General features: G+C 43.3%; 7 protein-coding genes and 1 long non-coding RNA gene across 15 annotated transcripts; 2 read left to right on the top strand and 6 right to left on the bottom strand.

Annotated features, from left to right (window-relative positions):
* Window positions 1–12,370: 12,370 nt before the first annotated feature.
* si:ch211-195b15.8 (tyrosine-protein phosphatase vhp-1) lies at window positions 12,371–16,195 on the bottom strand. The gene is made up of 5 exons (XM_070546982.1): window positions 16,014–16,195; window positions 15,818–15,904; window positions 15,413–15,572; window positions 13,796–13,919; window positions 12,371–13,463 (listed from the first exon to the last, which is right to left on the bottom strand). The coding sequence occupies exons 2-5, from the start codon at window positions 15,902–15,904 to the stop codon at window positions 12,821–12,823; spliced, it is 1,014 nt and encodes a 337-aa protein (XP_070403083.1). The 5' UTR covers window positions 16,014–16,195; the 3' UTR covers window positions 12,371–12,820.
* Window positions 16,196–22,756: 6,561 nt separating this feature from the next.
* Window positions 22,757–30,418, top strand: LOC129160053 (zinc finger MYM-type protein 1-like). 4 transcript variants are annotated; one of them, XM_070546981.1, is made up of 6 exons: window positions 22,757–25,562; window positions 25,661–25,784; window positions 25,861–26,000; window positions 26,336–26,413; window positions 27,469–29,005; window positions 30,137–30,418. In XM_070546981.1, exon 1 carries the CDS (start codon window positions 23,068–23,070, stop codon window positions 25,084–25,086), a length of 2,019 nt encoding a protein of 672 aa, XP_070403082.1. In that variant the 5' UTR covers window positions 22,757–23,067; the 3' UTR covers window positions 25,087–25,562; window positions 25,661–25,784; window positions 25,861–26,000; window positions 26,336–26,413; window positions 27,469–29,005; window positions 30,137–30,418. The 4 variants fall into 4 exon arrangements, with proteins under 4 accessions (XP_070403082.1, XP_070403081.1, XP_070403080.1 ...); XM_070546980.1 differs by having other exon boundaries at window positions 26,336–26,604; XM_070546979.1 differs by having other exon boundaries at window positions 26,336–27,379.
* On the bottom strand, window positions 29,549–78,444 carry ap2a1 (adaptor related protein complex 2 subunit alpha 1). Of its 3 annotated transcripts, XM_070546975.1 has the most exons (22): window positions 77,657–78,444; window positions 66,510–66,721; window positions 58,279–58,472; window positions 55,050–55,179; window positions 54,868–54,969; window positions 49,490–49,749; window positions 48,587–48,755; window positions 48,364–48,501; window positions 46,670–46,852; window positions 45,560–45,657; window positions 45,251–45,482; window positions 44,980–45,168; window positions 44,740–44,894; window positions 43,389–43,451; window positions 41,243–41,305; window positions 38,035–38,117; window positions 35,921–36,007; window positions 35,693–35,819; window positions 32,140–32,256; window positions 31,808–31,877; window positions 31,579–31,713; window positions 29,549–31,204 (listed from the first exon to the last, which is right to left on the bottom strand). In XM_070546975.1, the coding sequence occupies exons 1-22, from the start codon at window positions 77,721–77,723 to the stop codon at window positions 31,127–31,129; spliced, it is 2,952 nt and encodes a 983-aa protein (XP_070403076.1). In that variant the 5' UTR covers window positions 77,724–78,444; the 3' UTR covers window positions 29,549–31,126. The 3 variants fall into 3 exon arrangements, with proteins under 3 accessions (XP_070403076.1, XP_070403077.1, XP_070403078.1); XM_070546976.1 differs by lacking the exon at window positions 43,389–43,451 and having other exon boundaries at window positions 77,657–78,443; XM_070546977.1 differs by lacking the exons at window positions 41,243–41,305; window positions 43,389–43,451 and having other exon boundaries at window positions 77,657–78,443.
* Window positions 78,445–80,811: 2,367 nt separating this feature from the next.
* prmt1 (protein arginine methyltransferase 1) lies at window positions 80,812–90,503 on the top strand. 2 transcript variants are annotated; one of them, XM_015969249.3, is made up of 10 exons: window positions 80,812–80,953; window positions 84,929–85,015; window positions 85,152–85,307; window positions 85,380–85,443; window positions 85,527–85,669; window positions 86,271–86,358; window positions 88,095–88,210; window positions 88,294–88,444; window positions 89,586–89,707; window positions 89,783–90,503. In XM_015969249.3, exons 1-10 carry the CDS (start codon window positions 80,921–80,923, stop codon window positions 89,864–89,866), a joined length of 1,044 nt encoding a protein of 347 aa, XP_015824735.1. In that variant the 5' UTR covers window positions 80,812–80,920; the 3' UTR covers window positions 89,867–90,503. The 2 variants fall into 2 exon arrangements, with proteins under 2 accessions (XP_015824735.1, XP_015824734.1); XM_015969248.3 differs by having other exon boundaries at window positions 84,920–85,015.
* Window positions 90,504–90,655: 152 nt separating this feature from the next.
* Window positions 90,656–102,468, bottom strand: ppp1r35 (protein phosphatase 1, regulatory subunit 35). Its single transcript, XM_015969250.3, has 6 exons — window positions 102,330–102,468; window positions 99,619–99,860; window positions 99,458–99,533; window positions 98,593–98,711; window positions 91,262–91,352; window positions 90,656–91,011 (listed from the first exon to the last, which is right to left on the bottom strand). Exons 2-6 carry the CDS (start codon window positions 99,853–99,855, stop codon window positions 90,713–90,715), a joined length of 822 nt encoding a protein of 273 aa, XP_015824736.1. The 5' UTR covers window positions 99,856–99,860; window positions 102,330–102,468; the 3' UTR covers window positions 90,656–90,712.
* On the bottom strand, window positions 94,198–94,813 carry LOC129163698 (uncharacterized). Its single transcript, XR_008563499.2, has 4 exons — window positions 94,660–94,813; window positions 94,528–94,585; window positions 94,385–94,455; window positions 94,198–94,321 (listed from the first exon to the last, which is right to left on the bottom strand). It is a non-coding gene; the product is annotated as an uncharacterized lncRNA (long non-coding RNA).
* A 1,934-nt stretch (window positions 102,469–104,402) lies between the features above and the next one.
* On the bottom strand, window positions 104,403–110,379 carry lin7b (lin-7 homolog B (C. elegans)). 2 transcript variants are annotated; one of them, XM_015969246.3, is made up of 6 exons: window positions 110,166–110,379; window positions 109,030–109,148; window positions 108,290–108,361; window positions 107,819–108,028; window positions 107,488–107,651; window positions 104,403–104,571 (listed from the first exon to the last, which is right to left on the bottom strand). In XM_015969246.3, exons 1-6 carry the CDS (start codon window positions 110,233–110,235, stop codon window positions 104,550–104,552), a joined length of 657 nt encoding a protein of 218 aa, XP_015824732.1. In that variant the 5' UTR covers window positions 110,236–110,379; the 3' UTR covers window positions 104,403–104,549. The 2 variants fall into 2 exon arrangements, with proteins under 2 accessions (XP_015824732.1, XP_015824733.1); XM_015969247.3 differs by having other exon boundaries at window positions 104,432–104,571; window positions 107,476–107,651.
* A 625-nt stretch (window positions 110,380–111,004) lies between these two features.
* snrnp70 (small nuclear ribonucleoprotein 70 (U1)) lies at window positions 111,005–127,842 on the bottom strand. The gene is made up of 10 exons (XM_015969245.3): window positions 127,660–127,842; window positions 127,231–127,383; window positions 127,088–127,150; window positions 124,656–124,710; window positions 124,519–124,583; window positions 124,369–124,431; window positions 123,214–123,295; window positions 116,285–116,386; window positions 112,100–112,199; window positions 111,005–112,025 (listed from the first exon to the last, which is right to left on the bottom strand). Exons 2-10 carry the CDS (start codon window positions 127,375–127,377, stop codon window positions 111,305–111,307), a joined length of 1,398 nt encoding a protein of 465 aa, XP_015824731.3. The 5' UTR covers window positions 127,378–127,383; window positions 127,660–127,842; the 3' UTR covers window positions 111,005–111,304.
* Between the last annotated feature and the right edge of the window lie 8,854 nt (window positions 127,843–136,696).

Here is a 136,696-nt window from a genome sequence, read left to right as displayed (position 1 = left end):
TTAAATATGTATAATAGGTATGTGTGTTGAAATTAGTTTTTACAGTTATTGCACATTAAACAATGTACATGTTATTAAACAAATGTCCCGGTTTGTGTGACAACCAAGGATTTCTGATTCTGATTGTCTTGTTTACAGAAATGTAATGTACAGCTTACCTCTGCACCCAGCTACTGTTCTCCCTGTCCAAACGTCCTCCGTTTCTTTGTTGGCTGCTGCACTGATGCATTGCATTCCTCAGTCAGAGAATGAATGGAGTCCCCAATGAGACACAAGTTCCACATCCACCTTCTGTGGATCCCAGCCGTTTTGAATAACAAACACAGAAAGCAAAATAACGCATTAGCGTCAGTGGCGGCTGGCCAGTAGAGGGCGATAGGGCGCCGCCCTCCCAGTTTTTCCATGTTTTTAATTTTTATTAAAAAAAATAAATAATAAAATTAACAATAATCACATATTCTAAGTTAATTGTGTGTTTTGTAACAAAAATAAATCATATATATATATATATATATATATATATATATATATATATATATATATATATATATATATATATATATATATATATATATTGGTCTCTGCCGGTCTCTGCCGAGCGGTGGAGGCTGTGTGTGCTGTTTTTGAATCGCCCAAACAGGACGAGACCAGCTGTCCAATTGCTGACAAGAATATCAAAGGGTAGGAATGGGAATGTATCCAATCAGCGTCGACGTTGTTTCAGAACGTTTCAGTAGCATGATGGGCGATAGAGCTACCGCCAAAGGATTTGTTGGTGTTCGGTAGAACTCGGCAGAGTCGTTTTTGGTCGTGACGCAGATGTAACATGGACGCCGCCGGTGACTACAACCAGCATGGATACCGGATCTCAGCAGCCACTGAATTCAGTTCGGTCTCTTCTCCACTATCCGTTCGAGAGGAGAACTATGGTGGAAAAACTTAATGTCAAAGAGCTTGGACCAGATCAGCCCGACGTATAAGCCAGCAGGAGAAGGAGAGAGGTAAACTGTACACACTAGGCTTCTCCCGAAATTGGTACACCAGGAAGGCTTGGCTAGCTGGATGCAATCACGCTAATGCGTTATTTTGCTTTCCGTGTTTGTTATTCAAAACGGCTGGGACAGATAAGGCATGGATGAGTCAGGAGTTACAGACATGAAACATTTTTCTGAGAAGGGGAAGAAACACGAGTCATCCCGGGCACACATGGACAACAACACGGTGAAGCTAGCCATGCTAGGCAGCAGAGCTAACGTTGCCATGCAGGGAACAACAGCAGCTGGGTGCAGAGGTAAGCTGTGCATTACATTTCTGTGAACAAGACAATCAGAATCAGAAATCCTTGGTTGTCCCACAAACCGGGACATTTGTTTAATAACATGTTTAATGTGCAATAACTGTAAAAACTAATTTCAACACACATACTTATTATACATATTTAATCACGTAAATATGTATTTCATGTAAATTTGTACATACATCAATCTGATTCCATTTTACTTGTTACACTTCTGCTGCAGCAAACTAATTTCCCAGCTTTTGGGACAATTAAACATTTCTGATTCTCAATTAGATATTTTTACCTCTAATGTAAAAACATCTGATTGAGAATCAGAAATGTTTTATTGTCCCAAAAACTGGGAAATATGACATTTGTAAGAGGATACTGATGACATTATTTCCTATAAAAGTGTTTCCTTTGTACTTATCTGTTGTTTTTTATTTATCATATGACAGGTTTTTCACACCATCCTGAGCCATACAAAAGAAGATTCTTGTCACCACACCCATGACCACAGCCGAATCAGAAAGGTGCTTTTCTACTTTAAAGAGGATTAAGACTTTCCTTGAGGAACACCATGACACAGGATGGGCTGAATGCTCTTGCCATGCTCTCCATGGAAAAAAAAGCTTGTCACAAACATTCCTGACTTCAATAAAAAGCTAATCGAGAGCTTTGCCAGTCAGAAGGACAGAAGGGCAAAATTTCTGTACAAATGAGGTATCACACACACACACACACACACACACACACACACACACACACATGCATCCACTTGATCTTTGTATAAAGTTGACCTTGGCACAACACTCCAGAAATATTTAACAGTGTAAATTTCTGGCATTTTGTCTAAGTGGTGTTTACTACCATTACTGTAACAGTGACCTGCTCATAATTTTTGGTGTTCACTCAAATGTTGAAATTAAACAAAATGTTTTTGTTACTTGCCTCTTGCATTGCCTATTTACCATTTATGGTCGTGTTATTTTATGTGCAATTTAATGCAGTTTTTTTCAACCTTGGTCCGCAAGGCAGCGTGCCAATAGTCAGACACACCTGGATTAATCAGTTTGTCCAATGATGTAAGACAGGAAATAAAAGAGCTGTGCTTAATTCAGGAAATAGTGAAGTTGTGCACAAAACTCAGAAAGCACAAGTTTGTTTAAAAAAAATAGCACAGCCCCACCAAAAATATTTTTCACCAGCCGCCACTGATTAGCGTGATTGCATCCAGTTAGCCGCTGCTTCCTGGTGTACCAATTTTGGGAGAAGCGTCGTGTGTACAGTTTACCTTTCTCCTAGTCCTGCTGGCTTATCTTTACGTCGGGCTGATCTGGTCCAAGCTCTTTGACATTAAGTTTTTCCACCATAGTTCTCCTCTCGAACGGATACTGGAGAAGAGACCGAACTAAATTCAGTGGCTGCTGAGATCCGGTATCCATGTTGTAGGCGCACTGGCGTCCATGTCTACGTCTGCGTCATGACCGTCACGAGTCACGACCAAAAACGTGCTGGAGTCGAGACTCTCCGAGTTCTACCGAACACCAACGAAAGCCTTGGCGGTAGCTCTATCGCCCATCATGCTTCTGAAACGTTCTGAAACAACGTCGACGCTGATTGGATACATTCCCATTCCTACCCTTTGATTTTCTTGTCAGCAATTGGACAGCTGGTCCCATCTTGTTTGGGCGATTGAAAAACAGCACACAGCCTCCACCGCTCGGCAGAGACCGGCAGAGACCAATATATATATATATATATGATTTATTTTTGTTACAAAACACACAATTAACTTTGAATATGTGATTATTGTTAATTTTATTTATTTATTTTTTAAAATAAAAATTAAAAACACAGGGGAAACTGGGAGGGCGGCGCCCTATCGCCCTCTACTGGCCAGCCGCCACTGCGTATATCGATGATGTCACGATTACGCAAATGTCAGAACAAAACAGGTGTCATGGAAAAATTTATGTTTATTAATTCTTGATCGTGGACTCAACCAACTGGATGTAATATGTACTGCTCTATGCCTCTCTGCATCCTCACACACACACACACACACACACACACACACATACACACACTGACTCTCCCTCTCTCTCACAATGACCTCACTCCTCCTTTCTTATCTTCCTCACTATAAATAAAGTCTGTGAACAGATGTTCGGGGCTTTTGCTTCGGCATCTTGCCACAGTTATAACTGTTTGACATGTCTGCTCATTGTCTCCTTTTCTCTTCACTATAGGTGATGGGTTATTGATAAACATATTGATAAAATCCATGACATTATTTGGTCCTTCGAGCCGGGGTCCCATCACCTCGCGGAGCCAAGTGCCGACGCCAGAGGACTGTCGAAAACCTAATCTCCTCCAGCGCTGAGTTTGCTGGGGGGTCGGAGAGGTCTTGACGTCATTAGGAGGAATGCAGATCCATGAACTACTCAAGCCCTGAGTGGAGAGAGATTCAGTGAGACAAGTTTGTTGTTTTTTTTTTTGTCACTTTGTCTTGTGGTACTGAGAGAAAATCCTAGGTGTCCAGAGAATAAAGTGGTGTCGTCTGCCGTGAATAGGATGGTTTTGACAGGTTCCTCGAATGCTGTGTTAACAGATTATTTGAATGCTGTCTGTATTGGCTTGGTTTTCTGCATTTTAGCTGAAATTAGAAATGCAACTCTGGTGTAAAAAATAGATGGTGTCGTCCGCTGTGAATAGGATGGTTTTGTAAACCGCTGTGATAACTATTGAGTTTGACTGTTGAGTAGGTCCATGTCATGGTCTGCGTCTGCCCCTTCCTTCATGTGTCTCCTGATGTTTCTCCATCCTCTCTAGATTCCCGTCTGTGTCTCATAGCGCCCTCATGTGTCCTTTGTCTGCGTCTCTATTATGTGTCTTCTGTTTGTAGGCCTTCTTATCATTCCCTCAGGACCGGTGTTCATTTATTTATCCTCTGCCCCACCAGTTGTAGCTCCAGCCTCTTGTTCCCCAGCTTAGTGTATGTGTGTGTTAGTGTGTGTGAGTTTATGTGTGTCAGTATGTGTATGTGTTTGTGAGAGTCCTTCCCTCAGTCTTGGGTTTAGTTTTATATTTAGGTTTATCTGCCCTCCATTGGTTCTGTTTCCCCATTTAGATCATTTGTGTCACCTGCCTTCCCTCCAGCCCTCACTCCACACACCTGTTTCCTGTTTCCTTAATTGTTCTCCCTGTGTATTTAAGCCCTGTCTTGTCTATGTTTGGTGTTGGTCCATTGTGGTAATTCTGTCAGTCTTCTCGTGGTGTCTCTAGTGTTCTCATGGCTTCCAGTGTCTCTTTTGAGCAGATTAGCTCCCACTTTCTTATCGCCTCCTGAATTCAACAAGGACAGAGCTGCAGCTCATTAGACAGCTCTCACCCTTGACTCATCATTGTTTTGTTATTGCTAGACAAGCTTTATAAGGTGACACTTGCTCTAAATGACCCTTCGATTTGCTCAGTAGTATGAAGACCTGACAACTGCTATGTGATGGTCACATTAATATGAAAACGACCTGATTACATATGAATCTAGCAGTTTTTACGTTTGTCAGTCTTTTATTTTTGATTATTTTTTTGTTGTTTTCTGAGTATAAATCCTTTACTTGTTCATTATCACATTTAGTTAGACTCCTCTGCTTGACCCTTTAGCTACTTAGGGTTCTTCCCCTAGCACTTTCTAGTTTCCTAAAGTATGATCATTTTATATGGAGTACACTTTTTTTTAAATAATTATTTCTTTATTTGTTCTTTTCTTTTGTTTAGAACATCTTTTCCCTTCCTGAAACAGTTACCATCTTTGCAAACACCTTTGGGATTGTGTGTATCTAAAAACACCATCAGTTATTTTATTTTTGATCATTCGTTGAATCTATGTGACAACTGACTTTTATTTTTCTTAAAAGATTCTGTTGTTTAATTTAATGTACTGAGTTTTATTTTGTTTGGATAATCCTGCTGTCCAAATTCTCTTGTGCAGCTCTAATTTAAACAATGAACAATATGGGTTTAGAACTAAACATTCCACAGCAATGGCAATAATGGAATTAACGGATAAAATATCAACAGCAATTGACAATAAAAATGACTTTGTTAGTGTTTTCATTGATTTGAAAAAAGCATTTGACATCATTGATCACTCAAGGTAACTTCGAAAATTAAGTCAGTATGGAATAAGAGGTGTGGCTCATCAATGGGTTAAAACTTATTTATTTTACAGAAAAGAGCTCTGAGAATCATCAGTTATATAGTGGCTGTAGAGATCCATCGAACCCGTTGTTTATTAAATATAAATTACTGAAATTTCATGATTTAAAAGACTGGAAAATCTTACAAACCATGTATAAAGCCAATTTAGGTACTCTGCCAACAAACATTCAGGGGATATTTGAAAAGAAAAGAGAACTAGTAATTACACGCTGAAAGAAACTGATGTGTTTACAAAACCCAGATTTAGAACTAAAATTAAGGAGTGGAATATATCTGTAAATGGTGTTAAATTATGGAATAACCTTAAAAGGGAAATAAAAAAAACTCTTTCATTTAATATATTTAAAAAATGTACTAAATTGAGTGTACTAAATAATTATGAAAATGTAATCAATGATCATGATCGCACCGGAATTTAGAACAGGAAAAAGTGTGTGTGTGTGTCTGATAAATGGTAATTGTATATAAACTGATTATTTCTTTTGGAAAAGGGGGCAGAAATTATAAGATGTTTTTCTTCATTCTGCTCCTTTTCGTTCACATTTGATTTTTTGTTATGTATTTCTTATTGTTTATATGTTTTATTTGTTTTTACTTTTGAATGAAATATAAAAGAGGGAAAAATAAATTTAGCAGTATTTATCTCCTGTTGACAAATTTTACACATTATATGAGTAGCATTATTGAGTGACATTGCACGTTGTTGTTGTGCTCTGAAGTTATCTTACTTTACTGAATCTATGTGGATTTAAAATATTTTTATAATTAGGACTGGTATCGTTGTTAGTTGATTCCAGTGTTGGCAGCAAAGAGATTAAACTATGAAGTCACTAGAGGTAAAAGTTTCTGGCATAATGAAAATGAACACGTAGACTCTATGATATTTCTGTGTTGTTATTAGTTGGGGAAGCTGACAAACTCTCCCAGATGGGTTGATTCTTTTGATTTCACTGGGTTTCAATTTTTGCTACAGCTCTTTTACTACTGTTTCTCCTGTTACTCCTAGGTGATGTAAATCACTTTTGTGTTTATTTTCAATTTTCTTTACATGGATTATGGCTTTTAGTCAGTTGTTTAGTTGTTTTGGGCTTGTTTTGTTTTTTTATACACACAGTGTTGCACGACTCTGCCCTCTGCTGACGTGAACTCGTAATTGCAAGTTCCTTGGGAATGGGTGTTTCTGTTTTTTTTTTTTCACATGTATGTGAGGTCCACTTTTGACATCGGGTAAGCGCAAAGCTTGCCGGTATCGGACCCTTTTGTTTATGTTTTGTTTCTGGTGAGCCCCGAGTTGCTTCATGCCTCAACAAGAGGGGAGGCTGATAACAATTTCCTCACATTACTACACTACCTGGATGAAATTACCTTAAATATTAGATGATTGTTGCTGAAAACAATTCAAAATCAACAGTGATCTCCCAGAATTGTCTTGCGCTTTTTCGCCACAGGTCGTGAAACCAAGAAATTGGGTTCTGATGAAGGTGCTGAAGCGAAACAGATGGGGCAGCCAGAGGTCCATTTGAAGTACTCCTCATTACTCCCACTGCTGTGAACATTGCTGAGAGGCCATCTTGGATTCATCAATCCCACTGCAAGCTTATCAACCAACTGCCACTAGGGCAGCAACGAAGTCCGGGCTACAAAGGGGTGGACCACCACTAGGGTGCCGTCTCTCAAACCCGGTGAAGATAAGATCAAGATAAGATAAGTTAAAGATCTGCTTCGAGCTTGCTGGGTTCACCACTTTGTTGATGTTTGTGGTAGCACTCATGGCCCTGCACTTGGGCCGCCTCTCAGCACCTGATGGAACAACTGACACAGCAGTATTTGAGGAGGTACTAGAACTGGAACTGAAACGACGGATTGGGGCTTCCCCCTGAGCCCACCTACAGGACAACGTAACCTGCATTCACCTCGGCTGAAGACCCCCTGGACACATCTACAACAGGACACAGCGAAGAAGAGACGCTGGGAAAGGATCAGCTACCTCAAGCACCTGCACCCAAATGTCCAGACTGGTTTCACGGTCAAGGACCTGTAGGACCTTTCGGGGACAAGATCAGCTCCCTAACAATTGGACAACCGCCTCGACACACCATGGAAGGACCCTGGTATCTTCCTATTGAGAAGTTTGCGCTTCACGTTCCGAACTACGTTATTACGCTCCGGACCTGGACTTCAAGGTACTCATCAACATAAGACTGAAACCATCCTGACCAACGGAAGAGGACTCTGACTTCCAAACCTATTCTCCAACCGGGACTTTCAGCCCACGGACAAGCCCTTTGATGAAGAACGCCTGGTCTGCCTCTGTCACGGCGTGTGGGCGAGGTGAGCGGAGGTGAGGCGAGGATCCAAACTCAGGGAGGAAAACAGGCAGACAGGTAGGACGTTTACCATAACTTAAATAAGAAGCACGCAAGACACTGAAACAATGAACCGACACAAGACACAGAACAGAAGGGGCTTAAATACAAGAGGGCCGGGAGCTAGAGTGATTGGGAAAACGAGAGGCAGGCGGGAGCAGTTAATGAGACACAAGGCTGAACCAAACGGGGAGACAGGACAGGGTGTGACAGCCTCAGCTCTGCCATAGTTAGAGCTGCGTAAATTCATATTACACCTTCATTTTTCCTCCTTCACTGAAAGATTTGTCTGCAACTTGGAGCTTTAAAACTAAATTCACCTGATTATTTCAATACACTACTGATGTTTTCTGTGTATTATATGGTTTTGCTAACCCTTCCCAATCTCCTTACAGGAACTGCCATAAGTCGTAGAATTGTGCATCACAATAAATTCGTTTCAATTTGTATGGAATAGTTTGTTCTTAAGGTTATAATTGTGTTGATTTAGCTGATTCCATTTTCTATCTCTGTAAACTGCTGTAAGATTATTGCCAGTTGTGTTTGCCTTATTGTGTTTATTAATTTATTTGAACTCATTATTTTTCATTGGAATCATCATTATTATTATATTTGTTCTTTTTTGTATTGAGCTTGTGTTGAATTATTCTATGGACAAGTTAACAGGATTGAGATTACAACCAGCAATAGACAAATGATTGCAGCACCTTATGCTTTGTTGCCGTTTCGTGTTGATTCTGAACCTTTTATATCTGATCTGTTTGTTACTTTACTTATTATGTTTCCTGTTTTGATGCTTATCATTTTTGTCTTGAGTTAATTGATTTGTAACCTGTTGGCCCTTATGACTACTGAGATGATCACCTTTCCTGGTTTACCCCTCTTCTATTATTTGATTTTTGTGATTGATGTAGCTTTCATAGTTAGTGGTGACAAGTTATGGAAGTGGATGAAATTCCATATTATTTTACTTCTTTTTATTTTTCCTTATTTGGTTTTGTTTTGTTTTGTTGCTTCCTTTTGTATGGTTATCCTATTCGGATAAACAGGAGGGAATGTTATGGAAAAAATTATGTTTATTAATTCTTGATTATGGACTCAACCAACTGGATGTAATATGTACTGCTCTATGTCTCTCTGCATGCTCACACACACACACACACACACACACACACACACACACACACACACACACACACACACACACACACACACACACACACACACACACACATTCTTGTCATACACACACTGCCTCTACCTCTCTCACACAATGACCTCACTCCTCCTTTCTTATCTTCCTCACTATAAATAAAGTCTGTGAACACTAAATGTTCGGGGCATTTGCTTCGGCATCTTGCCACAGTTATAACTGTTTGACTTGTCTGCTCACTGTCTCCTCTCTCTCCACTATAGGTGATGGGTTACTGATAAACATATTGACAAAATCCATGACAAGAGGGAAAATCAACGGTGCAGCGAGAAGGCGTCCGGTGGGAGAGCGGTTTGAGACACAGAATGTTGGTTACGTATTGTAACCCCAGATTCTGAGTCCAGAATAGCCTTTTAAGCTACGCCTATTGGGTATGTGATCATGAAGCCCAGCCTATCGAGGAGTACCCCCTTAGTCAATCACGTTGATTCCCCAAAGGTAGAATGTACAACTGATTATTAGATGAAAAATGATTTCCTTAAACATCCTTAACACTGAACCACATCTAACTTCTCAGGTGAATTCTTGAACAATCCTCATTCACGGTCCAGACTCCAACCGCACCACAGCTGGTGTAAATGCTCTTGCTGGACTACAGGTTTTAGGTGTTTCTCTGCTGCCACACACCTGATCTGAATGAATGACTGGTACATAGGTTTCCGCAGCACTTCATGTCATCCTGAGAAGGCCATGCAGATATGTAAGTCAGGTGGGCTGAAGCAGAGACGTGGGAAACGTGCAGGACGGGGGGGCTGGATCAAAGCTGGTTTATTTTTCATTTGGGTAAGAATGAACCATTTTATGTCAAAATTACAGGTTTTACATTCTCTCATACCAGATGGACTTCAGCAGAACATGTAATGTTCAAAACCTATTTAAAAATAAACCTTTCAAGTAGTTTTATGTTGTGATTCGTTCTTCAAACAAAGCAACACAAAAATCCTCATGAAATAAAATTCAAGCTAAATGTGACGAAAACACTAAATTATAGTTTGAAATAAAGTGAAAAATGTAAAAACAGAAATAACTTGTTTCTTTTCTGATTCCTATTCATGTTTTTATTTTCTCATCGAAGTTAAGTGTTGCTTGCTACGTTTTTGGAGGCATTAATAAATAAGTTGGAGGTTTGTTCTCTCTCTGCCTCCGGCTGAGCGCCGCTCTGATCAGCGGGTCTGGGGTTATTAGAGGTCAGACAGGTAAGTGACAGGGAGAGAGGAGCTGCACAATGTAGGGGGTAAGTATTGTTGCTTTTAAGCTTAATATGTTACCTTTACTTATGACCAATCAGAGTGATACTCTATATAAATATAAAATATCAACCTGATTGGTCTTTGGATGTTTAACCAGAAGATTCTAGGATTCTTTGCTTCTTCAGGGATCAAACCCACTTCGTCTCAATTCAGACAGTCAGGTTTATAAAAGGTAAGAAATTTATTTTCTAAACAAATAAAACCATGTCAGATTAACCAAGGCTACTGTGATGAATGAATATTAGTGGATGGGATGTGATGTATGGTAAATGAATTGGTGTGTTCATCAGAACCTTGCATCTAGAAGAACTGAGTTCTGGGTGTGAAAAAAAATTTGGTTTGCATTAAACTATGAAGTTGGTTCTTATCAAAACGGCATCAGACGCAACCTGTGTGTCTACCTCACCCTTTCTTTCGCGGATCCGGAGGTCAGGGAGGTCGGATGGCCTCTGGGCACCGAGGTTCAGTAGATTAACCGCAGCACCGATGCTCCAGTCCAGAGATGTCGCCGGGCACAACAGGTTGGAACTAGTTTGCGTCTAGAGCAGCTGTTTCTGAATAGCTGAAGGAACCGTTTTGCTGTGTCAGCTGTAGGCAGCTTTTAGCTTGTCGAAAGCTTGTCAAGAGAGGCAGTGGCTAGAGAGTTTTCCTCCGGTGGCCAGTCAGAGTTAGCTCAACTTACAGGATGCTGAATCTCACAGAATGCTTGAATGATGAACCACTCCCCAGTGAATCCGTTTTAATATTCTCATATCATGATTCACTTGGCCAATCGGGACGTGCCATGTTAAGGGGTGTTAACAAACCCTCAGAACATCACTCCTTTCAGATACAGGATGCTCTGATTTGTGGCTAAGAAAATATCTATGTGCGGTGATGTTACTTTAACTCATATCTTGTGAACATTGTGTATGAGTGCATGGGCTGCATGGTGACGCAGTGGTTAGCACTGTTGCCTCGCAGCACGAAGGTCGCAGGTTCGAAACTCGGCTGCGGCCTTTCTGCGTGGAGTTGCGTTTTCTCCCCGTGCATGCGTGGGTTTCCTCCGGGTACTCCGGTTTCCCCCACAGATCACAACATGCCCTATAGGTTATATACTGTAAGTTGCTTTGGATAAAAGCATCTGCCAAATAAATAAACATAAACATGAGTGGTTAATGATTCACTTGTTAAACCAAACATTACTGATCATACCATAATAATATTCATTTCAACCACAGTAACTCAAACAGATTAATCAGCCTTATTAGTTCAAGCACAGATTAATCAACCTTATTAGTTCAAGCACAGATTAATCAACCTTATTAGTTCAAGCACAGATTAATCAACCTTATTAATTCAAGCACAGATTAATCAACCTTATTAATTCAAGCACAGATTAATCAAAACAGTTCTTTTAACCATATTGTTTAATTCGTTTCATGATTAATTAACTCATGAGCTGAAAACGCTCACCTTATTCAGAGGCATGAGGAATCCTGTAGAAGCGATAAGGAAAGCTTAAGCCTTGAAACAGGAACAGTTTGTTGACAACATGTTATCCCGTGTTCAGAGCTGCAGAACCTTCTGGGCTTGTTGGAAGGTAGAATGTAAAATCCACCTTAGAGAATGGAAGTCATGTCTGTAGATAACCGGTGGCATGCAGGTCGATCTGTAGGTGAAAACTGACCATTCCTGGACGTTACAACAACCTCGAGCGTTATTAATGGGAGAAACAGCTGCAGATGGAAATTTGTTCTAATTACTGGAGGAGTTTGGAAGTCTGTGTGTTTATCGTGTAGTAAAAAGAGCGGTATTAAAGAGAATTAATTTTAACGCAGACACGATTTTACTGAATTTACAATTATTTACTGAAGATGTTTTTCTGTTCATCAGCTCCTGAAACCCAAATTAGGTTCTGTAACCAATGTTACTGGATTAAGTGCATCTGAATCCACGCGCTGCAGCGGCAGCCTCTAGTCCAGAGCTGACGCAGTTTGAAAATCCTTTATGCACAGTGGCGCTTGTCCTAAATAGACAATATGATATCAACCATATATTACTGTGCATTACTTTATTGGCATTATAATCAAGCATAACACATTCCAGACCAATGTTCATTTTTCACCAGGGCACAGCGAATGCTGTCATCGTCTAGGTAGTGAAATATTATTTTCCTGCATACCCCCTGTAATGTTCTCACGGACCACTAGGGGAACGCGGCCCCCTGGTTGGGAACCACTGCTTTTGACACCCCGGGCTGCCAATATTCAACAGTAAGGTAGACGTGGGCTGAAAGTCCACTGCCCCTTGAAGACTTTGCTGAATTCCAGCAGCTACTTCTCAGAGGGAACACAAGCCCACCAGGCTGTGGAGGAGAAACATCTACCTGGAGCTCTCGCTGTCACATTAGTAAATAAATAAATAAATAAATAAGGAGAGTTTCTTCAGCCACATACAGGGTTTGGTGTGACAAGCATGTAGGGAAACGACTCAGCCCCCCTCCCCCTCAGCACCTGTATGACAGCGCAGGCTGTCCCATCCTCACAGAGGGGACAACCATCCCTCCCAACACCAGCCTCTCCCCCCAGTCCAACAGTTTGTTCAGGGTGATGCTGAGGGGGGACAGCAGGCCCTGCTTCGTTTGGGAGTCCTCTGCTGGCCTGCAGGAGGTGTTGCTGCTCTGGGCCTTTGCCTTGGGCTTTCCTCTTGCCTCCCAGCTGTGGAGACAGGCAGCTTCTGGAGCCAAGGGGGCAGCCAAAGAGGGGGCAGGAACTCCCAGGGGAGTGAGAGAGAGAGTGAGGCTTTTCCTTTTCTCTAACAGAGAAGCAGGGCCTGATGGGAGTTGTAGTTGTACGGGTTTAATGATCTCACAGGGGTTCCGAGTCCACGGGTTCTGCAGCCCGGCACCGCTCTTGTCTGAAAGTCTCTGGTGGGTTGGGTCAGTCTGCTGCGATGAGGCACCAATGACCTCGTGAAGGGTGGAGGAGTTGGAGTTGGACCTGGGACCGAGGGACAGCTGGTTGTCCTCCCATTGGGAGAAGAAGTCCCCACTATGAGCAGACCTCTGGTTCAGTGTCTTCTGGAAGTGCTGCAGCTGGCCGAGGAAGTTGAAGTTTGGAGAAATTGAAGGACGACGTTCTTTCACAAACCTAATGAAGGGACAGACAGGAAGTAGACGAGTTTGAGTTAACCACAGAGTGACTCAGATCTGAACCTAAAACAGGACAAACAACAACAGACCAGGAACTGGAACAGAGACTGAGATCGGGTCCAGGGACAAAGAGCAGGTACTGGGACCAAGAAAAGAGACTACTTCCTTCACCCCAGCCCTCCACCTCCACCTGCCTCCTCTGCTTTTATATGGGATCTTTTTCTCAACCTGGTCGTTGTTTCCTAACGAGGCTATAAGTGCACACAGTATTTATGCTCTTTAACGGTGTCCTACTGATGTCCAGCAGCGGACTGAAGGTGTGCTGTGTACCTGTAGGCCCGGTCCAGGTCCAGGTCCAGGTGGAACATGATGTATGCTACAGCCAGAGCTGGAGAGCGAGAGATTCCTGCTGCACAGTGGACCAAAACAGAGGCCCCAGAAGACATGGCTGCATCTGAAAATACACAAATCCTTTTAGCGGCCTAGACTTCCATTCGCATTAAAGGAACATTGTGTAACTTATTTTTTTTAATAGTCTTCAGCCAATAGGAGCTCAGATGACTCAGCAGGGGTATTCACTTCTGGGACTCATTGGGCCAGTATCCAGCACGTTTTAGTGGTTTCTCTGCTCCAACACAATTGATTTGGGGGGGGGGGGGGGGGGGGGTGTCACCAGCAGAGGCATGCCCACCTACTGTTCTGGGCCAGTCTGCCTCTGAGAACACCCAGTCCCTCTGTGTAGCTAGCAGGGAGTCTAATCTAGTTTATTTGTACAACGCCGCATCACAAGAGTCTGGTTGTTTTATGGGCCATTCTCATCTGTACCGGGTCGGCCCGGGCCGGGTAGCCCCAGTCGGCCCCAGCCTGGCCCGGCTGATTCCACACATCCTTGCCTTAAGCCCATGTGGGCTAATTCTACCCACCAATCAGAGGCTTGCTCTAATGGAAGGTGTGAATTTGCTGTCAGCAGTGGGTGTGTTGGCCCTGGTCGGCCTGAAGCAGACCCCCTCGAGAAGAGGGCTGAGGATGAGCCTTGGTTGGCCCGGAAAAATACCAGGCCACCCAGATATGTAAACAACCTACGCTACCCGGCCCGGGCCGACCCGGTACAGATGGGAATGGCCCATATGTCTGCATCAACACTAGAACTCCCAGAGAGCTGCCATTTGGCACCGCTGTTTTCACCTAGCATTCGTAATCACTTGTGAACGTTTGCCTTAGTTCTGTAAATCACTTCAGGAGATGCTGGTGCAGAGAGGGAGGGACGGAAGAGCTCGACTGAATTCATACTTTTACATCTTGACATTAGCTGTACAAACTCTGAGTTTGATAAAGTGAAGAACAACAATTTGCAGAGGATTATAACAGGCACGGTGCCAGGTTTTCATTTTTGGATGGGCCACGGTAATTATGGATGGACCTTAATAAGCAGTGACATAAGTGAAGCAGGCAGGTTGGCTAGAAAATTTAGTTTAAAAAGACGTCATAAATGTGTTCCCCCGTCATTTTTATTTATAAAATATGAAGTAAAAACTCCCAATTTAATTTTCATTCATTTGTCATTAATATGTAGTCTACACCCGTGCGTTAAGTGGACCATCTTCCAGTAAAAGCAAAGCATCCAGCCCACCTTTCCAAATGCATAAAATGTGCATCAGCCGCTAGTTAGGCGCGCCGCGTGCACTGTCAGCTGATCAGCCCAGACCAGCTGATCAGCCCAGACAAGAGCAGAGGAAATAGAGAAAGAATAGAGGATAATTGTGTCTGGATGTGGATGGAGATTACATTTTACAGCAGCCTGATCATCCTTTAAATACGTAAACCATCACCTGTCTTCTAGTCCACGCCATCGGCATTATTTTAATTGGTGTGTGTGTGTGTGTGTGTGTGTGTGTGTGTGTGTGTGTGTGTGTGTGTGTGTGTGTGTGTGTGTGTGTGTCGGCTGACCAATGAAGTGGAGTGCTTGTGGGATCCAGGGCAGAAGATCGTCCCTCAAGGAGTCATCGATGGGAATCCGTAAGTATCTGGATCCGGGCAGGAAGGAGGGCTGAGGGCTGCAGCGACTCACGCTCAGAACGTAGGAGATACCTAGAGAGGACAGCCGGTCCTACACACACACACACACACACACACACACACACACACACACACACACACACACACGCACACACACACACACACACACACACACACACACACACACGTTGTTTTTACATCGAGGTCTTATAGGGTTCATCAGAACCAGAACTTCGAACTCCTACAGACACAACGCCGGAAATAAATGGAGCTCAACACGCCGACACCATCTGAACAACACGTGATCGTGCATCGGTACCGGACCGTTCTACTGACCTGCGTCACGTCGCTTTCCGCGCCGAGGTAGAGTCCAGGAAGGATCACGGACAGCGGGGCCCGCTCCGCCTCTCGGAACCAGACCATCTGCAGAACAGAACAATCACAACAAACAGGTCAGACCAACGGAGCTCTCCTTTAACATCCAGAACCAGGTCTGGTATTGTGGACCCGGCTCGGGACCGGCTTGACTCACTGCGGGTCCGGGAGTGTCCTCTTGCAGCAGGAATGAGTTCTGCAGAAGCTTTCAGAACGCTGTGCAGAGATGCGTTCTCGCTGGTCCCCTCAACTGTTCTGATTCAAAACGATGAGCTCATCCTCTTTCCAACAGGGTGATGTCATCCTCAGCCAATCAGCGTCCTCCCCTCCCCTGTCAGACAGAACTGGCGCTTAAAATATCAGTAAAATTAAATATAAAATCCCGACAGGTGGGCAAGAATAGGTTAGGGGTGTTAAAGAAAATGGCCGTCTCCTGCTGTTTGCATCTTGCAGGATGGGCCTCCAGCATGAGCGTGTTAACTGAAAACCAGCAGATCAGAGGCAGATGTCAGCATATCAGTGAAGGATACAGAGCACAACTCCACATCCTGCCTTTTTCTTCTCCAACTACCTTCTTGTTCCTGAAACAGGAGCACCAGAGCTTTTCCCCACACAGATGAACTCACAAGGCATTCATTTATACTGGAGACCCACGCAGATGTGCTGGAAAGAACCAGTGGACCTTCAATAATAATGTTGGAACAGGTGAAGTACTACAACATTTCTGGAACCTTTAACATTAAAGAGAAAACACCATCTCCTAGGAGAGAACATATCACACCTGTACTGGCGCAGCTCCACTGGCTACCCGTAAACTTTAGGGTCAAGTTTAAAATCCTGATTTTTGTTTTTAAGGCCCTGAACGGTCTGGCACCGGATTACCTGTCGGATCTTGTCACTAGATATGTGCCAAACCGGGCGTTGAGGTCTGCTGATTACCTGCTGCTTCGTGTTCCATTAATGAAATACAAAACGCGGGGGCAGCGTGCTTTTGTCTATGCTGCTCCGACACTATGGAATGCTCTTCCTCTTTCAGTGAGGCTGGCACCATCCCTCCTCCGGTTCAAATCGCTGCTGAAGGCTCACTTTTATGACCAGGCATTTTTAAATCCCTGACTTTTATTATTTTATTATGTGTCTTTTTATTGACTGTAATTATCTGCCTTGTTGTGCATTTTATTGTTGACCGTGTATTGTTTTATGTTGTGTTTTTACTTTTTATTCTGTACAGCACTTTGGTCGGCTGCCATGCCGTTTTTAAATGTGCTTTATAAATAAAGATGGTATGGTATGGTATCTATAAATATAAGGTCCAAATAAAATGTGACTATAGTAAGACGATGTGGCAGAAACCCAAAAGTTTCCATCTAAATAATATTAAATGTAAAAATCAACACAAGGCTGATTTATGTTGTGTCTCTCAGTGAGCAGCTGTGATCAGCAGCACCACGGAGATGTATCAGTGTCCCCACCTGGTGAAACATTCAAACCAGGATGGATATCTGTCATATTTACTACCTAAAACTGATGTTTTAAATCATTCTAAGAAGTTACCCTCAACCTGCTGCTCATCTGAAATGTTAAACAGATTTAGAGATGTCTAGAGAAAACATCCTGTCTGCCTGATGAGTGTTCAGAGGGATTTTTAAGCATTTAGGATTTCTCAAACTTAAATTTTAAAGCAGTTGCTAACATGTCCTTAAAATAATATATATTAGTAACAAAATAGCTGTTGATACCTTTCATTTCAATGATTACTAGTAAGAATAATACTTAGACTAGGATCAATGACATAGGGAGCCTCAGTCTCCTCCCTTTCCGGTCGGCTCGCGGGTCCCGGAAGAACGACAACATGAACGCAAGTCAACGAGGCTTAAAGAGCTGTTTTCTAACCCGCTTTGCCCGACGTCCTGGATCACACACACATGCTGTACTGCTGTTTAAATGAACACAAAAATAAACAATCAATGATGAACAAGAGTCTGCTTCTAGACCTAGAGGATTCTTAAACTGTGAGACTCCAGCAGGGAGACGAGCTGCAGCTCCTTAACTGCAACATTTTATTGGGAAATTTATTAAATTTAGCCGAGAAAATATGTTTTTCAGCATGTTCAACAAGTGGTGTGGTTATTAACCTACTCACTGTTTCCTTTATCCTGCTCACTCCCAACTCCGGGAGCATCAAACCACTTGTGCACTGTACCAATGTAAGGATTAGTGGAGGGGGAGTCAAACTCTTTGAATGAATAAAAACACCTTGTTTTACCGGTTTTATTTTTGGGTTGTGCTCTGCTTTTATTGGACAAAAATATGTCACTGTTAAATATGTTTAAATGGAGACCATTGCTAGTAGTGCTGTGCTGCGTTCTGTCATGACTCGCGGGAGGTGTTTAACCCAAGACATGCAGAATCAACACGACTTCAATAGGTGGGTAAAAAGAAAAGTTCTTTATTTTCTAAGCAGGAACAAAAGTGCACTGGTAAATCCAGTGAGGGTTTGGCGTTAGTCCATATGGTAGTCCATGACGTGTGGGAAAGGAGGGTAGTGTAACGTAATGAAGTTCATTATTTTCAGCTCCACACAGCTGCCCCTGTGCACAATAACACCCGTGTAGAAAACGCCAAGGTCGTCTGTTCCTCAGACTGTTTACATTCCAGGAGAAGAGCCAGAAGGAGAAGAAGAACGCTTTTCAATAATCAAAGTACTTAATTTGTGATTAAAGCTATTCGAAACAGATGTTGATCAATAATAATCAAGTGAATGATCTGTGAAATAAATATGTCATGACTTGTGTTTAATGAAAACAGGACTATTGCACAGACAGACTGACCCTCATCTCCATAGAAACGCATGACACATTGTTCCAACCAATCAGAGCTTTCGGCTGCCGCAAGAGAATCTGGCTTGTTGACTTAAAGTGTCCAATCCGCTTTACTAAAACTTATCAACAATTCAGAGATATAAAACAAGGCAACGCCATTTTAAGCTCAGTTCCATTTTGACTTCAGTTCTATTCACCGTCATCCCAAAGAGAAGCACAGACTGGCCAGATGTGTTTTCTTCTTTAAACTAAGAACTGTGAAGTTGGAGATTTTCGTCGTTTAACAACCAGACGACATCCTTTCAAAATAAGAGCACCTGCTGACGCTGCCGATTGTTACCTGGGTCGACCCTTCAGACGGGCTTTGAAACGCTGCGATCGCTGCACCGACAGCTCCAGCGTACATCCGAGGTTCTTGGACCTGGCATTTTCTGATCTACCTGGGAGGCCCCCACTGGGTACGTACACGGCAAAATAGCAGCTCATGTCATCACTTTATAAGCCTCGTGATATCTAGTCATAACAAAGGCTACCAGATTCAATTACGTCATCCTAAAGAGTCTGAACCAACCACACACACACACACACGCACCAACACAACATCCAAATCCATTTTCATCCATCACAGAGTTAGTCCTGGTAGATTGTTTAGAATTTATAATTCAGAAATTAAAGATTCTTAAACGATCCCAACTCTCTCTCTTTTCTTGTCTCAAAGTCAATACAGAGTGTTTAATTAAACTCCCTGATGATAAAAACAACATATTCTTCTGATTATAATAAAGTGATCTACTTACAGTGTATTAAAATACAACTCTAGATAGTTACATCACTCTATTTCGTTACAGTAGCCAAGGTGAGCGCAGGTGGAATTCAGCGGGCTGAGGCGGGTGAGGCAGAGGAGATAACGGGCAGGCGTAGAAGAGGATGGGACGTGGTTCTGGAAATCCGAGGTTTGAGCGGCGAGAGAAGTGTGAAGAGGTGAGTATCCTGAGCAGAACAAACAAACAGAGTTCAGGGGAAAATCCAAAAGGCATAATCCAGAAAAACAGTCCAAGGTTCAGAGCCAGTAATCCAATATCAAAGATCTAACAAGCAAACGAAGTCGAGAGGCTGGGGCTACCCAACAGGTGCAATCATCCGGCGCAGTGTGGTGTCTCCATCCTCCTTTTCTACCTGACCTCCAGATTGGAGATTTGGCACACCTGCAGCACCCTCCGCTCCTCACCTGTGGAAGATTGCCTCAGAGATGGTTAGTGAGGAGAGAGTGCTCACCTCGGCTCAGGAACATGACACGTTCACTTACAGACTTTTGAGTTTCACTTTAAAAGTGTCACCTTACATTTGGTTTTATTGTTCTTCTGTTTTATATTTTGTGTTTTGATTGTTTATATGGTACAGATGTTTAATTGTCTCAGTTTTGGGGCCACAAGCGGTGGCCAGCCTTTCTGGAGGGGTGGCCAGTGCCGCCCCCCACCCCCCGGCTCTGTCCCTGTGTGAAGTGATTTTGGCTCACTGCAGAAATTTAAACACACACAGAGCATCAACAGGCAAATGCAGTCACCCACCAACACTCGTCTGTGTGAGCGTGACCATCAGAAGGCTGAGCAACAGCCTGTAAAATATTAAAGTCACCATGATAGAGCAGCCTTTCTCTGTGGTGGATGACACTGGGTTGTACCATTAGGAGTCGATGGGGATCATAAATAAATAAATATAATAAATCTCACAACACACAAAGTTGTGAGATTGTCCTTTCTGAACTATTTCTGTTGAGTTTTAATGTTTAAATGTGTTAGCTTGTTACTGACAGCAGCTACGTTTAAGTTTCACTTCCTGTTCTGACTGAACGCTGCTGCAGCATGGAGGTGTAGCTCTCAGTCATCCTGGACATGATCATCCTGAGAGTTTTAGCTGAAAACAGCTGGACGTTTCTGGATATGTTGGAGACATTTAGCCTCTCATCCCAGAGGCTTCTTCCAGATTTTGGTTGTGGTCAGAAACAAACACACTGGTTGTGCTGCAAGTCTTTTTCTTTTTTTCTCCAAAACACGTATTTGTCTAAATGAAGGTGATGTTGTTGTTCCCAGAATTAAAATTCATGTTGAAGTTAAGATTATTTCATCAAGTAGGACCTGTGGTTAGCTGGCTCATGTAAACATGTCATGTCTTCAAAGAATCGGAATCGATGGGAACAGGAATCGAAACAAGGAATCGGAATTGTTCAAATTCAATTGAAGCGCAACCCTGCTTGGCAGTGAGTGGTTTTTGCTCCGTGTTATATATTGTTGTTCGGCAGCGAGTGGATTCCACTCCACGCTCATTCATTGGCCTCAGTAACCGTGTGGTCACCACAGCATCACTGGTGAAGAGCTGTGGCAACTGCTTGGCCCCTTTAAACCCGGAAGATGGACATATGCTGTGCCCCTCCTGCCTTGGAATCGGGACAGTTGAGGGAAGCCCTCACTGGTGATGCCTGTGTTTACTGTGTCTGATAGAGAGGTCAGCTAGCCTGGCTACGGTGGAGAGTAGAATGCCTCAGGGGACTTCGGCTTCCAGCCCTAGGAAGGTAGCAAAGTGGTGTAAGCCTTCACATGCTGAAGAGGGTTTGCCGTGACCATGCCTTGTCCGAAAAAGTTGATAGTTTGGTTTGTGAGTTTGCTCAGGTTAAGTTCTTGCTTCTAAGTCTGAACTCCTCTGTCTCTGTTAGTCACGCTGACCCGACCAACCCCTCCAGACACTGGTGAATGGGAGGATGATACATTTTCCTTTGCTGCCACTGACACCTTGTTCAGGGACAGAGACGCCAGCTACGTGGAGGACCAGGAGGTTGGGAAACACTCCTTTGTATTGATAATCCTCTTGCAGAGACCAGTGCTAGTGGTGTCTAGAAACCAGTGTTCGATGTGCCAGCCTCACAACCCTACATGTAGGAGCTTCACCATTGCTGGGCAGACCCCAGATCTACCCTATTCTCACAGCATTGCAGGGCTCTTAACTCTATGCAGGATGCACCTAAGTATGATGTGGACCATGTGCCGTCTGTTGACAATGTTGGTGCATGCTGTTGAGGCCTATAAATCTTGGCAGCACTTTGTTGACCAACTTCTGACCACAACTGTAGTACCTGATGTGTACTTTAAGGCTGATATGTAATGATGTTGCACAATATAACAGTTTTTGAGAAAGAAACCATTGAATATGATTAAAATAGTTTTTATAGCCGAATTTGATTGCACTTTATTTTGAAATGCCACATCAGATCTTTATGAAAGTCGGGGAGTATGTAGTACTCGATGTTTACTTTAGGAGTGATATGGAATGATGTTGCAGAATCAGACAGTTTTTGAGAAATTAACAATTTAATAGCCAAAATTGTTTTTAGAGCCACCTTTGATACATTATTTTGAAATACCACATCAGATCTTTATGAACTTTGGGGAGGATATAGTACTCGATTTGTTTTATGTTGCCCACAATTTTACAAAAAAATTACATTTAAATTGCGTTTATTCTTGTAATTTATAGTATTTTAAAATAAATATAATTAAAAATGCAGTTTTACCTTGCACGCAAAAAACATTTAAATTGTGTTCATTCTTTTAATTAAAAGTATTTTAAAATAGATAAAATCATTAACAATGCAGTTTTATCTTGCACACAATGTTATACAAAAATATTTAAATCCTTTTCATTCTTTTTCTTAAAAGTATTTTTTAATAGATAAAATCATTAAAAACACAGTTTTATCTTAGACAAAATTTAACACATACAGAACGTATTCATTAGCACGTTCAAACATCCTACAAGTGCACTTTTATTTTGAAAGTCACTCTCGAGGACACCGTAATTTGTCTTGTAGTTGCGCCCGTAAAAATCGGAGGGCTGGCGAGACGGCAGTCTTCTCCCTCCCCACGTAGGTGTGTAACAAAGACTTGTTGCCCTCACAAATATGAATGTGTAACAAAAAAAAAAAAAAAAAAAAAAAAAGATTTCTAATCCAAATGAAGTCCTTGCTGCTTCTTTAAATGCCCGGCCCGCCCATTTGCCTATCTGGCCCGCCCAGGACAGATTGCAGCACCTCATGCAAATGTATTGGCTCGAGACGATCAACAGAGGGCGCTCTAGGTTACTAATCGACAGTTTAAGATGCAGTAGAAGAAGACGCTTTGGTACAGTAGCTTGCTAAGATGGACGTCAGAACTTGGTTTAGCAAACAGAAAAACAATACTAGCACAAGCAGGGATGACGCATCATCAAAAAGGCAAGTGCAGCCAGAAGTTGCAGCTACAAGTGCTTCTGTTCCTCCTCTCTCCGTGCCTCCAGCACAGTCTCAGCAGGCAATTGCGCTACCGAGTGGCAGCAGCACCAAAATAAATCGCTGCTCAGATGACCTCGGGGTGGATAAACCAAATCAGGTGCGCCTGGAAAATTATCCAGTTAGACTTTTCTCTGGGAAAAAAACGCAGTTTTTCTTCTTCATGGTACCAAAATAGAATATGGTTGGAGTATTCAGTGAAAACAGATGCAGCATACTGTTTCCCCTGCAGACAGTTTGGTTCTCATTCCTCATCATCCGACTCAACATTCAAAGAATCAGGCTTTAAAGATTGGAAGCATGCAACAGAAAAAGATAAAGGACTGAACAATCATGCATCATCTAAAGACCACATATTGTGTGAGAAACTTTGGAGAGAGAAAAGAATGCGCATTGAGACTGATTCTGAAATCACAAGCCTGGTGCACAAAGATCAACCGGCCCACAACAGATATTATGTAAGCTCAATCATTGACATTGTAGCTTTTCTTGCTATCAATCTGCCTTTCAGAGGAGACACTGATGCATGGGAGTCAGCAGGACAGACTGGTAGTGGCTTATTCTTATTGTTTGAGTTTACTCTGGAAAAAGACCCAAATTTGGCTAAAATAATTCCTGCCATCCCAAGAAATGCAACATACACAAGCCACGAGATTCAGAATGTAATTATAGAACTAATGAGTCGACAGGTGACTGAGCATATGGTTGAGGAAATAGGGAACTCTTTTTACACGGTCAAAATGGATGGAACCAGAGATCCAACAGGATGTGAAAATCTCTCTATTGTCCTGTGCTTTCTTGATGAAACGTATTCAATAAAGGAGAGACTGCTGACTATTGCTACATCAGACGCAGGTGATGCTAAAACTCTCACACAGACACTGATCTCAGAAATAAGAAAAGCTGGCCTGACAACAGACAAAATAATCAGCCAGGTGTATGATGGAGCCTCTCTGATGTCAGGAAAACTGGGTGGGGTTCAAGCTCTCCTGCAAGATGAACTTGGCAGAGAAATCCCAAACGTGCACTGCTTTAATCACCAGCTTCACTTGGTAATAGTTCATGTCATGTCTGCTGAGAGAGCTATTGAAGATCTGTTCAGTGTCTGCAATGCCCTGTACAAGTTCACAAGAAAGCCCACTGTTGCAGCTAGATATAAGGGGAACACACTGAAACGTTTACTGGAACAGCGCTGGACAGGACACCTGGCTACAGTAGAAGTCATTCTCAAATCTTTTCAGGAGATTCTTGAAGTGCTGGATCATGTTGAAAACACACCTTCATTCCCAGCAGACACAAGGATGGAGGCAGCAGGGCTGCGTAGCGCTGTGTCCAAACCAAGCTTCCGCTTCCATGCTCTTGTTGTGCAGAAGATTCTGGCCATTCTTGAGCCACCCAACAGGATGCTACAGTCAGAAGAAATGGATCTCCAAACAGCTGTCCAGCTTGTGAACAGTGCCAGGGAGTGCATTTTGGCCCTGCGCACTGAGGAAGTCTTCATGGAGTTGTGGAAGGAGTGTTGTGGAACGGAGGCCAATGGCACTGCCAGCCATCAGAGTAAGAGAAAGTGCAGTGTCAACAGAAACCTAAACGATTACATTTTGGAGCAGACATCAGGAGCACGGCCACAGGAAAACCAGATCAAAGAACAACAGCGATTGTTTTACAGCTGCATTGATGCTGTTGCAGGTGAAATTGTGCACCGTTTTGGAGAGCGAAACAGCAAATTGATAGAAAGTATGGTTTCTCTTAATCCAGAAAGTACCTCCTTCCTGGATCCCGAAAGAACGAAACCTCTGCTTGCTCTAACAGGAACCACAGTAAATGAAGCTGAGTTTGTGGTTGCCCGTCAACACATTCTAAAACACACAGAGACCTTTACACCGCCAGATGAAGGGAAATGGACAATAAAAACAGTGCTTCATCATTTTCACAGCAGCCTGGAAGCAATGCCTAGTGTCATCACTGCCTACAAGGCTGCACTGACCCTTGGAGCCTCTACAGCCTTGTGTGAGAATAGTTTTTCCACTTTAAAAAATGTGTTCAACAGCACAGAAGAAGCATGTTACACACCCGAAAAGCTTGTTTAATCCAACTTGCCTTTGAGAAGGATCTGACCAGGAAATGCAAGACAGAATGGAAGGACAGATTATTGAGGAGATTTCATTCATCAGGAAAACGCAGACTGCAGCTGTATTAGACCTAAACAGGCCAGTAATCCCAGAGGTGTTTTTACTCAAAACTAGTGATGGGTCCAGCAACACCGACACACCGGCGCATGTGTCAGGCTCATGGAGCGAAACCTGTGTCGATCAGTGTCGACGCGTGTGTTGCTTTAAGAAAAAGTCACGTGACCAACACTGCTGCTGTGTCGCTCATTGCCGAGGCGCCAAACTGTGTTTATGGTATCGACTCTGCATCTGTCAACGGGATGAGTCGTCGCGAAAAAATTACCATTTCCAAGATAAAACAAGACATCCCTCTTCACATCAAGAAAATGGAGCCAGAGAGGAAAAGAAAAGTTTCTGCTGTGTGGGATCATTTTGATCTTTGAACAGCAAATAAGGTACGTGTTTGTCTTTCCTTGTTTCTGCGCATCTGTCAAGAGTTGAAAACAGCAATGTGACTGACTCTCAGTGTAAATTATTTATTTAATTTTATTAGGTTAAATGTCGGATCTGCTCAGCCGAGTTGTCTTATACAAATAAGAGCACTTCCTCAATGCTGAGACATTACAGAGTCAAGCATGAAAACGAAGAGGAAGCAAATACACCAAGAACGAACACAGGTAGACCTATATAGACACTGGGCGTGCTTTGTCTCAGTTGTTTTACTAATATATGTTTTATTATTTTGAAATCTAGAATCTAGGAAGATTGCTCTGGACCAAGCAGTCCTGAATTTTATTATAAAGGACCGCCAACCCCTGAGCATTGTGGAGAGTGAGGGGTTCAGGGGCTTGATTCAGGTCCTTGATCCATCTTACGCTTTGCCAACCAGAAAGGTTTGTATACACAGTGTCTCAGATAGCTGCTGTTACTCATGTAATAAATACAGTGCTTAACAAATGTATTAGACCATCGTCTGATTTAAGGTTTATGACACGGCAAACAAAAATAAACACTTGTGATTCAAATATCATGCATGCTTGAATAATTTCTGTCCGGTGTGTCAGCTCACATTTGGGTATAAAACTGGATTCAGTTTTAAATTCCTACCTTCTATTCAGCAGGGCAAAACACAGAGAACTTCATAGCTGGATGTTTTTCTTGCTTTAATGACAGGTGGTCTAATTAATGTGTTGAGTACTAGACTGATTTGATTTTGATTCATTTTCAGACGGTTAAGGAAATGATGGCCAAAAAGCATGCGGAGGAACTCGAACGAGTAAAGAGGGAAGTACAGCAAGCTGTGGCAGTGAGTATAACAGCTGACATGTGGACCTCCTTGAACATGGAGGCTTAGCTCTTACCTGTCACTACATCAATGATAATATGCAGTTGTGTACATCTGTGTTGGGAGTCAAACACTTTCCACAAAGTCACACTGCTGACAATCTGACCCAAGTCAAAAGGGGCATGAAGGACGACTGGGCCATAACAAACAAGGTAAGGTGTCTTGTGACCGACGCAGCACCAAACATGATGGCAGCAACATGAACTCTTCAAATTCGACATTCAATCTGCATTTTGCACACAAACTAAATTTAATAGTCAAAAAATCCTGTGATCAGATCCCTGAACTTCCATCCATAAGACACAAATCTTGGCAAATTGTATCATTCTTCAGATCCAGCACCACAGCAAAAGAGAAGCTAGCTCAAGTGCAGCAACAGATGGGACGGCCCACCTTGAAACTTGTCAATGAGGTACCAACACGTTGGAACAGCACATATCAGATGCTGTCACGGCTACATGATGAGAAAGAACCAGTGTGGGTATCTCTTGCCTCTCCAGACAGATTTAACACACTCACAGCTGATGAGCTCAACATCTTAAGGGAAGCACTTCTTGTGCTGGCCCCTTTCCATCAGGCCACAGTGGAGTTGTCTGAGGAGAGTTTCAGGATCAAAGGTCATCCTGATGATGAAAATGCTAAATTGTGCACTTGAGCGGAACTCTTTGCATCTACACACACAAGCAGCCACACATCTCCATGACCAACTTAGACGTCGCGTCACAGACACTGCTTCCAATCTGGAGTCATTAAGTGTGTTGACCCTATCAACACTTTTAGACCCCAGATTTAAAACACTCGGATTTCGTAGTTCCTCCAAGTGTAGTGAGGCTGTCAGTCGCCTGAAAAAGGAGTGTGCTGCAGTAATTGGTCACACAACATCTGAGCCACAGCCTGGACCTTCATTAGAGCAGATACCCACTTCAGGCAAGATGTTCAGTATTATCAGTTTATTTTCACATTTTGTTTTGTTGCTAACAAAAACTAAAACTTCTATGTATTTTTTATTATTTCAGATAATCTGTGGCAGCAGCTTGATCAAGAGGTTGGCAGACAAACCACCAATGCAACAGCTGACTCGATCATTGAGGTCCAGCGCTACTTAGCAGAGGGAAACATCTCAAGACAAGAAGATCCATTAACATACTGGGGGAACCGGAAGACATCCTACCCACACCTTTTCCACCTGGCTTTACAGTTTTTGTGTACCCCAGCTTCTTCTGTGCCCTGTGAACGTGTGTTTTCGAAAGCTGGTGAAATAGTGTCCAAAAAACGTAATAGACTAAATGCCAAAACATTGGATAAACTTATTTTTCTTAATAAAAATTTATAAAAATAAAAAAAACTTTTGAGTCAATGACACTGAAATGGGTAATATCACATTCACAACACTGTCACTTTAATTGTCACTTGGTATCATTCACAGAATATTTTGAGGTGTATATATTTTAAATTTAGAAGTTTAAAATAATACCATATGAAGTAGGCCTACAATAGCTCACAGTGTATACAAGGATGATTAGGTCATTGAATCAGCGTCTGTTGTGTCTCCAGTATGTTGCCTGCAATGATATTTAAAGTCCAGTAGGTGTCATTATAGAGCACAACAGCAGCACTGTGTCGACACAGTATCAATACTATTTGGGGAATGTGCTGAAACGCTTCATGAGGCTTCATCTACCCATCACTACTCAAAACCCAAAGAAGATACTGCAAATGAACACATGCAATGCATTCTCACCACAGAGAAGCTGAAAATCCCACATTTGAATTCCACTATGTTTTATTAAGAAATTTAATAGAGCTTGTTTTCAAGTTTGAGCAAAAAGGGTGTTGTGTTAAAATAATTAGTATTTTTTCAAAACATTGTTTTTTCAGTAGACATTCATGTAAAGCTGCTCTCAAGTTTCTGGAATAAATTTGTTTTAAACACAAAAAATGTTACACATACTATAGTTTAACACAGTGTTGATTTGCTTCTAAGACCTTTGGCATTATTATAATTTTGTGTACATAAACAACCAGGTTATTTCATTTCAAAGGTCACATAAAGTTAATTTATGTGCTTAGATTAAAAAAAAACTCCTACAACGTTTGACTAAAATATTTTAAGAAGCACATTAAATTTGATACTCTTTGTTACCATTTTGAATTCAGGGGTGTCTGTTGTCCTTTTGATTCAAATGTTTTAAAACGCAGTTTAAACTGTTTTTGAACCATCTTAAATACAGGGTTGTCTGTTCTCTTTTTAGAAAGAAAACACTCTAGATTTTCTAAATCTTGTTTAGAAGACCTAGTTTACACTTCTTACCAGCTGGTGGCAGTAACGCACCAAGTCAATGTTTACCAAGAAGAAGAAGAAGCACGCAGCCAAGAAGTAGCATGCTAACCTGATGCTAACTAGTATTCGTGATGTAAACAGGTATCAAGCTGCAGGGCAGGATTTGGAAGATGACTTGTGGACTAAGTACGTTATTGGAGAACATTAACTGGACCGACGTAAGGATTGTTTAGAGATGGTGACTCTGTGGTGCGCAGGCGCAGCTAAGAACGGTGAGTTGCAAGTAATTTTCTAAGAGGTTCAGTAAAATGGGTTACTTTGTCTTAAGTTTTGATTGCATTTTTAATTGGCATACATAATCGAAATTAAACAATGAAGAATCTTAGCTTTTCAGTTAGTTATGTAGAACAAGTTGGACCCGGAAGTATATGTATGTAACGTCCACCAGACAGATTATAAACATGCAAAGGGGTTGAAAAAAAACACGGTTTATTACTGAAACTCTGCTCAGGTCTTTTAGGGACAGGTGTGTGTAGTTGTTGGTGGTAATATTTCTTGGATTTGACACCAAGAGCACCATGAAATCAGTTTGTGGCAGACCATCTATTAATGTATCATCACCGCTGTTAGATGTAACTAGATGACCTAACAAGAGAGAGGGAAGTAGTTTCCATATTTTCCCTGTGAAAGAACAACCAGACCTACAGGAAGCAGATGAAGACACTCGGGACGGTGGACAGGTGGGCATGCCCCAGCATGTCTCATCAGTGCTGATGTCCACCAGCAGTCAGAGAAGAACCACAGGAGGCTCGCGCTCAGATATACGGCATAGTTTACTTCACATTTCTCAGTACAGAGTAAATCTCAATTCTAACACAGGTATTGGACAGCTTCTTAACATCGATACATGAGGCTGCTTTAGCTAGAGAACACTGCACGCACCCACACACTAACGCACGCACACACACACACACACACTAACGCACGCTCTCTTTCTCTCTCACACACACGCACACACTAACGCACACACACACTAACGCACGCACACAACTAAATTTTTCACTACTAAGTTCAAATACCTGCGACCGCGATGCAGCAACAGGATGTAATGCGACCATGTATTAGAAATGTCTTTAGGCTTTGTTCTCTCACATTCACACACACACACACACACACACACAAACACACACACACACACACACACACACACACACAGTCCCTGTAGTTGTAATAAATGTCTGGGTGTCTCAGATTCTGCCCCCCCACCCCCCCCCCCCACCCCCTTTCATGTGTTGTCTCATCCTCTACGCGCTGCAGCCTGAGAGGCATCCCTGTCTCATGTCCCATCTGTGTGGTTAGCTGAAGATCACTAAAAACTCAAAGATTTCCATATTTACTTCCAGTTTTATAGGGATGAGAGCACGAGAAGAACTGATGCCCATCAATGCCTACTGGACAGACGGTGGTTCTGCCTCCCTACGAGTACATCCGGGCCACCCTCCAACCTGAGCAGCTTCCAACATTCCTAACAAGCTCAACAGGAATGTCTCCAAAATAATAAAGTGATTGACTGGCACATATTTACACACACACACACCACACACACACACACACACACACACACACACACACACACACACACACACACACACACACACACACACACACACACACACACACACACACACACACACACACACAAACAAATGAGTGCACAAGCTTGTAGACATGAAGGTTCCTGCAGCGCTTCATAGCAGGAACAAAGTGGGAGCGTGCGTGAGCAGGAATGTCTAAAGACGTCCCACCATGAGGAATGGTGCCAGCTCGCAGGGTGTGTGTGTGTGTGTGTGTGTGTGTGTGTGTGTGGTGAGGGAAGATGGTAGTGTATAGTGTAGTGTGTGCGTTTATCAGCTTCTCCCAACCAGTTTTAAGGAATGTTCAACAAATGTAATCTCTGTTACGGAGCCACGTAGCAGTTGGATGAGCAGAATGACACTCCAGCACATCCACGGGACACACACATACACACACATGCTCTCAACAGCTACATAGGTAGACCAGTGGTGTTAATAAATGGGTAGAAGATAAACTGGAACCAGAATAAAGACGATAATATGGCTGCTGCTGGCAGCGTTCCCTTCTGTACGATACACCTTATTTACTCAAAGACTGCTGGAGAGAGGACGGGTGAGACGGGACAAAGACTGCTGGAGAGAGGACGGGTGAGACGGGACAAAGACTGCTGGAGAGAGGACGGGTGAGACGGGACAAAGACTGCTGGAGAGAGGACGGGTGAGACGGGACAAAGACTGCTGGAGAGAGGACGGGTGAGACGGGACAAAGACTGGTCGCTGGTAGGACGATGGGAGGACGATCACATAGAGCTGTGATCTCTAGAACTGCTGGGCCAACAGCTCACACAGACGTCTGGACACCAAGTCTTTGCTGCAGCGCAAAGTCAGACGATACATCTGCAAAGAGAAGAAAGGTGCGGTAGAACCACGGTGCAGAACCGGACCCTGCTCAGGACCAGAACCCATCAGAACTTCTGCTGAGCTTGTCTATTGAGCCGGTGTCTCCACCCTGCAGCGCTAACCCATCCCAGCTGTCAACCCTTTGTCTTTTTACAGAAACACAAACAGGCTCATAATTAAATGTAATGAAGTGTTTTTAAATGACAGAGATCACTTTGATTTCTCAGATGAATTTTCTAAGCAGAAACATCAACGGTAGACACCTGCTGGGTTGTGTGATTTACAGACGTTAACACAGAAACGGACTTGTGTAAAATAACCGTGATGATTTCTCACACCAACACCCTAGTGGGGTGAGAGAGACCGAGTACCTGTGCCTGTGCGTTTGGCTCCAGTCTCAGCAGACAGCCGACCTGCTGGCCCTTCGTCTGGATCACTCCAGCACACACGTAGTTCTCCGGGTTTGGGTCGACATTGTCCAGCAGGGCCATCCCTAGTCCCAGCAGCTGCACATGGATATGAAGCACAAATGTTTCACAGGCAGAAACCAAACCCATTAGAGGAGAGCGCTGGCACCAGCACTAAGAAACGTGGCTTCACCTTGGCCTTGATCACCTCGGTGTCCATGCCGTGGCTGGCCTTGAAGATCTTCTGTGCTTCCTGTTGAGGCCTGTGAACAAACAACAGCTTTGAAGGCCGAGACGTCTTCAGGGTGGAGCCCCACCTCACAAACACCTTCAGCTAACCCCAAACACAACTTTTTCTTAGAGAATCAAGAGAAGTTCTGTCTAATACACACTCCAGGCATCTGTAATCTCTTCAAAATAAAAGCCTGACCCGTGGGAAGCCCTGGATGCGCTCTAGCAGCAGCGGGGACACGAGTGGCTCTGATGGACAGACGGGACAGAACTAAAACAGGCGTACTGACTTACTGGCTGAGCTGTTTCCAACGCTGGAAAAAGTCTTGTGAGGCCATCTCAGTTGGCTGGAAGAACTTGTTGATGGTGACTGGCAGTTTGAGGGTCAGGTTCTGCAGAGCTCCTCCATACCTGAACACAACCGGACACACACATTCACACACTTTCCTGCATAGACCAGATGCGAGTCCAGCTCCAACATCCAACGTTGCTTCGTCACCAGCTTGAGGAGGGGGGGAGGGGGGGGGGTGTGTTCCAGAAGGCGGGTTTAGAACATCAGGGCTTTCTTACGGGTTACACCAGGAATCTCACAAGAAAGCCTGGTTTTGGGAAAATCTCGCTTTCTGGAATACGCCCCGGATAATCATCATTCTAAACGCTACCAAATAAAAACAAATGTCAACAGGGAAAATAAACAAGAACCATTTTTATCTTGTAATCAAGCCTGAGTCAGTCTGAGTAGGGGGGTGGGAGCAGGTGCTTGTTAAAGCCCACCCCAGTTGACTCATTCAATATAAATATGTAATTACGTTGTTATGACACAAACAGCAGCGGCTGTGTACTGAATTGAACTGAAAGTCGGATGCTTCCAGACACATCCAGCGTTATCCCCAGATCTCCTTGTTCTGTCAGAATGAAGACGGGAAACTCCGTTGCATTCATGCACTTCTGCAACACGTTTCACATCACATTTTAATTTTATTAACCAGCGTTAAGTTTTTGTCCATACAGGCAAAACCGTAAAAAGTAGAATCTGCAGCAAAAGTCCATTCCAGTCAGTGATTCAGCTCAGACTGAGAGACCATCAGGAGCCCTCTGCAGGTGTTCTGGATTCATCAGCTGATCAGGGTGTGACACGGAGTCTAGAGTGCTGAACCAGTATTCTAATGAATGTGGGGTTTTCATCAGCTGTACACCATAATCATCATAACTAATACATGCTGAAACATCTGGAATGTCTCCCAGCCTTCCTTAGTGTCTACAGGAGTGATTCATCACTAAATGAAAAATCATCTGTGTTGATGATCTTAAACATACAAGAAACGTGCTGGAAGCTGACTGCAGCGCCAGGTATGTCAGCTCATTAAGTCCCAACAGAGCGGCTGTGGGATTCTGAGGCCACAGGGACTCGGTGGCCTCTCATTAACCCTATTATGGGTCGTTTTAGCACTTACTGCAGCGATACTCAAATGGCGGCCCGCGGGCCCCATGCGCACCCCCCACCCCCACCCCGACCGGGAGGCGTAGGATAGAGCTGAGGAAAGTGATGAAATAACTGATGCATCGAGACGCGGGCATAAACGATTCTGCATGGTAGAAGAGAACCGTAATCAGTTATAGTAGAATGTTGGTTTGTTATTGTAACGGCGGCACCAGCGCAGCATCCACATCTGTCAGAGCGGTGTTCTCCACGTTTACCGGGTAGGAAACTTTGATCTGCCTTTATGTCGTACTGCAGGGCTGAGTGCTAGAGTTGTAACCTGAGACAGAACCCGAACCAAATCAGCCCGACCGGTTCTGTTGAATTTGGGCCGTGAACTATATTAATTGAGTGGGTTGTCACGCGGTGCGCTCCGCTCGCCCGATCAGCGACAGAGAGAGAGAGATTATAATTTTCATAAGTTCATTATTGTTTCTCCTGGAAGCGCTGAGTCAGACCGAGTGCTGTGATGTCAGGAGGTCCGGTCTTGGGAAGGGGGCGGGGTCAGTGACGGCAGCTGCAGCGTGATCGTCTGTCTCTTTTATTTAGGGACACGGAGAAGTTAAAAGGAGAGAGAAATAGAAGTTCTTGTTCCACTTTATTATTGTTTCATGATGATAAACTGATGTTAAATTCAGCTTAAAGAGCAAGTCACCCCCTAGCAGATTCTAACTCCACTCCCACTTCATGTTGCCTGGCAGACCGAGAGGGCGGAGCCGCTAACAAATACACACACAGACTCACAACAGCACTGTGACATCATAATGTACCAGTTTACATCATAGCATACCTCTTAGCCAATAGCGGTGGCAGATTTAAATTCAAATGCAGTGCAGAGTTTTTACCTGACAACGGCACAGCACTGCCAGTTTTAGGCAGAATATTTAAATTTTAGCTAAGATGCACTGAAGTGCCAAATTATTGACGACACGTGTCTGCAGCACGATTAGACACTTGTTTATTTAGTTTATCAGCAAAAAAAAGTTTATTTGGGGGCGACTTGGTCTTTAAAGAGAAACTGGGAGGAAGCTTTGGTTCATTTTAAGTTACAGGAGGTTGTGTGTTTAATGAAGCCGCATGAACCATAAACGCTGCAAGTTGTGAAGCGCGTTCCATCTGCGAGCCGCATCACCAAGCGGAAAGTAAATGAGTCGAGCATAAACCAAGATTTATACTGATCCAGGATTCTCTGGAGGTTTCTTCCTGTTAAAAGGGAGTTTTCCTCTCCACTGTCACTGCATGCTTGCTTAGTATGAGGATTGCTGTAAAGACTCTGACACGAGTCAGTGACTCGATGCAACCTGCTGGGTTCCTTATACAGGAAACTTTTTACTGATTGGCTTAATGACCAGACCTGTGTTGGAATGTTTACTGTGTGAAGGTCCTTGAGACGATGCTTGTCGTGATTTGGTGCGTTACAAATAAACTTGAATTTAATTCAATGATTATTGCTCTTTTATATGCCTAAAGTGTTCGTGTACAAACTTCCCAACACAGTAATTAAAGTACGAAACGACCACTCAATCATATATCTAACGTTTCCCTCAGAAAACCCTCCGTAAGCTCCAGCTGGTTCAGAATGCAGCAGCACGCATCGTCACTAAAACTCTCATCACATCACCTCATCCTCAAACAACTCCATCGGCTACCAGTGCACACCAGCATTAACTACAAGATTCTCCTTCTCACCTTCAAGGCCATCCATAACCTCGCCCCTCTACCTCCCAGATCTCGTTCACATCGTCACTGCGTCCCGTTCCCTCAGGTCCTCCTCCTCCATTCATCTCTCTGTGCCCTCCTTTCGTCTCAGCACCATGGGGAGTAGAGCCTTCAGCTGCACCGCTCCCAAACTCTGGAACTCCCTTCCCCCTCTCATCAAGAACATGAACTCATTCACAGAATTCAACTCAATACTCACCTCTTCAAAACCACATATCAACTTTGAATTTTAGAGTGCCTTGTTTGTTCATGTTTACGTATGTTTACTTACTGAATGATTTGTGTTTTTATCCTGTACAGTGTCCTTGAGTGACCAGAAAGGCGCTTTTAAATAAAATGTATTATTATTATTATTATTATTGTTGTTGTTTAGCAGGTCGTGTTTTAGTAAAACAGCAACTATGTTCTTTTTTATTTTGTCTGTGATGAGGTTTTCTTACACCCATTCAATACCAGTATCATCTACCATTACTAGTATTTGATCCATTCGTTTTGTTTTATCGAACCATAAAAACCTTGTTTTGTTTATATTTATTCATATCAGGCTATTGTTTGGTGGGGTGTGGTCTCAAACCATGAGAGTTCTGGTTCTAACAACTTTCGGGTCACAGGTTTGGTCCGGGGTTCCCTCTTATTCCAGAAGCTTACCTGAACTTTATGTTGAGCAGTGGAGCCTCAGAGAAGTCAGTGATGCACTCGATGTTCAGGACCTGCTGGATCTGAGCTCCACCTTCCACCAGAGGCTCCACCGGTTTGGACTGAACATTGAGCTGTGGTCTGCTGTTAAGGACGTAACAGACCGGAGGTGGAGTCAGTATGGTCACAAGTATTTATGAAGATGGTACGGTGTTCCTGAGCAGAACCAAAGGATATGAGACTGAAGCTCTCCAGGACAGCTGACTGTGGTGGTGAAGCTGGCAAACTGCACTGATGTCTTGTTCCCATAGAACAAGTACATCCTCCCTGAAACACACACACAGGTTGGTTTCAGACAGGTTTCCTGTTGCTGAATCAGCCCTCCTTCAGTTCAGGTCAGCAGATCCTTGTAGCTATGACCAAGAACAACAAGAACCTGGCTGATGTTTATATTTACATGTTACAATAGTGCAGTAACCACCACTGCTGCATAGAACTCAGTGTTTCCCTTACATAGGCGTAGAAATCCCAGCGCCACGCCTACAAGATCCAAAGTTTTATTGATTTTTTTTGCGCTGTTTCCCGAAGAAGCAGCGGGAACTACTCTGTTGTTGCTTGTGATCACAGCCGGCAGGCAGCAAGGAGGAGGAGGCAGAGCAGGGTGGTTACAGCTAGGGATGAGCCGGATACTCGTTTCAGACCAGTATCCGGTACGGATAAAGCATTTTTGATGAATATGATCATGAAACGAGTAAAACTCGTAAATATCTGTAATCGTGCTGAAGGAAAATCCTCATTGGGTAACGGACTGCCTTCACGCTCTGTGATTGGCCAGTCACATAGAGCACCTGCCCCTCCCTACACACAACTCTGCAATCGGGAGCTCAGTCCAGCCCATGAATCCACGCACGCATGCACGCACACACACACACACACACACACACACACACACACACACACACACACACACGAAGTAACTGATCTCTGATTGCTTCACTGTTGCTCACATTTCTTCGGTACTCCATACTTTTCTTCAGCTCGCCTCTTTTTCGGTTTAATATTTAAAGTTACTTTTTTCGTGACGTACGTGGTGCATTTGACAAGACAGAGCTGAAAACGGCTCGTGCTGCGTCGGTCACTGCCTCCGCTCCGCTTGTTTTTTTTTTTTACTCTCCCTCTCTCTCACACACACACACCTCAATCAACATTGTTTTGTTTAACTGTGTGTGGGGAAAAATGCCAACAATGTTAGGAAAAAATCAGTTGAATCAAATTAAAATAAAATCTAGTATTCTGGTATTTCATGTTTCCTAGTTCGTACTGCATGAGTTCAGATGCATTAATCAATACACTTAAAATATTAATGTTCTGATTTTACTGAAACACTTGTTCTGTAATAGTTTCTTTACAATTGTGATCAAAAATATTTAATCTCAGTTCTGAGGCTGCTCTGTAAATAGTTTATAAATAAACAATACACACAGCAACTTCTGATCAATCCATATCAATTTTAGACTTAAAATAATATATTGATGTAAACCACACCCACTAATTTCCAAATAATAAATAAGAGGTGCATTCATCTGTGTATCTCCTCTGATCCACATTAGTGATATTTTCAGCACCAGAACAATGAGGCAAAGAAACAGATTCCTGAGATTATGTTAGTAATTTTATTTATTAGGTGCACCTGACCTGTTCTTTTTTTCTCTGAAATGAGATCAAATCAGTGCTTCTATGGGTTGTCCCCTCTCTGCACTAGAAACATTTACTTTATTATAATGTTCACTGTAATGCATCTTTATGTTCTTAACACATAATTTACATAAAAGATATTGGTCAGTGATGCCAAATATGTAAATTTGTGTTTCAGTCATTTTAATACTGGCTTAAAAATACTTCATTAAGTCTACTAAGCAGGGGTGTAGAACGTTTTTATTAGGGCCAGCCCAGTAATGATCTTGGACCAAAATAAAGGGAGCAGAAAGTCAAATAAAGGGGGCAGAAGGAGATGTTTTTCCAGACGCCAAGAAAAATTAAATGCCAACCCCCCCTGCAAAGTGTGTCACTGAGAGTTTAAAACAAAAATTATTTTTGTGCAAATATTGGTGTATTCACCTTTAATACTAGTTATTAAAATGCAGCAGTTGCTGGATTAGTGCAGTTCAGAGTGGAGTGCGTCTAATAAAACAATATTAACATAAAGGTGAGACATAATTCATAAATCCCCCCCCCCCCCCACACACACACAGCTGGAAAAATTCCTAGGGGAGACTGATTCCTTTGCTTGCTGACCAATCAGAAGTGACTCTTGCTGAGCCGTGCACAAGCAGAGCTTCACAGTGAAAACTCACCAAGGTTCTGGCGGTACTCTGACTTGATCCCGATCTGCAGGAGCTGGTTCTCAAACAGAACACCATTGTTCTTGCACACAAACCTGTTGGACAGAAGCAGGTAAATGATTATTTCATTTAAGTGACACTAGCTGCAGACAAAAGTCAAGCTCTGATGTGATCTTAAATCGTTTTAGGGTTAATTATTAAAGCCCTTTTGTTTCATTTCCAGAAGAAACCAAGTGACACCAATAAAAATCTAAAAGATACAGAAAGAATTAAGCAGCTGGTTGTTTCTACATCAGCAGCCAAGGCCTTGGAGAACAACTGTTGGTCATCACAAAGCTTTCTGCTTCAGCGTTTCCAGATGTTTCCATCAGATGTTTCTGTGGTTACTGAAGTTTCAAAGGTTTTTAGTCACAATTAAATGAAGCTGATCCAAAGAGTCCACATCTCCAGCATGGGCCCTTCTGCTGGTGCAGATCCTGACTGATGAAGCTCATTCTTCATCATGCCTCTGGAGGACGGACCTCAAGATCTCGATGGGATTATGGTCTGGGGAGTTTTCATGAAGGTCTGTCTGTTCCTGATCCACTTAGTTCTGACTTGATCTTTCTGGCCAAGTATGCTTTGGACGTAGAAGCCGACCGATTTACTCAAATTTTTATGTATTGGCCATCTGCCAAACTAAGTTTTAAAAGCCGATAAATAAAAAATAAAAATCAGGCACCTGTTTGGCCAACTGCCACCACTACTAGACTGAAGAAAGGACCCGAAGGACCCCAACACACCATGAGCCAGCCCACTCAGCAGCGCTGTGCTCCAGGTAACTTTATGTCGAAATAAACTGTAAGATTTACTTCCTCATCTTTGTAAGAAAGAACTTGCAATGTTGATTAGATTGTAAAATGTATTTATCGAGTGGTCATGAAACTCGTCACGTAACCCGTTTAGCATTCTACTACTAGGCTTGAAACGTGTTAGCTTCAGATGCTAGTTACTTTAGCACTCTGTTCAGGAACAGAGGTGATTACATTTACTGGGGTTTGTTAGTAAAATCGAGTCATAAAGGCATAAACGGAAGATTGAAAATTGCAGAACATTAGTTGGGCATCGAGCATCGATTGGAACTGGGACTAACTGTCCGTTTTCCCAGAATAGTTAAAAGTTTTAAGTTTCAATTTCTAGTTTCGATGCCCAGCCCGCCATCTGGATGAATAATCCGCAGCCGATGTCAGTTAAAAAAATGTGCTCTGCAAATTCTGATTAAGGCCTCTCAGAGCCGGTCAAACCAGCTGTCTGTTGCTGCTACTGTGGGGCCCAGAGAGACCCTGAACGCATCATCGCGTCGCCCCCTCCCTTCCTTTCCCCTCACACTGTAGGCGCGCAGCAGCAATGATGTAAACAAACATCTACTGAACTTACTCCGTGAGAGTGTTGTAAAGTTTGTATCCTACCACAAAAACACGGTGCGGAGGAAGCTCGGTAAAATGCACCAAGACAGTAGATTTAATACGAGTTTTAAAGAAGAAACTCTGGTGGAGTGAGGTGAGTTGAGGCTCGCTGCAGAAATAAAAACACGGAGCATCAATACGTGTTTGTAACCCATAAACTAATAAAGAGCATCATGCTAGATCAGCAGCTTGTGATGACACTCAATAGGAGCTGCTACAGATATTAAGTAAATAAATATAATAATAATGATGATATTCATATAATAAATCTCACAACACAACAAAAACATGATACCGCAGCTATTCGTATGTTTCTGTTATTCTATTATTGTTTTGAGTTTGTTTTATTCAACAAAGTTCAATAAATATTAAGAGATTTATTGACTTATTTAATTTATACTGCACACAGTGAGTGTTCAGTTGTCTTTCACAATGAATGTGCTGCTAAAACGTATATTTACATATATATCTATACCGTAAATCCTCTAATACAGGCCCGGGTCTGTATTTGACTCAAGCTCCAGGCCTTTATTGGAAGGAGGACCAGAATTAGAGGCAGGCCTCAACTTCTACTTGAGCAAAATGAAGTAATGGTTCGCTGGAGTTTTTGACAAATAAAATTGCGCCCACATTTTCAAAGTTAAACACATTTCTTTTAACAACGGTAGTTTCTGCTTCAGCCCTCTCCCCCCTCCCCCTGCGCAGCGGCCGCAAACTCACTGATGCGCCTGCAGCCTCTCGGAGTTCCTGCTGCTCTAAACATTAAAATAATTATTTCATTTTCTGTTCCTCACTTCTGATTACCTTCAATGGTGTCTGTTTGTTGCAACCAGCAGGTACAAAAACTAACTTGTTTTTATTTGACTATTTTTTGTCCTGCCTGTTTATTATCTTCCTGCATCTCCTCTCAATCCTAAAGAGAAACTGCTACCTGGGTTCATATATATTCACCTTATGAGTTACCTCTGAACTGCAGTTCTAAAAGATCTACCGACCGCAAAAACAGCAGAGTGCTCCCTGCTTGGAGGCCGCATCAGTGATCGGTGCGTTACCGGATGACAAGGTGATGCGCCCCGCTCCACAGCAGCGAAACGCATCAGGCGCAAATAAAAGACAGAAAACATTAAAGTAAATGAGCCGACATGAACGATCGCGTGTTAAATTAGTTTTTGAGGTGGCGACACATATACATATATATATATACATATACGTATATATATATATACATATATATATATATATATATATATATACACATATATATATACATATACGTATATATATATATACATATATATACACATATACATATATATACATATATACACATATATGTATATCTGCCTTAATAATCGGCTTTAGATATCGGCCATCGTCAACAAAATTCTTTAAAAATCGGTATCAGCCTTAAAAAAACTATCGGTCGGCCTCTAGTTGGATGGTTGGAGGAGTTCCTCAGGGAGGATGTTTAGGTAGGTACCATTCTTCACTCATCTGAGGCATAACTGTTTTGAGTCCACTCCCCTAGGCTTCTTCATTGATGAGGGAGGGGGGTATGTAACAATAAAGGTCATCATGAGGTCAAACAGGATCTTTGTGAGTCATTCTAACCATTTTAAAACTTCTGGAGTTCATGTAAACTGAAGCAGCAACTTTGTGGTGATTCACATTTGTGTAGTTCTTTAAACTTGGACAAAAACAATCAGTCTGAGAACTTAAATGGTTTCAAACTGGTGTGTAAGAAAAAAGCAGAAACATTCAGAAGGAGACCTTACTTGTCAAGAAGCTCGTCTGCTTCAGACAGAGGAGGAGCAGGATCCTCAGAGGGAGGAGCAGAGCTGAGAGACCACAGAAGAGCCGAGAGAGAGAGAGATGAAGCGGTAAAATAAATAAAATAAAAAGACGGTCCAAACCAACAGGGATGGATGGAGCAGAGAGAAATGAAAGTCATCATTTTAACAATGGAGTGATGAAGAACAGTTAGAGGATAAGGAAAGAGGAAGACAGAAGGGAATAAAATACAGAGGTGGTTAGTAGAAGCAGCTTCAACAACTGTCTGAGTCTAAAGTGTGCAGCAGCTCCTCCTGCTCAGACATGGCTCTTCAGGATCTAAACTCATACACGTGCAGATGGTCTGATGACAAACAGCACATGTTCAGATACACAAGCTGAGAGCCATGCACGGCAGGTTACATGCTTGTGAGCAGACCCCAGTGGTTACTGCGGCAACAAACCACCACTAATATCATGGTTCTACTTTCATATACGTGTTATTTTTATGTTTGTGCTTAGAGCCCAACAGCTGCTTCAGATGTTAAATGATCCGCACTTGTATAGTGCCTCTCAGAGTAAGGTCTCCAAAGCGCTTTACACTACAGTGCATCATTCATCCATTCACACACTGATGGTGATGAGATACGATGTAGCCACAGCTGCCCTGGGGCGCACTGACAGAGGCGAGGCTGCCGAGCACTGGCGCCACCGGTCCTTCCGACCACCACCAGCAGCAGGCAAGGGGGGTTAAGTGTCTTGCCCAAGGACACAACAGCAGAATGAAGAGCCAGTTCTTTTGTCTCTCTCATGTGCACCCACCCACAAACACACACACACACACACCCACACACACACCCACACACACCCAAGAAAGAAAACTATCTTTTCTATGGTGCCTCAAGATAAAAATCACAAAAACCAAACAAAATAATTAAAATATAAAAAAAGATTTTAAAACATGATTAAAATAAGAAATAAAAATTAAAATTAACAAATGTAAGGAAGAGAGAAAATGAATAAGAGGGAAGTCAATGTATCCCAGGAAAAGTGGAATAAGAGCATAACAGGAAGAGGGTGATGAAGGTCACAACAAAGCCTGAACAAGTGAGTCTTCAGCTGCTTTTTAAAGGAGACCACTGAGTCCACTGATCTCAGGCTCAGGGGGAGAGAGTTCCAGAGTCTGGGGGCCACAGCAGCAAATGATCTGTCACCTTTGACCTTTAGCCTGGTGCTGCACAACCAGTAGGCTTTGGTCACTGGACCTCAGGGACCTGCTGGGGGTGTAGGGACTAAGAAGATCACCAATGTAAGATGGTGCTGGTCCATGTAAGGCCCTATAGACCAGAACCAGGATCTTGAAATGAACCCTGAAGTTGACTGGCAGCCAGTGAAGCTGGAGGAGAAGCGGGGTGATGTGGGTGTGTTTGGAGGACTTGGTCAGAAGCCGAGCTCAAGCTAGCATCGTTTCTATCATCAAACACAGATCACATCTCCCACCCCAGAGTCCAACAGTGGTCATTATGTGTAACATCAAAGCTTCATGTACGCAGCTTTAATGAAGGTTTTCTATAACAAAACATGCATGACAGGCTGCTGTTCATAAAACTGCTCAGAGATCAGTTTTATGAGCCTCGTCTGTGGTTCAGCCCCCTGCTGTCAGCTGATATCAGCGTTCCTGTGTTTGTGTCTGAGTTACGGTTTTATTGCTAGCTGTGGTTGTTAGCTTTACACATTAGCCTTCAACATGAGGATGGAGGTCAACTATAATGATCTGGATGCTGGAGAGCTGATGTTAGAGTCAGCCCACCACAGAACCAGGCTGAACTGTTCAGTTAAATACATATTCAGTGGCAGAAAATTTAAATATATATTGTGTATGATGATAAAGCCCCAATATATCTCACATCACCCAACACCAAGTCATGGCATAATCTGGATGGAACTCAGGGTAAAAGTAATAATGAATCAGAAATATCCTCGCTTCAGCTCACCTGGTGGTGATGGAGCGCAGAACATCAAGATTCATGGAGAGATAGTCTGGGGCTTTGGTGTAAACCTGAATGTGTCATGAATAACTCAGAAAAACAATGCAGATGTGCCACATCTGCCACCTCTAGCTAATTCTCTAGTTTACTACAGCGCTCTTACTCTGAGTCACCAGGACCCTCCACCACTAGGGGGTCAGAGGTCTCAGTGGGCTGATCCAGATCTCTGTCAATGTACAATCATGGTGGAGGACAAGAGACGAGCACATCCAGAACACACACACACACACACACACACACACACACACACACACACACACACACACACACACACACACACACACACACACACACACGCACACACACACACACACACACACACGAGAAAGAGGAAGGGGAGGAGAGAAAAGATGGAAGACAGTCACAAACAGAGCAAGTTAAAGAACAAACAAGAGCAGTAGACCTGCCAACGATGAGGTCTCCTGCTGCAGGCTGAACGTGTGCTCTCTGAGGACCAGTCAGGCTGCCTCCAACACCACCAACATGTGCAAATATCCCTTCTCTTCACAAAAAACAATGAACTATGTACAGCTAATATAGTGCTCCATCTTTAACCCAGCCACGGGAACAGACTGGAGTCTGGCTCTAGTACTGTGTTCATCACTACTGTTACACATCAGGAACAAACATTACAGAAGCAGAAAGATTCAGACAAAGTTATGAGGATGCTAAAGCAGCAACTGGGGTAAGGGTCAGAGGGGTCAAAGTCAACACGTGGTCCCAGTTGGGGGGGGGGGGGCAACCCCGGTCAATTCAGTTGAATAAGGGAAGACGTAAATTACCCCCGTCACCATGGTAACCAACGGTGGTTGCACATCCCACAAAATGCACATTTCCTTTAAATGAACAGAAATTCAGCCAGAAGTGAACAGGCTGCTATCTGAAAGTCCTCTTTGGCTTGAGTGTGATGATGATGGCGGTCTCAAACCCCCCTGTTCACGTCACTAAGACACTTCATGAACAGCCAGGTTGAGCTCATGGCTTCCCCAGTTACCTGTACAACACCTCTTAACTTTACAGTGGAGGCCCCTTCAGCCTCCAGAGACAACTTTAACAGCGAATGTCAGAAGAACACCTTCTGGTTGGCAGGTCTAGGTCTGACAGGGATAAAGCAGACAGACAGTGACACCCTCACAGTCGGACACTCAGAAAAGTCAGCTCTAAACTGCTTCAGTGCCTCAGCCTCTATCAGGGGAAATGAGACTGACTTTGTGTGTGTGCTGATATGCTGATGACAGACAGGTGTTTTCATCCTGACAACATATAACCTGGAACTAGAACTGAAATCCAAAATAAGGTTAAAAGGTCAATCAGTGCATCCATGTGAGCGCCTCACTGCCTCCACTAGGTTAAAGGTCAGGTTTTGCATTTTACAGGTGGACGCTCTAGCCTGTTACACTGGATCAGCCACTCACAACACTTTACAGCTACTGAGCCACAAGACGGCCTTGTACCTGAGGAAGCCATCGTCGTTCACAGCAGCAGAAGGTGCAGCTGGTCCAGCCTCTGAGAAAACGTCCACCAGCAGGCTGCCGGCACTGCTCAGAGAAGCGCCAACTGGAGCAACGGATCGGATCCCCAGCAGGTCTGCTGATGGTGATGGGGTGGACTGGGAAACACAAGAGGCCTTTAGTGGAGCTGGCACGGGGCCGTTCTTCAGACATCTGGTCTGCTAAACCCTACAGAGTGCTTACAGCATTAGAGGCAGCCATGGCTGCCGTTTCTGGCCCCCGCTCACCCCCACCGTTCAACTCGCCACCCTCCCTTTTGCCGTCTTCCAGTTCTGTCACAGACACAGCCCCTGGACCCTTCTTCTTCTTCAGTTTAGCCAGAATGGATGACTCCCTCTCAGGGAAAGGAGGCATTTCCTCCAAGACGGTAGCCTGAGGAACAGGTGAGACAACCTCTGATGTCTGAACATAATATTGGTCAGAGTTATGAACCGTTTGTTGCAAGTGGACTAACCAGGACATCTGTGCTAGCAATGGAGGACAGCTTCAGGTACTCGACAGCTCGCTGCTGCAGCTCCACGTCCGAGTTGCGGATCTGGCTGTCACAGCGCAGCACCTCTTGGATAGTCGCCTTGGTCTCTGGGAAAAGGTTGATGAACTTGATGTAGGCCGACAGCAAGAGGGCGCGGGTCGGCACGGAGCACAGGTGGAATTTAGAGTGGAGAAGGTTGAACTGGACCAGGGGGCTAGATGGCAGAACAACACCGTCACCACTGGACCTGAGAAAGGCAGCTCTGTGATTGAAATGCCAAAGTCAGCCTACCTGGATCGTGGGTCACCGGCAATCAGGTTCCCAAACTCCCCCAGAATGTACCCTCCAACCTTCACCATGTTTTCATGGCAGGCCGGGGCTTGCAGAGCCTGAAACGGAAAACGACTGGACTTTAATACGCTGAAACTAATCTCCCCAACTTCCTCCAGCTGGACAGTGCAGACTAGCTTTAGCCTAACACGTTTTAGATCCCGATGACAAGAATTAGAATTTGTTACAATGCTGTTAATCGTTGATTAGGGTTGTCACGGTAACCACCAAATGTGATCCTCCTGCTCCTCTGACTCATTGTGACACTCTCTCCTGGTCAATCCACTCAGATTAAGGCTCAAACACACAGTCTGTCCCAGATTATAGCTACGCTGGGTCTCTGGGGAACTATTAAAGTTGTTTCCAAGAATTCAGAGTTTCTTCTCTGAGGGTCAGTCTGAGTTGATTCCGTTTGGACTTTTGCAATAAACGGATTATAATCCTGTATGAGATTAGAACAATCTAGACAAGCTGTGATTAGATCTGGAACCACACTGGACTGGGATGGATGGAAAACATGAAATGATCAATAACACTGAGTTTCTGCTGTTAATGACTTCACCTTTTGTTATTTCTCTTCATCAATCTACAGTTTTGACTCAGACAGGAAGTCGGAGCTGGGTTGGACTGCGGGTAAATAAAGCTTCACTTCCTGACTGGAGCAGAACATCTACCTGAGCTCCAGAGGGGGCGGGGCCTTGTCCGTGTGTCTACTCTATACAATGTGATGCTACAAAATACCAGAGCTCACTATTCCTGCCTCAGCAGGCCGTGATGTCCCGTTGTATGCAGGTTTAATAAGCGCTGTTAGAGATCTGAGCTGAAACTCAGAGAAAGGAGAATAACGGCGCTTCTGGAGCAGCCCTAAGCAAACTGACCCAGTGGAAACACTTCAGACAGAAATAAAAGTAAACTACTCTCAACACACACCTGCTGCCTTTAGAAATGCAAATATTCTTAGGTACAAACATATATCTGACATTTGACTTTTTGCTGACAGTGAAGTTGTTTAGCAACCATCTAATTAACCAAGATTAGCATGTAGGATGTTCAGATTTCAAGCAGCAGTACCTCAAAGACCGTCTTGGCCGCGTAGCCCTGCACGTCGTCTCTGTTAATGACGATCTGAATGACTCGGTACCACACCTCTTCACTCACGTAGTCCCCAGCGATGCGGATGAGGTTGAGAATGGTGTCTACATACCAGGAATAATCCACAGCGTACTTCTCTGCCAGGATGGCCACTTTCAGCACCTGATTTCAGACGACAGTCATCAAAGACGCTAACAGAGAACAGTCTTTGTTCCATAGCTTCACATAAATACTAAGCTGATAATTAAACTGAAGCAAACATCTTTACTGTGAACTAAATTTACTTTGTATCTTCATTCTTTTTGCCGTCTTTTCTCATTTGATTTTTCCTACTGGGAAGTTAGAATTTCCGAGGAGAAAGCAAACGCACCATTAGCTGATAACAACGGTGGCAATGGAAGCTAACATATCAAGCTAACGTTATCTTTAACAGTTTATTTAACTGCTGGAGCAGATTTAAACGATGATGCCTCACACTTAAATCGTTGTCACTGGTTTCATCTTCACCCAATCACCCGTCGCATTTAGTAAAGTGAAGCCAAACTTTAGAGTGCGCATCTTCTAGTCGGAAATTCGGAGTTCCGAGGAGAAAGCGAACTTACCATTAGCAAAACGGAAGCTAACATATCAAGCTAACGTTATCTTTAACGGTTTATTTAACTGCTGGAGCAGATTTAAACGATGATGCCTCACACTTAAATCGTTGTCACTGGTTTCATCTTCACCCAATCACCCGTCGCATTTAGTAAAGTGAAGCCAAACTTTAGAGTGCGCATCTTCTTCTAGTCAGAAATTCGGAGTTCCGAGGAGAAAGCGAACTTACCATTAGCAAAACGGAAGCTAACATATCAAGCTAACGTCATCTTTAACGGTTTATTTAACTGCTGGAGCAGATTTAAACGATGATGCCTCACACTTAAATCGTTGTCACTGGTTTCATCTTCACCCATTCACCCGTCGCATTTAGTAAAGTGAAGCCAAACTTTAGAGCGCGTTCATGTTCTTCTAGTCGGAAATTCGGAGTTCCGAGGAGAAAGCTAACTTACTATTAGCGAAACGGAAGCTAACATATCAAGCTAACGTTATCTTTAACAGTTTATTTAACTGCTGGAGCAGATTTAAACGATGATGCCTCACACTTAAATCGTTGTCACTGGTTTCATCTTCACCCAATCACCCGTCGCATTTAGTAAAATGAAGCCAAACTTTAGAGCGCGCATGTTCTTCTAGTCGGAAATTCGGAGTTCCGAGGAGAAAGCGAACGCACCATTAGCGAAACGGAAGCTAACATATCACGCTAACGTTATCTTAAACATTTTATTTACCTACCGGAGCAGATAAAAATGAGGATGTCTCACTTAGATCGTTGTCGCTGGTTTCATCATCACCCAGTTACCCATCACATTTAGTGAAGTGGACCCAAGCTTTAGCATGCGTTCTTTCTACCATGCTGCTCTGTTTACAACTCGCTCGCAGCGAGCAACGACATAACGCTCTTGCACATGCGCAGCTGTCTTGGCAAGTTCTCGTTATGAAGGACGGGTACTGAAACGAGGCACCGTTTGAAATGGCGTGAATCGGTTGGTACTATGGAATTCGGTCGGTACCTTAAAAAGTACCGAATTCGGTACCCATCCCTAGCGTCAGGTGTGTTCATAAACCAAAACACCCACCATCTCTTCTCTGATGGAGTAGTCTGCAGTCTCCAGGTAGCTGAGCATCTCTGCTACTATCTGCTTGGCGTTGCTGCGATCACACATGGCATACAGCAGATCAGCCGCTCGCTGACGAACACTCACATCTCTCTCAGTCTAAACAAACAAGCACACGTTGAACAAAACAGACCCCAGGCAGAGAGAGGGCTATGATAGAAAACGTCAGAGTGAAAGGCACCACCTTGAGGGCATTGATGACAGTCTCAATGTGAGTCTTGACAGCCTCATGGGAGAACTCTGAGCTGGCCAACGTGCACATGCTTTCCAGAGCCAGGTAGCGCAGGTTGGTCTCTCTGTGCTGCAGGAACTGGCCAAGCTGGTTACAGGCTCGCACCAACAGGTTGGGCTCGCTGCACAATGAAAAATACATTACCTTCCAATCAGGATAAGCCAATGTCCGTGCAATGTAAAAATACAGTTTACAACATCTCATCAAGTCAGTGAGAGAACCCAAATAAAGACCGGGGAATCTGTTCATTATTTACACAATCCATAGTAAGAAAAACCCAGTCAGATCACATATCCATGTTTTCCACGTGCTTCTGTGATTTCATAACGTGAATTTACAACACCTAGTGCGTCTGAGAGTTTCAGCCTCCATCATCTGAACCAGGTGTGGGCATCAGGCCACCGTTTGCCTCACTCTTATACTGGAATATTAATACTGACCACATACTGATGTTATAATAAATGTGCGGCCCTAATTGGTGCTTCATACACTTCAACTAAATGCAACACACACCTGGTAAGCATCAATGCACAGACAGGGTTTAATCATAACATGGGTATACTGGACCAGAGCCACCGTAAGACCAAATAACAGCCAAGGCTCGTGCCTCCAACAAGCCTCCAGAAAAGACAAACTATACAGGAACAACATGCAGATCTTTGACTTGTTTTGCCCATGTAAACCGCAGCATTATATAATTAACCTGGTAGTAACCAGGGTTACGACAGTGAACTGCTCTTCTCTAGAAGGTAGTAAGAATTGTCAACAACAATAAAATGGAAATGCTACTTTGCTAACAGACATGAACTAGTGACTTCTGGTTAAATTTGATCAAACATAGTTTAGAAGACTCACCTGTCGTAATGGATGATGAGTGATATCGCCTCAAACAAAATGGCATTCTTGGCATTGGAATGCTGCACCTTCTTAGACTTTGGTGGCTCCTGAGCTTTATTGAGAATGGTCTCCAAACACTCCACCAGACGGCCCTTGACAGCACCATCTTCTGGAGGAGGGTAACACTGCAGCAAACGCAGCAACTTGCAGGAGAGCCAGGGTGCAGGAACAAAATAATACGTATAATCCTGCAGATCGGTGGAAGCCGATGACACAATCTGGAAAACAGAGGGTTTGATGTTCGTCAGTTCGTCAGTGCTGAACCATCAGCTCTAGCCCTTCACAAATTGATGCCTTAGTTCATCATGTTAATTCCTCTTTACGTGTGGCATTAGATGATCTTGCCCCTTTAAAAAAGAAGGTAATTAGGGACAGGAAGTTGGCTCCCTTCTTATTTACAAGCTTTAAAACAAAACTAGGAAATTGGAGAGAACATGGCGCTCTACGCACCATGAGGAGGCCTACCTATCCTGGAAAAATAGTCTTGTGCTTTATAAAAATAAGCTTCGACAAACTAGAACTGCTTTTTTCTCAGCGTTAATTGAGGAGAATAAGCATAATCCTAAATTTTTTTTCAGTACAGTTGCTAAACTTACACAGAATCATAGCTCTGAGCCATCTATTCCCTTAGCCATCAGCAGCAATGACTTCATGGGATTTTTTACAAGTAAAATTAATTCTATTAGAAACAAAATCTTTAGCATCCTCCCTAATGCGATTTCTTCTTCCTCAGTAAGTGAGGCAGCATCAGAGGTGACTGTAGAACCTCATCTGTGTTTGAACCGTTTTGATCCAGTTGAGCTTTCAGAGTTATCAAAAATATTAGCTTCATCTAAACCTTCAACTTGCATTTTGGATCCAATCCCAAACAAATTATTTAAAGAAGCATTTCCTTTGGTTATTGCCCCCATTCTAGATATAATCAATCTATCCTTAGTAAATGGGTATGTACCACAAGATTTTAAGGTTGCTGTAATCAAACCTTCACATAAGAAGCCTTCTCTGGATTCAGATGACTCAATGAATTATAGACAATATCTAACCTTCCATTTTTATCCAAAGTCCTGGAGAAAATAGTGGCCATCCAAGTATGTGAGCATTTAAACACTAATGCTCTGTTTGAGGAATTTCAGTCTGGTTTTAGAGAGTATCACAGCACTGAAACTGCATTAGTGAGAGTTACAAATGATATTCTCATGGCCTCAGATAAGAATCTTGTGTCTGTTCTAGTCTTGTTAGATCTCAGTGCTGCTTTTGACACAGTTGATCACAATGTTCTTGTAGAAAGACTTGAACATGTTGTAGGGATCAAAGGAACAGCGTTAGGCTGGTTTAAATGCTACCTGTCTGACAGATTTCATTTTGTAAATGTACATGACAAATCGTCTTCATAATCCAGGGTTACTTGCGGAGTACCACAGGGTTCAGTGCTTGGACCAATTCTTTTTACTATATATATGCTCCCAATTGGTAAAATCATTAGACAGCATGGGATAAACTTCCACTGTTATGCTGACGATACTCAGCTATATTTATCCATTAACCCTGATGAACCTAATCGGTTAGGTAGATTACAGGCTTGTCTTGAGGACATAAAAAATTGGATGACTATAAACTTTTTGCTTTTAAATCAAGACAAGACTGAAGTTCTCATCTTTGGACCAGAAATCCAGAAAAGGAAATTGCAATGGCATTACATTAATCTCCGAGAACAAAGTAAGGAACCTTGGTGTTATCTTTGACCAGGACATGTCATTCAAATCCCACGTTAAACAGGTTTGTAGGATTTCCTTTTTCCACCTTCGGAATATTGCTAAGATAAGAAGCATCCTTTCCAGGAGTGATGCTGAAAAACTAGTTCATGCATTTATTACATCAAGACTGGATTACTGTAATTCATTACTCTCAGGAAGTCCACAGAATGTAGTTAAGTCTTCAGCTTGTCCAAAATGCTGCAGCTAGAGTTCTGATGAGAATTAAAAAGAGAGATCATATCTCTCCTGTCTTAGCTTCTCTACATTGGCTACCTGTTAAATTCAGAATAGATTTTAAGATCCTTCTTCTCACATATAAAGCTCTAAATAATCAATCTCCATCATACATCAGTGACCTGATTGTTCCATATGTTCCTAACCGAGCACTTCGCTCTCAGACTGCAGGTCTACTGGTGGTTCCCAGAATATCTAAAATTAGGATGGGAAGCAGATCTTTTAGTTATCAGGCTCCTCTTCTGTGGAACCAGCTCCCAGCTTTAGTCCGTAAGGCAGACACTTTGTCTACTTTTAAGACTAGGCTTAAAACATTTTTATTTGATAGGGCCTATGGTTAAAATCTGATGTTAGCCTAGATCTGGACAAGTGGGGGAGTAGAGGGAGGTGGAGTGTACAGTCGGTAAAGACGGCTCTCCCTTGCCCTGCCTCCAACATGCCTCCATCTAAATAGGATAGATTATCCAGAGTTATCTCTGTAGTTATGCTGCTATAGGCTTAGACTGCTGAAGGATACACTGACCACTTTCCACACTCTACTGCTTTCTTCTAAAGTCTGCTCTTTAACTGTATTATTTTCTGCAATTTCAGATGTTAACTTTATTTTCTCTTTAAGTGTTTTTCTCCCCAGAAGAAGCTACAACGATGTTCTGCTGAGCTGTGGTGGACTCATGGAGGGGGCCATCGGCTAGCACACTGCTGCTAACCACTTGAACATTCTCCCTCTCCTGATAATAACTTTTTGCTTTCCTTGACGTTGGATGTGCTACTACTAGTTTACCCGTTTAATTATAGCTCCACTAGGATAAATACAATAAAGTTTATCTTTCACCAAATAGAATATTTAATAAGACATCACAATATAACTATAGACACATTACTTGTCTGTGTGTGTGTGTGTGTTTGAGTGCGCGAGTGTGCATGTGTGTGTGTCTGCTCTGTCTTCTCTATCCCCAGTGAGTTGTGGTGGATGGCTGCTTATACTGAGCCAGGATTCTCTGGAGGTTTCTTCTTGTTTAAAGGGAGTTTTCCTCTCCACTGTCGCTTTATGCTTGCTTAGTATGAGGATTGCTGTAAAGTCACTGACACTAGTCAGTGACTTGATGCAATTTGCTGGGTTCCTTATATAGGAAACAATATTTCTGATTGGCTTAATTAAATGACCTGAATTGGAATGTTTATTATGAGAAGTGCCTTCAGACGACTCTTGTCGTGATTTGGCGCTATATAAATAAACTTGAATTGAATTGATTATCAGCAGGAGGAGCTGAAAAAGGTAAAAACACAACCTGAAGGTTCCCCATCTCCAGGCTAACACAGATGCTGCTGCTGAGCCAAGAGCACTGAAGGGTTTCATTCATATTTTACATGAAGACGTTATGAAATAGTGAGTTTTAACAAGACTGAACGAACGTTAGATGTTGCTGTTGGGTTTTATATATTATTGCATCACTGTCAAGCATTTTTCTGTAGAATCTGTCTCTGTTCTAAAGTCATATATATTTTTACTTACATGTAAATGTGTACATCCCTATAAAACATCTGCTTAATAAATGCTTTGAAACATTATCAATTGATGTTTCTTTTTTTGCCTGTTTTGTATATTTAATACTTGGTCAGTTTGTTTTTTATTCATCTTGTTATGTTTGATTTTACCACTGAGCAGTGCACAAAATGAAGATTCAACCGTTGGTTAAATTCAGTTTTAAACTGATTAGGTTCAGGAATCCTGTGCATCCACAGCTGTCAGTAGTGATAATTAAGCATTCAAATAAGGTGTCAAACATCGAGAAATTTGCCCCAAAAAATCTGCAGCACTTATTGGCCATCAGCTGACCACGACCGCCTCATATCGGTATTAGAAAAACCAGTATCGGTCCACCTCTGATTACTAATTGAATTGAATTGAATTGAATATACTTGCTAACAGATGTAGCCTAGCAAACAACTCAGCGGCTGGTACTTTTTTTGTTCACACTGGCTCAGTGTTTTCTCGGCAACACCTGAAGTGTTTTTTGGCAAAAACAGTCAAGTCCTGTAAAATTGATGTATGATTAATTTAGAAAAAAATGAAAATGTTACTATACCACCACCCTGGATGCAAGATGTTTAAACTGTGTTCTATGTGCCCCATTTTAACTTTGAGCACCCACCACTTAAGGCTGGGCAATAAAATAGATTTTTATTGTTATAAAAATTTCTGACTAACAGATATCACTTCTCCCATGCCAATAAATTCAATAATAAAAAAATGAAAAGAGATTGGAGACATTCATGTTCCTTTAAGAAGTTGTACCACCTTGGGTCACATGACAAAGTGACTCAACGCAATCCACCTGACAGCCCCATCTAATGGACAAGTTTTCTTTCGACGCATACATGAAGTTATCGTCCATTTATCATTATCGAGGTGAAATCCTCATTATACTATTGATTTTAAGCCGTATCGCCCAGCCCTACTCTGCGGGTCTCTGCACGGCCCTGGAGATGGTCCACAAGATGCTGAGGGATGCTTCTTTATGAAACTGTTCCTTTGTTTTTATTTGTGAAATGAAAAATGATGATAGCCCTGCTCACAATAAAACAGAACTCAGCATGCAAGGCATCTTGGTTCTCTCCAAACCGTCGACCCAACCACTTACGGATGAATGTTTCTCAAATACCAGGGGCCTCATGTATCCACCGTACTTGTGAACAGATGTGTGGGTAGGAACTAAATGACACATCGTGTGGTATTCATCGTTTTGAACCGGTGTGTGGAAATGTTCCTAAACACAAGAAAACTTCAGACCATGTGGGAACAGCATCTAGTGGTAGAACGGGGAACTGCAACAGTGAAGGTCCCAGTCATCCACACATGTTCCTCATCCACTAATAATTTTACCTGATAAATAATTATTCAGGTGGAAAAGCAGCCGAGTCACATAACTGGTGCTGAAACACCCGACGGGAATCTGATATTGTAGAATGGAGTTTGTGTTTTTGTAACAAATAGTTACTCTTCTTATTTTTACTTTGTTTTTAATCACTTTAATTCATTCATATCACGCAGACAGCTGCTGTGATCAGCTCTGAAAAGCCTTGATCACCATTTGCAGATCACGTTTATTTTTCACGGAGATCGGCCGTGGATTCTTCTTCTGGTCGGCATTCTAGGAATCGAAACTAGGAATCGAAATAAAAAACTTTGAACGATTCCGGGAAAAACTAACAGTTGGTCCCGGTTCCAATTGAATTTAGGAATATTTCTACCAACGTTTGACGAATGAGGGCCCTGGTTAGGACGTTCTACACAAAAACAACTAGAACAGATCAGGTCTGACAGCATTTGGTGTGACCAACACTCACCCTGCTAAGTCGGGACACGGCCAGAGAGACACACGTCTTAAACTCATCTGGATTCTTCTGGCTCAGACAGGTGATGAGAGAGATGGCTGCAGTCACCACACCCTGAACAACGAGATAATTCTCTTCTCAGCTCAATAGTCACAGAACAGCTGGATGGTTACACTTTTCAGCCCAGTTCTCACCATGTGCTGGTCATTGAGCAGGTGCACCACACGGGATGTCCATTCCCCCATCAGCACCAAGTCAGGAGAAGTCTTATAAAGCCGCAGCAGACAGAGAGCAGCTGACTGCTTCACGCTGTCCATCGTGTCTCTGTGGAGAAGAGCGCTGCAATTAGCCAAATCACAGCCGGACTCACCGCTACAGCTTTCAACGTTTGCCCTGGTGGCCCGGACCATGGGGGCGGGGACTTGTGCATTTTAAACACATGACCCAAGGCTGTGGTTGGCACTTAATGCACTGTGAATTTTTACATATCATTAACTGTTCTTTATCCTCATGTTGTGGGCGCAGTGATATTTTGGTTTTATTCTACTTTTGTGTCCCCCTTTCTCTCTCTTTCTGCAGGTCTAGAAGCACATTCTTCTTTATCATTTATATACTTTTATTTTATTGAGAATATTAAAAATATATATATTTTATGTGATGTTTTTGCGAAATGCAATTTTCTACCAGTCCTACTGTTCAAGAGAGCTAAATATAATAACCCGAAATAACTAATCAGATAATGATTAGGGATCATCATATAATAAACTATTACTATGAAACTAATTCACAAAGCACCAAACATAAAAACATCTGAAAATATTCCAAATGACTGTAATCATTCTTAAAGGGACTTTAGGGAGTTTTGAATTGTTATGCTCGCGCTTGCCCCCTCTGGCCAAAAGCGTAACGGCAGTTTCAATAGGAGGCTCGTGCACAAGGCGCGCATGCTGTACGTGCACACTCCTTAACGAAAATAACAGCTGAGACGAAGCTCTGTGCACAGAGCTCTGACAGTCCCTTGTGTGTGTGTGTGTGTGTGTGTGTGTGTGTGTGCGTGTGTGTTCTGGCCCGGAGGACAGAGGACAGGAGAACACGCAGCTAATTAATTAAAGTTTGGTTCTGTACTTTTCTCTTCAGCAAAGGTTTATGATGGGTCAGTCCTCCTGCATGCTCTGATCATTCCCTTCCCTTGATTGAAAAATTGTTCCAAAATGAAAGTTGAACCCACATCTTTTTTATCTGTGAATTCAATGCCGTTTCGCGAGTCTCAAATAAAAATATGGGCATCTTACTGTAAAAAAATATACCATTAATGTAAAAACGAAACTCTGAAACAACCATGTTCACGTCGAGAATCGAAAACGGGTCTTCATCACGAAAGCCCAAAATTTTACTAGGCGAGCTAAATTGCCAGTGGTGTCTTCTGCATCTGTAACGTTTATATCCTTGATGACAGCTGAAACAACGTTCAAAGAACGGTTCGGAGCAAAAATGGCTCTTTTGTTGCTAATTTGTAGGAAATATCTAGGAGAAAGTTCTACAGAAAGTAGCTAAGGGTCCTCAGAAATGTAGCTAGGTTTGTCACTAGGCGTCAGGAACAGCGACAAAAAAACCTGGAGCAGCGTCTGTGTTAGTGGAGTCGTGATTCTGGACGACTACTCTTTACTTTTACTTGGTCATAAACATGAAGTAGAGCTACGCTAACTCAGGGGATTTATTTTCAGCAGTAATGAAACGTCTGAGCTCCGTTTGTTTCCTCTGAGGTCGTAGGGATCTACGATGTCGACTGTAGAGTTTCTGAAAACACCGATCTCTGTCCTCCTTCAGAAGTTTATCCCTGTAGGGATGTGTTCATCCTTCTTTTTATCCATCCTTTTGACTTTTGTGCTGCTTTAAATTCAGCTGCAGCTTCCCCTAGCAACACGAGTCCTACACCTAAAATGGTGCTACGGGGGTGTGGTTGACATGCAAGTCACATGTCTGACAAGAACCGATTGATCGTGAGTGTGCTATGTGCTAGCTTAGCATTAGCAATTCTGCACGTAGTTTTAACTCTTGATCCCAAACTCGGGACCGTTTCTGCCTTTTACAATGGTTTGTGTCTTTCTTCGTTTTCCTCCACAGCACCTAAATTCCCACGTAGTGCGCCAGTAAAATTTGTTCAGACTGTGGTGCGCACATTTAACGAAGGTTTGAATCAGTAAAAAACGAATAGAGGAATTTAATAAATCAAACCATTACCGCGTAAACCCACTAATACAGGCCGGGTCTCCTACATTAGCTGGTATCGCTGTCAGTGTCAGTAAATGAAGGCCGGTCTCTAATCTCGGCAGGCATCAATGAACATTACCGGCATGTCCACGGGGAGGGGTCAAGTCAGTTTCACACAACGTTGCATCACGTCACCGACTGCAGAGCTGGGTCAGGAGGTCGCAGTTGCTGCACAGAACCTTATTTACTTTGTTGACTGGGTGTAAAAACACCCAATTCCATGCAATTGGGACAAAAATAAACTTTTCCCCCGTGTCCCGAAAGTAGTGTGCCACAAAGGACTTATTAAACTTACCGAATGAAGATGGAATAGTGGATCATAATCTCCGGCTAAATGAGCAGAAACGGAACGGAAAACACTAGTTTGCAGCAATCACTTCATCACAGCTAAGGGTTTACTAAAGTTTCTTATGACATTTTATTGACCAGCTTAGAAACGCAGCTACAAACACAGCAGGTAAACAGTTTGATGCTGTTTTCACGTGTCCTCACCGCAAATAGCTCGAGTGCTAATGTTTTTAGCAGTTAGCCCAATGTTGTAACATGGCATTAATACCTTAATAAAATCAAACAAATGTACCAGAAATTTGGATTTAAGAAGGCATAAAATGATAGTTATAAGTAGATCCTAGCATGTACTCACCGTTAGCATTAGCTATCCTTACAAGATAATTACACAATTAAAATAGCACATCTCATCTCATGAGCATAAACAAGACAAAGGTCATTTAAAGGTCGTCCGGATCTCTTAATTGTTAACCAACCTGAAATAAAATAGTTGTAGGCTTTCAGACTATTTTGGTTTGGTTTGCAGTGTAGAACGAGATTTGCCACACGGGATAGTTTTTTGTTGATTGCTTCAGCATTGGGTAAATCCTCCAGCGAAATACCGGTGTTTGTTGTAAATGTCGAATATGCATACATACGTACAATGTTGATGTTACATTTTCAACAAACAAACCTGGTGTTTAATAGGTTCAAATAGACAAAATCTTGTTGTTATTCATTCTACTGGTAGTTTATTTTGCTCAAATTGAAATTGAGGCCTGCCTCTAATCCTGGCCTCCTTCCAATAAAGGCCTGAACCTTGAGTAAAGACCCAGGCCTGTATTAGAGGATTTACAGTCACCACTCTCATTCACCCTCACTCACCCGGCCACCAGGATACGAGGAATCTCACTGGCAAAGGCCTCAGCCATCTCGCGACTTCCCACATTGGCAATGCAGTGAAGGGCCAAGCACATGAAGGTGGGGTTGCGGCTGGAGAGGTCATTCTTGATGGCATTGTTGATCAGACGGATCAGCTCACTGTTGCTGTTCACCAGCACTGAAATAAACAGGTAGCCCTAAAACAGAGCACAGAAAAGGATGAGAAATGTTACAGCACACAGGTATCAGGCGAGTTTGGCAGCAAATGAGTTAAAGGCACACCATCCAAAATTGGGAAATATGTCAACAGACAAAATTTCAGAGTTAGATAAGTAGGAAAAACTACTTTAAACCAACCGTCATTCACCTGACCTGGCTGCACTCCTTTAGCTTTAGCTTTGTATAAAACACAGTAAGTGAATGGATCCAACTAGCATTGTGAGTAAAAGTGTCCTTAAAATCACTCAGTAGTGATCCCAATTCAGCTTGGTGACCTAAATAATCAGACTGACTGCAATAAAACACTTAGGTACATAAAGGAATCACAAGCACCATTTTACACTTGGGACTACTTTATGACAAAGCCCAGCTGTAAACATTTTTACACTTATTAATACTGTTCTGTCCTCAGATGAGTTGGTGTGTGAGGAAACAGAGCTAGCCACCAATGCAGGGTGACAAAAAGGTGCTGCAGTTGGATCACAAACCACATATATCCTGACTCATCCTTACTCTGCTTACAAAACACTTCCTCTTCCTGGGAAAATGCCTGACAGTGCGGTTTGGTTAGAACGTCTGCAGAATGAAAGGCAGGGGTCATACCATCATTTTTTACTTCAATCTCAACTGACTAACCCAGTGTGGTTTGATTAATTTCCTAAGCAGTTCAGATATTTCATAGGAAGTAAATTAAAACAAAACTGATGTATGAACTGTGGCAAGCGATATCCATCACTGGATAAAATTAAGAGTTAATCCAAAAGAAAGCTAAGTGACTTTGTGTCTAGGTGTCATTTGGAGACATTTAAGCATCGTCTCAATTCTGTCCCAATTAAAGGCTCAGTCACCCCCTGGGTGGAGTCTTATTCCCTGTTTAAAAATGCACATAAAAGGGGCGTCGCCTCAAGAGAACGATGCTGAGAAAGTGACTGACAGCATTGCTCTTTCACCAGAAGACAGGCGGTTTCAAGCCGTATGGTTTTGTTTCAACTCGTGAGTGGCCGAGCCAGCATGAGGTGTACCCAGTGATGGTGCTGGTACTGTATTACGAGGCTGCAACTGAGTTCTGGCCACAGCTGGCTCGGCCACTCGGGAGTTTAGGTATTCCCATCCCCCACCAATTCTCACGCATTTTGAGATATAAAGCTTCACATGTACGCTCAAGCTGATATGAAACAATACAGCCCAAAGCCGCTTTCATCTTATATATAAAAAAAAAACACCCTTCCGAAGAACGTCACTTGCTTCTCTAGTTTTGATTTGGATGACGCAGCGAACAGAAAACACAGAAAAATATCGCTATACAAATGCAGCTCTTGGTTTTCTGTTTAGCGTGTAGTCTGTGATCACAAACAGCAGAGACGTGTTCCGACTAAAGACCGGTTTTAATTTGTACGTAAAATCTAACATCAGCAGTCAGTAGCACTAGTGAATGGTTGGGTTATTAATAGATGAGCATGTCTCTAATATTTCTCATATAGACTGTAATGTGCTGAGTTCTCCTCTGCTCTTTCTGCTACAGACAACTGAAGATAGATGCTCTACACAAACACTAACAACTGTTTCTCCTGTTTAGTTTCTGTCTGACGGCTCAACGAAAGTCACATCCAGCATGGCAGCAAGTCATGGAGCCAAACCAAGGACAGGAGGTGTGATATCAGCAGGAGGAGCTGAACAAGGTAAAAACACAACCTGAAGGTTCCCCATCTCCAGGCTAACACAGAAGCTGCTGCTGAGCCAAGAGCACTGAAGGGTTTCATTCATATTTTACATGAAGACGTTATGAAATAGTGAGTTTTAACAAGACTGAACGAACGTTAGATGTTGCTGTTGGGTTTTATATATAATTGCATCACTGTCATGCATTTTTCTGTAGAATCTGTCTCTGTTCTAAAGTCATATATTTTTACTTACATGTAAATGTGTACATCCCTCAGGGTATCTGCAGGTTTATGGGTGCTGAATTTGACTTTTTAAGACCTTTTTTAAGTCCACTTTGACCAAATTTAAGCTATTTTTAAAAGTAAATTTAAGCTATAATTTCCAGCTATTGCCTGGAACCGGTGCTAACCACGTCGCAAACGTGGGATTAGCCATCCAGTTACCATTAATCTTGCACTTCTCCATGGCGCAAGCTCCCACTAGCTTAACCAGCTAATGTGCTCATATAAAAATAGCCCCCTTTCACAACCAACTGAATGTGTACGGTTCCGCTTACGCCAATGTCATACACAAAAAATGCTGAACACTAACTAGAAATTCACTAAATTTTTATAGAAATAAAAGAATCTTGTTTATTGGGTCTTTGGTAATTTAAGACCTTTGGAAACTGTCTTTAAGGATTATTTGTCATTTTTAAGGATTTTTAAGGCCTTAAATTTGGTAAAGCAAATTTAAGACTTTTTAAGACTTTTTAAGGATCTGCGGATACCCTGATCCCTACAAAACATCAGCTTAATAAATGTTTTGAAACATTATCAATTGATGTTTTTTTTTTGCCTGTTTTGTATATTTAATACTTGGTCAGGTGATTGTTTTTTTTTTATTAATCTTGTTATGTTTGATTTTACCACTGAGGTCAAGGTCATTTTATTTATAGAGCACATTTACAGCAGCACAGCTACACCCAAAGCGCTGTACAAGGTACAACAAATCAACAATAAAAACCTAAAATAAGATGAGGACACAACAGTCACAATCTGTAATAAAAACTTAAAAACTATTAAGATGCTCAAGTCAACCTGCATTAAAAGCCAGATCAAAAAATGCGTCCTAAGAAGGGATTTAAAATGCTCTAGATTCTGTGTGGTCCTGATGTTGAGAGGTAGCTTGTTCCACAGTTTGGGACCAACCACAGAGAACGCTCTGTCACCGCGAGTCTTGTGGCGGGTTTTTGGAACTGTTAAAAGAGCTCGAGAGCTGGACCTCATGGTTCTGGCAGGGACGTAAGCGGACAGCAGCTCAGAGATGTAAACTCGGGCCAGGCCGTGAAGGGATTTAAAAACAAAGAGTAAAATTTTGAAATGGATCCTGTAGGAGACTAGAAGCCAATAGAGAGAGGCCAGAACCGGGGTTATGTGATCCACTTACTGGTTCCAGTCAGCAAGCAGGCCGCTGCATTTTGGACCAGCTGAAGTTGGTGTAGGGAGGACTGGTCCAGGCCAGAATACAGGAAGTTGCAGTAGTCCAATCGGCAGGACACGAACAGATGGATGACATGTTCGAGGACATTAGCAGGAAGGTATGGCTTCACCTTTGCTATCTGCCTTAAATGATAAAAACCTGATTGGACCACTGCACTCACCTGTCTGTGAAGATTACAAGAACCGTCTAAAAACACACCAAGGTTTGTAACACAGGGTTTTAGAAAACCAGAACAAGGACCAAGAGGACTAACAACGTTGTTTAAAAGATTAGGACTGCCAAATAGTAACGTTTCAGTTTTTTGATTGTTGAGCTTAATGGACATCCATTGTTTGACGCTTTTTAAGCATTCCAGTAATGAGCCGATTGACCTGGCATTACTAAGTGGTAAATAGATCTGAAGGTCATCAGTGAAACAGTGAAAAGTAATTTTATACTTCTCAAAAATAGAGCCTAAGGGGAGCATATACAAAGAAAAAAGTGCTGGACCCCTGAGACACCCCACATGTCAGAGGTGCTGTTTTCGAGGTAAAAGGTCCCAGATTAATGGAAAATAACCTCTTGTGAAGGTAGGATTTAAACCACTGGAGAACAGCACCTCGGAGACCAACGCATGACTCTAGGCGGGACAACAAGAAGCTGTGATCGACGGTGTCAAAAGCAGCCGACAGATCAAGTAAAACCAAAGCTGCTGACTGGCCCGAATCAGCAATTAAAAGAAGATCATTAAAACTCTTAAAAGAGCACTTTCAGTGCTATGACGGGGCTTAAAACCTGACTGAAATTTTTCTGAAATGCTGTTAAGGGACAAGTAGTCCTGGAGCTGAGAGTAAACAACTTTTTCAAGAACTTTAGACAGAAAAGTCAGTTTTGAAACTGGCCTAAAATTAGAGAGAACAGTCTGGTCAAGATTTGGCTTTTTGAGAAGAGGCTGAACAATGGCCTGCTTAAAACACTGGGGAACACGACCTGAGGAAAGGGAAGTATTAAATAACTGCAGGATGAAGGAACCAACACTGTCAAACGATTTTTTAGCATAAAAGATGGAAGACAGTCCAAGGGGCAATAAGAAGATCTCAAGTGATGAACAATAACTGATAATTCCTCTAAAGACAAGTTCAAATTGGCACCAGGAGGAAAAGCACTGAGGAAAAGAACTAAGGTCCGAAACAGAAAAAAAATGAAATAGAGGACCTAATCTCCTGGACTTAATCCAAGAAAAAAGCCTGGAATTTGTCACATCAATTTTGTGAGGGAGCAACACCACCACTGTCATTTCCTGGATACTGTTAAAAACTTTAAAAAGAACCTGGGGTCTTTGGCGGTCTGCGGATTCCAGGTTACACTTAAACAGAGATTTAGCTGATTTTACACCGTTTTGAAAAGGAGACAAACATTCACGCAGCGACTGCAGACACACATGCAACCCGTCCTTTTTCCACTTCCTTTCAGTGTGTCAACACTCACACCTGAGTGTGGCGTCATTAAGGCCATGGCTCAGATTTTGATTTAGAGCGCATCGCTTTAAGTGGAGCTACAGAGTTTAAAATGTCGGAACATGTCATATTAAAACAGTCTGCCAGATCTTCATCACAATCCGACCAATAATCAGTTACTCCAGAATAGGGTTGTCACGATACTAAAATTTCAAACTCGATTCGATACGGGGGAAAAAACTCGATACTGGATTTCGATACTATTTTAAAACACCAGTTTATTGAACAAGTTTATTCAAAAAATAACATTCCTCAATTTATATTGCAAAAATTAAATGTTAAGAATTAAGTGTGTAAAGTGCTTAAACCTTTCAAGTATCAGCATTTTTTAAAACGTGCATACAAAAACTGGTGAAAGTTAACACTTTAAATCATGAATTGTCTCACTATATATACACTATCTGCAGAGTGATTTTTTGCTGCTTAAACTCTGTTTAAGTAGCATTTTTGTCATAAGGTATAATGCCATATGTTTCTTTCTGTACTTTTGAACAACTCTGTTGGTCAATAAAGGGAGAAAACGAATTTCTCCACGGTAGGACAAAGGTACATCTACCGGTAATCTTAATAAAAACAGACTGGCGCACGGCAGTGACGTCATTAAAAGTGCCGGTTAGATTAGCCGCGGCTAGTCTGTTTACGCCTAGAAATCCCAGACTCACTCCAAACGAACAGGGAATCACGTCAATAATTCCTAACAAAACCTATCGACATTGAGATGTTTTGGAGCAGATAATGTCTTATTTCGAGGCTGCACCATGGGTGCCCGTCCGCACCCGTTATATGGATATACACTGATGGTGATTCGCCGATGGATCTAAATACCCCGGGGAATCCAAGTAGCACCAAAGTTGTCAGCGTGAGTAAACAAACGTACCTCATGCTAGAAATTAAGTCCGGGTTGCAATAAACGGGAGTTTTCTTTAAGCACATAAGCGTGAATATACAACTACGCGTCGGACTTGGTATGCTAATTAAGTTGGGCTGTGAAGTGCCTCCCAAATTCGCTGTTTATGTTTTTGTTTATTTATTTGGCAGACAAAACTTGGATCGGAGACAACTCGCGTGGGAAATTGCAATGTAGCCATGCAGCGTCTTCTTCTTCTGTTTGTCTGGGAGGCGGAGGTTGCTTTACGGCATCTGGCTGTCGTGCGTGTCGGTGTAATTGAAGAAGGCTGTGTATAATAGTCCATATTATCTATACCACAGGGATGGAATATCTCATTTAGATACCACTTTTAGCATCGATTTATATCTAGGTATCGATTTTTTTGACAACACTACTCCAGAATTAATAAAAGCAGCAGAAAAATCTGACACAGCCGTATCATCCAGAATTCTTCTCCACACAGGAGCAGGGGTCTTCACCACAGGGCAGTGCAGTTCAACAGTAAAAAGAACGAGAAAGTGGTCAGAAATCCCAAGATCACTGAGCAGTGCACAAAATGAAGATTCAACAGTTGGTTAAATTCAGTTTTAAACTGATTAGGTTCAGGAATCCTGTGCATCCACAGCTGTCATTAGTGATAATTAAGCATTCAGATAAGGTGTCAAATATCGAGATATCGGCCCCAAAAAATCTGCAGCACTTATCGGCCATCAGCTGACCACGACCACCTCATATCGGTATTAGAAAAACCAGTATCGGTCCACTTCTACACCCCACTACATTTGTCAGAAAACCTTTAGTTTCCTTTCTGAATCCACATTTTCTACGAGATACCATAATATAAAATACTCCCACAAATGTGGGACACTGACTGGAAACAAGATTTGTTGCACACAAAAAAGTGATTTTCCTAACAAATCCATTCAAGCCCATGTTGCAAAAAATGAGAACACCCCAATTATAATCTTAGGAGAAAAGCCACACTTGAGACTACAACGTTCAAAATGACAGGCCTTCAACCACAGGTGAGTCTAACGATTCAATTAAGTGGTGTCCAGCAGACTGGTGACCATAAAAGGGCATTACTAAACAAAGAAAAGCTCCTCCCATTTCATGCCATCAGCAATGGCTCCACATGGAAGAGAGAAGTCACAAAATCTGAGAAAGGAAATAATTTCTTTACACAAAAAGGTGAGGGCTACAAGAAGATAAGCAAAGCTTTAATACTGCAGCAACAGTGACCCAAACATTCAAGAAAGATGGACGTGTCATGCAGCCACCTTAGAGACGTCCAGGCTGTCCACAGGAACAGCTTCTGATGAGAAGGGGTGAAGAAAATCACCATGCAAGTTCACTGCACTTAGCTAAAGCAGTAGAAAGCCAAACTGGAGGGACCGTTTCCCATGACACCATACGGCGCACACTTCAGAGGAAGGGCTTGCATGGGTATCGTCTATGGAGGAAGTCTCTCCTAAAGCACATGCACAATAAAGCACACCAAGGATTTGCTAGGGCCCATGCTGAAAGACATGAAGACTACTGGGACTCTAGACTCTGGAGTGATGAGACAAAGATCACCGTTTTCGGAACTAATGGTTATAAAACTGTATGGCATCACAAAGGTGAGGATTTCAAAGAGAAATGCATGGTGCCTACAGTGAAGCATGGTGGTGGCAGTGTGCTAATGTGGGGCTGCAATGAGTGATGCTGATGCATGTCATTGATGGTATGATGAACTCAACAATGTCCTGCTCTATACTGAAGGAGAAGATGCTGCCATCACTCCGTGCACGTGGTCACCGTGCACTTTTCCGACATGACAATGATCCAAAACACACATCTAAAGCTGCATTTGTGAAGAACAGGGTGAAGGTGATTGAATGTCTCCTGATCTGAACCAGTCCAACACCTGTGGGGAATTCTGAAGCAGCAAGTTGAGCATCACTCTCCATCCAGCCTCCAGGCTCTAGAAGAGGTTATTGTTGAAGAATGGAAAAAGGCAGCTGTTGCAATATGTCGCCATCTTGTTCAATCCATGCCTAGAACACTTGGTGCTGTCCTTGAAAATCACAGTGGTCATACAAAATACTAGATGTAGTAGTTTTTGTTGGGGGGGGGGTTCATTTGTGCTTCAACCAATTTTAGTAAAACTGAAGGATTTGGGATCTAAATTACATTATTAATCTTACTTTCATGTTATGAGTTAAACACGTGTTCAAGAAAACCCCAGTCTTGTGAAAAGTCTGGACATTGATCTTTTTCTCATCGAGCTACTTATTCAATTTGTTCTTTTTAAAGGAGGTGCACTCATTTATGCTGCACACTGTACTTCAAAATATACATTGCTGTTGTTCTATCACCAGCCATGTGTAGGAAAGGATTTATGCTAGATCCAGTGTGAACTTATTCTCTAAAGAATTTGTTGTGGAACAAAGGTAACACAAGAAGTCGGACGCAGTAAAAAGACAAAAGAACAGAGGACTTACAATCTGCTTCTCTGTGTACTTGTTGGAGCTGAGCAGGTTAACGGCTTCCATGTGTCCAAAATCAATGTCATGGCCAAGGAGGAAGATGAAGAGCAGCTTGCAGACATATTTCTTCTTACTGTAGCCATCCAGAGCCTTGTCCCCTTTAAACTTGGAGCGAATGTTGGCCAGCTCCTTATTTATCCGTTTGATCTCAGCCTCCTTGCTCTTACCTGAGGGAGAAAAACCTTCAAGTTTGTATTTTATCATTTTTAACCAACGTGTGTGTGTGTGTGTGTGTGTGTGTGTGTGTGTGTGTGTGTGTGTGTGTGTGTGTGTGTGTGTGTGTGTGTGTGTTGGGAGTCCTGCTGGAGATAAAGTTGGGTCCTAGGGAGCTACAAACCCAACCCGGAGGCTTCGTGTTCTGCTTTTAGGGACAGGTTTGACCAATCTGGCGTAGGTTTTACATGAATACGTTTTTTAAACTTGTATGTTAGTTTTTAAGATTCTTCACTTCAGAACATTTTATGAAAACCAATTCAAAGCAACTGTAATGTTCCTAAAAAGAAGATAGAGGAATAACTTCTTTATTCAGACATTTCTCTGTAAGACTGAAACTAACATACCGTCTACAGTCTAGTGTACTACACTAAACCCAATACCTAATCCACCCTCTCTCCTCTGTGTTGATGTTATAATAGTGTAGCAAGAATGAAGAGATTACTTCTGAGTAACGGAATGGAAATGTCTACTAATTGTTATTTTCTTTAGCTTGGATAAACTTCCTATACTCACATGCACATTTTTATTTTCTTCTCATATTTTGAGGACTACATTGTTATTTAGCAAACAAATAAAAAGTGAAGGTTTTCAAAAATGTCTAACCACAGCCATTCAGATTTTCTGCTTTAGGAGCATTGCCAGGTGTGGGAGTACATTTATCACAACTATCTTCAGCAAGTAATGATGAGACTTGCTAATCAAAAACAAATTATTCTTAATTAAGGTGAGTTTGAGACAAAATGATGCCATTGAATAAAAATGCCACACTTAGCCAGAATCAGAATTGTTGGCCCACATTCACAAACAAAGTTTGGCTCCAGTAGTTGAACGCTTTCAGCAGAACAATTATTCACAGACATTACACAACATAAAGTCAGTAAATAAGGCAGAGTCCATGGGTTAGTCCTATAAACCTCAGATATACAACTGAATGAGTCCAGTAAGAATAGAGACAGGTCAGTGGTGATCTTTCCTGTCCGTTCCGGTCTCAAAGCCACAGCTAGCTTAGCATCAGGTCTTTGTGTTTCCAGTTCCAAAGGCTCTGGCTCTAGCTATGGAGTAATTTTCACTTTAGAAGTGGTGGTGGTGGGTGGGGGGTCTTTAAAGTATGCTCCAATGGGAAACAGGCTTCAACAAAAACGGTCGTTTTCCGCTTGGTCCTAGAGCTCAACCAGTGTCAATTTAATATAGCGTAATATTGTTTTTGGATGGTAAAAAGTGCAGGGGTCAACACTTGACTTTGAAAAAAGTGGGGGGGACACGATGCAACGTCAACCCTACTGTTTTATTACTGTAATGCATTATGGAAGTGCAAGCTAATCTGTAAAGGCTAATTTACGGGCCTTGACAGATATTTTACCTTCAGACTTCTGTCAGCTGGGGAGTGTTGCAAAGCAATTCCCCACCAGGACAACAGAGGGCGTAGCGCCTTTCTGGGGTATTCTGCACCATTGCAGTCATGTATCCGGTTCACGATATTGTGTTTACATAGTTTTAATGTATTTCAGAGACTTTTTAACATGGAAAAATTTGTCACCTCTTCAAGTGATTGGCACCTCTAAACCCACGTTTCCGGTTATTTCTGTCCACAACCGCTTGCTGCATATATTTGTACCCTTTCAGTCACAAGTGGAAAAACTTGATTTTCGGACTTTTTCCTTTATAACATTATTTTGCCATCATTCATTTTCTTTCCAGAACAACTTTATGACATGTTTTAAATAAGATGCACAAACCTGAATCATCCCAGCTCTTGCCTTTAATCTGTTGTGGTCTTTTACTCCAAAAACCAAACCAAAACATTCCAAAAATCCATGTTTCAGCCTCTCCAAGCCCTTTCTGGCATAGCATGCAGCCAGCTGAAATGTTTCTTCTGGAGAGACTCCAGCAGGCTGTATGCAGGCTACGCAGCCCTCTCTGGTGGACTTTGGTACTGCATGCAAATTATGTTAGTCTGTTCTAGGGGCTGGTGCCTATCTCCAGCGGTCAATGGGCAATCAGGCGGGGTACACCCTGGACAGAGAGCCAGTCCATTGTAGTCCCGGTAGAACAAACAAATGAAAAAATTAATGCAAGTCAACAGTGCTAAAAAAGCTATGTTCTAATCCATCCTGTCTTAGATCTCTCCTCTAACCTTTACTGCTATGTGATCTTGAATATAGACTGCCACTCCCTCTCCATTGATATTCCGATCTATTCTGGAAATGCTGTATCCCTCTATTCTTAAATTATTATCAACTGAATCATCTAAATGTGTTTCAGAAATCCCCTCTATGTATAGATCATATATAATCTCTGTTATCCTAACTAGATATAATCTCGGTTATCTCCATTCTTGACACAACATCATACATGTTCATCCATCAACACCCCCTCACCCCCTTAAGCATGTATCAGTTAACCTTTTCCCACCACGCCGTCCAGTTAATTCACTAAATTATACTCAGACTTTCTTAGAGAGGCTTGGGCAGTGGACTTGAACTGTGAGGTGTCTGAGGCACTCTGGGAAGAAGCATTATCTCAGATTACCCGCTGTTCCGTCAACTCTCGCCTTAGATTGATCCAGTTTAAGGTTCTACACAGGCTGCATTACTCTAAAATAAAATTGAACAAAATGTTCCCATCTGCGTCTACTGAGTGTGACAGATGCCATATAGCAGAAGGTTCGTTAGCACATTTATTCTGGTTCTGTCCTTCATTAAGTGGATTCTGGTCTGCGATCTTTAAATATTTTTCAGATGTATATGGTAGTGACATTCAGCCCACCCCCACACTGGCAATTCTTCGATGTCCTTCGCTGGCTTCTCGGCTGCCACAGCACATGGGGACCGCTCTACAGTTAGGGATGGTTGTGGCTAAAAAACTCATTCTTCTGAAATGGAAATCTACAACCCCACCTTCCTTTGGACATTGGCTCACAGAGATGCTACATGTCATTCAACTGGAATTGCTACAGCCACACAAGACTGGCTCTCGCAGCAAGCTTGAGGAGGGCTGGAGACCTTTCCTAACCCACTACAAGATTATCTAGCTGGTGAAACGGTTTGGATTAATGACTGGTGCTGAAACATACGTTATGAAATTTTGCTCCATCATCTGTAAATGTGCTTAATAGAAACTGTTTTATATACCTTTCTGTTTACAATGTGGTCTGGCAAAAAAGGTCAGGTGAAATGTCGAGTGAAAGTGATGCTCTGGCCCGCTGTAGTCAACCGTCTACAATTACTGCACCTTTTGCTAGTGTGACGCCGTATAGCACCAGCAGCAAAAGAAACCGGGACATAACAGCCATTCGCACTACATTGCCAGGGACATGGTGCCTGTTAACACGGTCACTAAACAATGATTTAAAAACCTCGTCCACACGCTGGACAGAAGATATGCGATCCTCTCCTGCACCTACTTCAGTCAGGTTGCCATCCCACAGCTGTATGCAGAGTGTACAGAAAAAGTGGTAACAGAAAAATGTGCAGTATTACGCCACAACTGTGGTCAAGCAGAGCGACCGAACCATTTTGGAGTTTGACTGTGCATTTTGTGAAAGACAAATTCAAAATGAAAAGTATGCTGTCTGCAGACAGCGCACTTTCTACTGACCACACCAGAGAGAATATTGCACAGGGTTTGAGGGAATGTCTGTCAAGCTGGGGTCAGAGAAGAGGACCTGACGTGCATCACCACAGACAACGCAGCAAACGTCATCAAAGCGGTGGAACTTAATGACTGGACCAGACTTCAATGTTTTCAACACAGGCTGCATCTTACAATCGGTAAGTGTGTGTGTGAGTGTGTGTTTTATTAATTTATATGTATTAAATGCGATGTGAAAATAATTATGTAGAATGGCCTAAAATTTTTCATCATGTATATAGCTGGGGGCAGAGTGAAATCAGGCTGGGGCGGCACTAAATTGGCTGGAGGCGGCCACCACGCAAATTTGAACGCAGGAAAAGCCCTGATTAATGTTGCCAATGTTGGATAAATCTGTCTGATCTCTGCTGTCCTCAGTTTCTCCCTCACGCCGCAAAAGCTTGCTCTCTTCTTGGCCATCATCTCCATTAAGTCTGCAGTAAATTGCAGCTTCATCCCACGAATTTCAACGATGCACTCCATTCTCATACAGGGCTTTCTCTGTAGCGGCCCCTAGGCTCTGGAATGTGCTGCCTTTGAGCATTAGGGCGGCCTCTTCACTGTCTGGTTTTAAATCTCTTGAAAACCCATTTTAATGATTTGGCTTTTAACTCATCATGTAGGTCTTTTTAGTGTTAGTTCTTACACTTTACTTTTTTAATGCATTTTATGTTGTGTAATGTTTTTATTTTCTGTGAAGCACTTTGGTTGGTTTCATACTGTTGTAAGGTGCTATACAATAAAGTTGGCTTGGCTCATAATCTCCTCTTTCGTTTTATATCGCTGTAGCCTCACTATCATGGCTTTTTCTCCTGACATTTTGGCCAATCCAATGAGCAACCTTTATGTCAGGTTCCAAACCTTTAAACATCTTGCTGAGGAGAGAAGCCATGTAGTTTGATGTTTGACCTTTTTCCACATCTTTTGGCAGCCCATATACATGGATAGTACTCTTCCTGGAATGACTTTCAAGATTATCAGTTTTACTTCTCAGTTCACCATTCTCCTTGCGAAGCAATTCAATGTCTTTCTCCAGCGTTTCAGTTCGGTTGTCCATTTCACACAATGATTTCTCCACATCTTCGATTTTGCTGCTGCACAGAGACATTTCTTGCTTTAAAGCATTCCGTTGCGGCTGCAAAGTTTCAACTACGTCTCTTATTATTGTACAAATCATTATTGCCAAGTCCTGTTGTTGATCATCTCTACCGGTCATCGCTGAGGTCACCTGCGGCTCATCTGCCACACCCTGTTTCAGCGTCTTCTTGTTCGCTTTTGTCTTTCTGCGACATAACACTGTCCAGAAATCCAAGTTTTGCGGCCAGCTATTCTTTGTAATAATAGTAATTCTTGATTTTAACCCCGAGGGCCTCGTCAGTTTTTTATTCTTTTACCAGTCATTCCATATTTCTTGGCATGTACTGCAGCAAGTTCAGCCGCTTCTCTCTTTGCACATGCTCAGAATAAAGTGAAGAGACATGAATGACAAGGTCATGATAACTGGCGCTTATGCATGGAAACTTCTGGGCATCGGCATTCACCAATGATGGCTAGATAGAGGCAGTCAAAAAGAGAACAGGACATGAGAGTGAAGTCTGAACTCGTGTCCAGAAGAGCGTCACAGGGGAGCACCTGTTTTGAGGGTCACCGGCACAAAAGGTTTGCCAAGGCTTTTATTTCATCTCATCCCTACCTCTTGTGGTACCTAGATGTTTGTTTCATAAAAATAGTACATTCGTACTGATTCCAAATGTATATTTCTTCTTCTAAAGTAGACGCGCTTTTTACTCTGATTGCTGTTTGAATGTGCATTGCAACTACTTTCATTTGAGCATGAGTAGTAAAGTAGCAATCTCGTGATTGTTTTATACCAATGCCGTGCTCGCATTACCTTGGAAGCCACTTTAGCGATTTACTCGATGTCGGAAAATAGCAATTATGATTTCAAGCAGCTTTCCGGAGTTTTCCCCTTTCAGAAATGATGTATGATTTTTCTGTAAAAGTGATTATCTCATCATGTACTGTGATATAATGTAAGCAATACATCTTTTTTCTGCTAAGCACGCCCCCTGCCCCGCAGAGCTCCGTGGAATAGGAAACTGAGCGACCAATAGTGTTAGACTACCGCTTACTTGCTTCAAATTTAAGGAGTACCTCGACTGATGCAGAGTTGATGAATTTTTCACAGACAAGAAAGTCTCTAAAATATAAATATATGAGACACAACATGACATGAGTGTAATACTTGTAAAACAACGTGTTTTATCTCCGTTTGTCGGCTACAGAAGCACATTTATAAACAGAAACTTGAAGTCACCATCTTAAAAAAACAGAGGAATAGACTGTGTGTGATATGCTTGTCAGCCACTAGATGGTGCCATCGGATAAGAGAAATACTCCAGAAAGAAGTTTTTAACTACCTTAGAAACTCGCCATTTAGAGAACAAAATAATTTTGGGGGGAAAGTGTTCAATGTAATATGACAGGGAACAAGTTTCTGACGAAATATTTTTTAACAAAAATGCTCTTACAGTTAGTGTTTCCAAGTCTGCATTTTGAAGTTCCCGCATCTTAGCAGCTCTTCTTTCACCATTTAAATGAATTCTCTGTTTTGCCCATTCCCATCAACTCTTGCTGCTGGCTCAAAAATGTATGGCTGTGCACCTTCAGCATATAACATTAATGTATGTTCATATTCAGAATCTGGAGCTTCATGCTGCTGCTGCAAATCCATTTGTTTCTCAGTAGAGTCAGGAACGGTTTTCTTGAGCGACGTCACTTCCGGTTTCCAGCAAGAGCCACTGTTTTAGACGGATGAACTACGAGAGCTTACAGTAATAGCAACTTTTTTTCTCAAATATTTTCCTTTTTAAAAATTAAAATATTTAATTTAGAACTGTTACAATATATGGGTTAGGGTTAGGAACACATCCCTTGAAGGAGCATAGGTATTAGCATCGAATGTGAAAATTGTTTTGTAGAAAAGAAGTGTATCCCATTTTTTTGAGTCTTTTGTGTTTAGAGTTTGATGTGTTGTCCATGCAGAGCTTCCGTAGTTCAGTTACTTCATAGCTGCTACCCAAAACTCAGTGGAGTTAAAGTCTCTTACAGTTTTCTAACTTTACTAAAATATCTGTCTGCGCTCATTTGATTTGTGGCAGTTTTTACTTTTTATTAAGACTCCAAATTTGGCACGTTCCTAATTTGTAATTTGTTAATATGTAATCGGCTATATTAGCATTAGCATCCCTATGGGGTTTTCAATGTATATTAGCATTGTGCTAACCACTTGCTGCCAGTCAAATTGCAGCCTTTGCTATTAGAAAATCTCCTTTTGTCATATTGCAATTTAATTGCATATTAGGGCTGCACGATATTAGGAAAACCTGCGATATTCAGTAACAGTGCTTAATATTGCAATATCGATATTACTCACGATAAATGAACAAATACTAAAGTATGCAGGGTTGATGTCGTCTGGCGTGTGACGTCTGCTCTGGGCTCAAAGCAAACAAAACTAGTGCATGAATTCCATTACAACATTTTTATTGCACAAATATGCAGCTGCACCTGCTACTGTATTAGCAGCAAATCAACAAACTGCATGCATGCAGTTTCTCAGTGACTTTAAAACATCACCACCGCCATAAAACTTTTTCTGATGCTCCAAATACAGAAAAAACATCCCTTACCAGGGTTTTCTGAATAAATAAAAATATCAGAAAATAAGTTTAAATGTTAAATAATAGTTAACATCACTTAAATGAACAAATTGAACTAGCTCCTTTTAAGATAACCGGCTAGCAGAGCTTCTGACTGGCAGTTTATGTGCAGCAGCAAATCAACTATCCTGATTAACAAGGTTATAAAAGCTCATAAATGAAAAATCACTTTGATGTGTGGGGGAACTTTTCCAGGCCCTCTTTAGCAGGGTGGGACTGGGAGGAGTGTGCTGTAGCCTTTTAGCTGGAAGCTAACCGGAGCCTGGGGCTAACATCACCACCCGGTGGAACACTAGCGACATGAAGGTGGGTGGGTTGGTTCACCGGCACGTGTCGGAGTCAGCCCGGTTATTATCAGCTGCTTAACGACACCGAGTGGACTCACGTTCACGTTTGAAAGCAGCGCTGATTCCAGAAACCTCAGCACAAAGTGCGTTCATTAATCTGAGCCAGCATGACGAACAAGGGAACGGCGCCGCTAACTCAGTTCGGTTGTTGCGTTCCATCCATCCTAAGGGTCTTGTAGGGGGCGGGCATATTACGTGAACGGACCCATCTGATTGGCCGCATATTAGAAGGACTACATTTGATTGGTCAAACAATACTTCCACGTAAAAAAACAGTGCTGGTTTACAAAAAGTTGATGTATGACACGGATGGAAATGTTTGAACCAAACATTTATCGCCGTTTTTGACGTGCTTTGCGATGGGCCTATCGCACGTCCTGTTATCGCGATGATGATAATTTTTCAATATATTGTGCAGCCCTATTGCATATGCAATTAATCGTTCAGCCCCAATCCGCATGCTACGTCAACACGAAACTGACTCCACGTGGACACTTTTCAGAGCTCTGCACCTTGATCTGCACCACTACAGCCGGTGTGAATGATCTGATTGAACTCAAGGATTTTGATGAATGTGTAAGTCGTACGGAAAGCGGACCGCATCTACTCCACACTCAATGTGAAACAAGCTTTAGTCGACGATTTAAATTATTCAGTCAAAACTCCCAAGGGATGTATCAAAACTAGGATGCAAAGACCATGGCACCCTGTAATTGTGCATGCAAGCGTGCATGCACGCTCTGTGTGTGTGTAGCTTTTCGTCACAAGCTTTATTCCCCTCTGCTCGCGTGTGAGGGTGTATTGCAGGGAAACTTAGACAATGTAGTATACAGTCCTTGTGATCATGCCAAGTATCTTCAGTTACATGTTTTACTGGTGAACCCTTGGAGACATCCCAACAAAACTACATCAGCACTGATTCCACGTTTCACCCTGGAGGATTACGGTTATATCAAACCAGTGACTCAGACCAGCTGAATCTATGTGGGTTAAATAATGGACATAACCAGGAAAATGGCATAGGTTTTGTCATTGGATTTAGGTGTTTTTCCCGAAGTGCTACTCTGAGAAACTCGGACCAGTCCAGCTAGACCCTACCACTGTTCCCAAGGGCACGGTTCGATATTTTCCCTCTAGTTTCTCCCCTATTTTTAGTCCCTGCTCCATTGAGGTACCTGGCAAGGCTGAGTCAGGACAGCAATGTGATTCTGACCGCTGATTAGCTAGGGGGCAGAGTTTTTTTTGCCATGTGTTTCACTGCCTGTAGCCATTTCCTGGTTCAATGTCTGACCAAAAGCCATAAAACTGTGCAAAATGTCCTGCAACACCCACATTTTCCAGCCGAGTTGCGTTTCTGTGGAGTGTACAAGTTCCCTTACACTGTTTACTGATCCCCTCATGATATTTTGTCATGAATAAAAATCATGTCCCTTCCTCCCTGCCCCCGCACCTATGAGGGGTGCCACCACTTTTCTGTCATGTAAACGAAACTACACTCAGATGGGCTGACTCAAACCATGCTGTACAGAGCTGTTTCAGGCTGAGTAGTGCTCCTGGAAAAAACACCTTTCGAGGTTTTAAAAGACCATGAGCAAACTGGAGTATCTTCTAACTGTTGGTGTGAAGTTCACACCACAGGAAACTATCTGAGATACAATTGCTGTCAAAACATTGCTTTTACAAATAACTATTACAGATACAAGTCTAAACATCATTTAGCACCAGTGTTGTCACAACATATTCTCTCTCTCTCTCTCTCTCTCTCTCTCTCTCTCTCTCTCTCTCTCTCTCTCTCTCTCTCTCTCTCTCTCTCTCTCTCTCTCTCTCTCTCTCTCTCTCTCTCTCTCTCTCTCTCTCTCTCTCTCTCTCTCTCTCTCTCTCTCTCTCTCTCTCTCTCTCTCTCTCTCTCTCTCTCTCTCTCTCTCTCTCTCTCTCTCTCTCTCTCTCTCTCTCTCTCTCTCTCTCTCTCTCTCTCTCTCTCTCTCTCTCTCTCTCTCTCTCTCTCTCTCTCTCTCTCTCTCTCTCTCTCTCTCTCTCTCTCTCTCTCAGCTGGTATCAGAAGATGAAGGTCTTGGTGTTTGCAGAACTTTACCTTGAGAAGTGCCTTGAGACGACTCTTGTGAATTGATGTTATATAAACTGAACTGAATTGAAAAAACATGGACTCTACAAGGTTAAATGGCTAAAAGCACCTTCATAAAGACACCAGCAGAAGTATTCATCGTGGGTAAAGTGGAAACAAGAGCAGATACAACACTGGTTGGATCCAGAATGTATCTGTAGCTTTTACGTTTACGGGTTTCAATAAGTCTGTAGGCTGTGGATCAGTGCCGTCCAGAACAAACCCAACAGTCACCATAAACACCATCTAATCTGTATCCAAGTTAGGACTGATGAAAGAAAACTTGGAGATTCTTAGCAACTTTGTAGAAAGTATTTAAAACAGAAATGCCTGAGTTGATTATTTTTCTGTTGTACTATAAGCACCAACTCACCTTGTGATTTTATCTTGAGAGGTGCTTAATACAGTGCATCTGGAAAGTATTCATAGCACTTTACTTATTCCACTTTTTTGTTTATGTTATAGCCTCATGTCAAACTAGATTAAATTCATTTTGCCCATAAAATTCAAAGCACAACACCCCATAATGATAATGTAAAAAAGTGTCTTTGAAGTTGTTGCAAATAAATTAAAAATAAAAAACTTGAGAAATCACATGTACATAAGTATTCACAGCCTTTACTCAGTACTTTGTTTATGCACTTTTGGCAGCAATTACTGCCTCAAGTCTAATTTCCCTCTGGGATTAATAAAGTATTGATTGATTGATTGATTGATTGATTGAATATGATGCCACAAGTTGTAGATCGTTTTATTTCTCACCTTAGTACTAAATTTCACTAGTTAAGTTGGTTTTCGGCCAACAGTCCTAGTTATGGCTGTACTAAGATGGCTATCTACGTCACTTCAAAAATAAATACATGGATTTTAAACCAACCTGTTACCCGAGATGTGAGGTCAGATTAATAACACCTTATAGGTGCTACACCCTGCTTCTTCAGACCAGTATCAGCCACTATCACCAGGTCATTTACCCTTAGACCGGGTGAGTGACGGCGGGAGCAAAGGCAACATCATGTTTTTTAACTGGAATAACTCAGGATGAAGAAGAAATAAAGCACTCACAGTTTCTGATGTCTGAGATGAAAACGGCTAATCCGCGCATGCCATCTCCCTTCGACACAGCCGGCATCTTCGCAGGTTTTTGTCCTCCCTCCGGCCTTCAACAACCTGACGCAGTCGCTTCACGGGAATCGATAGAAGATGGACAATTTGACCGTTACGGGTAACTAGCTGTTTGGCTAGTCCAGCCGTTTGTAACTGGCTCCTGCTTGACTGACTGGTGTCCCGCTGAATACGCGTTGTGGCTGAGGCCGAGTAGCCGATAGCATCGGCCGGACACGGTGAATGGTGGTGAAAAAGCAGCAGCAGGAGAACTTATCCTGTTAACTGGCTCGTTTCCGCTGTAGACGGCAAGCTAGCGTTATTTCATTCAATCCTAACCTAGCTCGACTGGAAGCGACGCGCAACACCGGCAGCAGGACGCAGCTGGCGTTAAAAACGTCCCTACGTGGCAGCCTGGAAGAAGAGTGTAGCCAAAAATGTTGACTCAAAAGTACCTTTAGTAATTTAAAGTGAAGTTACTTCGAGTCACGCACCGCCTAGCAGCTAGCTGACTAGCTGCTAACACCATTCAGATGCTGGAGTTTCTCGCCAGTTGACCGGAAATTGTAAGCGGAGTCCGACGTGACAGCTAACGATCTCGGTATGCTACACTGTCCGTTAACCGCTCACTTAACTCGGTTTAAACTGGGTGATGTTCGGTGTATTGTCTCGCTCACGGCTCGGAAAAGGCTCGTGACAGCAAAACAGTGTGACCGCGCGACGCATCCGTGAGCGCGCACGCTTTGTGCAGACGGAAGTGGTCAGATAAGATATACCTTCCTCATTTCCAATCTGTTAATTAAGTGACCCCATCTTTAGATTTTCTTTTTTTTTTCATATACGTGAAAATGCTTAATATGCATGTAATGATTATCTTTTGAATATATAATGTAAGGTGCATTTTGTTTGTATGTTATCTTCTCTAATAAAAAAAAACCTTCCTCATTTCCCTAAAGACGAAGAACTACATGTCTAATTACAAAATACTCAAAAAACGATCGACGTTTGTGGATCTATTCATGTATTTGTGTAGCTAAATAAAGTTTTTGGGATAAAAATAACGATAAAAAAGAAAATGCTGGTTTGTCAAGTTTAGCTTCCCAAATGCAATGTGTTAAATGTTTTTTGTTGTTCTGTTTCAGATTGTTACTTGTACTTGTACAAACAATGTCCAGGTCTTCCTCGGGTCAACAAAGACATATGCAGGTGTAAACAGATCTTACGAGAAACACAATCTGTTAGTTTGATCTAAGGAACATCACTATACTCAACATCCGACTGGAACCTGGAACAAAGGAACTGCTCCTTAGTACAGGGGATGCTCTGCTGCCTCCACGTACATTTTTAGTATATATTTTGTTTATCTATTCAACAATCTGCTTAATTCTGTGTAGGATCACAGGGAGATGGTGCCTGTCTCCAGCTGTCACTGGGCTGCAAGTTTTCAGTCCATCATAGGGACAGGGACAAGTCTGAAACACACATTCATTCATGCTTAGGGGGTTAGGGAACTCCAATCAACTTTAATTCTTTTGGTCTGTGAGATGAAGACAGAGGACACAGAGAAACCCATGTATGCACCTAGAGAACATGCTAATTCCTCACAGGCCAAACCCTAACCCTCAAAGGCCATAGCTGTTATTTGAGCGCACAGCCATTTTCTTGCAAGGCAATAGTGCTAGCAACTGTGCCACCATGCAGACTTTCCCACGATTGATAACTGGAGTCTCTCTGAGTGAGGCAGCGTTGTTGCACAGTCTGCATCTATCTGCTCTGGTAGACCCTTCTAGTACCAGGACAGTAATAATTAGGATACCTGAGGTAGGCCAAACACAGGTGCACAAATGCAAACATTTAAGAAGTAACATACCCCACAGGGCAACATGTAAACATGTATTTGTACAAACAGTACACAAAAACAACAAACCTAAACGTATTGTGCAACACATCTACCTGTGCAATATTTTTCAGAGTGAATGATTAGGTCAAAGATTTTTGTGCATTTATTTTAGCAGTGGGTGAACTGGTGTTGCAGGATGGGGCCGATAAGTCAGAAGAATAAAACTCTCTTTTAGTCTGGTGCTTCTGGTTATTGTGCTTTTGTAGATAAAAGCTGCACAGTTTGTGTTGTGGGGGTTCAGTCCCCTGATGATGTTGTTTTTCCTCCTAAGGACAGGTGTTGTAGAAGTAGGCAGCATTTCCAGTGTAGAGTGCTGAGCCAGTGGATTATTTTTTTCTTTTTTGCTGCATCCACCATGGAGCCTGCCTGGTATTCGTTTGCTGAGCTGTTTCCACACATAGCTCGTCTCGTGTGAAGCTGTTCCATTTCCTCTCTTGATGGAGTACGGACTGGTGAGGGCAGGACTTGGCATCCTAAACTTCCTCAGCCTTCTCAGCAAATACAAATGCTGTTTAGCCTTTGGGGCCTCAGGAGAGGTCCTCAGAGAAACTGATGCATACAAATTTTAATTTGTTCTCTTAGTGATGGAGTCAAGGTCATTTGTTCATAATGCACTCCAACTTTTCCGATGTTTGGGTGCTGTTATTCCAAATGTCAATAATCCTCTGTTTAGTTGATATAAAAAAAGATACTTTAAAATAAAGATACCCGTCATCTCCAGTTGGGGGCGCTGTGGTTCTCAGGTGCTGCTGTAAAAAAGCATTGATGCTCAGTAAAAGCCTTCCAAGCTTATAAAAGTCGAGGAGTCTTCAATAAATAAAACGTCCGATTACTACTAACAGTAGGTGGCAGTAAACACCTTTTCACGTTAGGTATGCGCAGACATATTTACGGCAACGCCCCGTGGACTGGATCTGCCGTAGTGGCCATCCGCCATTTTGGATGGGTCTCCATTCGCCCCCGGTGCATTAATTTCTACTGAGGAAGGGGCTAACTCAACTAAAAAACAAATTTAATCGAGCTTTTTCACAAAATCAGGCACAATGTATGGCATAATAATAAAATATAAATATAATTAAACAAAATAAATATTAATTAAATTTAATATAAAATCCCATCAGGTAGGCTAGAAAAGTCTCTGGTAATCCCACGTGATCTGCTTTCAATAGTACGCCGGTTGTTTTAGCCATAGGCAGCACAAAGGAGGCCCATCCAATATGGCGGAAACGCTGTAAATGACGTATGTAAGTCCAGAAGAAGAAGAAGCAGCCGTCCGCCAAAGTAGAAGAACCTGACGAAGAAGAAGACACGACACAAGGCAGAAGATGGAAATGGCGGCGCCAGCAGAAAGGATGGAGGTAAGGACTTACTGGGAGAAATATAGTAACTTCACACACACGAATTTTTAGTGTTGGCTTCCACCGATGTCGGACGTGTGTTTCTTTACCACACACAGAAAAACCGATTTTTAAACGTGGTTTCATGTGTCTGCTGATGCCGCTCATTCATTAGTGTCGCAGTTAGAACAAATCAGAAAAAATACGACAAAACTCTGACACTCAGTCAGTAACGCGTGTAGGTCGTGATTTAAAAATTTCGTTACATCGTGAGTGAGCGGTAATGGCTGAAGTTAGCCGGTGTGTCCTCTGTGACCGCATGGGTCCAACGTGTTAGCTCTGAAGCTAGGTAGTCTATGATAACTGGTTCTCGGCTTTGCACAATGGGTCCAACGTGTTAGCTCTGAAGCTAGTTAGCCTCTGATGCTAACTAGTTATCGGCTTTGTACAGTGAGTCAGTCCAACATGTTACCTCTTGTGCTGGTTAGCCTCCGAAGCTACATGTTTTACTCGGGTTAGAAAACCGCTGGGCTCAGAGTCAAACAAACTTAAAATTTAAAGTGTTTAAACTTCTGTAGCGTTCATGGGAGGGAGACTTAGCCGCTAAGCTAATCTGTTCGGTCTGGAGGTGTCGGGAGCCGGGTGCACGTTGACACTCATCTCCCATCTAACAGCCCTCTGCCCAGTTTACTCCTCGCGATTATTGTACATGTTTAAAGTCAGTGAGGTGAACATTCTCGGTTTTTTTAACGTGGTCAAATTGCTTTAACACAACGCTGGTTACGTTTAACCTCAGTCAGAGTGGACAAGCATAAGAGACGGTTTAGTTTAGACGTGGTAGTAGATGCTGCTGCTGGTTCCTGATCACAGGAGCTCAGGGGACTGGTTCCTGAATCCTCACTAGGACGGAATGTATTTATTACGTCATCTTTGTCCTCAGAGACAGCGTAGCAGCAGCGGTAAAAACAGGCAGACCGGTGGGTCTGAGGTAGGGTTGTCACGGTGTGAAAATTTAAGCTCACGGTTATTGTGACCAAAATTACCACGGTTTTCGGTATTATCGCGGTATTTTTTTAACGTGCTACATTTTCACACAATTAAATAAACCCTGTATGTCAGGAAATATTCTCCACAGTTTGTCTAAATTTTGCCTAAAATGTGTTATTTTGTAATGTTTATTTGTTTACATTGTTTCCCATTAGTCTTTAAAATACAGATATTTGCTACTTATTTTTTGTCTGTTTGATGTCATCATTTAAAAATATTAGATCCGATGATACTCAGTACTCAAGTAGCCTTCTAATCAGATACTTTACCCTTACTTGAGTAACAAACCCTATATCAGGTAAATATTGTCCTCGGTTTGTGTCCTTCCAGTGAGCTTTGCAGATGTGGGAAAATGTCATCAGGCAGTAATCATTGTTAAATTCATAATTATTCTCGGAGAGAGACCAACTCTTATCTGCCCCTGGGAGCCCCGTAATGCATAGCGTCATTTCAACATGGGGTGTCTGCGATAGGGCTGCTCGATTATGGCGAAAATAATAATCACGATTATGGTGACTGAAATTGAGATCACGATTATTTAGGACGATTTTTCAATTTATGTTGATTTTATTTGTTTTTATTCAGTCATAAAATTGCTCAGGGCACAATCAGGACAAAAATAAGAAACAAGATGATCACTAAAAGAACTCCTGATTCCCAGTATAAAAAGACCAATATATTTTTATAGCTCATAGTTTATGACCCAAGGGCTATAGACCTTGGTTTAACTCATTTAAGTCTAACCAGTACAGACCCAAATACCAATATCTTGCAAATACTGACAGCAAGAATTATACAGTGGCAACAAATACATGCAAATAAATTTATGTTCACAAAATGTTGCATAACATTTATTTAGTTGTGTCAAGGTGCTGTAGGAGAGTGCACTAGCACCGTGTCCTCAGAGATTAGTTATTAATTATCAGCGTGAGGAACTTATTTCTACATTATTTATAAACTATTTATTTACAAGTCCATCAGTTAATGTAATAATTGTCCCAACCACAGCTGCACCCCCCAACCCGGTCTCACAGCAATCGGGGCAAACTGCACGTGTGTTTAGCGCGCCGCACACGCACATTTAGCCGTTTTTAGTGGCTCAGGAGTCCGCAGGTGCGGTGTGTGTGTCACTCACTCTGGTTACTCCAACAGGGAGCCGGCTCTGAGAGCTGTTTCTTTAGCGACTGACACATCACTACATCATTCCCTTTCCTAATGTCCTGAAGAACGGTCCGGGGCGCAGGCGGAGTGTTAAGCTAACCTGCAGGAAATGTCGATGACAGTTATCCAGAAAGTAGCTAAGGGTTACCAGAGATGTTTCTCAGGTGTTCGCTAGGTACTTTTAAGTTAAAAAGTCAAGAAGGGTGTCTGAAAAGCTGCTAGAAATAGCGTCAAAGTCGCTAAGTTGGCAACACTGTGAGGAGCGCTTCATTTGCAACTCGGGGCAGCGCAGGCGGGAGGAGCAAATAATCGGCTTGTTTTGTTTTTTATAATCGTTCAAAACTCAGATCGTAATCGTGATTAAAATTCGATTAATTGAGCAGCCCTAGTCTGCGACACGGTTTATATGCAGGTAGCGGCGCTGCAGCTGCTTTATATAGCGACTCGTTGCATTCTCCCTCAACCCAAATCCTTGGATCACGCATTTTAGCTAAAATGCTAACATTAGCTTGCCTTGCGTTGACTGTAGAGTTGTGGGTGATGGTCACGCCGATGTGTCATGAGATTTGAAGCGTTGCTGCCTTTCACAGACACTTTTCCTGCACGAGCTGCAAACAGGATAGCCGTCTTCTATAAACTGTCCCTCTGCATTCTTCAAATATCCAAAAAATGCCCGTACTTCCCACTTTGTCTTCTTTGAGGGATAATAAATGTCCTGAGTGCTGCCGTCTCCTCCTTTGGCCATTATTTCAGCTTTAGCTTCAAGAAAGTTTTGGTTGTAAACAACTAAGCGTGCATGTGCCGCCGGCAACTTCAGCAGATGATACGGTGGCTGGTAAGGGTCACCGCGCCTACACCGCAGCCACGGTAAACCCACCGAGATAATATAGTTTTTAAAAACAAGACGGTTATTATTATTGTCAACTTTTTTACGGGGTTTACTGCTACACCGGTTACCCTGACAACCCTAGTTGTAAGTAAATTTGATTTATATAACACTTATCACAGGCAGAATCACAATCTTCACACAGATCAAAATAAAATATAATGATCTCAAAACAGAAATAAATTAACGTCAGAAAAAATAAAGTAAAACCAATGAAAGATTACTACAAGTGTCCAGACTGTCAATCCTACATAAGGATAAAGGAAGATCATTCCAGAGCCGGGGTGCAACAGACTGGAAGGAGCATCACCTAGACTTTTGTATCTGGCCTTTGGAACTTCTAGAAGGTTCTGGTGGGTGGACCTGAGGGCTCGGGTTGGAGCATAAGGCTTTAACAGTTCAGTAATATAGGGAGGAGCTTGACCATGTAGAGCCCTGAAAGTTCTAGTCAGGATTCTAAAATGACTCTAAAGGTAACAGGTAACCAGTGCAGAGACATCAGAATAGGAGTGATGTGAGCTCTTCTGTTTGCTCCAGTTAGGAGCCTCGCTGCAGAGTTCTGGACCAGCTGAAGGCGGTCAAGGGCTTTTTGTTAAAACATGTGAAGAGTGTGTTACAGTAATCTAGACGGGAGGAGATAAAGGCATGGAGAACCATTTCTAGTTCGTGTTTCGACACCAACCTTTGCAGTTTAAAGATATTAAGTGATGAAAACGGTTCCGGACCAATGTTTTTGAGTGGCCTTCAAGAGACATTGATTGGTCAACAACGCCCAAATTCCTCAAGGTTGTCTCCATATTATGTCGGAGCTTTTCCTTGGTTTGTACTTGTTATTAATGAGTTTGTCTCTAAACTGAGATTTCTTCATCCAGTAATTGTTTGTCTCTGTTGAGGTTTCTCAGGGGGAGAGCTCAGTCAAGCCTGCAGCTGAAGACATGACATCAAAGGACTACTACTTCGACTCTTACGCCCACTTTGGAATCCACGAGGTACGTTTAGTTTGGTACCTAAAACATTTTCTGAATTTAAAACCATTAAGCCTATTTGATGTAATAGTTGAGACCTCATCATGTGTTGATCTCAGTTTCTCTCTGTTGTTGCACCTTTCCTTTCGCGTTGCTGTAGGAGATGCTGAAAGATGAAGTTCGCACTTTGACCTATCGCAACTCCATGTTCCACAACAAACACCTTTTTAAGGACAAGGTGGTTCTGGACGTGGGCAGCGGGACGGGCATCCTGTGCATGTTTGCTGCCAAAGCGGGGGCCAAAAAGGTTATTGGGGTAGGTGTTGTCTGGCAGCATGTGTATCTGTCACTGGGAGCATGAGCAGCTCACCTGTCTTTGCTTGAATAGATCGAGTGCAGCAGCATCTCCGACTATGCTGTGAAGATAGTGAAGGCCAACAACCTGGATGATGGTGAGGAGATGGTTCACATGTGGTGCTGCTCTTCTGGCTTACGGGAAGGTGGATGATTGAAGTAGGTCTTCTTTTCTCTCCAGTTGTGACCATCATCAAAGGGAAGGTGGAGGAGGTGGAGCTTCCAGTGGACGGCGTGGACATCATCATCTCCGAGTGGATGGGCTACTGTCTGTTCTATGAGTCCATGCTCAATACAGTCATCTATGCCAGGGACAAATGGCTGGTGCGTGTTTGTTAGAGCCAACGTGTTAAACTCAATCCCAGAGTCTAACCCTGAGATTAGACACTCCACCTACTCTTGGCGGGTTTTCTTTTACATACCTTGAGTTCACACCTTCACTTTTTAACAAATCAACTGATCTGAAAACAGATTTTGGTCGAGAGGACTTTCTTGATCCTCAGATAATTTCTCTCATTTGTCCCAGAAACATTCTCCGCCTCTTGTTCAGTCCAACTCTGGTTAGATCTGGAATGTAAACGTTCGATCTTAAACATTGATGGGTCCGAGTGAATAGACAGTGGTGGCTTGATGCTGGGGGTTTTAATGCCTCCACGTTGAACCAATCACTGGCGGGCTGTAAATCAGCTGTTTTAAGACCTGGTGTTTGTTGATCGAAGTGGAACCAGTGGAGTTGTGTGTTCAGATTGATTCGGACAGCTTCTCATTAAGGATCAGCTAATCGGCTTAAAGTGCTGCAGTTTGTTTAGCTGTGGTTGCCTTGGTGACTCCAGGTATCTGGGCACTGTAGGGTCACTAAACTGAAACCAAAAACTAGAGTGTCCCTCCCGGTTTTAATGCCTCTTTACTCCTGTCCCTCCAACAGAAACCAGATGGACTCATTTTCCCAGACAGAGCTACTCTGTATGTCACTGCCATAGAAGACCGACAGTACAAGGATTACAAGATCCACTGTGAGTACCTGGGGACTGCTGACCTTATTTTGAGTTGTGCCATTAAAGCAAAGGACGCTCAGATCACCCAGTCATTATGGGGCGATCTCTGGCAAATTAGTTGATAGGGATGTTTTCCAAATAGTCTTTCTCAATTAATTCCTGATACTCTGACATCTCACCTCTGATTGGTTGGTCTCTCAGTGAACTTGCTAATGATGGAGGCCCACCCTGCTAGTTGCAGGAGACAGCCATTTTTTTCATGTCCCACTCAGAGATTACTCTGAAATGAAACCGTTTACTTTCCCCTCCTAAATGAAATGGGATTTCCGGCCCCGCCCACAACCAATTCAAAACGAGACTGCCTGCATGTTCCCTGACTGTTTGCAAGAAAACAGAAGGGTCAGGCACTGGTCATTAGGCGCATGCGTGATGACGTTTAAAATGGCGGTGCCCATAGAGAAACCGACAGGAAGTCAGCACTGTGCATGCGTGAATGTGTACAGTGAGTAAAACGCCCCAGAGAGCCAAGAAACACTTAAGATGGGTGAAAAGGCTCCAGCTACCGGGGGCTTTGCCCCTTCACCCTCGCCTAAGGCGACCCCCACACCCCCGGCCCTTTTCAGGTTTTTGTTTTCACTTAAAAACCACATCCCTGATTTTACTAGTTTTTACAAATACTTTTATACAGGGTGTCCGCGGGTCCTTAAAAAGTCTTAAATTTACTTTTCCAAATTTAAGGCCTTGAAAATCCTTAATGACAAATAATCCTTAAATAAAGTTTCCAAAGGTCTTAAATTACCAAAGACCCATTAAACTAGATTATTTTATTTCTGTAAAGTTTTCGTGAATTTCTAGTTGGTGTTCAGCATTTTTTGTGTATGACATTGGCGTAAGCGGAACCGTACACATTCAGTTGGTTGTGAAAGGGGGCTATTTTTAGATGAGCACATTAGCTTGTTAAGCTAGTGGGAGCTTGCGCCATGGGGAAGTGCAAGTTTAATGGTAACTGGATGGCTAATCCCACGTTCGCGACGTGGTTAGCACCGGTTCCAGGCAATAGCTGGAAATTATAGCTTAGATTTAATTAAAAAAAAATAGCTTAAATTTGGTCAAAGTGGCCTTAAAAAAGGTCTTAAGTCTTAAAATTGGCTCCCTTAAACCTACAGATACCCTGTTTATAGATCCTTATATGTACTGCTTTATCTTGGTAATAGTCTGGATGTGTGGAGGCGGGTGGTGCAGTGTAACCCCCTCAGTTTAAAACCAAGTTTCTCCCAGAACAAGAACAGAAAAGTTATGGCCAGCCCGTGTGATTAGTGATCAGCAACAAAGAAGCTGCTTAGAGCATCTAATTAAAGGGAAATGTTGGCTGGACCGGTGCAGGTAGAGCGCCACCTGTCTGCAGGCTGTTCTCCATTACCTCCATCTAAACCATTACAATAGGGTGCAAACGTCCATGTATTACACGGGTTCAAACCAAGTACTGAGTACACGTGCATGTAAAATCCTCGTTTTGATTTCATGTAACAGTCCCGAGTTTGTGAATGTGGGCTTTTCATCAGCTGTGAGCCACAATCAACACAACTATTACGGGTAAAGGCTGAATCATCTGGGCTTGCATGGAGTCAGTCTGACTGGCTCGTAGCTTGGTTTCACCTTTAAGGTTGGATTACTGACATAGAAGAACCACCACATTTTCCTGTGTGTGTGTGTGTGTGTGTGTAAACCCATGCTGAACTCTCCCTCTGTCTCAGGGTGGGAGAACGTTTATGGCTTCGACATGTCGTGCATCAAGGAGGTGGCCATAAAGGAGCCGCTGGTTGATGTGGTGGATCCAAAGCAGCTGGTCACCAACTCCTGTCTCATCAGGGTGGGTGGACAGAGATGTCTCTGACTTTGGACTGTAGTGTAACAGGTCAGCTGAGAGGAAGTGCTTGTGTGTGTGTGTTTTAGGAGGTGGACATCTACACGGTGAAGGTGGAGGACCTGACCTTCACCTCACCCTTCTGCCTGCAGGTGAAGAGGAACGACTACATCCACGCTCTGGTCACCTACTTCAACATCGAATTCACCCGCTGTCACAAGAAGATCGGCTTCTCCACCAGTCAGTGCTCTCCTCAGTCTCTCCACACCTGTCTGTCTTTTCTTGTTTGAGAAGAGCTCCTCTGTTGGGTACCACAGCTACTAGGAGGTGTAACGGTTCACGGGGGAGTGTTGAACCGTTTCGGTTTATTTTTTCCGTTAAATAATACATTTTATGTGCGTGATTCAAGTGCAGCGGGTAAAAGTTCCTAGGAGTTTCCGTACCGACGCTGTATTGAGTGACGCCTGATGGCTGCACGCGCCCGATCTCTGTTTAAAAACAGTGATCTGCAAATTCTGATCAACGCCTTTCAGAGCGGATCAAACCAGCTGGCTGTTGCTGCTGCCGTGGAGCCCGTAGAGACGCCCCTCCCCCCTTCTCTCACACACGCAAACGTAAACAAACACGTCTGCCGCACTTTCCCCCAGGCACGGTTGATGTAACGTTTTCATCCTACAACAGAAATACGGCACAGGAAGCTCGTTATTTAATACGAGTTTGAAGAAGAAACACTGGACGGTGTGAGGTGAGTTTTTCAGGCTCGCTGCAGAAATAAAAACGGGAGCATCAACAGTCAAACACAACACTGGTCTGTCTGAGCGTGACTCATAGCTGCACACACAGTAGAGCAGCTTCACATTAAATAAACAGAAAATTAGTCGCACTGAGCTCTTAAAACACCGAACCGAAGACGATTTTACCCCCTAACAGTTACCATGGTAACATGCTCAGGTAAGAGGTGAAGCAGCTCGATAATGCTGAGAATCCGGTGCTGACCTGCAGCAGGACCCTGATGATCCTGTATAGATGAGTCCAGCTCCAGCGGGGTGAACCCTGGTCTGGTCCAGACCCAAACCTGATGGTGGCTGTGAGGTGGTGACGGAGCAGGCATTGTCGTCTCCTTCACGTGTGACGGAACGTTGCTCTGATTAAAAACTAAACACACCTGAGGTTATATTTCCAGGTGTGTTTCAGATGACTCCACCTGTGTCTAACGGGAGCATTTGTCCCGAGTTGTTTTTACCTCGGAGGAAGTGGTATCGGAACCAAGCTAAGGGAGCGTTTGACACGGTCTTGTGTATTTCCTATGTCCTCCCTGATCTTTAGGGTACCATGAAGGTGATGGCATATGCTAACTTCCTGTGCTGTCTGTCCCTCTCAGGCCCAGAGTCTCCCTACACCCACTGGAAGCAGACTGTTTTCTACCTGGATGATTACCTGACGGTGAAGACTGGAGAGGAGATCTTTGGCACCATCAGCATGAAGCCAAACGCCAAGAACAACGTGAGCAGACCGTGATGTTTCCCGTCTCCCTTCCCAGTGGTTGCGTTTTGTCTCATGTGTCCCTTTGATCTGCAGAGAGACCTGGACTTTGCCGTTGACGTGGACTTCAGGGGTCAGCTGTGCGAGATGTCAAAGACGTTGGAGTACCGGATGCGCTAGAAGCCCCGCCCCTTCTTGTGTTAGTGTTCAGTAGCGGACAGCTTGTATGATTTAACTGGGAGTGTGTACATTAGTTAACCGCTCCCCTGAAGCAACATTTTAAAGACATGTTTTTCACCATTTCCTTCTCTAACTTTAACAGTATTTAAAACATTTCCAGTTTTGAGTTGATTCCTTGTGCGGTATCTCAGACGAGCCCGGTGCCTCTCGCCGGGCTTTGTGGTCCAAGTGTCAGAGCAGAGTCTTGGTGTTATCAACGGTCTACTTAGTTCAGCTACTGGTCTGCTAAAGCCCAGTGTCCTCCTGCAGCAGAAAAGCCGTCCACAAGCCAGCAGCTGCAGGTCGACATGGACATACAAGAACGGTTCCAGGTAGAACCTGCAGGGAAAAGGAAGTCATGAGAACTGAGACACGCGTTCTAGCTCACTCAGAATCTGCATAGTGTGGATCTAGGACGTGGAACCGGAGACCTGCAGGAAGTGATGTCCTAATCTAACCCAACCTGGGGGTCCCTACGCAGCGTGTCTGCAGACGCCATCAGTTGCATTCAGCAGAAATAGTTCTGACTCATCACTTTGTTTTTTATTTTGTACTGTTTTTGGCTGCTCCTATTTTTAAAATAAAACTTTTCTCCATCTTTTCTGTCCCGTGTGGATGTTCCTGTCCTGCCTAACAGGATCCAACCCCTCTGTGGTTCTGGAGAAACTAAACAGATTCAGCTCTAGTGGACAGGAGGCCGGTTTCAACCCAGAGGTCGTCACCTCAAAACAGACCAAGCTTATCTGCAAAAACTATCAAAAGGTTTTATTAACAAATATAAAACTCGTCTTTACACAGCTGTGTGTTTTACAGTGTAGCCTCCCAGCATTTCTGTCTGCTGTACAGGTCAAAGGTGGAGTAGGCAGGGCAGGGCACTGGCAAACGTTTGCACACCGGCTCCTCGTTAAGTGGGAGGGGCTTCTGATGGATCAGGTCAGAGGTCATAAAGAGGAGTGAGGGTCCCTCAGTTGTCTTGGTGTCTTTACAGCAGGGTGGGGGGGCCAGGAGGAGACGGTCCTGCAGCACCTGACTGATGAGCTGATCCTCCTGAACATCAACACTGACCAGCGACGTGAACAGCAGCTGAGAGCGGGAGACATTCACCACTACACACACACACACACACACACAGATCAGAATAAACTTATGGAACCACATGTTATTTAAAAAAAGCAGGGAAGCTATTTGAAAGCGTTACACCAATGAACAACAAACCAAGGCTTCTGGTACCGACCTAGCACTAACCCTAACCCATAAGGAAGCGTGGGGCTGGCTGGTCAGGCTAGTACCGACCCACTTCCACTCCCTTCTCTAAACACCAGAGGGCACCACTGAGCCATGGAACAGTGGTGTTACCTTCAGTAGCTCTGGTGTTGATCAGGCTCTTGGTCCTCGCTGACTTCTGTAGAGTCTCCTGAAGGACTTTCTGAGAGTTAAACTCTGCATCCTGGAGGACAGACACACAGGTGACCCCAGATCAGATGTGAACTAGAAACATTTGCATTTCTTGCAGAAATGCTGATTGAATGCTGGATAGCTGAAACTGTAAGCTGAAACAAAGCAAAACTGTCAAAATGAGCTGAATGTATTGGAAGATGTAGAAGCAAAAAGCACCAACAACCAAGTAAAGTACAAAATGTAAGTGAATAATAGAGAAAAATTATCCTAAACAGCAGAAAATTGAAATCTGAACATTGTATAAAAATCTTAACAGCTAAAATGTCTAAACACCTGTGATTTCAGTAGGACAAGTTAAACAGTTTAATCTTTACATTTAGCTGAACTGTGAAATGAGCAGCATATGCTAAATTCAGAAACGGATTTCTGAAGCTGCTGAATAGCTGAAGTGAAGCTGAAACTAAGCTAAACTCAAAATGAGCTGAATGTATTTAAAGATTTAGAAGCAAAAATCACCAACAAGTGTAATAAAACTCAGAATATAGGTGAAGAATGGATAAAAATGCTAAACAGCAGAAAACTTTCATCTCTGAAAATTGATTAAAAGCTCAAAAGTTGAAATGTTAAACAGCTGGCATTTGAATGAGAATAGTTTAATGGGTACATTTTTACAATTGGCTGAACTGTGAATTTATATATTTGCTGATAGATTAACATATATTCAGACTTGATATGGGATGGATGAATGAAATGATAAATGGACTGTTGGATGGATGTTAGATGGTTTATTGGATGGATGGATAGAAGAATGGATGGATTTATATGTGGATGTATGGATTCCTTAGGCCAAGCCGATCGATTTGATGCCTCACATGTGTGGGTGTGTAAGTCCATTTAGCCAGAAGATGATTGACCTCTCTCAACCAATCAGAGAGCTGGGAGGGAGCGGGGCACTTTCCCACCTTCTGACGGTCAATCAAATTGAACGTGTTTCTAGTTTTAAGTACAAACAGTTCAAAAAGATCAAAACAGGAGTCTGCTATTGGCTCAATATTCAGCTTTTTATATTCATTCCTATGAGACTTAAAGTTATTTGTAGTTCTGGTGTTGCCATGGTAACAGATGACAGGAGTCTGCTTTAATAAAGCAATGCACAATGTCACACGACTCTTTTAAACCTTGAATAACATTTCTATATTAAAGTATGTTGATACAGTTGTGTCTAAAATGTTGTTAAATGTTGTTGCTAAGCATGTTGCCATGGTAACGCAGAACACAATATCAAGTTAATACAAGACTCCTGGGACCAAGCAGGTTGAATTGATGTATCATAAGTGTGGGTGCATATTTCCTTTTAGGCAGAGGACGATTGAAAACTCTCAGCCAATGAGAGAGCAGCGAAGGAGGAGGGGGCGGTTCCTGCCTTCTGACTGGTGTTAAAATATCAGCTATGCTGCTAGTTTTAAGTGTATAGAGCTCAGAAAGATAAGAAACAGCAGTATGTTACAGGCTCAATATTAGGCTTTTCACATTCATTTCAATAAGACTTGTTTGGGGATATACTTATGCACTTGTGTTACCTTGGTAACAGATAACGCATATAAAATTTAATACAAGATTCCTGAGACCAAGCTGGTCGATCTGATGTATCATATGTGTGGGTGCTGTATCCTGCTTGGACAGAAAATGGTTGAACACTCTCAACCAATCAGAGAGCAGCACTGTTTTCCCGCCTTTCCCCCTGGCTGTTGGAGTCCTGCAGCTGTACTCCTGTTAATGAGAAATGCCTTTAAAGTGCATGTCAAGTGTGCCTCAGAGTCTTACCCCACCCACGTATCAATTTTAAAAACTGCAACATTGGTAGGCGTTGCCTGGAGGACCGAGAGGGCGGAGCCGCGGCAATGACGAAGACGACGGCTAACTAGACGAAGCTAGCTCCCTTCACTCTGAGCAGTCATTAGAAATGGAGGACGTTTCTCCCCCTCCTTACCCAGACACTCGAGAAGAAAGGGACCAAGTCTAATTGGAGGAGACAAGCGGACATGAGCCTTATTGTTTTGAGCTTGTGAGTTGCCTGAAATTACCGGAACCGATCCAACAGAACCATCTCTGAATGTAAGTAGCTGTTAGCCATAGCATCAGATTAGCAGCAGGGTTTGTCTCCATGGCCCGAGAGCTAGTATTCAGCATGTTTTAGAGATTTATCTGCATCAACACACCTGGTTTTAATCAGCAACAAACAGCTGAGCTGCTTAACAGCTTATCTAACCTGTTAAAGCAGGAAAATCCACTGAAACGTGCTGGATAGCAGGTCTCCAGGAGATCTGGGCTCAAGCTACAGTCTGCTGCATAAAGTTATGAAAATATCCCATGAGAAAATTATTCTGTAATGTGTTCAGCCCACTAAAACTGCCCTGATTTCATTATTTATTTACTGATACTAGCTGCTCTTGGTTGCAGGTGATCCTCTGGTGTCTGCAGCTGGTCTCCTGCTGGTGTCGTCAGGATCAGGAGCTTCCAGAAGAATGTGCCTTTCAATGACTCTTTCCCCCTTATTTGTTATATTAATTAAATAAATCTCAATTTATATATTTCCTGTTTTTGTTCATGTCCATAAATACTTAAACATGCTTGAAATTAAAACAAGCTTTTAACAGTGAGGTGCTAGTTTAGTTCATCACAAAAGAGCTAGATAAACATGCGACAATGTGATAATTCAATTAATGTAATTTATAAATATCCATTAAAATATCAAAACTGGAATCAAAATGAGATATTTGGCAGCACAAAAAACTTGTCAAACACAATATTTATTATAATAATTGTAGGCAGACAGGAGACAGAGTTGATGGAGGTTCTCAGTCATCGAAGGATGGCTGAAGGCTTTCCAGGAGCAGGAGATGTGGTGTTGTCTCTTCTCTCTCTATTCTGCCAGATGAGCTGGTAGGTTACAGGTGTGTGAGGACATCCTCATGCTGTCATAACCAGATGACAGGAGTTATCAGGTGATCAGCCAGGCTAATGATGAGATGCAGAAAGAAAACAAATCCAGGACAGTGTACAATATGTGGTGTTGCTCACCTTATGTGCTCTTATAGAGTTATTAACGTGTGCCTGCCTCATGTTGTAGAGTCCATATTTTGCTGAGTGTCCTGCAGTAATGCAGGTTATTAGTTAATTTACTTTTGATAGCAAAAACAAAATATTTAATTTAAGTTATTTACCTGGTGAATCAGCTCACACGTCACCACCAAGTGTCACAGGGCCAGAATCAGTAGCCTCCTTCATGATGTAATCACATACTTATTTAATTGTTAATATCTTAAAAATTCAGAAATGTTTTAATTTTTTTTTACCTTGAACAGTTCACTGAGCTTGCACTGTCACTGAGGTGGAAGTTGGAATCAACAGCAGACACCTCACATCTTGGTCTTTTCAGGGGGTGTGGATGCTCTGGGACCTTCTGGAAGATGAATTTCTGTCATGGTCCCTGTGTCACAAGACACTGAGGCTGTGAGCTCTATAAAAACAAAGAAGCAGCACATTTATAAATGTTTAAAAGAGCATAAAATCACTTGTAACAATCTGTAAAACAAATTAAAACTAGAAGGTAATAAAATGTTTACATAGAAGATTATTAAAAATAATTCACCTTTGTAACACCACGTCAGCCTGGACAAGTGCATTCTTGCAGATTGCTAAATCAGTCTGACAGCCAGTGTCTTGGGTAGATTTAGCCTGAAAAAAAAAATAGAATCACATTGATGTTTATAAAGTCAGATAAAATACAAAAGAAACTGTCCTATATAGGCGCTTTATAACATTCCTAGTGTGTGATCGTTATTATAACGTAAAAGTCAGTCACATATGATGTGGAGATCCTGAAATGCGACCTCCTGAACAGAATTCCTCACGGAACCGGGTCACGCTGTGCTGGATTTCATGCTGTAATGCTGTCTGTCAACTAGTGCTGCGTTAGTTAGAGCCACTGTTGCAGAATTACCGACTGACACAAAAACAACCCGAATTTTCTCTGAGCCTGACAGTCATGTGGACCGTTTTGTCGGCCAGGGCTTCGAGATATGTTCCGATTCGCCGCTGATTCTAACCTTACATCCCGTTCCACATTTTGTGAACTTGACAAATTAGCCCGAAGGCAGTGTAGACTGATATTAACTAACTGGAGTGAACCACGTCTCTCAAACTTTGCATTTAGGAAGGGAATTGTCTTTAGAAGATGTTAAAACTTTTATTTAGCTTACTCACCTCAGACTGGAGCCCGTCATGGTGGGGAAGCAGAGTCGGTGGGCTGCATCTAAATCGCGGAAGAGCCACGGTGGGCACAGCCTCCCTCTTGGAACGGAGACGTGCAGAATCGCGGGTAAAATGCTGGTTGCAAACTACAGCACCAGGCGGGAGCTGAATCTTTTCCAGACACGCAACCACTGGCGCCTAATTTCTAAGTCCAGCGGAAAGGAGTGCAACCCGACAGAGCTCCGCAACCATACTACACTACACCATCTCACCATGCTAACGCTATATGGAACACTAAACCCGAACTACTTTCCTAATTACACTAACAGCCAAACAGTAACTAAACTACAATATCCAACAGCCAAGCTAACACTAAATAAGTATGTATAACACTAAAAGCTATGCTAAAGACTAGGATATGCTAATGCTATATGCTAATGCTGAACTACGGCTAGCCTCCTACACTCGCTTGTAAATCCAACTCCCAACTCGCCACAAGGCGTGGCCGAGACTCCCGATGCTTTTATAACTTTGACACAGAGCTGCTACGTAGTACTCTACTGGTTTACGTAGTATCTTACTCTTTAGCCATTGGCTAAAATTTATTCAAAATGAGTCAAATTCTATGTTTTAAGCTGAAGGTGGAGCTATAATGTGGTATTTAGGCAGAATTTTTAATTTTTAAAGAAAATGCACCAAAATGCTAAAATAATGAATACACACATTTAAAACACTATTAGACACTCATTTATACAGTTCATCAGCAAAAAAAAAAGTTAATTTAGACGTTACTTGCTCTTTAAATCTGTCCTTCAGAAGTGAAATTGGACCTGCCAAACTTCTCATCACCATTCAAAAAGTACTGCACCGATTCGAAAAATTCAAAAAGAGTGAGCGGCAGAAGGCGTTGGTGGTCATGTGTGTGGAGTCTTGTGTGCCTACCACGAATGTTCTAGAAGATATGAGAACATTTCAGCTGTATGTCGGCCACAGGTGCCTTTTTTTAAAGAGGTTTAAATGGAGGAAAGCTGGCACAGTCCTCCTTCTGGGGATTGTAGCACAAAAAATGTAATACCAACAGCAAAACCAAAGACAGCACTTTGAAGGGGACAAAATAACCTAACGAATTTGAGAATATCCTTAGTGTACTATAAAATATGTGGTCGGTGGAAATTTTTGTTTCGATATTTCATTTAAGTGAGCTCAGTTTCATTTAACAGAGCTCAGTTGCTCTTCGCCATTCAAAAACTGCTGCACCTATTGGAAATTTTCAAAAAGCGTGAGCGGCAGAAGGCTTTGATGGTCGTCTGTGTGAATTATTATGTGCCTACCATGAATTGTCTAGAAGCTATGATGAGAACATTTTAGCTGTCTGAAGCCGATCGGAGGAGAAAATCTCTGTTCCTTTAACATGGGTTTCAATTGGTGCTTTTATAGGACACACCATGCCGGCATATCGGCGTAATATTACCGCAATGGTATGTCTATAAACGCACCATGCTGGCATGGCGTTGCGCGAATATTGCTGCATTCGTTCCGCCTCGCTTGATAGTAATATTGTTGCATGAGCCCCTCACCTCTGACGGCTAAATGCGAGTCAGCCCCGCTAATCCCTTTGGAGTGACTGTGGGAGGCCCCCCCGCAAAAGAGGGTGGTCGCGTTAGTCATGTGTACAGCACGCCAGGTGCCGGCCGGAAGGAAGTGGCTAGACGGACGTGGAGACCTTGGAGCATTTGGCCGTGCGAGCGGACCAACAGATTAGTCGCCTTTTTACGGGGACGGTGAGAGATGGCCAGCTGTTCAACAGAGTGGTGAAAACACTGACTGAGCGGGGCGTCACGCGGGACAAAAAGCAGGTCACATCAAAGCTAAAGGCCCTGAAAAAGAAATGCCATCAGTCTGACGTGTCTTCTATCTGACGCTGAATGCGCGACCCTGTACGTCACATGCGACCTCCCTTTATCCCGTCTTTGTTGGAGAGGTGCGAAGGTATATCCGTTAGCTGCAAGCCAGCGTGCGTCTCATTTCAATCGAACTTACGGTTTTCTCAGGACAACGCCAGAAATGGAGCAAAGGAGGGTCATTGCTCGTATCTCTGCCCATTATAATTGTTGTGATTTTTTCTGAAAATCTCAAGCCATATCTCAACTTCTACCTGTGATTTTAGAAAAACTGTAATAGATATGCAAAAGATTTTTTAACCAGTAATAGCTGAAAGTCTTGTGAGTTTGTTGAAACTTGAATGAAGTCTCTAGCTTAAAGTTAACCTATAAGAGTAGGAGTTGAAAAAAGTGATAGGATTTAGCTGAAAATTGAGCAATCCCATTCGTTTCAATGGGACCAAAAATCGCAGAAAAAGCTGAATATCTCAAAAAATATAAAATATTTTAATACCAAAAGTCATTGCCAGCATAAGCTGAACGAGCTGACCGTTTTGATACCAAAATTGTGTAAATAGTTGAAGAATTGTGGAAGTAGTTAAATGCCAAAAGACGTATGGAAGCAGAATAATAAACTATAAAGAGAAACAGGAAAACAATACAGCATTCAAACTATTGTACCTTCTACAGGAAGGACGGCTTCACTCTGGTTCCTGCAAAGACTAACGAGGTTCTCACAGTTCCAGTCCTAATGGCTGATCCGTGTGCAGTTTGGGTGTTTTGACCTTATAAGCCCTGTGAGAAAAACGTTCCTATCCAAACAACGATCTTCAGACGGATCCCCTGGAATCATTTGGACAGAACACTGGTGCTATGCCGCTGAAGTGCTTTTGGGTTTAGCCAGGACACAAACCAGCAACCCTGTGCAGTTAGCATCAGCTCACAAGACAAACTGATCCAAATATCAGAGGAGGTCAAAAACAGATGATTCTGAGGTTTTTATCCACAAACAGAAAACGTTACTTTGATTGTTGCCTCCAACGAGAAGCTGTTACCAAAAACAACAAAAAGCATGAATGAATGCAGATAATCACCAGAGCTCCAAACAAGCAACAAACACATGAGATCTGACTGGGTCAGATGATCAGAGCGAACCTGCAGTGACTGAAGGTTTGCCTTCAACGCCAGTGTGGTGTTTAGCCCCGCCCTCTCCAGGCAGCTTGGATGCTGATTGGACAGAGCAGAAGAAGGTTCCACCAAATGTCTGTGAGGTCCTTGGATGAAAAACAAAGACATGGAGTTGAGATTAACGTGGTTCTGTGGTTGGGGGAGCTGTTACCACTGAGATTATTATTAATAAAGATCAGGAATATGATTCAACTCCATAAAAGTAAAAAGTAAGCGGACAATAGAAACTAAAGACCTGATGTCATACGTGCAGGAAGGTAATAAATACATTTACTCTACGTATGAACACATAAAACCAGCCAGTCACAAACCAGTTTGTCCTCTAAACTGGCACAGTGAGAAGAAACATCTGTCTGGTGCTGGCTCTTGACCTCTGACCCCTGCTCTTCATTCACCACAAGGTGATGTTAGATGTTTAATAATGACTTTAGATCTGTGTTCTGTGTGAGGAACCCGTTTAGATCTACAGAGTAGGTTGCTGAGGTCAGTCTGAATGAAGCAATGCAATAAATACAAACACAAAACACTTTTGTATTCCAGTTACCATGGTGATGTACAGTGTTCCTGCTCTCGTTACCATGGTGATGTACAGTGTTCCTGCTCTCGTTACCATGGTGATGTACAGTGTTCCTGCTCTCGTTACCATGGTGATGTACAGTGTTCCTGCTCTCGTTACCATGGTGATGTACAGTGTTCCTGCTCTCGTTACCATGGTGATGTACAGTGTTCCTGCTCTCGTTACCATGGTGATGTACAGTGTTCCTGCTCTCATTACCATGGTGATGTACAGTGTTCCTGCTCTCGTTACCATGGTGATGTACCGTATCCTTACTCAAAACTGGCTGCAGTGGAAGAAGTTTCTGCGGCTCAGCTGTTCCTGTAATGGTCACTGGATCTTCAGACATCTCCTTTATAGAATCAGAAAAACACAGTCACACTGCGTGCGTGCGCGCACACACACACACACACACACGCACACACACACACACACACCTTTGTGCTCCTCTTGTTCCCAGCCGGGCCGCTTTGGCAACGATTCATCTGAGATTGCTCATTTAGCACACTCTGCTTCAGTGTGCGGAGCTTTTGTTGTGTGTCGTCAATCATGGGGGTGGGGCTAAGAGTGACTGACAAGTCCAGTTCAGGACAGCTGGTCACAGAAGAAGAGGAGATAGGCAATGGGACAGGGTGAGGAGATGGGGGAGGAGAATGAAGAGTGGAGCAGCTCATCCTCACTGGAAAACAAAAAGGATTTTTGAGAAGAACTATGAGTCATCTTCATCACCAACATTATCTCCATTACCATCATCACCATCTTCATCTCCAACATCATCATTATCACCCTAATCACTGACATATTCATCTTCATCACATCATCATCCCCAACATCATCTTCATCATAATCATCACAACATCACCTTCATCATCATCTTCATCACCATCATCTTTGATGATGAAGATAAGAAGTCTGCAGACGAGTTTACTTCAGCTCCTATTTTTTGTGCTCTAATTACTCTTAAAACCTTAAAACCAGTTTGTTTCCTGTCACCAATCTTGGGATTCTGTGATTTTGTTGGACCTCTGTTTACTTTTTGGATTCTTTGACTCTTGGATCTTTATTTGGAATACAAAACTTTTGGATCTGACAGAGGCAGCTCAGCTAAAATTTGAAGCTATTTTGAATGTCTGTCCACCCGTTCCTTCTGCCCCACGATGACGCCTTTATGCTTTCTAAAGCAAATAAGAGAATTGGAAACCCTAAAGAGGATGTACGACGACTCCGCTGAACAGCAAAAGAAGGAAATGCTGCTGGATAGTTTGAGATCTTGTACCCCTGTACTGACTATTGCCAGTCAGTTTGAAGATAAAACATCCGTGTAGAACTCTCTACTCCAAGTCACCGTTGCTTGTGATCCTGCTGCACCACGACTACCAACTTCCAGCTCTACTCCTGACCCATTTTCACCTTGGTCAGAGGTTGTGGTACGTGGCCGTGGGAGAGCCCCTGTAGTTGATCCCATCCCCCCACCTGACCTGGAACAACCAGCTGATACCTCCAGGCGCCCTCCTCCTTCTGAACCATCTGATGACATCCAGCAGGAGCCTCCGGGAGAAGCAACCTCCACAGTCTCTTCCCCCCAGACCTCAACCTCTTATGCCCAATGCAAAATTCTGGACCGCTGAACCACCTGCCCTGGGTCAGGAGGTGAGCTCCTCCACGGCAAACCCTCCAGTTCCCCGGCACCACCGGAACCCAAACCCAGAATCCTCCACTACTCCATGGGAACACAAATCAGGAGTCCTCTACGCCTCGGCCACTGTTTCCACCAACCACTTTGCTGGTAGGTGATTCTTTTTTAACGTCATGACGAGATGTTTTCCATCAGACACCATACCTGCTCTCCTGGATAAACTTCCTGGTCTGCTCTACTCCATCCCAGCTTCAGTTAAAAGAGTGATCATTCATGTGGAATCAAACGATGTCACACGCCGGGAGTCCGTCATCACTCAACAGCATGTGAACCATCTCTTTGACATTCTGAAGAGCAGCAGAATGTCTGTTTTCATCTCCGGCCCGATCCCCACAGTTTCTCGTGGATATGGACGTTTTAGCCGTCTGCTCTCTCTCTACTCCTGGCTTCAGCCTGCTTGCAGGTCCCACAGTTTTGGTTTCATCGATAATTTTAACCTGTTTTGGAACCGTTTCTCCTTTTTCAGACGAGATGGTATTCACCCTAACCAACATAGCTCTAGCATGCTAACCGCTAACATCCGGTATGCTGTGCAGTCCCATAGATATACATCTGTGGTGGATTCCCTTCCACAGACATGTTGGTTTGCATCCCAGCCATCTTCACCTTCTTTGGCCATCTCTCACACCCCCACCACAAATAACATCACTCCCTACAGTCTTCCCACGATGCAACAGTCTTCTGTGTGTCTTCCAAAGGTCACAATCACCAAAATGTTGTCTTCTGCTGACAAACCCAAGAGTTTCCCTATTCCAGCTCATTTATCAACCAGCAAAGACATAACCTGCATTCATGGCCGGAGAATCCAGAACACCAGATGTTTACGACCCATCCCTCTCAAACAGGTTAAGAAGACAAATGTTCTCCAGGATTCAGTTCAGGGTGCCCTGTTAAACGCCCGCTCCATCTCAAACAAATCCTTTATTTTAAATGAGCTGTTCACCAGAGAAAAGTTGGACTATTTATTTATTTCTTACGGAGACGCGGCAGCAAGATGGACACTTTGTACACTTCAATGAAATACGTCCACCAAACTGCTCTGTGTTAACCACACCACGCCCGACACGTCGTGGTGGAGGTCTTGCTGTGGTCTTTAAGGGCAAACATGTCTGTAATCTGGTGAAAAAAAGGCTCTTTTACCACTTTTGAATGTCAGGTCTTCAAAGCAGGGTTACAACATGTATTTCACTGTATTTCATCTACCGACCTCCCGTCCAGCAGAACTGTAAATGCTTTCCAGATGCTGTGTGTGTCATGTCAGCATGGACGCCACCAGAATCAGGCTCGTCCATGTTTTACTCATTCCAACACGACAATAAAGGTGAAGTTAACCAGCATCCTTCACTCCTACCAGTTAAATCTGTCCAGGTGCACACCGGGAATGATTTTATATAACGGCAAAGGAAACCGACGGCTGAGTCCGGTCAGACAACTGTTTGACCAGGTACATACAGCTCCTTCCTGGAGAAGTCGGATCAGAAGACTTCTTCGTACTCCTCCGAGGTGGAAACCGGACACAGGGACCCAACTAGAAAGGAGAAAAGCAGGACTGGCAGCGTGTTCTCTGGACTCTCCCCCTGAGATGGTCCTGATGCAGGTCTGACCGCATCTGCTGGTTAACAGGAAGTGAGCTACGGAGCACCGACAGACTTGCCTGGAGCGGCGGCTGTTACAACTGAAACCACCCAGAATGCAGGTGTCCGGCTAGTTACGGTAACTAGCTGCAGTAGTTAAGAGTACCCGCGTCAGCATCGGTGTTAGCCTCCGGGGTTTTAACCTGGTTTAAGTGGTTCAGGAAGTCTTAACTAAACGGGTTACATCTGTTTTAGACACAAATCACCCGCGTTTTCTTTGAAGTAGGACTTTCCATCTGACTTTTTGTTTCCGTTTCCGGTGTTTTTCCGCAAGTATAGGCGTTACATTGAAATGTGTCCCCGTTTTCCCCACTGAACGAACTAAACTAAATCATTAATGATTGTGACTTTTTAAATTTATTATTATTATTATTATTATCATTACATTGCTGTTATTATTGCTGTTGTTTAAATTATATGTAAATTTTCATTTTTTGGCTTTGTTTTTTGAAACAGGAAACATCCTAATGTTTATTTTCATAGAAAAAACTACGGGCATATTTATTGGGAAACTTTGATGGCTGAATAAATATTTTCCAGATGTCAACACAACTCTTGAACACTTTTAGCTCTTGGTGGTTTTGTTGAAAAAAACACCAAAAACCATTTTCTAATATATATGTTTTTATATTATAAATATTTTATATGTTTTACACTTCGGCCATCAGATGAGTTTACCCCAAACCTGCCAGGGGGATTTTAAATTGTTTTAAACACCTGCATGTTTTCATAGTTTGTTATTTAGTGTTTTTACTTTGTTTCATAAAATGAAAGAGAGATTCTAACGCCAATTGCTATAAGATAAAATAGATTTAAAAATCAATGGTGTTTAAAAAGACCACAGAGAGCTTGGATCTCAGGAGTTTTGCATTGTCTAGGAGCAACGGTTGCAAATGCTGCATCTCCAACAATATTTGACCAATTGTGCTGGACAACTGGTAAGCCAGCCTTAATCACATGACTTCACTGACCTGATGGGCATGTAAGGTGAGCAAAGCTGTCTGTACGCTGGTGATTCCTATGTAAAGCTCTGTAAACTAAAACTGAGGTCTGACAACAGACTCTAGCAGAAATCTGGAGCCAGGGGAACTGGAAAAGCAGCCCAGTGGTGTGTAAATAGTGGGATAACAGTTTCCAGTTCTGGGTAAGACATGTTGATGCTAAACTTGGTAAGAAATCTAAGGCGATAAAGCAGGAATGAACTGGAGCTCTGAGTCCTCACCCCTAAGTAAAAGCTTGTGCTTTCTTAACTCAGCTGTAGAAGGTCGTCCATCATCCAGCTTTGGTACGGTCTAAACAACGTTAGGATGCTCATGTGCTGAAGGGGAGGAGATAAACTAAAACAGTAATCCCCCAAACCAGAACCTTGGGGCACACCGTAAGTAAGGGAGATGGACAGCTCAGATCCTGATAAACCTACCCAGTTTCTCAGCATACTGAGCAGCGTGTGATGGTCAGTGGTGAGAAAGTCTGCACTCAACTCTGACACGATCAAAGCAGAACATCTGTTTGACTCTGCATCAGGATGTCATTGAAGACTCTTAAGAAACACTCAACAGAATCCTGAGAATTAGCCAGGAGGCCATTGTCATCCAGAACTTTTTCCCATGATCTCCAGTTTATTCTGCAACTTCTGAACAAAGAACAATCAAGAGAGTTTTTAATAAGTAGGAACTTTACTGGAAGCATTAATGCACACTGGGACTCCATGGTTCAAACACTTTTTCCACAAAGATTAAGTGTCAAGAAATCAGTTGAAGACTTAAAGAATCATCTGACTTGGATCAGATCAGGTAGCTTACAGGTCCACTTGTTAACAAGTCTCTCCTTGATGTGGCTCTTTGTTATATTAGCAGAATTTCAGGCCGACATAAGGAAGAGGCAGTGGGACACACACACACACTCACACTCACACACACACACACAGGGAGGTGATGGTCTGATGAGTGGAGAGGAGACTCCATCAGTGCTCTTCGGTCCCATGAGGACAGAAGAGCCAGGAGGGCTGGACAACGAGGTGGTAGAGGTAGAGGACTAGTTAGCTCCTGGACTCCAGAGATCTGATGAAAAAGAAAGAAAGACAGAATCGTATTCAGTATTCTCCACACACCAGCCCCCCCCACCCCACCCCCCCAATGGTTACCATCCACATATATGCTGGATGTTTCTTTTCCATAGGCATGAAATATAAGGTTTTGTTTCCAAATGGGAGGTTCCCACCACCGCCATTTTGAATGTGTCACACGTCTTGCCACACCCAGACAATCCAAAAATGGCAAAAGAGGTGGAGCTGAGGGCAAAGCTGTTATGGTTGGAAGAGAGTTAGAACAAATGAACCGATGTAGCTACTAGCTAACCCAAGAAGGGCTCCAAGGACCAGGGTAGACCAGTCGGACTGCAGACTGGTTTCCGTGCGAGGCTGTGGTCATGCTGGTCACCTGTGGGGATCTGATATGGACCGGGACTGTTAAATTACAATCAGAGCCTAAGACCGCTGCAATCGCAGCCGGGCGCCGTAGCCTTTTCCATCAGCTCCTGCTCCACAGTCAGAGATCAGCGGGATGTGAGCTACGTGCTATCCCAAAGCTAACAGAGTTTTTCTGGGTTTTAGCAAGAAAACGCGGTAGAGCAAGTCCAAGGTGAAGGCACCTCCGGCCTGCTTAGTAACAAAATCATACCTAGGTGAGCTGACTGAGGATGTCAGGCTTTGCTGGTCCACCACGGTGAAAGATCCACGAGTCCGCTGTTTTGACATGGACCCGAGAGCCAAGTTGACAGTGGTGGACCTTTGACCTTTAACAGCAAAGCCCGATAGCCTCCGCTACCCTCGGTCAGATATGTAGCTCTAGTTGTTACCCACAAAACCCTACAGCAGCCACAACAACACGTTATATTTCAGCCCATCTCAGACCAAGCGGGTTATGGTGAACACAGAATTTCCCTTCATTCAACCAGAAAACTGTTAGCGAGAAAAGTGCAGTTGAGCTGCGGTGTTTCCGTTGTCTCCCTCAGAGATCCACAAGTGACCAGCATGACTACAGCCTCGCGTCGGAGCCGGTCCGCGCATCTGGCGGCCCCGGGAAACGGGAACAGCTCTAGCATCTCTTCTCTGGCAGGAGACACAAGAAGCTGGGCTCAGGTTTCTTATCCAGCCAGCAGCCCCACTAACATGTGTGAGCAAGCAGTTAAATGACACCACATTCCTCCATTCAACCAGCACAAGAAAGTACAGAAATGTCATTTTACTTACTGAGAAAAAGGAGCAGAAACTGCTTGGCTGAGCTGTTAGTGCAGTCAATCACCACAGCCTGCCCCTTTGTCCAAATATTTCCATGATTAACATCCAAACACGAACACACAGACAAAACTAAAGTTCAGAGGGCCGAAACGGCCGAACATCTATTAACGTGAGGCTGAGGTCTTTCTCAGAGCTAGCTCTGGAGTCTCGTGGCTCTGATGCTCATTAATTATTCTGAAATTTAACTTAAACGGAAGAGTTACAAAACATCCACCCCCCTCAGAGTTGTCATGAGTGTAAACTAGATCTATTAAACCTAAAACATGTTTATTTCTGCTGTGAAATTGGTATTTTTAACATGGGAGTCAATGAGGATTTGCTTGCTTCTGACACCAGCCCCTAGTGGATGGGGGTGGTACTGCACTTTTAGCCACCTTCCTGTTGGCTTCATGTTCATCCCAGGATTGTGGGGGCCTGACGCTTACACACAGCCCTCTCATCCAAAAGCTTCTTTGGTTCTGGGTTGGAAGCTTCAGGTTTACGGACACGGACGGAAAAATAAGGAAACCCTTGATTTGAGTCAGACAGGACACCTGGAAAACTCCACAGAACCAAACAGGAGACCCCCGCAAGGAGTAGGGACAGACAAGGGACAAGGATTCAACCCAAAGTGTGACTTCTAAACGTGGATCCTGTGATCCGCGTTTACAATATGATCTGATGTCACCCAGGTGTGAACACATGAGACAACACCTTTGTGCTTTCTCAGAAAATCAGAACACCACCCTTCATCAGTTGAATGCTTTTATATGTGTAAGTCCGTTACAAAAGTCTTCCAGTCCTTGCTGGGTCAGAAACAAGACAAACACATGACACACAACATCAGGATGTACAAAATCTAACCAAAACTCCGTCCATGCATCCACTTATTTGGGGGCAGCAGCCTAAGCTGGGAGGCCGAGACTTCCCTTTCCCCAGCTACTTGAGCCAGCTCCTCCAGGGGGACCCAAGGCGTTCCCAGGCCAGCAGAGACGTAGTCCCTCCAGCGTGTCCTGGGTCTTCCTTTAGGTCTTCTACTGGTTGGACGTGCCCAGAAAACCTCACCAGGGAGGCAGGCGTCTAGGAGGCATCCTTCTCTCGATGTGGAGGAGCAGCGGGTCTACTCCGAGCCCCTCCCGGATAACCGAGCTTCTCACCCTATCTCTAAGGGAGAGCCCAGCCACCCTTTGGAGAAAACTCATTTCGGCCGCTTGTATCCGCGATCTCGTTCTTTCAGTCACTACCCAAAACTCATGACCATAGGCGAGGGTAGGAACGTAGATCAAATGGTAAATCGAGAGCTTCGCCTTCTGACTCAGCTCTCTCTTCACCACGACAGACCGGTACAACGCCCGCATCACTGCAGATGCAGGACCAATCCACCTATCGATCTCACGCTCCAGTTTTCCCTCACTCGTGAACAAGACCCCGAGATACTTAAACTCCTCCACTTGGGGCAGGACCTCATCCCTGACCCGGAGAAGGCATTCTACCCTTTTCCGACTCAAGACCTCAGATTTTAGATTCTCATCCCAGCTGCTTGATTGTGTTATTTTTTTTAATTTGTTTTGATGAGAAACTACGATGACAGTTGTAACGTTTACCAGCACTGTGTCCTAGATACTACACCAGAGTATTACGGAGATCACGGGGACACTTTCACAGGTGTGTCTGAGCCCAAACTGACAAGCGGTCTCACGAGTAGCTGCTGTGCTGCTGGCGTCTCCGGGCGCTCCTCATCTTCTCAAAGCGAGCCTCCATCTCCTCCAGAACCTTGGGAGTGTAGCGGACCACCAACTTGACCGAACCCTGTGCGGCTTTCAGCAGCTCCACAGCCTTCTCGTGTTGCTCCGCCTCAACGCTCTGCATGGTCACAAGCACACAGCTAGTGAACAACACGATCACTCATGAATCTGAACCACATGCTGCCCACACGGCCTCTAAAACATCAGGAAACTGGGAGGCATGCTGTTTTTTATCTGAACCTTCTAGGGAGCAGAACCTCCTCACAAGGAACCGGAGCTTCTTACCACTCCGTTGACAGACAGCAGCTGGTCTCCTCTCTTCAGCCCTCCTTGGCGATCGGCTACTCCTCCAGGAATAACTCTGGAGATGTAGATCGGGGAGTTCTGCTCTTTCCCCCCCATGATGTTAAAGCCCAGCCCCTCTTCAGTCTTGGGGAGCTCCACCACCCTGGGGTGGGCGTGACCCTCGCTGGCTGCAAAGGCTGCCACGGTGGCCTGAAACAACAAGAACCTCCAATGATCAGCAAAGTGCCAGAACCGGATCGATGGTTGCAGAACATCTTAGTTCTCGCAGCATTCTGATGGAGGTTCTCACACTTCAGTTCAGTTTATTTATGTAGCGCCAAACCGGGACAAGAGGCACTTCACAAGGTAAAGCTGCTTCTGAGCAGGAAGAGCTCCTGTCGGAAACTGGAGGTGTCATCACACTAGAGCCGACTGCATCTGGACTCGGGTCCAGGACTTAGGTTCTAGTACCTTGGCTGTTGCTTGTGCTCGCACCTCTGGTCCTCCAACTATGTCTAGAGTGTCGTACAGCTGCTCGTACACCTGGAGGTCAACAGAACAGACAACAGGTGTCACATCAGGTCTAAGCTGTGTTTACAGGATTCAGTCTGAAGGTTTGTGATTAAACACAACGATTCATGGAGGAAGCACAGGAACGGCTGAGAAACCTCAGATCCTTCAAGACCTGTGACCGCCCTCCTGGTGGACGTGTCCAGTCAGCCGTCATGACCCACTCTGAGTTCATCAGCTGAGTAGGGTGTGTCACCTGGAGTTTCTATAGTTTCACAATATTCTAACTTTCTGACAGAATTAGTCTTTTCCTCATCTGTAGCCAGAACCAAAAGCATCCCACTCCGAGTGATGCATCTACGAATCAAACGGGTCCCACTCACCTCATGATGTTCTAACGTTGGAGCTGTGCCTGTAGATGGAACAGCTTGATTTGACGGAAATCGGACAACAAAAGGCTGTAACACACTTCCTGTAACCAGTGGTGTGTCCAGATCTTTTAAAATGGGGTGGCCCAGGTGAGGCGCATGGGTGGCACCAATGGTTATGCTTTTTTTGTTTTACCCCCAAGCCTTTTGTGGACAATGAAAAGCCTATTTAAAGAAATTAGTGTGTTGGCACCTGGGGTGGCCAATCAGATTCCAAGGGTGGCATGTGCCACCCCAGGCCACTCCCTGGACACGCCCCTGCCTGTAACGTACCTCCCTGATGGCGGCGCAGAATTTGCTCTGGAGGACTCTCTGCAGGGCTTGCAGCTTGGGAGGGGGCAGCTCCCCGGTCCGCTGCAGCCGGTCCAGCAGCTCGATCACCCGGCACACATCTAAAAGACAAACCTGGGTTACACCGGGCTTCACCCGTAGCCCCCACCCATTACTCCTGCTGGGTCCGGAGTGATGTAGCCGTCCACCTTCTTCAGATATTCTGGTTCTGTAGACGGTTAGCCATCACCCAATGGTCAGTCTGGATCTGAAAGAGCATGACCAGCACCATCCATCACCAACCAACAGAACCACATGGACACACAGCTTTCTGCTGAGCAGGGCTACGCCTTGATGCTGGCTCGGTCCATGGCTGTGCCTCTGGACCAGAACCACAGCAGTCAGATCTGTGCTCTGGATCTCTGCAGGGAGAGCTGAGTGCTCCAGAACCATAGAGGGACTGGATATACTTCATAGAAACCCAAAGTCGACAAGGACCCGGTTCAGCTGAACGTCTCAATCCCTTTGGAACCCACAGCTAGGTTCTGCTGAACTAAACTCATATGTAGGTTTGGTTCTGTTGGGTTTTTAGACTACCAAACTGAGTCGGTGACCCAGGGCTGGTCTGGCTGACCCTAAACCAGTCCTGGTCCTGAGAGGCCAACATCCGGTCAGCTCCAACACTGATGATCAGAACCAACCCAGAAGGTCAGTTGTGCGGCGGTCAGAACCTGAGTTTCAAATTAAAAGCCTCATGAAAATATGGCTTTAGGAAAGGGTCACGTGACATAAATGTAACATTTTTACTACTGAGCTAATATTTACCCACTCACACCTGAGACGTCTCGGTTCGGAACAAGCTAGTTGGTACCGGTCCGGATCATAATGGTCCATCTTTGCAGGTGGCTATATAGAGCCGGTCCGGTTCCGACAGGCTACCGGAACCGCTCAGACATTAAACATGCAGCTGAAAACGGAACCTGGACAGGCCCAACCCGTCTGTGCTAGGCTCCCGAGTCCGAACAGAACCGCGTGAAGCAGGAAGCTCCAGAGCGGCTCACATTTGACATCAGTACATGTTTAGTCTCTGGATCCGGGATGCAAACCCGACCCAGTTCTGCTGCAGACCCGAAACCTACCTCTTTCCAGGCAGAGCGGTTCGGTCGTAGCCGACATGTCGGCTTCCTTAGGGTGGTAGGAGGACATCATCCTGAGGTCCTTGTCTGATGGTCACGGCAGGTTCTGGTCCAGGAGTCTCACAGCTGCTCTGATGAGGGCATGATGAGACCGGGCTGGTTCCGAGAGGCTGAGAGAAGCGCAGCAGCAGCAGCCCCCTCCGGGTCAGAGCTGTTCTGGACCGAACCACTGGGGAGGTTCTCATCACAACCTCGTAGGTGAGACAGTCCAGACCGTTCAGCTGGACGGAACCGGTGGGGTAAACCTGAACTCTAAAACTAGAACAGGAAACGTTACGGGCCAGGTCCACGTCAGAACCTGAACCCAAACCCGAGAATAAAATAATCAGCAGCAGATAACTTAATCCGACGTGAGGCTGCAAGTACAGAACCGGGACCAGCAGTCAGCCCCGCAGGACCCACATCTGTAGTTCTGGCGATGAAACCACTTCAGAACCTCTACGGTCTGGGTCAAAATAAAACTAGAACCTCGACTCAGTAGAAACTGAACAGTGGGTTCTCCATCCTGGTTCTGGAGGACCGGTATCCGGCAGGTTTTGGTTCCTCTGCTCAAACACCTGTTCGGCAGCACACGAAGCTCTGTGGATTAAAGGCAGGGAAAGGTCTAAAACATGCTGGAAACCGGGTCTCCAGGACCAGGACTGAGAACGTGTTTTATAAAAATATGAGTCAGAACGTCGTCCTGGTCAGCAGGACGTTCAGAAAACGTTTAGGGATTAAAGTGTGTGTGTGTTGCACCAGCACCTCAGGCAAAAGGCTGTGTACTAAAATAATCACCACTGTCACAATCAAGACATCTTTATTAAAATGACCTGCAGATATAAAAAAAAGATGAAAAACCAAAACAGGCTCAGCTGCTCCACCACAACACGTCTGCTTCTAACACCTCTAAACACACCTGGCTCCGGCTTTAAGCTCCACCCCCGACGAGCAGGGCGATCAGCGGACCTCAACATGGTTGCCATACGAGCGGAAAAAGGAAAGCTAACTAAATGTTTGGATCCTTAGGAGGTTCTGGAGGCCTGGGACAGGAAGTGGAGGGCTTGTTTAGGGGGACTTCCTGTGGGATGGGGACCTCATGCTTAGTACTCATCTGGTGCCTCCATCTTGTATCCGTTTTCGCCAGATCCATAGTCATCAGCTGACGGTGCAGACTGCTGCTCCATCATTCCATCCTGACTGTATTCCTCCATGTTTGGCGGAGCGCTGTCCTCCTCATTACCCATGTCCTCTTGAGGACCCATGTCTTCTCGATTGGACCCGTGGCGCTCCTCCCTCCGCTCCCCCCTGTCTCTGTCCCCACGCTCCCGCTTGTGTTCCCTATCTCTGTCTCGTTCCCTCCGCCGGTCTCTGTCCCTGTGACTGCGCCTCCTGTCTCGGTCTCGGTCTCTGTCCCTGTCCCTCTCTTTGCGCTCCTCTGTGGCCTCAGCCACCTCCCCTTCATTTTCCTCCAACATGCGCTCAGTTCCCTCAGGGGGACCGTCTCCCTGGGCCACTTCCTCCCCGTCCACCCCTTTACCCCTTTCCCTGTCTCTCTTACGGTCCCGGCTCCTGCTTCTCCTTTTCCGGTCTCTGCTTCTCTCCCTACTCCTGCTGTCTCCTCCACCTGCTCCCCCACGTTCCCTCTCCCGTTCACGACGCCGGCTGCTCCCACCGCCCTCCTCCCCTGCACCAACTGGCCTTTCTCTTTCCCTCTCTCTGTCCCGGGAGTGTCTGCGTCTTTCGCGGGAACGGGACCTGCGACGCTCCCTGTCCTTGTCCCGATCACGCTCCCGGCTCCGCTCCCTCCTGTCGATGCGGTCACTGTTCAGAGCAAAAGGTCAGAGGTCATAAAAAACGCATTATAACAGCAGACAGGTGTACTCAAGTGTACTCACCCCCCCAGGGTGCGATCATCATAACGAGACGCATCATCCCGTCCCGAGTGCTTGATGTTCACGTCGGCTCCACCTCTCCTAGTGCCTCCTAAGCCCCCGCCTGGAAAAACAACATAAACATTAGGGGTGGGACTTTTAACGTGTGGATTAGAAAATAAATACACATTAAAAAAATCGATGCATTTAATCACAGCTAAAACTTGAAATAATGCGGAACCTTTGTCTTTGTAGGCCGAATATCACTGATGCAGTGCTCTGCTAATCGCAGTATCTGGAAAACACGTCAGCCTCTTATTTTTCAGAGACCGTCTTTGATCCCAGCTGCTGCTCGGTGGCATTAATCTTGCGCTGAAAGCTAATTTTTGCGAGATTTGGAGTTTTCCAAACTCAGGAGAATCCATCTTGTACCGCTACAGTTCAAACCGTCTGACCTCCGGCCCAAAATAGGCCGATCCAATCATGTGTCAGCACTGTGCTGTAGGGCGGGACTTAGTTTAGATGATAGTACCAACCTGGCTAAGCAAAACGGTTGATGCTAACAGCAATCAAGTCACGACGGCAGCGCGGGCCCACGGCCAAGAATGGTCGCGGTCGGACGTCTTAAATAAGTTAAAACATGACCGAGAATTCCCTAAAATCCCATTCCGCTACATTTCTACATGTATAATTGTTATTTTATAGCTACGTGTAGTTCAACATAAAGCATGTTGTGAATCAGTCTACATCCACTAGGTGACATCATCTACATGTCAAAGAGTAAGGTGACCACCTTACATGCCGGGGACCCGGGTTTGAATCCAGGCAAGGACATACGACGATCCGACTCCGACGGCATACGGAAACGTTTTTAATTCCACTAATTATATGTATTTTCTACAGTAATAAGCCTGAATTTTAATTAGTAAACATCCAAATGAGACGCGCTGAAAGACGTTTATGTCACTTTAGAACCATTTTTCAACCATGTTGGACTGACGCAGTTTCAGTGCTTAGTTAACATTTGCTGGGTCGCTTTAGCAGGTTCGAATAACATAGCTGTGTGACTTAAAACACCTTTTATGCACATGTTGTTCTTGCAAAAGCGGCTGAAATCACCCGAAGACATGGTAATTGCCGTATGAGTGAATGAAGCTTGAGCGAGTTGTGTTACAGGTGGGCATGGTTTGAGTTGTTACTGATTGGCTAGCCAGTGTCAGATGGGCACCACCTTGACGTCCTCCAATCAGCTCAAAATATTTGGCCAGGTAGTAGATTCAAGTCCTCGGTCAGATTTGTGCCTGTTCTAGAGTCTTTAAGGATTTTTATTTATAGACATTTTACTACATAATGACTAATAAATAACAAAACACCAAAGTATACTAACAAGTAAAATCCAACTATTTCAGTAAATCAACAGAGACCATTTAAAGGCTCAGGAACTCTTTGCAGCTGTTCTGCAGTTGTACATTTTAGTTGATTTGGGTCTTGTTTCATATCACACAGTGACATTTGAAGAATTGAAAAGCATTTTTTAAATTAACTCAATCGCTGCCAGCGTTTCTCACCATTCTTACGGTTTATTTAAGAGTCACAGAACGTTGCTCACTCGACGCCAAAACTACCAAAACAAAGCGGAGACTCACCTCTTACATGCGGAAGAATCTGCGTGTTTCGAGCGTTATCTGTTCTTTCATAAACCGTTGTTGATTTGTGATCAGCAGAAGCTTTTCCGGTTCGCGCCTCACTTTTTTTACAGCAGCGGCCTAAAACGATCTCCTAACACATGGATGTTCTGCTTCCTGATCACGTGACGTGTGACGTACGCGGATGAAGATCGGCTTTAGAGCTGAGATGTTTGTTCTCTCTGCGCGGGGGCTCGTCCGACGCCCACACAGTAATGTAATTGTCATTGGCAGTGAATGAGTTAAGAGCTTTAGTTTACAGTAACAATATCCACGTTGAATGTTTCATTCTTTGTCTCATTTTTAATGAAAAAAATTGCTTTCAGGGTATTTTTTCCTGATACGATTAATTAAGATGAATTAGATTTTTTTAATCGAGTCCCACCCCTAATGAAAACACACCAAAGGAGCTCCTTTAATGCAATCTTTATGCAGATGACATCCAACTGTACATCTCCTTTAACCTTTTGGGTGCCAGAGATATTTCAAGACAATATTTAATTTTAACACAACTATTTGAAAAGGTTGTAGCTTGGAAACGGTTAGAGACAAAATTAACTGAGAAAAATCTTCAGTAGAACCGAAACAGTCATATTTTGACCTCACCAGGCTGCCGTAATGGAAATGCATCATTTTTGAATTTATCACATTTAAATTTTTTTATTTATATATCCATATATAAAGCTCCTTTGAAGTTTCAATTAGATAGTTTAGCTTTTATATTGTATTATCTGACATTTACATTGGCCTCACTCAAGAGGAATGCTTTTCAGCCATATTTGTCAGGTTTCTTTGGGCTTGTACAGCTCCAGGGATGAGTGTAATGATCATTTGACCCAAGGGAAGGAACATTTTTTATAGTTATGTGGCACAGTTTGACTTCCATATGTAACACATCTGCTGCTTTTTTTCCCCATTGCAGCGACATCTGTCACATTAGCGGTGTTTTACCATCATTTCTACATCCACCATGTTCCAAACACGGTGAAACAAACGTCAAACCTAACGCTTGGAGCTTGTAAGCTCCATACACCATACTCTCGTGCAGCACCAGCTGTCTGTTGCTGCAGTAGCGTCATCTTTCCGGCTGGATGAGTGAATTTCTTCATCAGAGACAATATTCTGCTTTATAATCGGAGTCAGTCATGACCAGACCTGCCTGCAATTTAAGTTTTATCCCTCTAATATTCGCCCTCTCCGTGCTGCGCTCGTCTCCACCCGTCCTCTCCTCGACTGGGAACCTCTCGCAGTTTTCAAACCCTAAAAACTCAGAAACTGTTAATATAAACGCACCCATAAGTGTTGTTCAGCCTGAAGTTACACATCTCCACTATCTTCTGGTGTAAAGTAGTGACTTCATGAGGGATGGTAGCTGTGGCTTGTTAAAGTCAGCAACAACGCTTTTCGCAGTATTGTGACTGTGGCGCTTAAAGGGTTGAGCCCCATGAGATGTCAAAGCTGCAGCTGTTACACACCTGCTTAGTATCATAACCTGGATGGTGGGAGCTTTCTTCAGCTGAATGAAGATAAGACTGAGATCCTCATCTGTGCCCCAGACAAGCTGGTCCCCAAAGTCAGAGACTCTCTTGGTCAGCTTGCTTCTCACACCAAACCCTCTGTCAGGAATCTTGGTGTGACCTTTGACCCAGCTCTCACCCTGGATTCTCATGTTAGTTCTCTTGTTCGCTCTTCCTTCTTCCATCTCAGGAACGTTGCTAAGCTGAGTCCCATTCTGTCTCGCTCTGAACTTGAGACAGTTCTCCACACCTTCATCTCCTCACGCTTAGACTACTGTAACTCTCTTTTCACGTGTCTGAGCAGAACCTCCCTGAACCGTCTACAGGTGGTCCAGAATGCCTGTGCTCGGCTTCTGACCAAGTCCTCCAAACACACCCACATCACCCCGCTTCTCCTCCAGCTTCACTGGCTGCCAGTCAACTTCAGGGTTCATTTCAAGATCCTGGTTCTGGTCTATAGGGCCTTACATGGACAAGCACCATCATACATTGGTGATCTTCTTAGTCCCTACACCCCCAGCAGGTCCCTGAGGTCCAGTGATCAAAGCCTACTGGTTGTGCAGCACCAGGCTAAAGACCAAAGGTGACAGATCATCTGCTGCTGTGGCCCCCAGACTCTGGAACTCTCCCGCTGAGCCTGAGATCAGTGGACTCAGTGGTCTCCTTTAAACTCACCTGTTCAGGCTTTAGTGTGACCTTCATCACCCTCTCCTTGTTCTGCTCTCCCCACCTATTCCACCTTCCTCAGGATCCACTGATTTCCCTCTTTCCTGTTCACTCTCTCTCTTTCTGTACATTTTTAATCACAATTGTCTATTTTTTGCTCATTTTAATTAATATTTTTTGCAGTTTGAAATTTTTGTTTTGGTGAAGTGCCTCGTGATTTTTATCTTGTTTTGTTGTCTAAATTTTATTTTTTGTGTTGCTTCAGAAAAGATGGACACTAACCCTAACCTGGCTCTCTGTGCAACAGAGGACACGTCTACATTTAAAAGGGACAAACTGACCCAGCCTGCGAGGACGCCATCCTTTGACAGTACGTCCCCGTTCCACGTCCACCAACACCCGTCTGCCATCAATCTTCTTTCCGTCCGCGTGCTTGTAGGCGGCTGCAAGAGAGGGGAAAGAGGGAAGGCGGAGTTAAGATGGGAGTTCCAACAGCACCAGTTTGGGCAAGGGAGAAAAAAATAGAAATGAAAACAGGAAACGGTGCTTTAATATACTGACCAGGAGCAGGTGAAGCCGAGATGGCTGCTCCCTGGGTAAAAGCCGAAGGATTACGGAAGAGGACCTCCTTCCACCCGATGAGTGACTGATACGTTACACTCTGACCGTCATTAAGCCCTGAGGCCCGGCTCATTTAGATCCCACGGTTCTAACGTAGCCAGCAACATCACATCTGTGTGTGTGTGGTGTGTGTGTGTGTGTGTGGTGTGTGTGTGTGTATGCAGTGATCCCTCGCTACTTCGCAGTTCGTTTTATCATGGATTCACGACCGCGGATTTTTTCTTTGGAGCCTTATTGAAGGGAAATTCGCCGATTCGCGGTATTTTTCTATGCGAAATATCAAGAAATTCCTGTTTTTTTTCATCGATTTTATCATAAAATGCACTTTTTGTAATAAAACTATAAAAAAAAAACAAGTAAAAATACAGTACTATGTAAATGGAGGGTTTTAAAAGTCTGAATACTGAATACGAACCTGTTAAATAAATACTGTAAATATGGTGTCCCTACTTCGCGGATTTTCACCTATCACATCCAGGTCTGGAACGCATCTACCGCGATAAACGAGGGATCACTGTACAGCCAATACCACATCTCATCATCCAGTCTAGCCAGCTGATGAATTCAAGGCCACACGGACCAAAGCTGGCTGTCTAAAATCAGAATTACTTTTAGTTTTGGAGAGTTTAAATCTAGAGTGATTCCAGGAAGCCCGGAACGGACCCATCACCGTGTGGCGCACTAGACACTCATTCCATGAGCTTGCTGCCAATGGCCTCATGAACATCTGAGCCACCGGTAGAGCCTTACCAAAATTCCTCTGCACCAGAGCAGCATCACAACCTCTCCATCAGGGGCCTTACCACCACCCCTCCACTTCCTGGTTCACCAGAGATGACAACAAGTTACCCACCCAATGATAGGGCCTTACCAAACCCCCAATAGTCCCACAAAAATGGACCAACTGAGGAAACAAAACAATAAACAAACACAAGGTAGTTAAAAAAAAAAAAAAAAAAAAAACAAGCACAAAACTGGGCGACCTGTTGGAGTAATCCCAACCAAGTGAAGTCATGTTCCTACCACAGGTCTAAGGTGAGTGGAGACCTCTCTCTGACCGAGTCAGGAGTGTGTTTACTGGTGGGCTGTGGCTACAGGGACTCGTGAGCTCATCAGTGAAGCTGTAGTGGTGTGTGTCTGCCTGGGAATGTAATGCATGAACAGTCCATTTAGTTGAGTTATCAAAGAGTTTCCCTCATCTGCCTCTTCCATTAAAGCCAGCTCCAGACTGGTGTTGTCCCACTGCATCCACATATCCCTTACTGGTGATTTAAACTAAAACGTGTTGTCCTGGACTACCTGCACCACAACCACAGGGTTGCCGATGACAGCTTTGATACGAAATGACAGCAGCACGCTGAAGTTCATCTTCCACTTCTGAAGGTGTTTAAAAGTATTTACCAACAACCCTCAACATCCTAGCAGATATGGTATCCTCTACTGCTCTTCATCACTACAGACTAAAGATTGGTTCATGCTTGATGCGTCCGCACGGCGAAATTGCGTCATTTTAGCAACCACGCCCCTCTACCGCGCCTCCGCACGGCCCAAAATTTCAGCACCATGCACCTAGGAAATTTTCTAACCATGCGGACGGTCAGACGCGGAAAAACATGGCGGACTGGCAAGAACTAGTATGGCAGAGGTTCATAAATACAGACATTTGTATGATTCAGCTCTTAAAGATCACCGTGATCAACATGTTGTTAATAATTCTTGGAGAGAAATAGCTCGCACTGTCGGAAAAGACAAGGACGCTGTGAAAATGCTGAAATGCCATGTTGTAAACAGTAATTTCTACTTCTACTATGGTGTAGTGTTGGATGCATGCCGTAGAGCTCCATGCTGCCCCCTACAGTTTGGGAGAACATTGGCTCACCGCAGAGATAAGCCGCATGAACCATTAACGCTGCAAGTTGTGAAGCGCGTTCCATCCGCGAGCCGCATCACCACGCGGAAAGTGAATGCGTCAAGCATAAACCAAGCTTTATACTTCTTAGGAGGAAAATAAAAGTTGAAACACTCAATCTGCTAATTCCAGCAGCTAAGAGAGCACGATTTATAGCTGCGTTAAATTATTTATTTAGCCACTCATCTGACCCCACACACCCAACCCCTCTGTTACCAAACCCAAGGTGGCTTTAGCACAAAGGGCAGAATCATTGGGCAACGTTGAGAAGACTAGTGGACAGGGAGCATTCAATGGTCAAAGCCTAAAGTCCAGGTTGGAGTCAAAACCCAAACCTCTTTAGGGCCTGCAGGAAGACGCTTTACCCATTGAACGCAGCTCCACTTCCCTATGTAGGAGATGGAGGGTGGAAAAGAATCTTACCCATCATACAAACCCATTATACCAACCATATACTGAGCTGTGGTAGTAGGGTGTTGATGTATCATAACCATCATCATCTGCCAGCCAGCTTTGGCCAAAAGCCATCACAGATTGGCGGCTGCAGTGGCAATGAAAACAACATACAGTTAATATAGCGTTTAGCCCCACATTCCCCCACCACTTCACCTGTTACCACAAACGTGACTCAGCAACTCTGGTTTTGAAGAGCTCGTTGCACTAATGTTGTAAAAATGCCTGATCTTTGTAAAGGTGAACTTAAGCTTCTACGTGAGACTGTGCAGAGCCTTAACGGTGGCTGTGTGTCCATCTTCACCCACAGACCTGGCTACGTGTGACATGATACCCAACATACACCTACTGACTGACACCGTCCTTGGCGGATCCATCGTCTCGACCCTTCGGTGTGGGGGTGAAACAACGTTAACATTTTTCAAATTGAGTAAAAAAAAAACTGATAACGGTATTTTCAGAAGTGGTTGAACACGTGAAAAAAACTCTTACTATGACTATAATAGAGGCTGAACTGGGTTTCCAGCTGTATTTATCTTTTACTAGTGTTGTTAATTTGCTTTCATCAGAAGTATTCATTTCACCCAGTCGCTCACTCAAGCCAGCATCACATGTAAGGGGCCAGCTATGGTCGAGACCAAAACCATGTTTCTATAAGAGTAGAGGAGACACGCGTAGCGTCTTAGCTCCGGTCTAATGCTGCCAAACTGTGGCTGACTAGAGGTCTAACCTGCTGTTTGGGTCACGTAACATCCATTCATACGTTCTGGTTACAGCAGCAAGAACAGCTGCATCAGCTATAACAGCAGATGCAGGTGACCTGGTACTTACAAGCCTCCGTCATCTCATAGATGGGAAAGCCGTCCTACACCCCCAACTAACAGAACGGAGCCCTACAGAGTCCGTTGGAAAATCAACAGCCTACGGCAGGTTTTGATGGTGAGGTTGTGAAATAGGACTTTATTAATAAATGAATTTTAAAGCTATGCTACTGACCATAGAAATGCATGTTTACCATTCATTATTAGACTGGTGGTTTACTTTTCAATCAAAAGGGCTTGTGATCATGTTGACTTCACCAACATGGCCGCCTACGAGTCCTTGCTTGTTACTACTGCAAACAGCTGGCTCAGTGTCGTCCTTCTGGCTTCATTAAATCTATTATTCATTTGGTTGGTTATATTACACAACTATGGTATGGTTGATGTGTTGTGGGGTGACACAAATGATCACCAGGGAAAACAATGTAAAAAGGGTCAACTTTTCATCGTTGTCCTGCTTGGAGGCTGTACCACGGAGACCAAGTCTGTAGGGCGACCAAATATCACCTTCTGGAGTATTTTCATTCTGGTAAGTTACAGATGGTGTTCGCTTCGTTTCTTTTCTTCATTTGCATCGAATATTCTATTTGACAATGTTTCAGGTGAAAGGAGAATGATCTGCTGCTAAAAATATGAAAATAAAACAACAAAATTATACAACATGTAGTAAATTGGTGTTGTCCATTTCCTCTTTCCCATTTATAGGTAATAAATAATTTATGGAACAAAAGTTGACTTCTAGTCCATTAAAATGTTTGGTTTAATATCATTCATCCTTGTCTAAACATATCCAGGGAAATTCACATGATCAGTTGAAATGACCATGTAAGCTAATGGAAATGCTACTAACATTTGATTTCTACTAGTAACAATCTAATGGAGGCATATGTATTTTATTATGTACAGGCTGGCAACATAATCCAGTTTAGTTGTATTTAAATATAAAAACGTTTATGAATTACATGCCTGACTCCAGGTAGCAGCTGCAGGGGTTCTGCTCCATTCTGCTGCAGCTGCAGGGGTTCTGCTCCATTCTGCAGCAGCTGCAGGGGTTCTGCTCCATACTGCAGCAGCTGCAGGGGTTCTGCTCCATACTGCTGCAGCTGCAGGGGTTCTGCTCCATACTGCAGCAGCTGCAGGGGTTCTGCTCCATACTGCAGCAGCTGCAGGGGTTCTGCTCCATACTGCAGCAGCTGCAGAGGTTCTGCTCCATACTGCTGCAGCAGCAGGGGTTCTGCTCCATACTGCTGCAGCAGCAGGGGTTCTGCTCCATACTGCTGCAGCAGCAGGGGTTCTGCTCCATACTGCTGCAGCAGCAGGGGTTCTGCTCCATACTGCTGCAGCTGCAGACATCCACACACAGACAGGATGGCGGGGAACTTTCTTCTTCTTGTAGAGTTGTTCACAACCATCACATTTTTCTGAACTTTACTTGATTGTGAGCGTGCTACGCGCTAGCTTAGAATTAGCCTAACTTCCCGTAGTTTAACTCTTGATCCCAAACTTTGGACCATTTCTGCCTTTTACAACGGCTTCTGTTTCTGCTGGTTCCTGTATTCTCCTCCACTGCACCTAGATCAATTCAATTCAATTCAAATCAAATTCAAAAATACTTAATCAATCTCAGACCTGCTGTAGTAGCTCAGAATAAAAATAATAGTAAGTCATCAGAGAGTTGTATATTACAAAGATCAGCACATAGTGCGCCAGTAAAAAGTGTTTGAATCAGTAAAAAATAATGAATTGAGGAATTTAATGAATCGAACCATTCGATGATTTGTTTCAGCCCTACCCATCATACACACACAGGCCACACATACATACTGGTAAGCAAATGCAGGCGCACTGATACAACTAGGGTTGCAACAATGATATATTTTGGTGATACGATTGCAGTCTGAGAAATAGTCACATTATTTTACATGAATTGATTTCACATCTGTATTAACACATGTAAATCACACACACATTATTTAAATTATTGATAAAGGGCATGATTACATTGTATAAAGGTTTTGAACTCCTGAAATATTTATTGTTCCTTTTCAGAGGTTTTGCTTAGAAAAATTCACTCTACTACTGATTTGCAACGTTGATGTTTTACCTCCACAAATAAAAAGAAAGAAAACAAATCTTTTATGTAGCGCCTCTCAAGATAAAAATAACAAGCCTGGAGGAGTTTTGTTGTGTGGTGGAGTTGCTAATGGTTAGCTTCTACTAGCGGACACGATCTCTGCTGTTTGCTGGTCGCTAAACGAACAACAGCCTTTCCCGTCGTGAGTCAAGATGGTGAGTCCATGAATGATAGTGACAGTGTGACGTAGATCTGTCAGGATTTTCTAATCCTAGACTTTCACCGTCTGTTTTCTATCGGAAGCCAGTGTTTCCCCTACACAGGCTCAGGCGCCGCACCACGCCTAGAGATCCCCACACACAGACGCATGGAAGGGAAGCGTTCCGAGCGCATCGACTCTCCGCTGACAGCGACACGGTCCGCGAGCAATTGACATTGAGAAACACCCATGAATCCAAACAGTTTACAACGCTGATTCTGTCCACATAGCGGTTCCGACGTCTTTAACATATTCCTGTATCCTGCATCCTCTGAGATTTTAACGTCCCTTCTCCCAACTCTGCGACGCACGTTTGTTTACACGGTTTGTTTACACTGATCACGAGCCCCATTGTTTGAAAGGCACAGAGAGCTATCGGGATAAAACACCCACTGCTATTAGGTGGGTTCCTCTACAGACTGTTATGGTAGTCACACTAGAAGCTCTGCACCGACCCAACCAAGAAGCATAAACTCAGCTTTAGATAACAGTTGGTTCACTTTAGACCAAAACTGGATAAAAACTAAGAACCATCTTACCAAATGAGTTGTACCGTGACTCACCATGACCAGAATTGAAGACTAGCAATAAAAATGGACAGACCTCACAAAGCTAGTCATATGACAAAGTGGGATTCAACGAGTGTCGAGCAAAAGGCTCCATCAATGTTTGGTGTCCAGTCTGACCTTGAGCTTACCATCACAGTCCAACCAGCAGAGCGCCTCTTCCACAGAACTACAACACCTCTCAGTTAACAATGTGCCCTTCGACAAGCAAACATGTTCAGGTTCACAGATAAAACACACTCAGACCTCCGTTATTACGCTCCCCAGATAGATCACTCTGCCTCACCCTCCCACAAACCCAGGTTTTAACTAACCAACACATCAGACATGCCCAGCAAACACGCACGCACAACAGACTATGGCTTCATGCAAACGGTTCGCCTGTAAACTGTCATCTGCTGACTTGGATGGTATGACATCATCTGCCCCATCAGATGGTCCACCCAACAACTGTAGCTAAAAAGTTTTTAAAGTAAATTTAAATGAAAAAAGTCCCTTTTGTCAGAGATGACCCCATGAGTGTGCTGACATACAGAATGAGCTGGCTGCAGAGAGGTTGGTACTCACAGTGCATGTCCCGCTCATGCTCATACTCAATGAAAGCATAGCCGCGGGGCTTTGCCGTCTTCTTGTTGTAGACTATATAAATCTGGGAGACAGAAACATGAAGACATTGGTTAGCTCAACCATTCAGACCAACACCAAGAGCGGTGTCAGCCCGGTTCCCATAACAACACCATCCCACCTTTTATGTACGATTATGGTACTTACAGCTGAGGACATGAATGAATAAATACATTTTACTTAAGTGTCATGCACAACACGTGCCCAGTCCATAAAGGCTCATAAGACACTATTTACAAAAGAAGAAATGGACATACGCTTACAAAATCATTAGACACAACGGGATGAAGTACCTGTTGTCTAGGTTTTAACACTATATGTATTTATCAAAAAGCCAACTTCACATTTTGCCATTAAATGACCAAAATACATCAGGATTTTTACTCTGAATCTTTTCAAACGGACAATCGGAGACTATTGTTATACATCGGGACTATAAACAGGGAATGAAATTCATCTTCTAGAACATCTAAAATCACACAAACGCTGCTCCTCCTGTAACCCTTTGCATCGCCCCACTGCAATGGCGAGAGGCAGGACCCTCGTGCGCAACTGTGCACAAAGTGATTGTTGCCTATTTTTAGATTACAAGCAACATAAGGCTCTGTCATAAAATCACTTCTGAACTGAATATAAATTTTTAAGCACATCAAATTTCCACTGGTCTTTAAATTTAAACAAATGGTGGAGCTGTTGAAAGTTTGAGTTGTAAATGATTAAAAAATAAAAATGTACATTTATTAAAGGAAATTAGAGCAAAGATATCAGATTTGTCCCAGTTAGAAACCTTTCTGGTGAGGTCTGCCGTTTGACCAGACAGGGTTCCCACCCCATCACCCTCTAGGGCCACCTCAGTAATATACTTATGAACCCCTAATAAATATCTAATAGCTCTGTTCTGGACGAGGCTACATTCAGGTGCACCTGACAAATGACAGTACGTTTTCTATGAGGTGCAATCTTTCTTTAAAAAACCCTTTTTAATAAAACACTGGTAAATATCACTTATGGGACGCAACATCATATTAAAATCAGCCCACATTTTCACATGGGTGCATCCCTATGCAAATGCATTCTGCAGATCAGCCATGAACTCACTCGTTTGATGGGACCGTAGACTTCAAACTCACGACGAAGCTTGGACTCCGTAGTGTCATAGTTCTGGAGGAGAGACGGGGTTACACCCAGCATTAGCAGCGGTGACACACTCGTTCTAGAGTTAACACTAAGGACAGGTTTCATACTAACCACTCGGGCAACAAACAGCGTCTTGAACGCATCCCCTTGTGCATTTGGGTCATTATGGGGGTCCCCTGAAATCACACATACAACATAGCGTCAACATAAACCCTTGCACCACAGCACACATCTGATGTCCCACTCACAAAGCTTCAGTTCTGTCTCCAAAACCGTCTGGCGTCTCTCGATCTTTTCCCGCCTCTGAAAAACAGGACATAAAACTCTTGAGTCACAACAGGAAAACAAAAGGATGCGTGACATGATCCAGACCTGCCGCTGATGCGTTTTCTGAATGATGATCTGATGGGTGTCAAATATAGAAACGAGGGCTTCACCTAATTACATGTTTGAGTAGCGGCGCTGTGTTTAAGACAGAAAGGTGGGTCATCAGGCATTCTGCTGCACCGATGTTCACACAGAGCGTTAGGACCTGAGTGTTTTGTTTGTCATCGTAAACTCAGCTGAAAAGAGCAGAGCACCTAGCAGTGAGAAGCCTCACAGGTCGCTGGCTCCTGGGGGTAATGTTCACATTTCTGTGTTTGCACGTTGACAGAAGACATCTGAAAAAGCCCAGGTTAATGAACCTAAATAACTATTACCGTGTGTGTTTCAGTGACAGTTATATCTCAGTTGTTTCAGGTAACAAGTTATACTTGTGCGCCAGCTCCAGGTGGGAGACGCGAACGCACGGAAAGAGACGTTTCGCTCTCTGACTTTTCCGTCTCCTGGGAGTGTTGCAAAGCAATTCCCATGTCTTGTGAGTTAACGGTTAAACTTGTGTGCTAACTAGGCGTCGACCGATTTATCAGGCCGATATTTTGCATTTTTTCATCATCGGCCGATAAGTCTCTTTAGTAGAGCCGATTTAAAGCCAGGCACCTCCGCGGGCAGCCCGCTGCTGCTGGAAGCCGGTGAAGGACCCCAATCCAAAACACTGGGAGTATTTACGTCTGAGTAAAAGGAGAAGCTTCTCTCTAGCGTTTCAAACCCCTACAGCTGTGTTTTCAGTGTGAATTAAAAAGTAAAACATGAAATAAAACTTAGGTGAGTGAAAGAAAACGAGCCGTAAGAACCGCCGGTAACCGGCAGCGCGCTGCTAACGCTTGGCAGCTCGACTCAGCCACGCGTCGCTTCTGGTGATCGGTTCTGACGAAGAACTGACTTCCAAAAACTTGCATTTAATTTTTTTAAAATCTCGCCACGGGTCTCCGGAGCCCAGCGTGGACTTCCCTGACTCGGTACCGACCGGTGCGGGCTACAGAAACGCCCTCAGGCACGAAGATAGAGGCGTTGTGTCTCTTATCTGGAAACCCGGGGAATCGATGTCCAGACAGGCTGGAGTTGGTGCAGCTCTACTCTCACACACTCTAGTTTATCAACATGAACACAACCAACCATAGTAAACACACACTGAGCCAACATCATCGGGCCAGCTGCTAAAAGGGGCATTGTGGTTTGTAAACGAGAACATCCCTACAAAACAGGAACACCCACTTCGTCGTATTCGCTCCTGAAATGTTACTTCACCTCAGATATTCCAAAATAAGAGATTTTCTCTGCTCATCTATCTGTTCTCTGGCTTTGCATTGTTGTACCAACGGGTTACGATTTGTTATGGTTGGACTTTTGTGTTGGAGGGGGTGTTCTCTGCCGATTGTGTGGAGAGTTTCGGTTTGGTTGTTTAGAAAGAGAAGAGATTGTTAACGTTGATTTTCCTGGAGTTAAGGTGTGGGCCAACAGTAACCCGAATAAAGATCAGATACAGAAAGAACAAGTTGGGTAATTACTAGAGCTGTAGCGAAGCGTCGACGGCTCGATTCTAAAAATTCGCCGACGTCAGATCCGGTAGTCGACGCACCGCGCCCACTTGTTGCATCCCCAGGAGTTTGTCAAGAGAGGAGGAATCTGCCTGTTTTTCCTTTAGTTCACCCTCTTCTCCGCCTTCACTAGCATCCCCCAAATACCGAAGACCAGGAACAATGTCCGTCCGCTACTAGATTCCTTTCCTGTTTTGCCCGCCTTAGTCTCCCGGCAACGGACAACAACTTCCGGGGTCAAATGCGCTGCTCCGTCTCTGTCGCAGATGTAGAAAGTCACCGGGAGCGTTTCTCCCTTTGTAAAGGAGCTTCTTTCAGACATTAGGAGAGGTGTGGGGACTTTTATTTTGCCGTGGCGGTGCCACACGATCAATTAGTTTAGACTTTTATTTTGACACGTCTAACAGGGGAAATTACGTATTTTGATGCCCATTCCGATTGGTTGGTGAGAAGCTACAGTAACCCCCATAAAGGCGTTTTTCTGTAGCCCAAGTAGAAACGCCCGCGGCTGGCTGGACCCTGCTCCACTGAGCTGAGGCTTTAGTTACGTGACAGGTAAAAAAGGAGCGTTTTTAGAAGCTCTGCTGAGAAAAGTCACTTTTTACTCCTAAAACTGTGCCGTTGTGTGTTCATAAACGAAATATCCACAATAAGCATTTCGGCTAGTATTTTTGGACAGCATTTTACATGAATTAGAAAACAAATTTTACCTGCAATTTGCTCTTTTAATTATACCTGCACTAATCTAGTGATGGTCTCACCTTCCTCTCCAGGCGCTCCTCCCGGGTCTCTGCTCTGGTCGGTGGGGGGGCATCTCTTGGGTCCTGATCCCAGAACACAAACATTTAGGAGGCACATCAGAGACGAGCGTAGGAAGAGGAAAACCGACTAGAGCGCGTTTCACCTCAAAGTGTCGGATGAACGGAGCGATGCCGCAGTACGGTTGGTTGTGATGCTTCTCATGGGGCAACTTCTCCAGCTGCGGCAGGAAGGGTATCGGGTCCCGTGGTGCGAACAGGGCCAGCAAGTTCGGCGGTAGAAACTGTGTCATCTTTCACTGAAACACGACAGAGTGTGATTGTTACACAATCCGACCGCAGAGCAGGGGCGGCGGGTACTCAGCTAGCGACACTCTGATGACTGTGGTTCATCTTCACCTGGTTAAATCCGCTCATAACTAACTTAGACCCGATGATGAAAACTACTGATAGTAGAGCTGTAGTTATAAAAACGTCCGTTCTCACTTGCACTGTTGCCTTTCTTCGTTTACTTTATGAAGCGCTTCGTCTTAGCCTAAGCTAACAATGCTAACACGAGCTTCGCTACGTCTTACCTTCTTCTCTCCTCCGGTGTTCGACCGAAATCAAACCATGGACCTGAGGTGATGCCGAGTGGGCAGTTCTCCAAAGCAAGATGTGCTTCTAAAGGGTCCGAGCAGCGGTTTAATTTTAAAGGTTCAAAGCTCCAACGTGTCTCGTGTAAATGTCTTAGTTAGCCGTCTCTCAACAACACAAAATGGCGGTTTTGTCGTAAACCACAAAGACTGCCGTAAAGTCGAGAACACCGCCAAGCTCACAGAGAAGGAGGTCTACGCTGCAGCTTGTAGCACGGGGCGGGGAGTGGGCACAGGGTACGACCATATATGGAAAAGGTTCAAAAGGAGACATCTCGTGCCTTCTCTCCTTTTGAACCGTGCTTTTTTCCAGTCAGAGAACCACTCTGCCATTTATTAGTCATTTGTTATAACCCTTTCACTATGTTCTCATGGCTCACAAACACATGTCTAAATAAACAATTTTAGAAAATTTAAATTTAAATGTAGGTTTATCTCGTATAACTACAGGATCCTGAGATACTCTATTTTTCCACAGAAAACCATATTTGTCCCGTCAACACAAGTTTAGACTAAACCCAAAGGAATTCAAATTTCCCAGCTTCCATCCAGCATTCAAACACACCATGTGCGCACAAATCAGTCAGGTGCATGGTCAGGTGTGAAAAGAGTCTTAAAAGTATTTTTGGACTTAGGAACTGATCTGTGTGTAATGTAGTTTTGTCCGTGATTACCAGGTGATTTGTGTGTGTGTATTCAATGATTTGTATGTGTAAGAACTGAAGTTACACACAAAAATGTAAACACAAGTTACAAATCAAGAGTTACACACACAAATTTAGATACACACTCACAGATCTTTTGAAACTTTTTTTTCTCCCCATAAAGGTGCCATTGCTTTCCGGAACTGAAGGCGGCGCTATTTCCTGTTCCAGTTGCGGTATCTCAATTAAAAATACAAGTTTTCTGACTGGTCATTTTGAAAAGTTTACCGATTGAAAATATTCAGTGAATGGATTCACCACGGAAAGCACACAAATTCAGCAAAGGGTATTTGCGCATAATTACAGCAAATTGCAAATGCATTTTATGTTTTGTTTTATTTTATTAGAGAGAATAACATTATTAGTAGTGAAACTGCAACATTGTAATTAGGCTAAAATGAGCACATGGCAGAAAAAACAAGCTAACGCTATCGGTATCAGCTTTTGTCTCCAGTGTTTGATATGATTGGAGGAATTGAGTTTGTCCTTACATGTGATTTTAAAATAGAAAAAACTGCCAATGAAGTTGACGCCCATTCTTAAACAAGCTCTTCTACGCAGGAAACTCATGTACAACCACAATTTTACACCCCACCAAACACCAATCTGGAGCAGTAGGTAGGTACCTTACCTTAACGTTGCGCACATTTTTCCGCCAGGTTTTCTTTCATAAGTCCCAAAGTTTGCGTGGAAAGTTGCTCACGCAGTTTTCCGACCCCGTTTTGTGAGTAAGCAAGCTTGATAAATGAGGCCCCTCTCTCATTTATAAAACATGGCGTAGAATCCTTACTAAAACCGTACTTAAGCTCAGCAAACGAATGTACTCACGCCAAGCAGGTTTGTGACCTACCAAACATGGAGTACGCACAGCTGCAAGCAATCTCCGCTTTATAAATCAGAAACTATCTAGAAAGGTTCTCAAGTGTTTCTGGATCACGTCCCGCCCTCAACATGCCCACTTTCTGCCATAAATGTTCAATGCAAAGTGCCTTGTGGATCTCATGCATATACATAAGCCGGCTGTTGCAGCGCTCCGCCATTAACAATGTCGACCGCAGATCAAGGAAGCGGTATTTCACAGAAGCAGAAATTGAGGTACTTGTGGGTGAGGTGGAGAAATGAAAGGAAGTGCTTTTGCAAAACAAATAAGAGAAAATCCACGGAATGGCACAGCTTTGCTGAAGCTGTCAATGCTGAGTTCTTCAGAGAGATCTGTGGCGGATGTAAAAAAATGGTCCGATCTGAATGTGGAGGCAAAAAAAAGATGTTTTGCCACCGCCAAAGTGTGGCACCTCTGATCCCCCACCGCTCACCTTTACAATCTCAGCAGTACTCGGACCGGCAAGCGTGCGTGGCATCGTGCCGGAGAAGGAGGGAGACACCGACCGTGCAGAGGAGACTGGTAGGTAACTCCTCTAGTGCTAATTCTTTGGTTAAATGTACGTTTTATACACCAGAGGTGAAATGAAAGTCAATAAGATTTTTGAAACTATAGTCTGTTGTTGAGAAATATGTAAACAACGAAATTTCTTGTCAGAAATAAATATTTGGAGGCAGATTTGACTTTATGAATAATAATAATACCAATAATGATAATGCTGATAAACAGTGATGAGAAACTTCAAATATTCCTGAATAAAATAATTAACTTTTAATTTTCTGATCTACGGTATGTGTTGCTAACCTTGGGTAGATGTGTTTGCTCTTATACTGATGTCATTTGTTGTGCTTTCCCTGTCTGAGTGTGAATCCAGTGTCCATGGAATATGTATTAAATGTATATTTTTGAACATATCTTATTAATTTCTTTTAGTTTATTGCAGAATTCTGTATCTTCTCTACCCTGTGATGGCACACACAAGCAGCGCCGTTTTACTGTGATAAAAATCCTCCTGGGCGCTTTCCGTAGCGCTCCTTTAACCATTCCTTCATTAGACTTTCCAGCATCCATCCTTTCTGGTTGACTAAAGCCGCACCTCCTTATAAGCTGCATGGTTCAAAGTGTGGGAAAAAGTAGAGGCTTATAGTCCGGAAAATACGGTACTGTGTTCAGGTGTGGAATTGCCACAGGTCTTGTTGGAGTTGATCACGCAGGAAGATAAAACCAGATTTATGTTATTTGGTAACCAAAAGAAAAACATCAAAATAGAAATTTGTGTGGATAATGTATATTTAGGAAGAGTAAATGAAATTAAATTTCTTGGTGTGATCATTGACCGTAAGCTCGGTTGGAAGCCACACATTACTTATGTTGGGGGAAATTGGCACGGGTCGTTGCCATCCTGGGGAAGCAAAGATGTTGGATCAGAAAGCCCTGCACATATTATACTGTGCTTTACTACTGCCATATATGAGTTACTGTGTAGAGGTCTGGGGAAACATACAAAAGTAACATACAGACGATAAATATAATACAGAAAAAGGTCATTAGAATAATAAATAATGTGGGGTACAGGGACCATACAAATGCACTCTGTGTCGAAATGCAAGATATCGAATTCCAAGACTTGGTGAAGCTCAAAACAGCACCAATAATGTATAAAGTAAGAAATAAATTGCTTCCAAAAGAAATCTGTTTATTGTTCAAAGAAAGAGGAGGTGGGTATAACTTAAGAGGGAAATGGAAGTTAAAAATACAAAGTGCTAGAACAGCTTTAAAAACGATGTCAAACGCAATTGCAGGAGTTACATTATGGAACAGTCTAACAGAAGAGATGAAAGAAAGTAAAAACATAAACCAGTTTAAAGTAAAATATTAAAAACTAATTTTAAATAAGTATAAGAATGAAGAAAACAGGGCGGCTGGTTATGCTGTTGTGCTTCTTTTTCGCTGGTTTCTGGTTTGTTTGGTTTTTCTTTTTTTCTCCAAAACTGGTGAATCTGCTAATTTACACATTCTCTGTTTTCCATATGTTGTTTTATATATATATATTTCATGTGTTGTTTGTTTAATTTAAGATTGAAAGAAAATTAAATGAATAAGAGGCCAAACTTGGGGATAGGGACAAATACAGCAAATCCTCTAATACAGGCCCGGGCCTGTATTTGACTCAAGCTCATCAAGCTCCAGGCCTTTATTGGAAGGAGGACCAGAATTAGAGGCAGGCCTAAATTTCTATTTGAGCAAAATGAACTAATGGTTCGCTGGAGTTTTTGACAATTAAAATTGCGCCCACATTTTCAAAGTTAAACACATTTCTTTTAACAACGGTAGTTTCTGCTTCAGCCCCCCCCTCCCCCTGCTTCAGCCCTCTCCCCCCTCCCCCTGCGCAGCGGCCGCAAACTCACTGATGCACCTGCAGCCTCTCGGAGTTCCTGCTGCTCTAAACATTAAAATAATTATTTCATTTTCTGTTCCTCACTTCTGATTACCTTCAGTGGCGTCTGTTTGTTGCAACCAGCAGGTACAAAAACTAACTTGTTTTTATTTGACTATTTTTCTGTCCTGCCTGTTTATTATCTTCCTGCATCTCCTCTCAATCCTAAAGAAAAACTGCTACCTGGGTTCATATATATTCACCTTATGAGTTACCTTTGAACTGCAGTTCTAAAAGATCTACCGACCGCAAAAACAGCGGAGTGCTCGCTGCTTGGCGGCCGCATCAGTAATCAGTGCGTCACCGGAGGACAAGGTGATGCGCCCCGCTCCACAGCAGCGAAACGCATCAGGCACAAATAAAAGACAGAAAACATAAAAGGAAATGAGCCGACATTAACGATCGCGTATTAAAGTAGTTTTTGAGGTGGCAACACCTGATTTGATAATGTTACTGTGGCCGTGCTCAGGACGCAGATGTCTGGAGCGCGTCAACGATCAGAGCTTTGCATGCGCAAGCTGGTTAAGGTTAGGATGGGGGTGAGGGGAAGGTTAAATTGCAAGAGGGTGTAACGGAATTGAAGTGATGTAACTATCTAGCAGGCCCGGAGTGGCTAATCGGGAGGGTCTGGAGAATTCCCGGTGGGCCGCGCGATGTTTGGGCCGCATGGGCCGGTGCTCTCGTTTTTGTTTTTTATCATTTTTACTTTTTTGTGCCGGTGTTCAGTCATGGCACTGAGGCCGCCGGGCTGATCTCATACGCTCCTCCCGGCTGTCTCTGGCTGGCTCTACCTGCAGGCTGCCGCTCATTATTTTTTTTCCCTGTATGCGCCTGTGCGCACCACGTGACCATGCAGTTGACGGAAAGATGGAAAGTAGAAAGAGCAAGGGTGGCGCGGAGAAGGCAAGAATTAAAAAGAGGAAAGCGCTGGAAACAGATGCAGCTAAATGTGCCAAAATGAGCACCTTTTTTCTCAAACAAGCTTGCGGTCTTTAACTTCAAATGAAGATAAAACGGGTAAGGCAAGTCAAGAAGTTAAACTTTACCAGCTGCAAATCACCATTCAAGTTAATTAAGCATCAGTAATGAATTATATGGCGTCATGACATAACGTTATGTAATATAATTAACAGTATGATGTGACTGATGCCACCAAACTGTCTTGTAGCCCCTCAGAGTCAAACACAAGATCCAGTAGGCCTAATAAGCACCAGGCAGAAACCCACCATTCCAGAGCGGGCATGTACAGGTAGGATTACTTATTGAGTCAGTGAACTGAATATTATTAAAATTTATATGATGAAAACTATCCTGGCTCTATATGAAAGTGTTCTAAAATGCTAGATGATTCAGCATTGATCAGAAAGCATGTAAAAAGGAAAATGAATGCTGAATTGTGACTATTTTCACACAATGTAGTGTCAGAAGAAGAGCCAGGAGCCAGCAGTGAGGGTATTGCTCCTGTTGGGATAGAAGGTGAGCCAACTCATGTGCAAACATCAGTTTCATTATAATAATTTTAATGTCCAAATAATAGTAGTGACCTGATGTATTTCTGTTAGTAAATGCACAAAGCCCACAACAGATCGCTATTAGAATGAAAGTAAAATGAAATAAGCCTGCATATTTTGCCATAGAAAATATTTTAATTGGTTACAAAAATGTGTTTTCCATATCAAATGTGCTAAAGCTTTACAGATGATTATTTTAATTGTGTGCAGGTGAGTCTAGGGAAACTGGAAAAAGTGTGAAAGGGAGTGCTGAGTCATTTCATTTTAAAGGTTTGAAAATCTCAGAACAGCTGTTTGAACAGAAGGTAGATTGTTATATTGTTAGAGAATGTGTTGTAAAGAACAATGTTGGAGATGTGCACTGATGTTCAAATAAACCTACATTGTAAAGCAACTCTTTCTTGCACTGAATTACAAGGCTTTACCGAGTAGTGTGCTTTTGTACACTATACATATAAAGTTCTAACATGATTTTAATAATAATTCGTTAAGTGGGCCGGTCTGGGGTCTGAAACTCCAGGGCTGAAAATGTGTCCCACTCCGGCCCTGCTATCTAGAGTTGTATTTTAATACACTGTAGGTAGATCACTTTTTATAAACAGAAGAATAGGCTGTTTTTATCATCAGGGAGTTTAATTAAACACTCTGTATTGACTTTGAGACAAGAAAAGAGAGAGAGATGGGATCGTTTGAGAATCTTTAATTTCTTGATTATAAATTCTAAACAATCTACCAGGACTAACTCTGTGATGGATGAAAATGGATTCGGATGTTGTGTTGGTGCGTGTGTGTGTGTGTGTGTGTGTGTGTGTGTGTGGTTGGTTCAGACTCTTTAGGATGACGTAATTGAATCTGGTAGTCTTTGTTATGACTAGATATCACGAGGCTTATAAAGTGATGACATGAGCCGCTATTTTGCCGTGTACGTACCCAGTGGGGGCCTCCCAGGTAGATCAGAAAATGCCAGGTCCAAGAACCTCGCGTGTACGCTGGAGCTGTCGGTGCAGCGGTCACAACGTTTCAAAGCCCGTCTGGAGGGTCGACCCCGGTACCGTTCGGCGGCGCGTCAGCAGGTGCTCTTATTTTGAAAAGGATGTCGTCTGGTTGTTAAACGACGAAAATCTCCAGCTTCACAGTTCTTAGTTTAAAGAAGAAAACACATCTGGCCAGGCTGTGCTTCTCTTTGGGATGACGGTGACTAGAACTGAAGTCAAAATGGAACTGACTTAAAATGGCGTTGCCTTGTTTTATATCTCTGAATTGTTGATAAGTTTCAGTAAAGTGGATTGGACACTTGAAGTCAACACCAGATTCTCCTGCGGCAGCCGAAAGCTCTGATTGGTTGGAACAATGTGTCATGCGTTTCTATGGAGATGAGGATCAGTATGTCTGTGCCGTAGTCCTGGTTTCATTAAACATAATTCATGACATATTTATTTCACAGATCATTCACTTGATTATTGTTGATCAACATCTGTTTTGCTTAATAATTTTAATCACAAATAAAGTACTTTGATTAAGTAAAGTTTCTTCTTCTCCTTCGGACTCTTCTCCTGGAATGTAAACAGTCTGAGGAACACCCGACCTTGGTTTTTCTACACGGTGTTATTGTGTACAGGGGCAGCTGTATGGAGTTGAAAACAATGAACTTCATAACCTTACAAGGGTAAACGTCACAATTTGGTTAAATGTCCGTTTTACGGCGGGTGTCAGTACCGACGCACTGGCACAGCGCGTTGCCCCCCCGAGCGCAGGAGCTTGTCACCTGCTGACAGCAGGCTGCTGTCTTTTCTGAGGACTGCATCTTGCAGGTCATTATCACGTGACAGCGACTAGTCGATGACAGGCATAAAAAGTCACTATAGTGAAGTCGACTAGTGACTAGTTCATACAACCCCTGCTACTGCTCCCCAGAGTGTTCTGCAGCATAATCAGCACGTTCTCTTTGAACTTGATATCAAATTTTCGCCTCCTCTTCGTCTCCGCACGGTTAAAGTTACCCTCGTGGTCTATCACTGGCAAATCAAAAGTGAGACGATGACACAACCGCCCCCCCCCCCCGTACTTGCTTGTTACCACATTCCACCCGGCCACAATAAAATACCGGCCATTATTCACCTCCGCCGACTCCGACACCGGCCAAAATATGATACCCGGCCGTTAACTGAATACAGGCCTGTATTAGAGGATTTACGGTAAGTAAATACTCCTGCCTACTCCTTTTCAAACAAACAATGGAATTATATTTTGTAATGATACATGTGTGAAATGTTTGAAATAAAAATGAACTGAACTATCTATCATCTATCTATCTATCTATCTATCTATCTATCTATCTATCTATCTATCTATCTATCTATCTATCTATCTATCTATATGTATATATATATATATATATATATATATATATATATATATATATATATATATATATATATCAGAGAAATCTGAACACCCACACTTTAAAAAGCTTGCTAAGCCCCTGGTCGAAAGGAAGCTGAGTGTGTGTTTGTGTTCCAGTCAGAGGAGGATCTTCATCATCAGCCATGTTCTCTGTAGCTCTGATGCTGCTGCTGACAGCTGGATCCTGTGAGCAGATTTCAATAACAATCACTTAGAAACTCTCAATATTCAGATGAATGATGGAGATAATGTTGGTCTGTGTTTCCACAGGAGTGTTCAGCACTGATCTGATTCAGCCAGACTGTAAAGCTGTGCAGCCTGGACAGTCTTTGACCCTCACCTGTCGGCTCTGGTTACTGATCACAGCTATGCTACAGGTTGGATCAGACACAGAGAAGGAAAAGCTCTGGAATGGATTTTTCATTTGCAGGGTGGTGGGGGCTTTTACCAAAACGATGTTCTGAAGAACAAGTTCAGCTAGCAGAGACACCTCTGCAGGAACAGTGACAATAACAGGACAGAAGCTGCAGCCTGCAGACACAGCTGTTTATTACTGTGTGAGACGCCCACAGTGATACAAACCTCCCAGGGTGTGAATTACACAGAGCCCAGTGACACTGGGGTCCATTTTGCCTTGGTCTCCAAAATGCCTTGATACGGCCCTGGGTGGGCGGAGTTTTGAAGGTGACCTGATTTTGATCAAATATATAAATATTACATGCTTATAAATGATTGCTTTAGGTAAAAACTGTAGTGGGATAAATCTATTTTCATTTTGAAGCCTGATGTTTTGTTTTTAATGGGACTGTTTTCCTGTCCCGTCTGTCTGATCTTCCCGCATCTCCTTTCAATTCTCCGGACAATCTCTTTACGGTTTCCTACTTAACTAAGCAGATCAAACTGATCCACCGAGCGCAAAAGTGCGCAATGCAAGGCTGCGCCGTGAGGTGAAGTCACCTGAGCACTAATGAGCTCCTCCTCAGCAGCTGAGTGCGTCAGGCACGAATGAAAACAGAAAGTACCAGAATATGAGCGGACATGA

Source organism: Nothobranchius furzeri, chromosome 18 (assembly GCF_043380555.1).
Source record: "Nothobranchius furzeri strain GRZ-AD chromosome 18, NfurGRZ-RIMD1, whole genome shotgun sequence".
In the NCBI taxonomy this organism is placed as follows: domain Eukaryota; kingdom Metazoa; phylum Chordata; class Actinopteri; order Cyprinodontiformes; family Nothobranchiidae; genus Nothobranchius; species Nothobranchius furzeri.
The sequence above is the reverse complement of the archived record's forward strand: the minus strand, read 5'-3'. Positions and strand labels throughout refer to the sequence as shown.

Excerpts from the sequence above, each read along its gene's own strand:
- si:ch211-195b15.8 (XM_070546982.1), bottom strand. The coding sequence starts at position 15,904 with ATGGTCTGGTTCCGAGAGGCGGAGCGGGCCCCGCTGTCCGTGATCCTT. Across the intron at positions 15,573-15,817 it reads CGGAAAGCGACGTGACGCAG|GACCGGCTGTCCTCTCTAGG; the intron begins GTCAGTAGAACG and ends GTGTGTGTGTAG. Across the intron at positions 13,464-13,795 it reads GACCTGGACCGGGCCTACAG|GTTTGTGAAAGAACGTCGTC; the intron begins GTACACAGCACA and ends TCCCTTCATTAG.
- LOC129160053 (XM_070546981.1), top strand. The coding sequence starts at position 23,068 with ATGACCTCGGGGTGGATAAACCAAATCAGGTGCGCCTGGAAAATTATC.
- ap2a1 (XM_070546975.1), bottom strand. The coding sequence starts at position 77,723 with ATGCCGGCTGTGTCGAAGGGAGATGGCATGCGCGGATTAGCCGTTTTC. Across the intron at positions 49,750-54,867 it reads CCGTGTCCCGACTTAGCAGG|ATTGTGTCATCGGCTTCCAC; the intron begins GTGAGTGTTGGT and ends TCTGTTTTCCAG. Across the intron at positions 38,118-41,242 it reads GCAGACGAGCTTCTTGACAA|GTTTGTGTGCAAGAACAATG; the intron begins GTAAGGTCTCCT and ends TCTGTCCAACAG.
- prmt1 (XM_015969248.3), top strand. The coding sequence starts at position 80,921 with ATGGAAATGGCGGCGCCAGCAGAAAGGATGGAG. Across the intron at positions 80,954-84,919 it reads CGCCAGCAGAAAGGATGGAG|GTTTCTCAGGGGGAGAGCTC; the intron begins GTAAGGACTTAC and ends GTCTCTGTTGAG. Across the intron at positions 85,016-85,151 it reads CCCACTTTGGAATCCACGAG|GAGATGCTGAAAGATGAAGT; the intron begins GTACGTTTAGTT and ends GCGTTGCTGTAG.
- ppp1r35 (XM_015969250.3), bottom strand. The coding sequence starts at position 99,855 with ATGAGCTGCTCCACTCTTCATTCTCCTCCCCCATCTCCTCACCCTGTC. Across the intron at positions 98,712-99,457 it reads TCCACTGCAGCCAGTTTTGA|GACCTCACAGACATTTGGTG; the intron begins GTAAGGATACGG and ends TTTTCATCCAAG. Across the intron at positions 91,353-98,592 it reads CAAACCTTCAGTCACTGCAG|GATGCAGAGTTTAACTCTCA; the intron begins GTTCGCTCTGAT and ends TCTGTCCTCCAG.
- lin7b (XM_015969246.3), bottom strand. The coding sequence starts at position 110,235 with ATGATGTCCTCCTACCACCCTAAGGAAGCCGACATGTCGGCTACGACC. Across the intron at positions 108,029-108,289 it reads GAGCACAAGCAACAGCCAAG|GCCACCGTGGCAGCCTTTGC; the intron begins GTACTAGAACCT and ends TTGTTGTTTCAG. Across the intron at positions 107,652-107,818 it reads TGCTGTCTGTCAACGGAGTG|AGCGTTGAGGCGGAGCAACA; the intron begins GTAAGAAGCTCC and ends GTGACCATGCAG.
- snrnp70 (XM_015969245.3), bottom strand. The coding sequence starts at position 127,377 with ATGACACAGTTTCTACCGCCGAACTTGCTGGCCCTGTTCGCACCACGG. Across the intron at positions 123,296-124,368 it reads TCTACGGTCCCATCAAACGA|ATTTATATAGTCTACAACAA; the intron begins GTGAGTTCATGG and ends TCTGTCTCCCAG. Across the intron at positions 116,387-123,213 it reads GCATGAGCGGGACATGCACT|CCGCCTACAAGCACGCGGAC; the intron begins GTGAGTACCAAC and ends CCTCTCTTGCAG.